This window comes from Gadus morhua, chromosome 11, assembly GCF_902167405.1.
Source record: "Gadus morhua chromosome 11, gadMor3.0, whole genome shotgun sequence".
NCBI lineage: Eukaryota > Metazoa > Chordata > Actinopteri > Gadiformes > Gadidae > Gadus > Gadus morhua.
Genome location: NC_044058.1, coordinates 5,587,192 through 5,719,441, shown reverse-complemented (window position 1 = coordinate 5,719,441; position 132,250 = coordinate 5,587,192). Strand labels below are relative to the sequence as shown.

At 45.9% G+C, this 132,250-nt stretch overlaps 10 protein-coding genes and 1 long non-coding RNA gene across 19 annotated transcripts; 5 read left to right on the top strand and 6 right to left on the bottom strand.

Annotated features, from left to right (window-relative positions):
- The first annotated feature begins 24,725 nt into the window (after positions 1-24,725).
- On the top strand, positions 24,726-28,489 carry LOC115554265 (transient receptor potential cation channel subfamily V member 6-like). The gene is made up of 7 exons (XM_030370924.1): positions 24,726-24,743; positions 25,429-25,486; positions 25,761-25,845; positions 26,225-26,347; positions 26,692-26,832; positions 27,687-27,785; positions 27,944-28,489. Exons 4-7 carry the CDS (start codon positions 26,260-26,262, stop codon positions 28,288-28,290), a joined length of 675 nt encoding a protein of 224 aa, XP_030226784.1. The 5' UTR covers positions 24,726-24,743; positions 25,429-25,486; positions 25,761-25,845; positions 26,225-26,259; the 3' UTR covers positions 28,291-28,489.
- Positions 28,490-61,110: 32,621 nt separating this feature from the next.
- On the top strand, positions 61,111-63,123 carry LOC115553816 (transient receptor potential cation channel subfamily V member 6-like). The gene is made up of 2 exons (XM_030370343.1): positions 61,111-61,124; positions 61,331-63,123. Exons 1-2 carry the CDS (start codon positions 61,111-61,113, stop codon positions 61,602-61,604), a joined length of 288 nt encoding a protein of 95 aa, XP_030226203.1. The 3' UTR covers positions 61,605-63,123.
- Positions 62,644-68,833, bottom strand: LOC115554260 (C-type lectin domain family 7 member A). The gene is made up of 8 exons (XM_030370918.1): positions 68,566-68,833; positions 67,806-67,898; positions 67,177-67,290; positions 66,542-66,649; positions 65,622-65,699; positions 63,687-63,838; positions 63,464-63,555; positions 62,644-63,281 (listed from the first exon to the last, which is right to left on the bottom strand). Exons 1-8 carry the CDS (start codon positions 68,648-68,650, stop codon positions 63,143-63,145), a joined length of 861 nt encoding a protein of 286 aa, XP_030226778.1. The 5' UTR covers positions 68,651-68,833; the 3' UTR covers positions 62,644-63,142.
- Positions 68,834-69,061: 228 nt separating this feature from the next.
- On the bottom strand, positions 69,062-74,922 carry zgc:92606 (gamma-aminobutyric acid receptor-associated protein-like 1). Its single transcript, XM_030370922.1, has 5 exons — positions 74,708-74,922; positions 74,151-74,240; positions 73,613-73,691; positions 70,919-71,037; positions 69,062-69,457 (listed from the first exon to the last, which is right to left on the bottom strand). Exons 2-5 carry the CDS (start codon positions 74,238-74,240, stop codon positions 69,392-69,394), a joined length of 354 nt encoding a protein of 117 aa, XP_030226782.1. The 5' UTR covers positions 74,708-74,922; the 3' UTR covers positions 69,062-69,391.
- Positions 73,945-76,533, top strand: LOC115554266 (uncharacterized). Its single transcript, XR_003978577.1, has 2 exons — positions 73,945-74,337; positions 75,723-76,533. It is a non-coding gene; the product is annotated as an uncharacterized LOC115554266 (long non-coding RNA).
- Positions 75,378-86,956, bottom strand: arhgef5 (Rho guanine nucleotide exchange factor (GEF) 5). 2 transcript variants are annotated; one of them, XM_030370916.1, is made up of 15 exons: positions 86,378-86,956; positions 81,762-85,793; positions 80,996-81,041; positions 80,787-80,836; positions 79,724-80,139; positions 79,135-79,295; positions 78,878-79,030; positions 78,403-78,532; positions 77,972-78,046; positions 77,757-77,846; positions 77,253-77,395; positions 76,850-76,993; positions 76,669-76,739; positions 76,338-76,442; positions 75,378-76,165 (listed from the first exon to the last, which is right to left on the bottom strand). In XM_030370916.1, the coding sequence occupies exons 2-15, from the start codon at positions 85,771-85,773 to the stop codon at positions 76,023-76,025; spliced, it is 5,739 nt and encodes a 1,912-aa protein (XP_030226776.1). In that variant the 5' UTR covers positions 85,774-85,793; positions 86,378-86,956; the 3' UTR covers positions 75,378-76,022. The 2 variants fall into 2 exon arrangements, with proteins under 2 accessions (XP_030226776.1, XP_030226777.1); XM_030370917.1 differs by having other exon boundaries at positions 82,500-85,793; positions 86,378-86,955.
- A 6,718-nt stretch (positions 86,957-93,674) lies between these two features.
- m6pr (mannose-6-phosphate receptor (cation dependent)) lies at positions 93,675-98,570 on the top strand. Its single transcript, XM_030369556.1, has 7 exons — positions 93,675-94,030; positions 94,460-94,629; positions 94,895-95,046; positions 96,362-96,471; positions 96,611-96,738; positions 96,837-96,963; positions 97,333-98,570. The coding sequence occupies exons 1-7, from the start codon at positions 94,025-94,027 to the stop codon at positions 97,456-97,458; spliced, it is 819 nt and encodes a 272-aa protein (XP_030225416.1). The 5' UTR covers positions 93,675-94,024; the 3' UTR covers positions 97,459-98,570.
- A 139-nt stretch (positions 98,571-98,709) lies between these two features.
- nop2 (NOP2 nucleolar protein homolog (yeast)) lies at positions 98,710-105,108 on the bottom strand. 2 transcript variants are annotated; one of them, XM_030369554.1, is made up of 16 exons: positions 104,974-105,108; positions 104,385-104,506; positions 104,242-104,284; positions 104,095-104,159; positions 103,573-103,850; positions 103,260-103,467; positions 102,948-103,147; positions 102,569-102,658; positions 102,377-102,464; positions 101,328-101,468; positions 100,985-101,124; positions 100,512-100,601; positions 100,284-100,406; positions 99,771-99,868; positions 99,551-99,687; positions 98,710-99,460 (listed from the first exon to the last, which is right to left on the bottom strand). In XM_030369554.1, the coding sequence occupies exons 2-16, from the start codon at positions 104,488-104,490 to the stop codon at positions 99,090-99,092; spliced, it is 2,178 nt and encodes a 725-aa protein (XP_030225414.1). In that variant the 5' UTR covers positions 104,491-104,506; positions 104,974-105,108; the 3' UTR covers positions 98,710-99,089. The 2 variants fall into 2 exon arrangements, with proteins under 2 accessions (XP_030225414.1, XP_030225415.1); XM_030369555.1 differs by having other exon boundaries at positions 98,710-99,457.
- A 75-nt stretch (positions 105,109-105,183) lies between these two features.
- On the top strand, positions 105,184-107,215 carry emg1 (EMG1 N1-specific pseudouridine methyltransferase). The gene is made up of 5 exons (XM_030369557.1): positions 105,184-105,385; positions 105,537-105,638; positions 105,728-105,869; positions 106,249-106,457; positions 106,706-107,215. The coding sequence occupies exons 1-5, from the start codon at positions 105,236-105,238 to the stop codon at positions 106,817-106,819; spliced, it is 717 nt and encodes a 238-aa protein (XP_030225417.1). The 5' UTR covers positions 105,184-105,235; the 3' UTR covers positions 106,820-107,215.
- A 160-nt stretch (positions 107,216-107,375) lies between these two features.
- kel (Kell metallo-endopeptidase (Kell blood group)) lies at positions 107,376-115,997 on the bottom strand. Of its 7 annotated transcripts, none has more exons than XM_030369549.1 (20): positions 115,553-115,995; positions 114,873-115,182; positions 114,355-114,648; positions 113,937-114,055; positions 113,684-113,842; positions 113,517-113,588; positions 113,211-113,399; positions 111,802-111,962; positions 111,572-111,689; positions 111,367-111,458; positions 110,864-110,981; positions 110,709-110,786; positions 110,091-110,194; positions 109,894-109,983; positions 109,726-109,793; positions 109,411-109,571; positions 109,217-109,306; positions 108,260-109,136; positions 107,786-108,069; positions 107,376-107,687 (listed from the first exon to the last, which is right to left on the bottom strand). In XM_030369549.1, exons 1-18 carry the CDS (start codon positions 115,577-115,579, stop codon positions 109,059-109,061), a joined length of 2,328 nt encoding a protein of 775 aa, XP_030225409.1. In that variant the 5' UTR covers positions 115,580-115,995; the 3' UTR covers positions 107,376-107,687; positions 107,786-108,069; positions 108,260-109,058. The 7 variants fall into 7 exon arrangements, with proteins under 7 accessions (XP_030225409.1, XP_030225407.1, XP_030225406.1 ...); XM_030369547.1 differs by having other exon boundaries at positions 107,783-108,069; positions 108,260-109,116; positions 115,553-115,992; XM_030369546.1 differs by having other exon boundaries at positions 108,260-109,116; positions 115,553-115,992.
- Positions 115,998-116,877: 880 nt separating this feature from the next.
- Positions 116,878-130,442, bottom strand: zyx (zyxin). The gene is given in 11 exon segments (XM_030370321.1): positions 116,878-119,066; positions 119,477-119,597; positions 119,685-119,863; positions 120,251-120,420; positions 121,297-121,438; positions 121,727-122,446; positions 123,218-123,313; positions 123,833-123,920; positions 123,922-124,084; positions 124,266-124,510; positions 130,137-130,442. Coding segments are annotated over 10 exon segments (2,013 nt in total). The 5' UTR covers positions 124,486-124,510; positions 130,137-130,442; the 3' UTR covers positions 116,878-118,952.
- Positions 130,443-132,250: the final 1,808 nt, after the last annotated feature.

Sequence of the window (132,250 nt, the reverse complement as noted above, 5' to 3'; positions counted from 1 at the left end):
CAGAGCTGAAACCACAGAGGAAACCGCGCTGGAAACCACAGAGCAGAGGTTCTCCGGGGCCACTAATATCAGGGACAGTCTCTCCTGTCTGACCCGTTCCAGAAGAGGAAGGATCAGCTGGAGCGGGGGAAACGCATACAAGAGAGCCCGCGGCCAAGGTGTGTGTGCCAACGCATCTACCCCCAACGGGGGAAGATCCCGAGGGCTGAGGGAGAACGACCATCTGCAGTGCGTGTTCTCCCTGGACACGAAGAGGTCCACCTGCGCTGTCCCGAACCACTGCCAGATCAGTCTGACAATGTCGGGATGTAACCGCCACTCGTCTCGGCGGGGACCGCCTCGAGACATGAGGTCCGCCCCAAAGTTCTGGGCGCCCGCGATATGCAGGGCTCTCAGACTGAGGAGATACTGATGAGCTCAAAGCCAGAGCTCGACCGCCTTTCGGTGGAGAGCAAGGGAGCGGACTCCCCCCTGTCTGTTGATGTACGCCGCCGCCGACACGCTGTCTGTCCTGATCAGAACGTGGCATCCGCGCACCAGGTGAAAGAAATGCAACGGCACTTTCCTCACACGCCCCCTACAGCACACATTTATGTGTGCTGTAGGGGGCGTGCGCCACTCGTCTCCGACCGAGTGAGAGAGGCAAGTTCCTCCCCAACCCGTCCACGAGGCGTCCGTGAAGAACACTACGTAGGACGCCACCCTGCCCAGGGGAACACCCCTGAGAAGGGCGGAGGGTCTTTTCCAATATTCCAGGTTTGGCGACACCGAACGGGGAACGAGGAGCACCCTGAGCTTGTGTCGCCTGGGGTCCAACCGTTGGCGAGCAAACCACCGCTGGAGTCTGCGCATAAAAAGCAGACCCAGGGGGACCATGGGGTGGGCAACTGCCATCAGCCCTAACAGGCGCATGGTGGACAGTGCGGTCACGTTTCTGCGAACGCGAAAACGGGAGAGCGCCGACAGGATGGCGTCTCGCCGAGGAGGCGAAAGCATCGCAGTCATGGTGGCTGAGTCTAGGCAAAGCCCCAAGTAGACTGTCTGCCGACTGGGGAGCGGGGAGCTCTTCTCCCAGTTGATGGCAAAACCCAGGAAGGAGAGATGGTTTATCACCAACATGGTGTCCCTTCTCGCGGTCTCTTCTGAGTTGCTCAGAATAAGCAGGTCGTCTAGGTAGAAGAGAATCCTCTTTCCCTGACGCCTGAGCGGTTCCAACGCCGTCTCCACACACTTCGAGAAGGTGCGCGGAGCCAGGGAATAGCCGAACGGCAAACATTGGTACTCGTACGCCATCCCCATAAAGGCAAAGCGGAGAAACTTCCTGTGCGCCTGCCGAACAGGGACGTGGAAGTAAGCATCCTTGAGATCCAGGGATGTGAACCAATCGCCCTCTCTCACACACCGGAACAACGCTCCGACAGTGAGCATTCTGAACTTCCTCGTGGCAACGAATCTGTTGAACACGCGAAGATCCAGAATAGGTCTCTTTTCCCCTGACTTCTTGGAAACCAGGAAGTAGCGGGAATAAAACCCTAGGTGAGAATCGTGGGGGGGAACGACAGTGATGGCACGCTGTCCGACCGCCACCCTACAGCCACCGGGCTGAGAGGGGGAAACGCAGGTGGCCTGAGGAATATCGCTCTTTAGGCACCATGTACTGCCATTCGGCCGAACGGTCTTTACTTTTTTCTTTAATAGGGAAAGAAAAAGTAGGAGCAAACTTCCGGAACTTCCCGGTCCGTGGCGCTGCTCTCCCCGTCTGCGGCGGCTGCGGCTGCTGCTGCTGCTGAACCGGGGCTGGAGTCGGAGGCGGCCCCCTGGAACGCTGGGACCGGCCTGGACCCCGCTTCCTCCCAGCCTGCTGGCGGGAGGAGCCCATGAGAATCGCCCCCGAACCGGGAACGATTCTCACGGACTGACTGCTGGTGCGCGAGCACCTCGGAGAACCGGGGACCAAATAGGCCATCCGGCGCTAGTGGACCCTGGACGAGGCTGGCCCGCTCTCGTTCCGGCACCGCAGTGTGGGAGAGCCATATGAACCTTTGAATCATGGTAGCCCACGCCATATGCCGGCCGGCCGACACAGCTATCGGCTGGCATAGCTGGAGGATGGCGCTGGAAAAGCGGGACACCGCCAGCCATCTCACGGCTTCCTCCGGGCCGTAGGCCTCCCTGTCAGCCGACAAGGAGACCATGGCAGAGGAGAGCAGGGCGATGTTGTTGAACGCTGCCGCGGATTGAGAGGCACAACACCCTGTCCGTCAGGCCGACAATCTGCTTCTGGAGGCGGTCGGGGGGCAGCGGCTTTTCGTTAGGACGCCATCCGGTGCCCGGACAGAGAAGCGGTGGGCCGATACTCAGGCGCTCCCCCTCGCCTGAGTATCGGCCCACCCCTCCACGTTGGTGAAATCCGTGTAGGATCTTACCAGAGCCTTCAGGGTCGAAGGGTCCCCACCTGCAGCAGTAAACAAGTGCTGAACAGGTGGGAACAAGGGGCACTGGGTAACCCGCCGGGAAGAAGATGGGGTGCGAAAGCACTCGCCATGCATATCGTCAGATACGGGGGCGAGAGGCGGGGCCGGCATGGGAATACCTTTGATGGCCGCCGCCTCACCCATGATCTCCCGGAAGAGATCGGTCATCCGGCGTGGACCCTCGTGTTGTACGACGGTGGCGGTTGTAACCCGAGAGCGGGAAAAACCGGACGCCGAGTCGCCGTCCATGGAGGCGTCGATGATGCCATCGTCGTCGTCAGGGCCGGCCCTGACCAGGTCGATGGCATCAGCCAGTTCCACCGCAGGGGAAAAGAAGAGATGCCTGGAGAGGATCCCCTCTTCAGGCAGCTCCCGGCAGGCGACACAGGAGACGGGGGCCGCCATAGCAGCCGCGGCGTGGCCGGCGCCGAGGCACTGAAAGCATACCAAGTGCCCGTCACCCGGTGCCAGGGAGGCGGGACAGGAGGCGCATAGGAGTCCTGAAAAGGACCTAGCTCCAGGAGCGCTCTCGTTTGTCCGCGGCCTCGCCCGAGCCCCTGCCACCGCCTTGGGAGATCCGTGTTGAAGTTGTCATCTGTTTAATAGAAGTTCTCAATTTCTCGCTGATAAGCACAAGTGCTGAAAGAAAAGGGAGGATGAGCGACGGTATGCACTGCGTTATGTAGACACGATACCGTGGGGAAATGTGGGCGGTGCCCACGCTGATAGGTGCATAGTTTAAATTTTCAGCGCGCTCAAACGCGCGCACGGGACAAGCCCATAAGGCGAAGCCTAGACGGCGTAGCCTACATGAACTAGAACCATCAAACCAATGTGCAGAATGAGTCAACATAAAGAGTCTGCGTTAACGTCCGAACCCTATTCGTGTGTAAAGCCTGTGTTTTTGTTTTAGGATCAGCTATGCGTGCCTGGTGGTGCTGCTGTGCGTCGCGCGGGCCAGCGAGCTGGGCGGGGAGGACGTGCTCATGGCGCTGTGTCTGGTGCTGGGCTGGAGCAACGTCATGTTCTTCGCCCGGGGCTTCGAGATGCTGGGGCCCTACGTCATCATGATTCAGAAGGTATGGAGCGGGTGGAGGACATCTAGCTCTTCATACATACAACACATATATATATATATATATATACATATATTATATTTACTTCTTTTTTTTTTTTTAACATATATTTTATTATTTTGCTATAATTTATATATGTATATAATATGTATTATATTATATACATAATATGTCACGGATTTATTTGTGTTTATGCTATATATTTATTTAAAGTACGTTTATTTAACTATTTTGTCGATGCACTTTGTTAACTATATTTATTGATTGATTGATTAATACTTTAATAATCCCAAGGGGAAATTATTTTTGTCACAAACTCCAGATATACATAAACAAATATTAAGAATAAAATATATTATAAAATATAAAATATTATATTATATATATTATTATATATATATATATAATATAAATATATACATATATATAAAAGATAAAAGATACAAACCTAAGAAATGCAAATATACAAACAACATAAATTTAAGGACAATATATATATAGATATATATAACACTATATATTAGTTAGTACTATGACAATGATTATTGTTTTATTATTCTGATGTGTTGCAATGTAGTGCCGTTGGTACGCATGCGCAGTTTAATAAACCTACTGTCAACTCCAAGACTAAAGCGTATCTGTTGACCAGAGTATCTTACATGTCAGAAGTTTTTCAAGAACAGGAACTGTGGGGAAAATGGCTTCGTCGCAGTTCGAACATCCCAAAATAGATTGGGACGCCTCGGATTTGTATCAAGAGTTTTCAAGATTCCGGAGTCACGTAACGTTCGTCTTTGAGGGTCCCCGCTCCGACTTGGCGCCTAAACAACAGGCAGGCTGGCTAGGTACGTGGATCGGAGAGCAAGGCAGGGAGGTTTATAAGACGCTGCCCTGGGAAGACGGAGAAAGGCAAGATCCATCTAAGGTACTGGACAAATTTGCAAATTATATCAGACCTCGAAAAAAATAAGAGGATAGCCAGGCACCGTTTCAAACAGAGAAAACAAGGGCAGACGGAAAGTTTTGATAACTTCCTGCAGGATGTAAGACTAATTCTGATGGACTGCGAGTATCCTCAGCCTGACGATATGCTAATTGACATCTCGGGAGTGAGAGAGAAGCGGGTCCAAGAGCGGCTGCTCGAAAGAGGCGAGAACCTCACGCTAGATAAAGCCATAGAACTTCCTCAGCAATTCGAATTATCACAAAAACAAATGAAAATAGTTAGAGAAGAGGATTCACAGATGTCAGCAGTGTCTGTTAAACCGAAGCAATTCGTGCCCAGTAAGGCAATGCCCTACAAAGGAAATTCTACTTATCAACAACAAGCATCGGTCAGCTCGTCAAAAAACTGCACCAAGTGTGGAAAAGACCCACAGCACAAGTGGAACCAAGGAAAGTGTCCAGCAAAAGGCTCCGTTTGTTCCTACTGCCACAAACCCAACCACTGGATGGCAGTGTGCCACAAGCGTGCAGTTAACACTGAGTATTGACTCGGACCAAGACTCAACAGATGATGAGGGAATGCTGAGCATAAATATGATGCAGCCCGAAGACCCCACTGTTGATAAATGGATGCTCAAATTGGAAATTCTGTCTGAAGAAGTGAAATTCAGAATTGATACAGGCGCAAAGTGTAACACATTGACTCTAAATAGCTACCAGTTGCTTGCCCACACAGGTGAGCTGCAGCGCTCTGAGACAGTGCTCCACTCATACTCCAATCACCGGCTACAGCCTGTAGCTGCTGTTAATCTACAAGTCAAGTCAAAAAAGTGTAAAGAGACCACAGTGTTTGAAATTTTGGACATTGCTCAAGAGAATGTGCTCAGTGGCGCTTCAGCTGAAGCGTTGGGGCTGATTGTGCGCCTTGACTTACTGGAGAGTGATGCAGAGAGGCGCTACACACTAAACCCTGACAATACTGAAACACAGCGTGTTCCTGCTGGACTTCTTGAGTTCCCAGAGCTGACGCGGACCACTGGAACCATGCCAGGTAAATACACCATAAAGCTTGAACCAGGTGCAAAATGTGTAGTTCATCCTGTACGGAGGCAACCAGCCGCTCTCAGAGGCAAGATACTAGAGAAACTGCATGAAATAGAAGAAGATGGCTACATTACCAAAGTTGAGCCGCCTACTGAGTGGGTGAGTTCCATGGTCGCCGTAGTAAAAAATGGCAAGGTGAGAATCTGCATAGACCCAAGTGACCTAAATAAAGTCATAAAGAGAGAACATCACCCCATGCGAACCGTAGAGGAGGTTGTCTCAATGATACCAGGTGCTAAAGTCTTCTCAGTCCTAGATGCGAAATCAGGATTTCTGCAGATAGAGTTGGAGGAATCATGGTCCTTCCTCACAACCTTCAATACACCAATAGGTCGGTTTAGATGGCTTAGGCCCCGTTCACACAAAGCCGATTTCATGGCGAAACCGCAAAGGTCTTGTACGGTTCGGCCTTCCGTACACACGAAGCCGGCGAATCCGCTGACCGAAACCGCAAACTTCTGAAACCACCCTCGGAGGTGGTTTCAAATCTACCCGGTTTCGTTTTGGATTCGTGTGTACGCCTGAAACCGACTGAAACCGCAAACCATGACGTCATCGCCCCACCCCTCGACCTCCTAGCCAATGGCTCTTAAGCCCGCGGAGTCTCAGAAATCACATGCGAGCATGCGCATAAGGGCAGCCTTTATGCGCATGCTCGCCTCTTCTTCTTATTTCATTTCTTCTGGATTTCTGTACCAGAAGAGGCGCCCCTTATGGGCCTGGAATGTGTACTACAGCGTTTCTACAGATCTACCCGGTTTCGCTTGGCTTCGTCTTTACGGAGATACTTCGAAACCGGATAGATCGAAACCGTAACGGTTTCGCCCGTTTCGGCTTCGTGTGAACGAGGCCTTAGACTCCCCTTTGGTATAAAATGCGAGCCTGAAATCTACCAACGCATCATGGACCAGATGCTCGAGGGCATTGAAGGAGCTGTAAGCGTGATGGAGGACATCCTTATAGCTGCCCCCACAGTGCAGGAACACGATGCAATTCTGCGCAGAGTGGTCGAGAACGCTACGAGCTACAACCTGCCTTCTGTGCCATACGTGGGACACCTGATAACAGCTGATGGTCTGAAGCCTGACCCAGCGAAAGTGGAAGCTGTTCAGGGCATGTCGCCACCGTTGGATAAAGAAGGTGTCCACCGCTTCTTGGGCTTCGTTACTTACCTGTCGAAGTTCATCCCTAACCTCAGTGAAGTGGATGCTCCGCTGCGCCAGCTCCTAAAGAGAGATGTGGAGTTTGCATGGCAGCCAGCTCAGCAACAGGCGTTTGACAAACTAAAAGAGCTGTGCAAACATCCCCCAGTGCTGAAGTATTTTGATCCTGCAAAGCCTGTTGTGATATTCTGTGATGCCAGCAGCAGCGGACTAGGAGCGGTCCTGCTGCAAGAGGATCAGCCCATCGCTTTCTCCTCAAGGTCACTCACTGACGCAGAGACGAGCTATGCGCAAATTGAAAAAGAGACACTCTCCATTGTCCATGCCTGCACTAAGTTCCACAATTACATATTTGGAACACATGTCACAGTGTACAACGATCACAAACCTCTCGAAGACATCTTCAAGAAATCCCTGTTGTCTACACCCATGCGGATTCAGAGAATGCGTCTTCGCTTGCAGTGGTATGATCTCACTGTAAAGTATAGAAGAGGAAAAGACATGGAGCTCCCAGACACACTGTCCAGAGCACAGCTATCGGAGAACACACCAGAGTTGGATGGCTTAGAGTGCATCTCCATGCTGAACTTTGTCTCTGTCAGTGATCAGAAATATACAGAACTACAAGTACGCACAAAAGAAGAGCTCAACTGTCTCCAACAGATTATTCAGTGTGGCTGGCCAGAGCACAGGCGTGAGGTGCCTGTTCAGATTCAGCCATATTGGGACTCGAGAAGCCAGTTCGCGTTGTCCGATGGACTCATCTTCAAGGGACTCCGAATAGTAGTACCCCCCACCATGCGTGAGCACATGCTGAGGCTCATACACCAATCACACCTGGGAATAGTGAAAAGCAAACAGCGAGCTTGTGAAGCCCTCTACTGGCCAGGTATGAGTGCACAAATTGAAGAAGTAGTCAGAAACTGCAGTTTGTGTGCAGATTTTCAAAATAAACTGCCCAGACAACCGCTCAAACCAACGGAAACACCCAACCTTCCCTTTGAGAAGGTAGCATCAGACCTCTTCGAATTCGAAGGGAAACAGTACATACTGCTTGTGGACTACTACTCAAAGTTCATTGAAGTGGACGGAATGAGAGACACGCGCAGTCGCACTGTTATAGACACACCTAATGCGCAGTTTGGAAGGCACGGCATCCCTGCAACGATGAGGACCGACAATGGCCCACAGTACTCCTCAGAGGAGTTTAAAGACTTTTGCAAGAGTTACAGCATCCTACACGTCACGTCTTCCCCACACACGCCACACTCAAACGGTGAAGCGGAGCGTGCCGTGCAAACTGTGAAGAGGCTCTGGAACAAGGCACCAGACAAACATCTTGCACTTCTGTATTACAGGTCTACTTCCCTCGAGTCAGTAGGCCTTTCACCAGCTCAACTGCTCATGGGAAGGAGGCCACGCAACAAGCTGCCTATGGCACGTGAGCTCCTTGCACCAACGGCCTATGACCCACTGAAAGTCAAGCGTCTGCTAGATCAGACTAAGGACAATCAAAAGTACTATTATGACAGCAAGAGAGCAGGCAAACCTTGTGTGGCTCTGGAGATGAGGTCAGAATGCAGCCTTATCCTGGTAGCCGCACATGGTCCCCAGCGGTTGTAGTCAGACAGCACAGTGCTCCGCGATCCTATATAGTGGACAGTGGAAACAAGGAGTACCGCCGCAACAGCCAACATCTTCGCACAAGCACTCCTGCCGCCAACCGTCCACGCCACTGGATACGAAATGAGTTATGGACTGAGCCGCCAGAGCAGACAGCTGAAAGGGAACTGAAAGCTGAAAAGGAACAGCTGTCTCCTACCCCATCTGAACAGCCTTGCTCGCCTCCCAGAGAACCCTTGAGCCATGCTCAGGCCCGGGCAGGTGAACTGTACATCACCAGGCGAGGCAGAGCGGTCAAGCTGCCCGACAGACTGACTTTATGAGTTGTGTGCATGAAGTTAGTTAGGGACAAGGTGTGGTAAAGACACCTATGGAAGTGAAGTGCTGGTAACCTCTCCTTCCCAGTTAGCCTGATCAAATGTTCAAAGTATTAACTTCCAAGTTAGTGGGATCAGATTTAAAGTTCAAGAGTTTGTTACTTTGTTTACTTAAGTCAAATGGATGTCAAGGTTAATTTGACATGAAGTCAGGACATTTAAGCTGCTAACATGTTTCTGAGTTGTTCCTAGATTGTATGCCCTTTCTTTGATAAGAAGGGAGATGTAATGTATTGTTTGATTTACTCCCATGACTACGGTCTGTTCTGTACCGCCTGGGTACGCGTAGTGCCGTTGGTACGCATGCGCAGTTTAATAAACCTACTGTCAACTCCAAGACTAAAGCGTATCTGTTGACCAGAGTTTCTTACAACGTTAATGGTAAATGGTATTAAACAGAACGTTGTATTGATGGTACTTGCAAGATTGTATTAAACAGGCGTAGCGCGCATGACAAATTACATGGTTGATAAATGATTTTAAAAAAGTATGAAGGTAACGGAATACATAGCCAAGCCAACAAGACAAACACACACAGGCAACATTGACGGAAGTAAGTAAGTAAGTAAGTAAGCTTTATTTGTACAGCGCCTTTCACAGACCAGGGTCACAAAGCGCTTCACAGTTAAAACAAAAACAATAACAATACACAGTTAAGAAGTACATACAAATTTAAGTTTAAAAGGCCAAGACAACTAGGTGACAAACATAGCAGCCCCAAGACAGCTAAGCAAAAGCATGAGCAAACAAATAGGTCTTTAGTTGCTTTTTGAAGGAGTCAACAGACTCCATCGAACGCAGAGAGAGCGGAAGATCGTTCCAGAGCCTGGGAGCAACAGCCTGGAAGGATCTGTCTCCTCTGGTCCGGAAACGAGTGTGTGGCAACGTCAACAGATTCTGATCCACAGACCTCAGAGCCCGAGTTGGGGTGTAAGGCTGGATCAGATCACTGATGTATGGCGGAGCCTGGCCATGCAAAGCTCTGAACGTTAAAACCAAAATTTTAAAATTGATCCTGGACGAAACTGGCAGCCAATGAAGAGCTTTAAGAATAGGGGTTATATGAGTCCTCCTATTGGTGCGAGTCAGAACTCTCGCTGCAGAGTTTTGCACTAACTGCAGGCGAGACAGCTCCTTTTTGTTTAGACAAGAAAACAAACTATTACAATAGTCTAAACGCGAAGACACAAATGCATGAGTGATCAGCTCCAAGTCATTTTGTGAAACCATTTTCCTGAGTTTCGAAATGTTCCTCAGTTGAAAAAAGCAATTTTTGGTCAGCTGTTTACAGTGCTGCACTAATGACATGTCTTTGTCAAACACAACACCCAGGTTTCTTAGGCTCGGTTTGACAGACTGGCCCAAGTCACCCAGGTACTGGTTAATCCCTGGAATGGAATCATCAGGGGCAATAACCAGTGTTTCTGTTTTGTCCTCATTAAGCTGCAGGGTGTTATCACTCAGCCAATGTTTTATCTCCACCAAGCACTGAACTAAGGAACTTAGCCTCTGGAGCTCAGTTGGCTTGAAGGAACAGTAAAGCTGGATATCATCAGCAAACATGTGGTAAGAAACATCAGGAAATCCCTGGATGATTTTTCCCAAGGGGATCAAATACAGCAAAAATAACACAGGGCCCAAAACTGAGCCATGGGGGACTCCACACAACAGATCTGCTGACTCAGACCTTATTTGGTTAACAGTGACACTAAAGCTACGCCCAGAGAGGTATGACGAGAACCAGTGTAAAACTGACCCTGACAGTCCTACTTCATCCCTCAGTCTTCTCAGCAGGATCTGGTGGTCAACTGTGTCAAAGGCTGAGGACAGATCTAAGAGAACTAGAACAGTGCATTTTCCCGAATCAGCAGACATCATAATGTCACTGGACACTTTCAGTAAGGCCGTCTCCGTAGAGTGAAGTTTGCGGAAACCAGACTGAAAGGTCTCATGGATGTTACCCTGATCCAGGAATAATGACAGCTGTTCAGAGACCACCTTCTCTAGGATCTTGGACAAGAGTGGCAGCTTTGAAATAGGCCTGAAGTTACTGAGGACAGTCGGGTCTAAGCCTGTTTTTTTAAGTAAAGGCTCCACTATGTGTGACGGACGGGATTATTGCCGCCGCCTTGTAGGGGTAACGCAGTTCTTAACCTGGAGAGGACTGGGTGGGCCAGGATCTAGGTCCCCCACACCCAATGCCTTTGGCTTCAATGTTCAGGGGTCTCATTTATAAAACTGTGCGTGGGATCGTTACTAAAAATGTGCGTACGCCCAGAAGCCAAGTTTTGCGTGCGCCAAAAAATATTCGGATTTATAAAACACTGCGTACGCACACCTGTACGCAATCTTGGCTTTATAAATCACATACTGACTACAATTGTGCGCAGCTAAATCAGCTTCACGTTCCGCCCTCTACACGCCCCTTTTTAACCATAAATGGTCAATGCAAATGACCTCATGAATGCGATCTGCATATAAAACAGACTCAGGTGCCGGTATTATGTCATGTTGGAACTTGGAAACAATGGCAGGACAGAGAAAAACCAAAAAAAGAAACTTCACGGAGGTTGAGGTGGAGACACTTGTGGGTGAGGTGGAGGCCCGAAAAGAAATTTTGTTCGGCGGTCACGGAATCGGGATCACCAATATCAAAAAAAAGAATGAGTGGCAACATGTTGCTGCGGCAGTGAACGCAGTCAGTGGTACGGAGCGGACAGTACCCGAATTGAAAAAGAAGTGGTCCGACATAAAGGTACATTTTTATTTCCTCACGCACAGCACGTTTATAATTAATTGCTCAAATGTAACTGGTCGTATAGTGAAGATCGTTAATTACAGGTGGGTGCAAAGCAGAGGCTGTCCTCGCACCGCCAGAGCGTGACTGCAACTGGAGGGGGACCCAGTACTCCTGACCTAACCCCGATTGACAGGCACGTTGCATCCATAATTGGCACCGCAAGCGTGAGTGGCATCGTGTCCGAAAGGGAAGGGGACACTGACCAAACAGAAGAACAAGGTAAAGCTGATTTCTGTTTTTTATAGATTTATTATCGATCATGTAGGCCTAGTGCAAGCTATTTTGCTTGTGCGTCCTCCAGAGTCAGCGGTCGGTGGGGAGGAGGAAGATGATGCCGGCGAGGGGCCCTCGGCCGCAGGTCATCCGGCTGACCCAACCCCCAGCACCAAGCGTCAGTCCGCTGGTCGGGTCCTCACAGACGAAGTTCTGCAGCTACACAGGGAAACAATAGATGCAGTCAACAACTTGACTGAGGAGATGAGGCAGATTCGACATGTCATCACCGAAATTGCCACAACATTAAAAGATGCTTCGAAAAAATGAACCTTGAGTCGTCTTCATTTCATAAACGCCGCATGACATCCGCACGTACTCTTGCACCCTGTTGAAATCCGACTTGCCTCGGAGGGGGCTGGGTCTCCGGGTCAAGCTCGGGGGGAGGGAGGTCGGGGGGGAGAGGGATGCCGTTCCTCTGGGACAAATTGTGCAGCACGCCGCAAGCCCTTATAATGCGGCACACTTTGGCAGGCTGGTATAAAAGCCTCCCCCCCGACGCATCCAGAGCGCGCCACCGGCACTTCAGGAGGCCGATGGCGCGCTCCACCACTGAACGAGCACGGCCATGGACCTCATTATAACGTTGTTCCTCGGCGCTTTGCGCGTTCAAACCTGGGGTGAGGAGCCAGCGTCTCAGGGGGTATCCACTGTCCCCTGCAATGCAGAAAATCATTAGTTATGTCAAGAACCACAATGTTACATTCCTCTTTAAAAAAAACTCACCTAGAAGCCAGCCATCCCGCCCCGCGCCTGCCTGTAGTCTGTTCCCTACACTACTGTGCGTCAGAATAAATGAATCATGTGTTGCACCAGGCCAACGTGCCACTATGTTTGTGAAGTTCATATGGGCATCACATACAACTTGAACATTAATAGTGTGCACGTGCTTGCGGTTGACGTAAGCGAACTCATGTTCAGATGGAGCCCTTATAGCAATATGAGTGCAGTCAATTGCGCCGATTACGTTTGGGAAATCGGACATTGCTGCAAATTGCCTTTTAATCTCGGCCTGTTCTTCCACTGTGTAGGGAAACCTTATGTATCGACTGCCCATATGTATGATGCCATTCAAAACGCTGGGCATTAGGGCACTGAGGGATGGCTGTGATATACCGGACCTACAGGGTGGAAAACAAACAAAATTAGCACAATTATGCTTAAATGTGAAAGCGGGTTGTAAGATGCAGCTATATGAAACACTTACCTGTCTGCCAATTCCCGTTGGAAACAGCCGGTTGCCAGGAACCCCAAAGTGGTGAGGACCTGCGTCTGCACCGGGATTGCGTGGTTCCTACGTGTTGCCCTTTCCAATGCTGGACCCAGTTCAGCACATAGATCCAAGAGCATAGCTCTAGGGAATCTAAAACGGCTCATTAGCCAGTCATCATCATGGGCCAATAAGTCGTTATGGTCCCTGAAGACCCTCTCCCTCCGAATCATGCCATTTGCATGGTCCTCCAGCAGTGCCAGCAGTCCCAGCAGTGCCATGGTGCAGAATTACGCACTGGGCTCACCGCTGTATTTATAGGGTTACGGTAATAAGACTGACCGAGAACAGCCTGGTTAATCAGTTTGTAATCACCCACGTAAAATGTTCTTGAATGTAACCCCTTTTGAATACCTGATTTGTCATGAAAAGCATCAAGAGGAACGGACTATAATATAACGATTGTGATGAGCGTGTGGCTTGATTTTCCACACTTGGGATTTAATTGACATTTGATTTTGGTTTACCGTGTCACATAAAAATATTATGTTATTGACACATGTTGGACAGATGCTTTATTCCATGGAGACGCGCCGTCCTCTCCTCCTCCTGTGATCCGGGAGTGGACAGTATGGAGTGACGGGATTAAATAGGCCCATAGAGAATTTTATTTTAAATAACGCAGTTGGCTAAAATTATTCTGATTAGGCCCTACTATGATTTAACACATGATACGGGTTGAAATTCAATTTAGGAAGGGGGATGATAAAACATAATCGTTCTACTCCCTCTACATTTCTTCAGTCTGACTTCAGTTCACCACCACACCATCTGTGTCGCCAAATCTCCTTTTCCTCCAAACCATGCGTACGCATGGGTCAGAGTTTGCTTAGGGCTGCGCACATTTTCCCGTCAAGTTGGTTTTTTATAGATCACAACCTTGGCGTGAAAAGTCACGTACGCAACTTTCAGCCCCGTTTTGTGCGTACGCAACGGTTATAAATGAGACCCCAGGTGAGTGAACAGGTTGTGCGTAGTTTAGCTGTCTAGATCCACAGTAAAGTGTGTGCAGTGTTTGCAACCTGACACCACCCCCCTACTTTACTAAGATTTGGCTAAACAGGTGAAGCGCCCCTACCCCCAAGTAAGTAATACAATACAAAATAAAATAAATAAAATAGAGAATGTTTGTCCTTTACCTCTGGTGTTTACTCAACATGAAACACTAACATCTCAGAGAAATGGTTCAAAAGACATCTACCAATGTTCAACACAGCATTCATCCGCTCCAATCAACAATAACATTTAAACAGGGAAAACACCAATCACATTTAACGTTCGATCACAAATCACATTACACACATATTATAACACTCGGACAGAAAGACACTCTTTTTCGTCCTTCCCGAACAGGGGTATGTGCATCGAATGCACAGCGGTGCAATGTCCCTTCCAGTGCAGTGCGTGTGTGTGTGTGTGTGGGGGCGTATGCGCGTGTGTGCGTGTGTGTGTGTGTGTGTGGGGCGTATGCGTGTGTGTGCGTGTGTGTGTGTACCGGCGCAGCGTTAGTTCGTTCATTCACAGTTCTGTTCGGGCTGCGCACGATGTGTCATCTGTTTCAGTGTAAATGGTTATGTGGGGTGCATAGGTTACCAATACCACAGCAGAGATCGCACTTCGGGATGTGTGATGGCTGGCAGGGCAAACCTCTCCCGAAACGTCCACGGACCTTGGCAGCTCTAGGCAACCGCGTAGGACAGCGCCCTTCCTCGCAACAATCACCTGGAGGGCCTCTCTCCCCGTCGTTTTCACTGGCGTCCAGACTCAGTGAACAACGAACGCCCAAAACCGCCGCACCACTCTCAGCGACCGACCCGACGCAAAACCGCACCAAACCCAACCTAGTAATAAACTGAACTTACAAAAACAAAACGAACAAAACCAGCGTGTTTGCACAATTTTCGGGGTCTTTCACACTCCCGCGCGCCCCTTCCCGCGCCTTCTTCCTCTCCCCTCCCCTTTTCTGTGCCCGTCATTCGTCTTAAAGGCGCAGTCTATTTGTACCCGTTACATTCCCCCCTGCAAAACCCTGCCATGCCATCCAACATCCAAGTGACGATGCGATCTTCAAAAAAACAAAGGAAGGTACAGCACATTGATCCATCTGAAAGTACCCAAAGGCAAGTTCACAACACAGGCAACATCTCGAAAATCACATAAGGAAGCCTCAAAATAGTTGATAACAAAAAAACACGGCATCATAACACATCAGTACTCAACACCCGAATGCCTGAACATACAAAAAGGTAAGTACAGCACATTTGATGTTGCACAAATTATTTCAAAACATAACCACTCCTTAATCTGGAGGGAAGTGGACCCCTGGTCCGTCTTTGAGACCGTCTAAGTTCGCACACACTTTCACTCTCACTCCCTGCATCTGACCCACCCGTAGTTCCCAGCTCTTCACAGACGAGCCTAACAGTTTCACCTAATGCCTCACCCCCGACCTGACCATCATCACTTGGGTGCCCCTCCACTACGTCTCTATCCCCTGTCTCTGTGTTTCCGTGGGGCGTGTGTGCAGTGGCAGGGATGCAAATAAGGTCGGGACAGCCTGTGTCAGTGTCAGGGCCAGTGTCTTTGTCTTTCCGGGGCTGGTGTCTGCCTTCAGGACGTGGCGGGGGTGACCGGAAAGTACAGAGCCTGAGTTGTTCCCGGTGAACCACTTTTGAGGGGCCTCCCTTCTCAGGGCGGATGGTGTAAACAGGGATGTCACCGTGATTTTGTGCGACCACAATGTAAGGAAATGGTTCCCACTTGTCCCCTATCTTGTTTCTGCCCCGATGTGAGTGATTGCGCAGCAGAACACGATCCCCCGCCCTCATGAGGGCCCCGGCAGCTCTGCGGTCATAGGCTCTTTTCCTTCTTCTGGATGCGTCCTGCGCCGCAACGTTAGCAACTTCTACTGCGGTTTTGAACTTCTCATGGTGGGTCTTAACCCAGTCATCTAGATTATCCACTTCTTCATCCTCCAGGTCCTTTCCCCCTAAGATGTCCATCGGCAGCCGGGGATCCCTGGCGAACATCAGGTAAAAAGGTGCGTAACCCGTAGAAGAATGAATTCGACTGTTGTAAGCCATGACGAGCTCAGAAAGGTGTTCGTCCCACCTCCTTTTCTTCTCAGCAGGCAGAGTCCTCAGCATCTCGTGCATGGTTCGATTGAACCTTTCACATTGGGCATTGCCCTGAGGGTGGTAGGGGGTAGTGCGGCTCTTCCCTATTCTGTACATCCGGCACAATTCTTTGATAACATTAGCCTCAAAACAGCGCCCTTGGTCTGAATGCAATCGTGCCGGGCATCCATAATGGACAAACCAATGCTTTATGAGGTTCTTGGCTGTGGTGTATGCAGTTTGGTTCTTGGTAGGCACAGCCACTGTAAACCGAGTGAACATGTCAGTCAGGACGAGCACGTTCTCGTACCCCCCATTGGACCTCTCAAGCATGGTGTAGTCCATTGCCACTACTTCAAGGGGTGCCATAATGTTGGTGCATGTCATCGGGGCTTTAATTTTGGGAAATACGTCTTTTGCCAGAGTGCACCGTTTGCATTCCTTAATCCAAGTCTGTACATCTTTGGTCATTGTTGGCCAGTAATAGCTCCGCCTCATGAGGTCAAGGGTGCTTTGTTCCGCGAAGTGACCACCATGTTCATGCTGACTTTCAAACACTCTACGCTGCAGACTCCCTGGGACGATTAATTGCCGTATTTCTTCCCCGTCTCTTGGATTGCTGACAGAGCGAAACAGGACTCCCTTTTGAAGGCTCAGCCGCTCAAACTGTTGGGAGAGTCGCTTTAGCTTTGGATCCATGTCTCTAATCTCTGACAGAGTGGGCTTTCTGTGGTTCCACACCGCTGAGTGGACAGGCCAGACACTGGGGTCTCGTTTTTGCTCCTGTTCTATCTCAGGCCAGCTGAAACCACTCACGGTCCCCTTTATGGCATTCTGTGCCACCTTTTCCACCCTGAGTGCACCTGTATTGTCTTTAGGCCCTGGCCAGAGACAAGCACGCACCTCGTCTGGTCCTATGCGTATGAAGTCCTTCCCTGAATCTTCCTCACCCGGCTCTGTGGTCGCCGGGATCCTTGACAAGACATCAGCGTTCGCATTTTGTCGCCCAGGCTTATAACAGACTTCAAAATTGTACTCCGCAAGCTGGGCTACCCAGCGCTGCTCCACTGCTCCTAGGTTGGCAGAACCCAGGTAGCGCAGTGGGTTGTGATCGGATACGACTGCAAATTTGGAGTACATTAGATATTCTTTAAATTTTTCTGTCATCGCCCATTTTAGAGCGAGCAACTCTAATTTGAAAGCACTATAGTTTTTGTCATTCTTTTCGGCTCCACGCAGACCTCGGCTGGCGAAGGCAATGACGTACTCAACTCCCCCCTGCTTTTGGCTTAATACTGCCCCCAGGCCCTGTAGACTCCCATCAGTGGTAAGTATGAAGGGTAAGCTAAAGTCAGGGTATGCAAGAACTGGCGGGTTCATCAGGCTACGCTTCAGCTCCTCAAAGGCATGTTGGCAGTCATCACTCCATCTGAATGGCTTTGCAAACCTGGCTTTACCTCCATTGCCAACCAGAGCATGGAGAGGCCGGGCTAGGTGGGCAAACCTGGGGACAAATCTTCTATAGTAACTCATGAACCCCAGGACTTGCCTCACCTCTCTCACTGACTTAGGGGCTGCCCATGTCTCCAGGGCTCGCACTTTCTCCTGATCCACCTGGATACCTTGAGCGGATATTATGTGGCCGAGGAACTTCACTTCGTCCCTCAGGAGGTGGCACTTGCTGGGCTTCAGTTTCAAACCGTGCTGCCTGAGTCTATTGAAGACGACTTCCAGTCTCTCACAATGGGTGTCAAAGTCATTGGAAAAGATTATGATGTCATCCAAATAGATGAGCAGCGCCTCAAACGTCAGATCGCCAAGCACCACGCCCATGAGGCGCTGGAACGTAGCTGGGGCGTTGCATAACCCGAATGGCATCCTTGACCACTCAAACAGGCCGAACGGAGTGGTGACTGCTGTCTTTGCTCGGTCTGCATCATCCATGGCTACTTGGAAATAGCCCGAGGTTAAGTCCAGGGTTGAAAACAGCTGTGCCTTCCCTAATGCGTCAAGCGACTCATCAACACGTGGCAGTGGGTAGGCATCTTTGCACGTCACTTCGTTTAGCCTCCGATAATCGCAACAAAACCTCACACTACCATCTTTCTTCAGCACGATTACAGCAGGTGAGGCCCAGGGGCTACAACTCTCTTTGAGAACTCCTTGGGAGACGAGATCTTGGACGTGTCTCTTAAACTGCTGGAAAACCTGAGGGGGAACCCGGCGATGCCGCTGCTTAATGGGCGGGGCCTCCCCTGTTGGGATACTGTGGGAGACAGAAGTGGTGTGCCCAAAATCTGAATCACTTTTTGAGAACACATCTTGATGCTTAGCTAATAAACCCCTGAGCTTATGGCACTGGGTGAGAGAGAGCCCTTCGAGGTTAACTTGGACAGGGACAGGTAGCTGCTCGGTTTCACCCCCCTCTGCCTTGACCCGGCTGGTTTCAATGGCCTTCACATGCAGCACCCCTCCTTTCTCTTCAAACTCTACAAGTTCCTTTTGCAGCACGTCCTGTGGCTTACAGATTACGGCGATCCGTGACCTTGGCTTTAGCATCACTGGCTTTTCACTTGAATTCAACACCCGGATAGGCACACGCCCACCTTTGGTTGTAGCGAGCACATTAGCCACCAGGAGGCTCTTCGGCAGGCTCACACCAGAAGTGGCCTCCACTAACACTTGACAGCTTACTTTTGAAGGCATGCCGCAATGACCTTCAATGACCTTCTGCGTTCGCTGAGTGGGGGAATGATGACTGTCTCCCTGCCTGCTACCTTCACATAGCCTATTCGGTCGCTCTGTCCGAGGGACCCCGCCTCCTTTCTGATGTTCGCTAGCACCCGGTGGACCTTAGCCTCAGTGCCCCGATATTTATCCATCTCTTTCATGCCGTCCGTGGCAACGAAAAGGTCCTTCAGTTCACTTAGCACATTCATTCCCAGGATACCAGGGGGACCTTTCATCCCTTCCACATTTGGGCTTTCATCTTTAAGGACAAAGACACACTTCCTGCCGACGGTCTTCCCCATGCACTCTAACTCTGCCTCTAGGCATCCAAGGAGGGGAATTTCGAGGCCGTTTGCAGCAGTGAGCTGGACCCAGTTGGCTGAGGACAACACAGACTTCCCAAAGTACTCAGTGAAGTGAGATTCCCGGATTGTGGTGACCTCTGAGCCAGTGTCCAACAGGCAGTCTGTCTTAACGCCTGCTATCTTCACTTCAACAATCAAGCAGTCTCCAAAGACACTTGCACTCGGGGCTTGAGGAGTGTTATAGGACTGTTTAGCAAAGTGACTTCTAATGACAGGGCCGCCTGGACTCTGGTGCATCGCCCCTACCAGGTTGTTCCCCACAGCCCCTGATGGCCCATCCCTTCTGAGTGGAGGACGTGCTATGCCCGTAGCTCCCCTGTTCAAAGGACAGTATCTGCTCGTGTGCCCAGGCTCATTGCATGTGTAGCAGATAAACTGCCCCTCTTCATTCTTCAGAGGGGGGCTTCTTGCTTTCACGTCTCTCCCTTGTTTCATGGTAGTGCCCCTGTGATCCATCATCTGGAACAGTTCATCCTGACGCATGGCTATCTTTTGTATTGCTTCATGCAGTACCTCCATCGTCAACTGCGAAGAGGGTTCATCGATCGCCCTAGTAGCGTTCACGGCCCCTTTGGCACGGGAACTGCTTTGCACGGCATCAGACGTCTGAACCTCTTCCTCTTCAGACCAGGAGATGGCATCTTGCATTAGCTCCGCAAAGGTAAAATCACCATTTTCCTTTAGTCTTTTCTTGATCTCTCTTCTAAGGATATCATCTCGGAGCCCAAGCGCGAGCTGTTCTTTCAACATTCCCTCTGCATTGGGGACACGATTAGAATCTCTACGCCTTATCCGCATCAGCTTTTCTTGGATGTCATATGCGTAGGAACGTATGGTCTCTCCAGGCATCTGCTTACGTTCATAGAATTCTTTGAGCCGGGTGCCTAAAGGGACTTTGTCGCCATAAGTCTTGCGTAGTGCCCCAAATATGCCCGCTGCATCATCCGCTTCGTCGTCCATCACATACTTGACAGTGAGTTTGGCTTCACCTTTAAGGTACTGTTTAATGAACTCCGCTTGGTCGTCTATTGGGACCTTCATGACTTTGAGAGCAGATTTCATTGATGAGATCCATTCTTCAATATCCACATCACCTTGCTTGCCATTGAAATCTGAAATTTTGCGGTCTCTGGGGATATACACAGTAGCTGCAGGCGGCTTCTCATTCTGCTGATCTATGACTGCCTTAGCTAATGCTAGAGCCTCTCTTTGCTCACTTCTAGCTTGTAGTAAGGCCTCAGCCTGGTCGTCGAATCTCTCCTTCATCTGTTCAAACTGTTCCCTCAGTTTCTCTAAATCGGCCATGGTTTCCACTAAAAGGTATAGCTTAATCTATCCTGTTCGTGACGCCAACTGTGACGGACGGGATTATTGCCGCCGCCTTGTAGGGGTAACGCAGTTCTTAACCTGGAGGGGACTGGGTGGGCCAGGATCTAGGTCCCCCACACCCAATGCCTTTGGCTTCAATGTTCAGGTGAGTGAACAGGTTGTGCGTAGTTTAGCTGTCTAGATCCACAGTAAAGTGTGTGCAGTGTTTGCGACCTGACACCACCCCCCTACTTTACTAAGATTTGGCTAAACAGGTGAAGCGCCCCTACCCCCAAGTAAGTAATACAATACAAAATAAAATAAATAAAATAGAGAATGTTTGTCCTTTACCTCTGGTGTTTACTCAACATGAAACACTAACATCTCAGAGAAATGGTTCAAAAGACATCTACCAATGTTCAACACAGCATTCATCCGCTCCAATCAACAATAACACTTAAACAGGGAAAACACCAATCACATTTAACGTTCGATCACAAATCACATTACACACATATTATAACACTCGGACAGAAAGACACTCTTTTTCGTCCTTCCCGAACAGGGGTATGTGCATCGAATGCACAGCGGTGCAATGTCCCTTCCAGTGCAGTGCGTGTGTGTGTGTGTGTGGGGGCGTATGCGCGTGTGTGCGTGTGTGTGTGTGTGTGTGTGGGGCGTATGCGTGTGTGTGCGTGTGTGTGTGTACCGGCGCAGCGTTAGTTCGTTCATTCACAGTTCTGTTCGGGCTGCGCACGGTGTGTCATCTGTTTCAGTGTAAATGGTTATGTGGGGTGCATAGGTTACCAATACCACAGCAGAGATCGCACTTCGGGATGTGTGATGGCTGGCAGGGCAAACCTCTCCCGAAACGTCCACGGACCTTGGCAGCTCTAGGCAACCGCGTAGGACAGCGCCCTTCCTCGCAACAATCACCTGGAGGGCCTCTCTCCCCGTCGTTTTCACTGGCGTCCAGACTCAGCGAACAACGAACGCCCAAAACCGCCGCACCACTCTCAGCGACCGACCCGACGCAAAACCGCACCAAACCCAACCTAGTAATAAACTGAACTTACAAAAACAAAACGAACAAAACCAGCGTGTTTGCACAATTTTCGGGGTCTTTCACACTCCCGCGCGCCCCTTCCCGCGCCTTCTTCCTCTCCCCTCCCCTTTTCTGTGCCCGTCATTCGTCTTAAAGGCGCAGTCTATTTGTACCCGTTACATATGGCATGCTTAAATGTACTGGGAAACACACCTATGTGTGAAGCTATGTGCCCCGTCACAATCATCGCCTTACTTGATCTAGCAGGAATTCGTTTTTCATTAAGCTGTTGTGTTTTGCACATCCTCGGTTTTTTTTATTCTTGTGTGCCCTGGTGACTTAAGTTTCTTGACTGGGGTCAAACAGGAGTACATTGATTTGGCTCCGCTCGCAGCTTCACCGTAGCCCATAAGGCGAAGCCTAGACGGCGTAGCCTACATGAAATAGAATGATAGTTATGATATTATTACTATAGTTCTATGATTGTAGGCGTAGCCATCTAGTTTCCCACCTGCTGTACCCTCCAAATGCTGAAAGAATAGCGTGGAGGATGGGTGGCGGTTTGCGCCGCCGTATATACACGGTGCCGTGGGAATGTGGGCGGTGCCCACGTTGATTGGTGCATAGTTGAACATTTTCAGTGTGCGCAAGCACGCGCACGGGACAAGCCCATAAGGCGAAGCCTAGACGGCTATGCCTACAATCATATAACTAGAGTCATAATATCATAACTATCATTAGACAGAGTCAGCAGACTCACTATGGAGTGAGTTTACTTTGTGTTTAAACAATAATAATATAAAATCATGTACAAAATAATTCATACAATTAATTAAAGTACAAGGAGATGATGAATTAGATGAAGTAAACATGTTTTGCTGAATTCGTTTTTTAGTGTAACGACCTTCAGTTATGTGCTTTGTTGTAATTTCCTTTAACCCTGTGTCTTTCTGGTGAAATCCTGACATTCTTTTCTGTGAGGATTAATTGTACATTTACATCTTTTTTAGAGATGTCCAAAACCTGGGGGTGAACCTCTTTGGGCATCAGAGGAAGATCGTGACTGCAGCTCAGCAGCTCAGAAGTGACCTGATCCAGGCTCAGGTGGAGGTGTAGCCACGACAACCTGATCCATGGTCAGGTGGAGGTGTAGCCACCACAACCTGATCCAGGGTCAGCTGGAGGTGTGACCACCTCAAAGCATCACTTTTCTTTTTTGCATTGTTTTTTCCACTTGGGTGGAAAGAGTCCATTCTGACTCAGCACATTTTCTAACTGCCAAACAAGGCTACGTACGGGAGAAGCACAAAGTGCTGCTTCCAACTAACCCGACATCATGATTAGAGACGGTGGAATCATCTAGAACTATTGGTTTTAAACCAATCAAGGGACAGAAATAACAGAAGCGAGCGAGACGCACTATTGGAAATGCTGTCCGGGTAGGACACAAGTCTCAGTTTTCCAATTTAGTTTTAGTTTTCCTTTTTTATTTTCTCTTCTATATTTCACTTACTGTATGCCTTCTTCTTCTTCCCTCGTCCCCTCACCTAACCCTGCCACTCTCTTCCACCTGCTCACGCCCACTCTCTCACTTCCAGTTGTTATAACTACTGAGCCCACGTACACAAACAGTGAAATGTGAAGAAATAAGAGATGTACTTCTATGCATGTGCTCCCTTCACCAGGAATTGAGTGAAGACAATCAAATAATTTTCTACTAATGTCAGTGTTGTTATGTTGAGTTGTTTATAAAGCTGCTTGTTGCTTAACGAGGACAGCTCCTTTGTGAGGATTAATTGTACATTAATCCTACACTTCTTATTTACTTCTCTGAAGAAGACAAATATGTTTAAGCGAACATTTCTGGCTATGGAAGTATCCGGCTATGGAAGGTTAAATACATTGTATTTACTGCCAGTTACAGTATCAAACTGCCAAGCATAACTGATCAAATAATGAGAATACAAACAAAAGCGTCAGTCATTTGTGGTTTAATGCAGTCAGGGGTCAGAGAGTATCGACCTATGGGGCCACTAGCTACCAGGGGGCCAACAACAGACCCCTGGTGTCCACAGTCTGTTAGAGCCACAAACACAAGGCCCTTCCAAATACAGAGACAGAGCAGCACCCATAATAACATACAAATCACACTCCACTTCTTCTGCTCTTTTCATTGTGTAAGGCTAAATCAAATGAGATAATTTAAGGTTTGAGAACGTAAGAGATTGATTAAATGGACATATTGGATTTCTAGAAGAAGGAAAGAGACGTAATGCTTTGTGAATATTCTGTGTATTTTGGTCGTGACATTTGTATGCTGCAAATGGCAGTGAGATATACTGTGTGTGTGTGTGTGTGTGTGTGTGTGCGTGCGTGCGTGCGTGCATGCGTGCGTGCGTGCGTGCAGCCCGCACTTCCTAGTGTGTGTTTTTTTATCTCATAGATACCACACAAGACCAATGTGGAGGGACTTAAGGTGGAACATTCAGTACCTGAGGGATGTGCTTGCATATTCCAAACAGGTTTTCTATATGGTTGACTTCAGGAACAATGACTGCAACGTTTTTAATGGTATGATGTGGCAAAAAAAACAAGTATGCTGGTGTTGCAGGTGTTGATGGCAGCTAGTGATGAAGGATCATTCTCAGAACGGTCCCAATAATATTACATTACATTATGTAAGATAATAAGCTTTCCTCAACTGTCATCACCACATTGAAAACTCATTTGAGTCAGACAGTGGATAGATAAATTGATGAAGAAATATTTTCTTTTGCACAACGTGGATTATCAAAAGATGACACGAATCCCTGTGGGCTGTCCTCACCAGGGGGGGAAAGTTTAATTGCTGGCAGCCAGTGCTGCCATTCCTACCTGTCTGATCCAGGGCCCAGGGCGGTCTCACCACAGCCAGAGGCTCCGCCCCCAGGCTGCTGTCCAGTAGATAAAGGCAGGTGCATGGGAGGTCCTCTTCTCCTCAGACAGCAGAGAGAGCAGTGAACGGTGCTGCCATCCATATCACTGTGTGATGTTATCCCCACAAACTAAGGACTGTTAATATATCCGCTCTCACGGTAAGAGATTGTTGTTGTTTTCATAGTAATGGTGTGGTTTATATTTAGTATATTACATATGTTGTTATAGTGTATTTAATATATTTGGGTTAGAATTCAACAAAACACAGTAATATACAAATAACATACAGAAATAAATACATAGTGCAAATAATAAATTGTATACATTTTCTAATTATTGATTTATTATCTATTTAATATAATATTCATAGTAGTGCTGTCAAGTGATTAAAATATTGAATCGCGATTAATCACATTAATGCCATAGTAACTCGCGATTAATCGCAATTCTTTTTTCTATGCTGAATATCCCTTGATTTCTTTGTCCCATTAATTTTTCTCATTTTAATACTCTTATCAACATGGAGAAGTGCATTGGCTTGCCTTGTGCAAACGTTTTTTTATTGATAGCAACATTGGCATATACTGATCGAAACAGGACGATACAAAAAAAAGCCTATAGTGCAATTAAACAATTAACATACAAACATACTTCCTTGAACATAGCAGTCAGGCTACTGCTTCTTTGTTTTGAGCCAAAGAAAAAAAAAAAGAATTGAGTTAATCGCGCGCTAAAAAAATTGATGCCGTTAAAATTGGTTTGCGTTAACGCCGTTAATAACGCGTTTAACTGACAGCACTAATTCATAACTGTGATCATTATTTAAAACTGTATTCCTTCCAGCTTAAAATCAACCTACCATGGCTCCGTGTCTGGCCAGATCTGCTCCAAGCGACCTCAACCATTGATGGAACAAGCTGGGGTTCCGCCTGCAGAACAAGAAAGGATGGACTGAAATGCTGGATGAAACATTCCTACTCTGTACTAAACGGTAGGTCTGAATTCAGCCTAATGAAACAAACCGAGGGGTGACTAACTCAAGCTTCATTACACCCCAAACACTCACTAGACTTTCATTCTCTCGGTTTGTACACCAACCTGTTCCTCTCGATTGATTGTCAACTTCACGTTTCTCCACCTCTCTGTCTCTTTATCCATTTAGGACGAATAACATTCCTCTCTTTTTTGCTGCTAAAAAGAACAGCGCTGGCTGCGTCAAGAAACTGTTGGGATGTGCCTCCACCAACATCTTTGAGAGAGGTGAGGAAACTAACTGGTCCCCTGGAAAATGCTGCTGCTGTGGGGTGGATCTGTGTGGTGTGGTTCTATGTGGTTCTGTGTTGTGTTGCTCTGTGTGGTTCTGTGTGGTGTGGTTCTATGTGGTTCTGTGTTGTGTTGCTCTGTGTGGTTCTGTGTGGTGTGGTTCTATGTGGTTCTTTGTGGTGTGGCTCTGTGTGGTTCTGTGTGGTGTGGTTCTTTGTGGTCGGTCAGTCAGTAGAGAATGTGATGTTCTGATGTTCTTGGTCTGGTTTGTTGATGCTCTGGTGTTCTGGTGTTCTGATGTTCTGGTGTTCTGATGCTCTGGTGTTCTTGTGTTCTGATGTACTGGTGTTTTGGTGTTCTGGTGTTCTTGCGTCAGGTGCTCTGGGGGAGACGGCATTGCACATCGCCGTCATGAACGACAACGTGGACGCAGCCGTGGCGCTCATGGACGGGGCCCCGGAACTCATCAATGAGCCCATGACCTCTGAACTTATGCAAGGTGGACACAGACACACACAGACAGACAGACAGACGGACACACTTATGAGAGTTGTTTATAAATGAAAAAATATAAATGAGAGAATAGTTAACAGTTAAAGAATAATTAAATAAAATGTGTTTAATTTTTTTGATAGGGTCTACAATGAAGATACAAAATATCTATTTTTATTTGTATTCATTTTTAGATAAAAGGACTTAGCGGACAGTTGGCTGGTCTGACCCTGGTTTTGGCGTCCACAGTCTACCTGTAGTCATTCTAGGACAAGATGCTCAAGGAGTAAATGGAATAATGGATTAGGTGTGAGCACCAATGAATAACCTCTCTCTGGATGTTCTAACCAGGTGTCACTCCGCTCCACATTGCGGTGGTGAACCAGAACATCACCCTGGTGGGTCAGCTGATCGCACGCGGAGGGGACGTGGCCACGCCCAGAGTCACCGGCCTCTACTTCAAGAAGAGGCCAGGAGGGCTGGTGTACTACGGTCAGTCTGCTGCTACGCATGCGTGGGGGGACAGTGACTACACACCTATTCCGACATTGGCTGTTATCCAAATACGATCTATGGCCTTTGGATCGTATATCAACATCGCCACCATATTGGAGAGGCAAAGACTGGCCTGTAAACAAATATGGGCTTATAGTTCTGGTGGGACACTCTAGTCATACGCTGCCTATCAGCTGACAGCTAACGCGGTCCAATCAAACGCACGTACACTGATAGGCGGTCAATTTAAGAGCTTCCAAACACTCAAAGTTAGGTGTACTGAGCAGAACTTCGTCCACCACCATCAACCCAGCTTTGGTTTTGCTCTGTATTGTATGTTACTTATACAATGGGTTGAGATATCTCCAGTGTTTCCTGTGTTGTCAAGTGATGGTATATTGTTGGTATTCTGTATTTGACATCTGTACGTCATGCTAAATCCTACAGCAGGAAAAGAGTGGAACCATACCGCCAAACTAAATTGTATTTCTTTCACCAAACCCTTTTCACAGAGGCTTCATAGGATAAACACAGGTGTGGCTCATAACACTAATAATGGGTCTGCAACTGTTTATGTACGATGGAATGCGTAGTAGACTTAACTAGTGCAGATAGGTCTACTAACCGTGGCTCTGGTACAGACCAAAAATTTGTGTTATGAGCAACACCTGAATTTGTCCTACAATAACAACTGTGAAAGGGTTAATTGAAATCTGATGCTTGAATGAGGGGTAGAGTAATTTATTGGTGGGTTAATTGATCCATGTATACTGTGGTTGACTCTCAAAGGTTGTTGAGAGCTATTGTTATTGGTGAAGACATTATCTTAACATTGACATTGTGTGCGACAGATGAGCACATCCTGTCCTTTGCTACGTGCATGGGGAACGAATGCATCATGACCATGTTGATGGACGCCGGGGCCAGCACAAGGGTCCAGGACTCCCGTGGTATGGACCAATCAGCACCATCCCTCTCTTCCTTACTTCCACTCTTTACAAAGAGGTTCAGGATAATGGAACTTTGATTCGGATCAGACCACGCTAATCCGTCAGTATCCTCATTATGATCTACTATTCATCTCACGCTCACTCAATCTCTCTTCCAGGGAACACAGTGCTCCACATCTTAGTTATGCAGCCTAACAAGACCAACGCGTGCCAGGCCATGGACCTGATCCTGTCGCGCGACGTGGAGCTGGACCACTCGCTGCCCCTGGACATGGTGCCCAACTACAAGGAGCTCACCCCCTTCGAACTGGCTGCCAAGGAGGGCAACGTTGTGGTGAGGGGGGTGGGGCACGGACAAGGGGGCCAACGAGAAGACAAAAGCAATACAAACAAACAAAAACACAAATTCAAACAAAGAGCGAAGAAAAGCAATAAAAAAGAAATTCGAAGCGAAACAACGTTTAAACGGCCCAAAGAATTCTGTGATCATTTATGTTATGAATAAGAAGTTATTATTGGACAAATTCTGGGATTGTTTGAACTGAAACTAACCCTAGCTAACCCTAACCCTAAGCCTATTTTTATCTACTCTAAACCTTCATTTCCTCTTTCACGTTCTGTTTGTCTGGTCTCCTCTTCCTGTTTTCCCGCCTCCCTGTCGTGTCATTGGGCCGTGAAGGATCTTGGGATACGTGGGCCGTGAAGGATACAGCCGATGCATCCTTCAAATTTGGGAAAAGAAGGCTGCATTCGTAGGCCGCATTTGAAGGACCCTTGGAATTGGGACAGCACTTGGCGCTGTAACGCAATCGGCGTCGACGCATCCTTCGAATGCAGCCTTCAAAGGATGCGTCCTATGAATTGGGACAGGCCAGAGAATTTCTAATATGAGGAGAATGGGCACTCGCTGGTTAGTTCCGGTTTTCTGGAATGGTTGCAGTAATAATCTCTGTCCACCCGGGGCGCTCGTAGGCGAGTCCAGAATGAATGGGAGACTATGGGGTTATATCCTCAGAATCCACTTTTCTCACAATGTAATTTTTTGTCAAGTAATTTGAAAGTTGCGTTCAAAGGTGGGGCTAAAATAATAAACTCAGCTGAATATTGCATTTTTTAAGGTCACGTATCTGTTCTAAAAATTTGTTAAAAAAATATGATGACGTCACACATTGTCATACTGTCAGAGGTACTGCTTTACGGCAGTTTCTGAAGCACTTCCCGCAACGATAATACCAGCTGTTGGAGGTAAGGCTTTTTCTTGCTTACTAGTTACAGAGTTTTAGTGAGCTAATGTAAAAAAAAGAAATGCGCGAATGTTTTACATATGTATGTAACTTACAGAGGTTTTTTTTTTAATCCTCACTAGTGCCGATGATAAAGCTTTTTTTTTAGTAACGATTATGAGCCATTTCTTTCTCCTGAAATAGAAACCTGGATTAGAATCATAATTTTAAGACTGCATCAACTAAGTTTACATCAGTAAACAATTTCCTAGAGAGCAGTGTTCTGTTGTACTCCTCCTCATGCCTCTTCCTTTCTTGATCTCTACAGTTGGACATTGATGCTGTGACAACGGACAAGTCTTCTTCCTCGGTCCTTTTTTAGTTACCGTTCTTATTGTGTTCTTATTGTGATGTTTGAATAAACTTGCCTGTTGCAATGTTGGTATAATGTTTGTATAATTACTGCTATACAACTGTTGCTGTTTCAATGTGACCCAGACCATATTTCTCATTTAACAGACATGCGTAGCTTATAATGTGTTGCAGGGCAGAGCAATTATATTCAATGGCTTAAAACAAACCCATCTGTAAAGATCAGTGAATGCATAGCAATCAATGACCAGTGGTGTAGATGGTTTTCGCTCTGTGCAAGGTCATTAGCCCAAGTAAGTCCTACAAAAAAAGAACTACAGTAATAGCAGATGTTGGAGTTGTTAAATCGTTAACAAACAATTTATATGGAACAATCGGTTAAGGTAAGTTAAGTGCTTGAGTCTCGACACTTGACACTCGCGATTTTACCCGGGCTCCAGCGCAACGTTCCCTAGCAGGTGCAGCCTCAGGTAGCCTAGTACCATTCATTCATTCAGGAGCAAGCAAGAACGTTACCCTTTTCTGTCCTTGGGAAACGAAAATAAACTTTTCGTTTCCTGAAAATTCAAACTATGCACCTATCAGCGTGGGCACCGCCCACATTTCCCACGGTATCGTGTATATAACGCGGTGTATACCGTCGCTCATCCTCCCTTTTCTTTCAGCACTTGTTTCTTATCAGCGAGGATTGAGATACTACCTAGGATTGAGATACTACCTAAGAAGATGACTTCTACAACAGAACAACGGATCTCCCAAGCCGGTGGCAGCGGCTCGGGAGAGGCCTCGGACAAACAGCCCTTTTCAGGGCCACCTGAGAGCGCTCCTGGGGCTAGGTCCTTCTCAGGACTCGTTTGCGCCTCCTGTCCCGCCTCCCTGGCACCGGCTGATGGGCACGTTTGTTTTCGGTGCCTCGGCACCGACCACGCCGCAGCTGCTATGGCGCCCTTCGTCTCCTGTGTCGCCTGCCGGGAGCTGCCTGAAGAGGGGATCCTCTCCAGGCATCTCTACTTCTCCCCTGCGGTGGACCTGGCTGACGCCATTGACCTGTTCAGGGCCAGCCCTGACTACCACGATGGCGTCATCGACGCCGACGACGACGCTGTTTCCATAGACGACGTCTTCGACGACTCGGCGTCCGGTGTTTCCCGCTCCCGGGTTTCAACCGCCACCGCCGTGGAACGCGAGAGACCGCGCCGGATGGCCGATCTCTTCGGGGAGATCATGGGTGAGGCGGAGGCCATCAAAGGGATTCCTATGCCGGCCCCGCCTCTCGCCCCCATATCGGACGATATGCAGGGCGAGTGCTTTCGCACCCCATCTTCTTCCCGACGGGTTACCCAGTGCCCCTTGTTCCCGCCTGTGCAGCACTTTTTCAGTGCTGCCGGTGGGGACCCTTCTACCCTGAAGGCCCCGGTGAAATCCTACACGGATTTCACCAACGTGGAGGGGTGGGCCGATACTCAGGCGAGGGGGATCCCTCGCCTGGAGCCTCCCCTGGCAGCGCTTCTCTGTCCGGGCGCCGGATGGCGCCCTAACGAATAGCCGCTGCCCCCCGACCGCCTCCAGAAGCAGATTGTCGGCCTAACGGACAGGGTTTTCGTTTGTGCCTCTCAATCCGCGGCGGCGGTCAACAACATCGCTCTGCTCTCCTCCCACACTGCGGTGCCGGAACGGGAGCGGGCCAGCCTGGTCCTGGGTCCACTAGCGCCGGATGGCCTATTTGGTCCCCGGTTCTCCGAGGTTCTCGCGCACCAGCAGTCTGTCCGTGAGAATCGTTCCCGGTTCGGGGCGATTCTCACGGGCTCCTCCCACCAGCAGGCCGGGAGGAAGCGGGATCCAGGCCGGTCCCAGCGTTCCAGGGGACCGCCTCCGACTCCAGCCCCGGTGCCGCAGCAGCAGCAGCCGCAGCCGCCGCCGCCGCAGACGGGTAGAGCAGCGCCACGGACCGGGAAGTTCCGGAAGATGGCTCAGACTTCCCAAATAAAGAAAAAAGTGAAGACCGTTCGGCCGAACGGCAGTACATGGTACCTAAAGAGCGATATTCCTTAGGCCACCTGCGTCCTACGCTTGTGGTGCGTTCCTCCATGTTGCCTCTTTCCCCCCCTCAGCCCGGTGGCTGTAGGGTGGCGGTCGGACGGCGTGTTCACATGGCCTCTGGTTCACCTGCTTCTAAGAAGCGGCGTCCCTTGGAGCCTCGTGGACGGATCAGAGACTCGTTGCACGAGCCCGTGGATACGGCCGCTTGTACCGGTCTCCTGGTTCCCCACATTATAGGTGAGGAGACGGGTCCGCGCACTGTGGCTACAGCCTGCGGACAGCGCATGTGCATGGGTGCGGCGGCCGGACGGCTCGCTCCCTGTTCAGCGGTCACGAGCACAACTTCTAGACAGATCGTTGTTTTTACAGCGGCTGGTTCTGGTACGTCTCCTACGCTCGCTGAGCCTCCTCCCTTTCATGGGAAGCCCCCCTTGGTTCACACGCAGTGTGGAGGCGGTAGGGGCAGAGGAATACGGGTTATTCCTGGACGGTCTTCCTCAGCTGTCGGCTCACCCTCTCTTACCGCTATGCGTGTTGGCAAGAGAGGTGCGTTCTGCCATCGTGGTTGGACACCACATTGAGATGGGGCCATCCCATACAGTTCAAGCGTCGTCCTCCACCCTTTATGGGGTTGGTGGAGACCACGCTACGGGACCCGGCTGCGAGCACGGCTCTGGCAGCAGAGGTGGCACGTCTCTTGGTAAAGGGGGCCATCACTGTCGTTCCCCCCACGAGTCTCACCTAGGGTTTTATTCCCTCTACTTCCTGGTTTCCAAGAAGTCAGGGGAAAAGAGACCTATTCTGGATCTTCGCGTGTTCAACAGATTCGTTGCCACGAGGAAGTTCAGAATGCTCACTGTCTGAGCGTTGTTTCGGTGTGTGAGAGAGGGCGATTGGTTCACATCCCTGGATCTCAAGGATGCTTACTTCCACGTCCTTGTTCGGCAGGCGCACAGGAAGTTTCTCCGCTTTACCTTTATGGGGATGGCGTACGAGTAGCAGTGTCTGCCGTTCGGCTATTCCCTGGCTCCGCGCACCTTCTCAAAGTTTGTGGAGACGGCGTTGGAACCGCTCAGGCGTCAGGGAAAGAGGATTCTCTGTTGGTGATAAACCATCTCTCCTTCCTGGGTTTTGCCATCAACTGGGAGAAGACTCCCCGCTCCCCAGCCGGCAGACAATCTACTAGGGGCTTTGCCTAGACTCAGCCACCATGACTGCGATGCTTTCGCCTCCTCGGCGAGACGCCATCCTGTCGACGCCCTCTCGTTTTCGCGTTGGCAGAAACAAGACCGCACTGTCCACCATGCGCCTGTTAGGGCGCCCAGGGGGACCACCCCGTGGTCCCCCTGGGTCTGCTTTCTATGCGCAGACTCCAGCGGTGGTTTGCTCGCCAACGGTTAGACCCCAGGCGACACAAGCTCAGGGTGCTTCTCGTTCCCCGTTCGGTGTCGCCAGACCTGGAATATTGGAAAAGACCCTCCGCCCTTCTCAGGGGTGTTCCCCTGGGCAGGGTGGCGTCCTACGTAGTGGTCTTCATGGACGCCTCATTGACGGGTTGGGGAGGAACGTGCCTCTCTCACTCGGTCGGAGACGAGTGGCGCACGCCCCCTACAGCACACATAAATGTGTTGGAGCTCGACGCTGTGAGGAAAGTGCTGTTGGATTTCTTTCACCTGGTGCGCATCCGCCACGTTCTGATCAGGACAGACAACGTGTTGGCGGCGGCGTACATCAACAGACAGGGGGGAGTCCGCTCCCCTGCTCTCCACCGAAAGGCGGTCGAGCTCTGGCTTTGGGCTCATCAGTATAACCTCAGTATGAGAGCCCTGCATATCGCGGGCGCTCAGACCTTTGGGGCGGACCTCATGTCTTGAGGCGGTCCCCGCCGAGACGAGTGACGGTTACATCCCGACATTGTCAGACTGATCTGGCAGAAGTTCGGGACAGCGCAGGTGGACCTCTTCGCGTCCAGGGAGAACACGCACTGCAGGTGGTGGTTCTCCCTCAGCCCTCGGGATCTTCCCCCGTGGGTGGTAGATGCCTTGGCACACACACCTTGGCCGCGGGCTCTCTTGTATGCGTTTCCCCCGCTCCAGCTGATCCTTCCTCTTCTGGAAGGGTCAGACAGGAGAGACTGTCCATGATATTAGTGGCCCCGGAGAACCATTCAATTCTGTGGTTTCCAGAGCTGGCCGCGCTCTCGCGGTGGCCAGTACCGCCGTGGCCAGTACCGTTCAGGCCGGATGCGCTTTCACAGGCCCACGAGACGGTGCACCACCCGCCCGATGTCTCGGGACGGCTGTTGGTTTGGCTCCTGAGAGGTTGATTCTGCAGGGCAAAGGTTTGCCTGAGACGGTTATCAACACTATTCAGAGCGCTCGTGCGCCTTCTACTTCTTCCCTCTATGCGGCGAAGTGGTGCGCCTTCTCTAATTGGTGTGAGAGGAACCACGCTGTCCCATCTCAATGCGAGGTGGGAAGCGTGCTTTCGTTTCTGCAAAACTTATTGGAAAAAGGTTTGGCCTTCTCCACTATCAAGTCTATGCGGCAGCAGTTTCGGCTAGCCATGCAGGCTGTGATGGTGGACCGATCTTCAGCCATCCACTGGACCCCTTTTACGGCTTAAGAATATAGACATGTTCTTTAAAGCGGGGTGGTTGGATTTCCTCTCGCCGGCTGGCGAGTTGGACTTGATTACCAGTCTTACTCTCCCACCTTTTTTCAAATGAAAAACAAGCTAGGGAGGTTTTTCTATTGGCTCGCCAATTCTCAGGTGGCCTTGTTTGCCAGTGTGGCACTCCCGCCGTTTTCTTCTAATAAAAAATGGCTGAGAGAGTCCCCTTATTGGAGAGCCGGATTCTGTGGCTCCGCCCCCGCTAGTAGCGGACCTAATGGAAACCGTGTTGCTCTGGTTTTTCTTTTCCTTTTCATGGGTTCCATGAAGCACGGATTAGAGCCGGAGTCTTTACAGACTCACTTTTTTTCTCCCTTGATCATTGCCTTGCTTGATCTAGGAGGAATTCGTTTTTTATTAAGCTGTTGTGTTTTACACTTCCTGGGCTTTTTTTGGTCTAATGCCGCTTTTCCACTGCATGGTACCAGCTCGACTCGACTCGACTCAGCTCGCATTTTTGGCGTTTCCACCGCGAAAACATGGTATCTGGTACCTGAAGTGGCTGCTTTTTCTAGTACTGCCTCACTCTAGGTTCCAAGCGGCTGAGCCGATGCTAAAGGGTGACGTCGGCAGACGGCCGGCCACTGATTGGCCAGAGAGTGTGACGAAGTCACGAGAGCGACATGGCAACCATGCTGGTAACAGCCATACACTGTAAAAACGAAAACTCAAAATTGTTGGTCTCATTATGATTTCTGAGTAAAATTAATATAAAACATTAAGTATTCATGTACAACTGTGCAATGCAATTTAGTCCAACCAACAATATTGAGTTTTGGGTCAAGAGTTGGGCTCACTGTAGTCTCTTTGTTAGCAAGACACACGGGTTTAAGTCAGACTCTGTCTGAGGCTGGGCCAACTACGGTGCGCATGCGCATTTCGACACTACCCCCTGCGGAGTCTGGGTATTCGTGATGCCTGTTGGGAAAAAGGGGTTTATTGCCTTTTGTCAATTTGTTTCTGTTAGGTTAAGTTGGGTTAACGGGTTTGGGGTCTGTCATAACCCGGCTCAATGGCGATGACAAAAACGGGAGAGACGGTGCATTACCAATACAAAATAAAGGTTTATTTCCATACAAAACATAACTTAACAAAACCGCCAACGAAAACCCCAAAAGGTGTGGACGCCTGCACGGAGCCAATGAGTAGCGCCCACAGCAAGCAATCAGCTGCTCTTTTATTCGGCTGGAGCACCGGTCCCAGGTGCTCCAGATCCAGCTGATGGCATCAGCTGATCACCTTAAGGGAGAGAGGTAGTCAACAAGTAGGCGGGGTCGTCACACCCCCCCCCATAAAGTCGGTGTCCCAAAGGGAACACCGGCACATGCTAAACCAGTTGACCTGAAATTATCCACCCCAAAAATATATTAATTCAAAGACAAGATAAATCTAAGAAAGAACACGCATAACTCCACCCACATACCGACCAACTCTTAACCCTACCGACCAACTTATCTCCATACCGACCAACTCATCTCCATACCGACCAACTCATCTCCATACCAACCAACTCATCTCCATACCAACCAACTCTTACCATACCAACCAACTCTTACCATACCAACCAACTCATCTCCATACCAACCAACTCTTACTGCTGTTTTAACTGCAACTGCAGCAACTCCTTCTGTGACACTGACAGTGGAAAATCAGACAAAGACGGATCCTCAAAATCATCGTCACCAAGCTCCCCATCTGATAACCCAGGCTCAGCCTTACTCATTGCTCGTGTAACCACACAGGCTGAAAGAACCTCAGGTACCTCACTGGAACTCCAGTCAGAGACAGTACGATCCGGACAGAGCGTAACAACAGGTGAGGGAGGAGCATCAGCCCAGAGGCGGCCGCCAGCCAAGCCATTGCCCAAAATAAAATGAACCCCCTCTATAGGCAACGCCGGCCGCACTCCCACAGCTACCTCACCCTGCACGAGCTCACAATCCAGGAACACCTTATGCAAAGGCACGGGTAAAACCGTCAACCCCACCCCTCGACTGAGAATACGGTCCCCGCTGTCCGTCTCCGCGGACAAAGGCAGCACTGACTCAGTCATATAGGAATCATATGCCCCTGTGTCTCTCAAGATTGTAACTGGGACTTTTAACATCGCTACCAACTAGCGATACAAAACCACTTCTAATGAAAGGAGCGTATGCTTTCAGAACATCCGGCTCACAGACAGAGGAAAACCCATTAGAAACACAGCCATTTCCCAGCGTAGCTGCAGCCGCAGCTGGCTTAACATTATAGCTGCTCCCCCTATGTCTAGACTGCAACCCCGGACAATCAGCCTTCCAATGGCCCATCTCACGACAATAGTTACAGGTTATACTGCTGTCAACACTGCTCCGTGAGTGAGACTCAGGTCTAAACATGCCAGACGTCTCGGAACGCATCTGGTCAGCCGCTGCAACACCTCGCCTGTTTCCACCCCAGCCAGAATCATTGCGGGCGGGTGTGCGCTCTCTCACATCGCCCTTATGGAGGAGCACGTACTCATCTGCTGACACAGCCGCTTCTGCAGCAGAGGCAACCTTCCGTTCATTAATGTAGATCGCAATCAAACCAGGTAGCGTATTCTTAAACTGCTCCAAAATTACTAACTCACACAACTCATCAAAAGTGGATATATCAAGCGCAGCCAACCAACGTTTAAAATGGGTAGTTAAATCCCGAACAAATTCAACATAGGTTTGGCCACTTTCCCTTTCCCAAGCCCGAAAACGTTGGCGATATGCTTCAGGCACAAGCTCATAAGCCTTCAGCACTGCAGATTTTATTTTAACGTAACTACTGCTATCAGCCGCGCTCATAGACGAATATGCCCCCTGCGCCTTACCCGTGAGGACGCACTGGAGCAGCAGAGCACAGTCCTCATCAGACCAACCCCTGGCCGCGGAAACACGCTCAAAAAGCACAAAAAATGAGTCAGGATCCCTCTCATTAAACAGTGGCAACAGCCGCAAGTTGTTGATGTCAAAGGGCCGCGCACCGACCCCAGACACCTGCCCCCTCTGACTCTCAGCAGCCAGACGATAACCCTCCCGCTGGCGGATCACCTCCAGCTCTATTTGCTTTTTTGCTTCTATTTCACACTTAAATCTCTCATGTTCCAACTGCATCGAGAGGAGCTCCTTTTGCTGCTCAAACGTCAGCCCCTGAGTCTCAAAAGGCATGCCTACGGCAGGTGGAGAAGCTGGCACCGGGCCAGACGTAAGGACTCCCAGTTCAATAAGTTTTACCTTCAAAGCAATTTTAATATCTTCTTTACGCTTCCTTTCTATCCCGGCCACCGAATAATAATCCGACAGTTTCAACAACTGTTCCTTTGTACACTTGTCCAAGGCCTCCTCTGACGGAGCCGCCACAAACGCTTCACATTCAGCCATCTCAAAACCACCACCAGGACCAAGCAAAACACACCGTTATGCCCGAACCGGACCAGCAAGACAGCGAAGTGTCCCCGTGCGCACTAAGAGGATCCCAGTTTGGAGTTTCCCCGCTCTCTAAACACCAACCCCCTAACTGAACTCCCGGCTAGTCTTCATGCAGCGGGCAGTGGCGGGTACTTACGCACTAGAGACCGCTGACCCGGGAAAGCGACTAGCAAGCCAGCAACCCCCCCGAAATCACGGACATGCTCCCAAGACAATGCTTTAACCACTATGCCGCCACAACAATACCACGACCCCCGCAACGAACCCAAAGGGGAACGCCGCTATGCCTACCAGGGAAAACTCCGCACCGCACTAAGATCCACACGCTGAGGACAACACTCAACCGGCTTTTCGGTACTGGCATAAATTAAATGAGCAACCCTGATACTCACCCTAATCCGTCAGCCCACATGCACCATGAACCCTCCCCTTAATTACTGAAAAAACACTCGCAAAATGAGCAACAACCGTTTTACCCTCAAGGCAAACAAACAAAGGCAAAACAAAATCTACACTCAACTATTGCGCAAACCGAATGGAGGAGCCCCCATTTGTCATAACCCGGCTCAATGGCGATGACAAAAACGGGAGAGACGGTGCATTACCAATACAAAATAAAGGTTTATTTCCATACAAAACATAACTTAACAAAACCGCCAACGAAAACCCCAAAAGGTGTGGACGCCTGCACGGAGCCAATGAGTAGCGCCCACAGCAAGCAATCAGCTGCTCTTTTATTCGGCTGGAGCACCGGTCCCAGGTGCTCCAGATCCAGCTGATGGCATCAGCTGATCACCTTAAGGGAGAGAGGTAGTCAACAAGTAGGCGGGGTCGTCACAGGTCTTTATTGTTTGTGTGTTGTTTATTGTGCGTAGTGTTGCCGCCACCGTTACCGAGACTTGCATGTCCGTTGGTTGGGTGTGCGGTGCGCTGTGTGTTGCGGATGTGTGTTAAATAATGGCAGCTCTCGGGATCGTGCGGTGTATGAGGCACGAGAGTTGCGTCACCGTTTAACCTGGGCTCCCGTCTGATATGATAAAGGCCACATGGTTTGGCGTGTTTTATTATTCAATACTAATTATACCAATAGTACGGTAATGTTAAATCTTGCTTGTGAAAAGTAATCCCCCGATTCCTATTATGGATTGTCCGCCGATTTGAGCAGGAATACGCTGAACAACAGCCCGGCATCCTGTTTCTGCTGCTGTTGCTGCTCCCAGTTGACCACTCCAAGATGGCGGCCGTATTTCTCGCGTCCCAGCAGCCAATGCTCCGTCTATCTATAAGATGTCTAGCTGCATCCGAATACTAGTACTTGCATACTATATAGTATGCATTTTGTAGCATGCGAAAAATCTAGCGCGTCCGAATACTCAGTATGCATTCTGTAGTACGGAAGTCGTTTCCGAATGCATACTACCGCCAAAGTGAACCACGGACAGAGAATGTCTAATATGAGGAGAACTGGCACTCGCGGGTTAGTTCCGGTTTTCTGGACTGGTTGCAGTAATAATCTTTGACCACGCGGGGCGCTCGTAGGCGAGTCCAGAATGAATGGGAGCCAACGGGGTTTTATCCTCAGAATCCACTTTTCTCACGATGTAAATTTTTGTCAAGTAATTTGAAAGTTTCTATCAAAGGGTGAGGCTAAGATAATAAACTCAGCTGAATATTGCATTTTTTAAGGTCACGTATCTGTTCTAAAAAGGCGTTAAAAACATGCGATTACGTCACACACTGTAATACTGTCAGAGGTACTGCTTTACGGCAGTTTCTAAAGCACTTCCCTTTTCCCGCAACGATTATGAGCCATTTCTTTCTCCTAAAATAGAAACCTGGATTAGAATTAATTTTAAGACTGCATCAATTTAGTTTACATCAGTAAACAATCTGCTAGAGAGCAGTGTTCTGTTGTTCTCCTCATGCCTCTTCCTTTCTTGATCTCTACAGTCGGACCTTGATGCTGTGACAACGGACAAGTCTTCTTCCTCTGTCCTTTTCCCCTGCCTCTGTTCAGTATGTTCAGTGTTGTTAAATCATTTCTTTTTTTTTATTAGTTACTGTTCTTATTGTGTTCTTGTTAGTGTGATGTTTGAATAAACTTGCCTGTTGCAATGTTGGTATAATGTTTGTATAATTACTGTTATACAACTGTTACTGTTTCAATGTGACCCAGACCATATTTCTCATTTAACAAACATGTGTAGCTGATAATGTGTTGCATGGCAGAGCAATTATATTCAATGGCTTAAAACAAATCTGTAAAGATCAGTGAATGCATAGAAATCAATGACAAGTGGTGTAGATGGTTTTCCCTCTGTGCAAGGTCATTAGCCCAAGTCCTACAAAAAAATAACGACTGTAATAGCAGATGTTGAAGTTGTTAAATCGTTAACTAACCATTTGTATGGAACAATCGGTTAAGGTAAGTTAAGTGCTTGAGTCTCGACACTTTAGAGAATGTCTAGCGCGCAACTTGAATAAGCCATGTGTGATATTACCCAGGCTCCAGCGCCACTTTCCTTACCAGGTGAAGCCTCAGGTAGCCTAGGACCATTCATACAGGAGCAAGCAACAACGTTACCTTTTTCTGTCCTTGGGAAACGAAAAGACGGACAATCCGTTTCCACTGTAAGTGCAGTTTATCATTGCACATTTACGAGGCATTTCTTTTTTAAACTATCTTTATTTTCGAAAAATAGACAATGACAGATTAAATGATATTGAGCGGGATATTGACTGTATTATTTAAGGTGGTCATACCGTACCTACCATGTATATAACACATTGAACACAAGAAATTGAAGAAATTCCATTTATGCCCATGTACTTTCACCATACCTTTTTTGACTAATGTTCGGCCAACAATGTTTCTAATGTGAAGCTTCAGCTTGACGCTCTGTTTTCCCTTCGTCGCATACCTCATCCACTATCCACGATAATAATCCACCGGACCACGACGTGATGTTTTTAAAGGGTTTACTTGTCCAACGCAAAATACAAAAAACAATCCTTTTCCACAATGAGGTTCTTATTAGAGGTACGAGAACGAGAGAGAAATTGAGAGAGGTTATCTAAAAAATAAAAGGGCCTGCAGGAAAATATAAATACAGTAGGCCTACGCAAAAATTGAGTTAACACGTTTCTGAATGCTCTTCAGCTTCAGATGCCGTCAAGAGGGGTCTCTGGTCGTAATCAGTCGCAAGTCCGTCCCTGACCAATCAGCGTTCATTAGCAGAATGCTAGCGTGTATGGCCAACAACGGCCCAAACTGTAAGAAATCGAAAGGAAATAAGTACTCACTCATTTGACTTTTGAACCATAATCTATATTGAACTTGCGGAATCTGCAATAAAATTTGCGATATTTCAACGACAAGCAGGTGAAAGAGGCATAATTAGCCGTTTAGCCCCATAGACTCCCATTCAATCTGGACTCGCCCGCGATCACCCCCAGTGGATGTCTCATGGAACTACAACCAAAATCGGTACAATGGGGCGTATAGGGAGTGCCCAGGCTCTTCGTAGACGGGCTCTGCCACGGACCACTACGCTATCCCACAATGCAACCGGAGTCTGGTAACAAACGAAGAAGAGATGGCTGACCCGACACCACCAACAGCGGCTTTTTATTTGTGTGTGTGTGTGTGTGTGTGTGTGTGTGTGTGTGTGTGTGTGTGTGTGTGTGTGTGTGTGTGTGTGTGTGTGTGTGTGTGTGTGTGTGTGTGTGTGTGTGTGTGTGTGTGTGTGTGTGTGTGTGTGTGTGTGTGTGTGTGTGTGTGTGTTCAATAAAAAAGGAAAAATTAACTGCAATCGTCTTTTTCACGGAGTAACAAATAACTGTAAATTTATTATTATTATTCCAAAAAAATGACTTACCAAATGTCCACATGTATACAACGTAACCTGCCGGTAAGCCGCTCTACGAGATGACCGACGACGACGCCTTCTAGCAGAGATATCCATTTCAAGAGCCATTCGCGTAGACAGAGATTTTTTTTTATTTAATAGCAACGTAAACAACACGGAAAACAGGTAAATTTTGCCGCCATCTGGGGGGAGATACGTCATCTCCAAACATCCGGTGGAGTTTCGGCGGCGTTCGGAGGCGTTCTACGCATGTCTGTAGACCGTACTACACAGTCAAGTGTAGTATGGTCAAGTAGTAGACACTAGACAGAAATAGTATGTACTAGGTATTCGGATGCAGCGGTTCTCTCCATGTGTGGGTTGCGTAGGTGTTGTTTGCGTCGCTTACAAAAATACGTCACGGCCCTTTCGCGCAGCCGACCCCGCCCACGTCCAGGAGGTACTATTTGCGGTGGAAAACGACCCGTGCTGCTGCCGTGTCGAGTCGAGTCGAGCTATATGTGTGGTGGAAAAGCGGCATTAATGTGTTCTGGTGACTTAGGTCGTTTTGACTGGGGTCCAGCAGGAGTACATTGATCGGGCTCCGCTCGTAGCTTCACCTTAGCACATAAGGCGAAGCCTAGACGGCGTAGCCTACATGAAATAGAACGATAGTTATGTTATTATAACTCGTTCTACACTGTAAAAAATAAAAAGTTGAGAAAACTCAGAATTGCAAGGCAACTTACTGCAATCAATTTTTGAGTTTTGAGCCCAACAAAATGTCATTTTTCTTCTTTAGACAAAGTTGAAAGTTAGTTATACCAACTAAGATTTTATATTTTACAAAACTCAAAAAAGTAAGTCAGGGTTGTTAACTTATTATTTCAAATATATTAATATTATTGTTAATATTATTTAAAAAAAAAAACATTTCAAAGAATGCAAAACTAGTTTTAAGTTCACTTTATTAAAATTAATAATTGCAAACTTCCATTTTACATTTCTGAATGCGAGACAGCAATAGAACAAGCAACATGTAGCTAGTTCAGCAGCAGACAATCACTGTCTAAATGCAGCAAACCAAAGTGCAGAACAAGTTCGACATTATGGTCAAACTTGTTCTGCACGATACAGGAGCCCAGGTTAAACGGTGATGCAACTCTCGTGCCTCCTACACCGCACGATCCCGAGAGCTGCCTTTATTTAACACACACCTACAACACACAGTGCACCGCACACCCAACCAACGGACATGCAAGTCCCGGTAACGGTGGCGGCAACACTACGCACAATGAACAACACACAAACAATAAAGACCCCAAACCCGTTAACCCCACTTAACCTAACAGAAACAAATTGACAAAAGGCAATAAACCCCTTTTTCCCAACCGGCATCACGAATACCCAGACTCACCGGGGGGTAGGAGTTGAAATGCGCATGTGCACCGTAGTTGGCCCAGCCTCAGACAGAGTCTGACTTAAACCCGTGTGTCTTGCTAACAAAGATACTACACTGAGCCCAACTCTTGACCCAAAACTCAACATTGTTGGTTGGACTAAATTGCATTGCACAGTTGACATGAATACTTCATGTTTTATATTCATTTTACTCAGAAATCATAATGAGACCAACAATTTGAAGTTTTCGTTTTTACAGTGTATGATTGTAGGCGTAGCCGTCTAGTTTCCCACCTGCTGTACCCTCCAAATGCTGAAAGAAAAGCGTGGAGGATGAGCGACGGTATACACCGCGTTATATACACGATACCGTGGGAAATGTGGGCGGTGCCCACGCTGATAGGTGCATAGTTTGAATTTTCAGCGTGTGCAAGCGTGCACGGGACAAGCCCATAAGGCGAAGCCTAGACGGCTACGCCTACAATCATAGAACTAGAGTTATAATAACATAACTATCGTTTCCACTGTTAGAGCAGTTTATCATTGCACATTTACGAGGCATTTCTTTTTTTAAACTATCTGTATTTTCGAAAAATAGACAATGACAAATGAAATGATATTGAGCGGGACATTGACTGTATTATTTAAGGTGGTCATACCGTACCTACCATGTGTATAACACATTGAACATTGAACACAAGAAATGGAAGAAATTCCATTATGCCCATGTACTTTCAACATACATAATTATATAAAAAATAAAAGGGCCTGCAGGAAAATATAAATACAGTACGCAAAAAATTAACTTCGACGGAATGTTTCTGATCGTGCTTCAGCTTCAGATGCCGTCAAGAGGGGTCTCTGGTCGTTATCAGTCGCAAGTCCGTCCCTGACCAATCAGCATTCATTTGCAGAATGCTAGCGTGTATGGCCAACAACGGCCCAAACTGTAAGAAATCGAAAGGACATAAGTACTCATTCATTCGACTTTTGAACTATAATCTATATTGAACTTGCGGAATCTACAATAAAATTTGCAATATTTCAACGACAAGCAGGTGAAAGAGACATATTTAGCCGTCTACGAAGAGCCTGGGCACTTTGCAAATTTTATTGTAGATTCCGCAAGTTCAATATAGATTATAGTTCAAAAGTCGAATGAATGAGTAATTATGTCCTTTCGATTTCTTGTTGTATAACAGTAATTATACAAACATTATACCAACATTGCAAATTGGCCAATTTTTTTCAAACATCACACTAACAAGAACACAATAAGAACAGTAACTAATAGTAACTAATAAAAAAAAAGAGAAATGATTTAACAACACTGAACAGAGGCAGGGGAAAAGGACAGAGGAAGAAGACTTGTCCGTTGTCACAGCATCAAGGTCCAACTGTAGAGATCAAGAAAGGAAGAGGCATGAGGAGGAGTACAACAGAACACTGCTCTCTAGGAGATTGTTTACTGATGTTACGCACCTGGCCTAGAGGCGCCAGGCTACATAACAAAAAGACAGGAGACAACAGTTTCCCAATCAAAATAAATATTTAATCAAACCAAACCAATCCAAGTGCTCAACTTATAATAAAAGTATGGGATGTGGAAGTCAGTAAGTCTGTAGTGTGGAGTGTGTATGCATGAGTGGATTATAGGTGTGTGTGTTGTTTTAACATAAGTGTTGAAAGGTGTGCATGGCTGTGGAGCTGAAAAGAACAGACCGGGAAGGACTGGGGAAGCAGACTCTTATAGGGCGTTGGCACCCGGGCCCAGGTGCACGCCAATCACTCCTAATGACCAATTAAGTAGGCCTAGGTCTCTGCTCCCCAGTCCTAGAAACAAATGGAAGACACAACATACAGGGAACCGTCACACCCCCCCCCATAAAGACGGAGTCCCAAAGGGATCACCGGCAACCCATTTAACATTAGATAAATATATACTATCTACTCCCTATCATACCCAACCTCTACTCCAATGGCCGCCTGCCCACTGTCACAGGCCTTCACCCCAGCAACCGGTACCACGGAAGCACTTTAAGGGGTGCAAGACAGACAGAGCCAAGAAGGACCAACGGAGACCGGAACTGCCATGCAAACTGCATGAGCCAAGCCAACCTCTGGCTGCACACACAACACAAGCGTCTCCGAAGTGCATGAATAATAAGGTTTAAGCAAGTTCACATGGCAAAGTTGGGTTGGTTTCCTACGTTTAGGTGTTGAGATAATGTAATTTTGCTCCGAGATCTGCTTTACTACAGTATGTGGACCTGAGAATTTTGCCTGAAAGGGTGAAGTAACAATAGGAAGTAAAGCCAACACCTGGTCTCCAGGGCTAAACACCCGGAGCTCTGTTTTAGTGTCATACAGCCGTTTCATTTTATCCTGAACTGATGCCAAGTTTTCCTTAGCCAACAACCCAGCTGTATAAAGCCGATGGCGGAAACCATTAACATAATCAATCAAATTCTTTGGAGGCTGTGCCTCTATCCAATCGCCCGACAGTGCAGCCAAAGGACCTCTTACTGTATGAGCAAAAACCAACTCATTTGGACTTAACCCTGTGCTCTCCTGTGTTACGTCTCTAGCCGCAAGCATCAGCCAAGGCAGACCCTCTTCCCAATCTTTTCCCAGCTCTGTGCAGTAGGCGCGCAAGATAGCCTTTAGCGTTTGGTGAAATCGTTCCAAAGCCCCCTGACTCTGTGCATGGTATGCAGAGCTTTGATTGTGGTGCACACGCAACTGCTTCAGAACCTGGGAAAACATATGAGAACAGAAATTGGATCCCTTATCAGATTGGATGACCTTAGGAATCCCAAAAATAGAAATAAATTGAGAAAGGGCACGCACAACTGACCTAGTGGTAATAGTACGCAGAGGATACGCAGCCGGATAGCGAGTTGCCTGGCACATTACTGTTAACAAATACACCGCTCCAGATTTTGAAGGAGGTAGAGGACCTACACAGTCTATTATCAAATGTTCAAACGGCTGGCTAATGGCCGGAATGGGATACAATGGTGCTGGTTTCAACTTTTGATTAGGCTTGTCAGTTAACTGGCATGTATGACAAGTTTTGATAAATGCCGACACATCTCTCTTCATACGAGGCCAAAAGAAATGCCTAAGTAGTCTATCGTAAGTTTTTCTCACACCAGCATGTCCAGATTCATTATGTGCTACTTTTAACACTGACGGGCGAAGTTTCTCTGGCAACACAATTTGGAACACTGGTTCACCCACAAACCTTCCTTTATGCGACAGCCATTTTCTCACCAACAATGAGTCCTGCAGAGAATACCCACAAGCACTGTCAAACAGCTCCTCCTCTGGCCGTACCAATGGAAATATCTCCTTCAGATAGGCATCAGCCTGCTGTTCCGCAACCAGATCTGAACGGGTTATGGACAATGGAAAATCAGAAAGAGGTAACGAAAACTTTTCAGATGCTTTTGTCTTACTTGAATCATTTAAATGAGATTTCTCTTTTAACTTAGCCATTGCACGGGTCACCGCACACGCTGTAAAAACCTCTGGGAAGTCATGTTCACATTCATCAGCTTCCTCCGTTACCAAGGGAACAGAGGTCACCACTGCCGGCGGCGGCGGGACCCCAGCCCAGACCTTAGCACCCACTAGGTCGTTGCCCAGGATCAGCGTCACACCCGGAATAGGCAGTGCTGGGCGCACAGCGAGCTTTGCTTCTCCCTGGAACAGTTCACATTTTAGGACAACATTATGCAAGGGAACCAACAAAATATTCATGTCTATGCCCCGGATAGGAACCTTATCACCAGTGTCAGAAACATTAGTCAAAGGGAGAACACCAGCTTGAATGAATGAATCAAAAGCCCCAGTGTCCCTCAAAATAGTTACCGGTACTTCTTCCCCACCCTGCACCAAAGACACAGTCCCCTGCATGATAAATGGACGGTAAGAACTCAGAGCTACAACCGATGTATCCTCATTTGAACCGAAGGTAGGTGTAACACAAGTGGACACCGGACGAACTGGAGCTGCCGTAGCAACCCCTTTTGGTTCCCAATGACCTGCCTTAGGGGAATTTAACAAGAAGCAATCTTTTTTCCAGTGCCCCCATTTGTTACAGTGATGGCAAACCTTCCCCGAGTCACGCACATCCCTACTGTTGTTGGCGTTAGCTCTGGAATCGACAGGCAGAGGTTTATTAAATCGGCCATGCGACTCACTGGCAGCAACATAATTGCCACCGCCCGCTCTAAACTCTCCACGGTGCGTTAAGACAAAGTCATCTGCGAGCGCCGCCGCATCTGCTGCGTTGCGTGCTTTCTGCTCACTGATATATGTTGCCACACGAGCTGGAACAGAATCTCTGAACTGCTCCAAAATCATCAAATCTTGTAAGCCTTCGAAATCTTCCACCTCCGAGGCATTACACCAGCGGTTAAAGCTCGTCGTCAAATCACGTGCAAACTCCAAATGACTTTGTCCGTCATGTTTCTTCCAAAATCTAAACCGCTGCCTGTACGCCTCAGGAACGAGCTCGTACGACTTCAGTACCACCGCCTTAACACGGGCATACTCTTGACCGTCAGCCGCATTCATAGCTGAAAAAACCTCTTGCGCCCTGCCTGTTAAGACGCGCTGCAGCATCAATGTGCGCGCCGAGTCAGGCCATTTACGCACATCTGCCACCCTCTCAAACATGGCAAAGAATGCCTCAGGATCACGTTCGGAAAACTTGGGCACCAGACGTAGATTGCCACTAATGTCAAACCCCCCTGCAGACCGTTCTGCTGGTTCTGAAAACACTTGTGCAGCCGCTGAAATCTTACCATCCCCTATCAAGTCCAATCTATTTTGCTCTACCTGCAACTTAGCCAGTTCTGTCTGCTGTTTCATTTTTTCAATAGCATACTCACTATCTAGCCTAAGTTGTTCCTGATCAGTTTTTAATTTCGCTTGCAAAATGATTAATTCTTTTTGTTGGTCGAACGTCAACCCTGACATAGCTGCTGGTGAAGGCACCGCCATTGCGGCACCTACTGCGGGAGAAAGAGACGCCTCCTCTTTCTTATCCCGTTCCTCAGTTGAAACCGCTATACCACATAGCTCTCTTTTCAAAACTTCCAACAATGTCTCCTTTAACCTTCTATCACTAGCTTCAATTTTCAACCCAAAACGATCGGCAACGTTCAGCAATTGGTCTTTGGTGCATTGATTTAAGAGCTCCACCAAGGGAGACTGAACAACGTCATCCACTGACACCATCCTGGGTATTGTGCGCTTTAAGAGCCTCCTAGCTGGCAAACCAAACAAACAAAATACAATACAAGTGTCCCCCTAGCCTATATAAACCCCAGCTAACTCCACCCTCTTCGTGTGCCGGTTGCGGAGGATTTCTACGCACTGAAGGCCACCGCAAAGGCCTAGCTCATACCAAAGGGGAGGAAAGGCAACCAATAACTGGCGACCCGCATGCCCCCCTTAGCCGTGCCCCCGAGTCGAGATATTCAGTACGAACTTCTCGCTACTGCCGCACCTGACGCACCTAGCCACCCCCCGGCCTAAACCAACGAGCTATTTTACCCAGGCAGCTAAGCGCACCTACCAGGGACACTTGTATCAAACAAATACAAAAAAAAGAAAAAACCAGCCAGGCAACTTTTGGCGTCCCAAATGACGTTTACTTAGCTGCACAACTACCAGAAATAAACAAGTCTCCAACCGCACCAAATGAACCAAACAGCTACCGTACTGTACTGAAATAACCAAACCTAATCAAATTAACTCAAATTTAAACAGATAAATTCAACTCATAACAATTAACTGCATCCCCCCAAAGTCTGAATAACAAGCCTGTAACATTGCTTTGTCTACTCACCGGACTGTTGACCAAACAATGGAACGACGGAACCTCCCGGAAAGATTCCCAACTGACGTCACTCCATTCACAAATCCAATACAGGAGGGAGACTAAATTGACGCTCCAAACTTACTGTACAAACAAATTATTGGACGAGCCCCCACTTTGTTACGCACCTGGCCTAGAGGCGCCAGGCTACATAACAAAAAGACAGGAGACAACAGTTTCCCAATCAAAATAAATATTTAATCAAACCAAACCAATCCAAGTGCTCAACTTATAATAAAAGTATGGGATGTGGAAGTCAGTAAGTCTGTAGTGTGGAGTGTGTATGCATGAGTGGATTATAGGTGTGTGTGTTGTTTTAACATAAGTGTTGAAAGGTGTGCATGGCTGTGGAGCTGAAAAGAACAGACCGGGAAGGACTGGGGAAGCAGACTCTTATAGGGCGTTGGCACCCGGGCCCAGGTGCACGCCAATCACTCCTAATGACCAATTAAGTAGGCCTAGGTCTCTGCTCCCCAGTCCTAGAAACAAATGGAAGACACAACATACAGGGAACCGTCACACTGATCTAAACTAAATTGATGCAGTCTTAAAATTATGATTCTAATCCAGGTTTCTATTTCAGGAGAAAGAAATGGCTCATAATCGTTAATAAAAAAAAAAGCTTGATCATCGGCATTAGTGAGGATTAGAAAAAACACTCTCTGTAAGTAACATACATATGTAAAACATTTGCGCATTTCTTTTTTTTACATTAGCTCACTAAAACTCTGTAACTAATGTATTAAGCAAAAAGAAGCCTTACCTCCAACAGCTGTACCGTGTTCCAATATCCGTACTTACTAGCCAAATTTTGAGTACGTAGTACGTTCCAATTCAGATCCGGCGAAAAGAAGTATACTTCAAGGATCCGGATGTCGTACTCAAAACGGGCTAATCGTGAAGTGTGGATCGAAGGACACTTTCCGTACTCAACGGCAGCCATCTTAGCTACGTAGCGGAAGAGGCGGAGCCAGGCTGAGCCAAAGTCGGCGCATTTTCAACATAGCCTGCATTAAGAGTCATTTTGTAGTTTTTATAGTTTTTATAGATTTGTATAGCTGCTAGGCGTAAAGAGTTCACCGTTCAAAGCGGGATGTTTATTGCGGGGGAGGAGCCGCGGCGGCAGTCGTGATCGTAATTTCCGGTTAGTGCACTTGGAACAGCACTCACATCTGAAAAATTAACGTACTCAAGTTAGTACGGATAGTACTCACTTTAAGTGTACTCATGGAAGTACGGGTATTGGAACACGGCACTGGTGTTATCGTTGCGGGAAAAGGGAAGTGCCGAAGTGCTTCAGAAACTGCCGTAAAGCAATACCTCTGACAGTATGACAATGTGTGACGTCATCGTATGTTTTTAAACGCCTTTTTAGAACAGATACGTGACCTTAAAAAATGCAATATTCAGCTGAGTTTATTATCTTAGCCCCACCTTTTGAACGCAACTTTCAAATTACTTGACAAAAAATTATATCGTGAGAAAAGTGGATTCTGAGGATAAAACCCCATAGGCTCCCATTCATTCTGGACTCGCCTGCGGGCGCCCCGCGTGGACAGAGATTATCACTGCAACCAGTCCAGAAAACCGGAACTAACCAACGAGTGCCCATTCTCCTCATATTAGACATTCTCTGGTATGGAGGTAGATTTGTGTCTTTATTATGCAATCAAAAATAATAGGTTTGAGAGCAAAACTTTCCACACTGCAATCAAAAAATAGATTTGAGAGCAAAACTATCGACACTGCAATCAAAAAATGTTTTATTGCAAGATAAATTAATGTGATAAAAAAAATATTAATGGGAATCCAAAAGTTTTGTTTGCAAACCCAAAAGTTTTGTTTGCAAATCCAAAAGTTTTGTTTGCGAATCCAAAAGTTTTGTTTGCGAATCAAAAAGCTTTGTTTGCGAATCCTAAAGTTTTGCTTGCGAATCCAAAAGCTTTGCTTGCTGTTGAGCTGAATCTCGTGGGCGGGACCTACGCCGAAAGATGTAAGACACGTCTCTATTGGCCAGTCTTGATCGGAGTGACAGCTTGGCAACATCCGAAAAGCCGCTGCCCCCCGACCGCCTCCAGAAGCAGATTGTCGGCCTGTTCGTTTGTGCCTCTCAATCCGCGGCGGCGGTCAACAACATCGCCCTGCTCTCCTCTGCCATGGTCTCCTTGTCGGCTGACAGGGAGGCCTACGGGATTTTCAGGGCACGCAAGCGCGCGCACGGGACAAGCCCATAAGGCGAAGCCTAGACGGCGTAGCCTGCATGAAATAGAACTCCCTCTCTCGTTACTAACTGTGGATGTTGCCAAGCTGTCACTCCGATCGAGACTGGCCAATAGAGACGTGTCTTACATCTTTTGGCGTAGGTCCCGCCCACGAGATTCAGCTCAACAGCAAGCAAAGCTTTTGGATTCGCAAGCAAAACTTTAGGATTCGCAAGCAAAGCTTTTTGATTCGCAAAAAAACTTTTGGATTCGCAAACAAAACTTTTGGATTTGCAAACAAAACTTTTGGGTTTACAAACAAAACTTTTGGATTCCCATTAATATTTTTTTTATCACATTAATTTATCTTGCAATAAAACATTTTTTGATTGCAGTGTCGATAGCTTTGCTCTCAAATCTATTTTTTGATTGCAGTGTGGAAAGTTTTGCTCTCAAACCTATTTTTTGATTGCAGTGTGGAAAGTTTTGCTCTCAAACCTATTATTTTTGATTGCATAATAAAGACACAAATCTACCTCCATACTCTGGTAGTACGCGTACTAGGAATTGAGAAACGGCCATGTATTCCTCCCCTAAAGGACACAGTTGTTCAGCAAGTAGAATAGGTGGCAAACACACTTTGACTTGATTTATATCTAGATTATGGTCATTATTCAGAGATCGGCCTTGTTTACAAAAACAGACGTATTTTAAAGAAATCCAAGCCGACAAATCATGAACAGGTTATATTTTGTGGTTATGGTTGAGTGCTTTTACTAATGGTTGCCACTGCAAGGAATTCTATAAGCTTTAACCGTTAATTAAACAAGTGTATCTCCCCTCCTAATGGCATGTAGGAGAGTTACGCAACCTACGAAGACAGCCTGTGGCTGGTCGGAGAGATCCTCAGTGTCCTGGGAGCCATCCTCATCCTTCTGCTAGAGGTAAGTCAGCTCAAGCTCACAAGGCCGTGAACATCAATGAGGTAGTTAAAGCTGCAATCAGCTATTAAACACACTTTGGTGTGATTCAATATTTGATCTAATAAAATAAAAAAACGGAATCAATGCAAGATGGGCCGAGAAAACACTTTAAATGTTTGTATAATGAAGGTTTAATACTCCACCTTAGTCCTTCTTACTACGACATTATAGCTTGAGTAGCCACCTCTAGTAGACCTGCTTCTTCTGAATAGTGTTCTTGTGGAGTGATGTAAATGATGAGACAAGAGACGGAGATGGGTCGAGTCAGCTTTACTCTCCACTTCAAAACAAACCAGTGTTACTCGTACATGAGTTCAAACGAAACTGCCGAGAATCGGAACTGTCGTAAATCACAACAGTAGTAAACCGGAACTGCCGTAAACCGGAACTGTTTACCTTAAAGGTACAGTCCCTTGGTGAATGTCTTACACAGCAGTTGTGGGTCACCACACAGACCCCCCCAGAATTCACCCAAACCAACAGGTCCAGACCGAACAGGTAACCCACAGAGAACATCGGACACCCACTAGCGTTAAACAGAATATACTAGTACAGAACAGTCCCTAGAAAAATCAACACAGAGGGGGGCGGACCAAGCGGCCAGAACGGCTGCGCTTAACAGGAGAAGGGCAAGAGGCAGGAGCAGGGGTCGAGGCCGCCGCAGGGTCAGGGGTCGAGGCTGCCGCAGGCGGGCGCCCCCGCCGCGGGGGCTTAGCCAGCTGGAGCGGTTCGCCAACATCCACATGAGCAGGCTTGAGCCGTCTATAGCCACCCGCTCAGGCCTGCCCCCCATATCCACAACAAAGTTCTTAGGCCCACCCTCCAAGACGCGGAAGGGCCCATCGTAGGGGGGCCGCAGCGGGGTACGGTGGCCATCGTGGCGGATGAAAACATACTTGGCCGACGGTAAATCCCTGGGAACGTAGGACCGGGGGAGGCCATGGCGAGACGTCGGAACGGGAACGAAAGCATCCGCAATGTCCCGGGACGCAGCACGATGCTTCTGGCCAAGGTGACGGCGCAGCTGTGTCCAGACGCCGTCAGGGTCTCTATGTTTAGACTGTGCATTTTACCTATTTTTTTTTATATTTAATCTTTTTTACTGATGTGACTTTTAGTATGATCACATATGATCACCGAATGCTTTTAGAAATAAGGGATCAGTGCGGCATATTTTATGTTAGCACGTCTTTTGACAGCAAGTCGGCGTTTCCAGCTGAGATTCTCCGACAAACTGACGGTCATAACAGTAATAGCGACAAGCCCTGGAAACGGTCAAAACACAGAGGGAGAAGAGGGGGGATCCGGGACAGACTGAGGAGGAAGGTAAACCATCCACCTTTGCCCAGTATTCTGCTAGCAATTCTGCTGTCCAGTCTCTAGAGAATAAGATGGATGATATTAGAGCAAGGATTGCCTTCCAGCGTGACATCAGAGATTGTAGTATTTTATGTTTTACCGAATCCTGGCTATCCCCATCTATCCCGGATCACTCTGTTACACCCGCCGAGCATTTCTCCATCGCTCGCATGGATAGAACGGAAGAGTCCGGAAAGTCCAAGGGTGGAGGAGTTTGTTTCATGACTAACAACAAGTGGTGTGATCCGAGGAACATTACCGTTCTCTCCCAGGGCTGTACTCCCCATCAGGAACATCTGTCCATTATGTGCCGCCCCCACTATCTACCCCGTGAGTTCACCGCAATCATCACCACCGCGGTTTACATCCCCCCACAAGCCAACACAGATACTGCCATATCCGAGCTGCAGGAGGTGATAAACAAACAACAACATCGTCATCCGGCAGCTGCTATCATCGTTCTCGGTGATTTTAACAAAGCCAAACTTTCCCGGGGCCTGCCTGAATTTAAACAGCATATTCACTTCCCGACGCGAGGAGACAACACCTTGGATCACTGCTACACTCCGTTCAAGGACAGCTACAAGGCTATCCCCCTGCCTGCATTCGGAAAGTCCGATCACGTTGCCATCTTCCTTCTCCCTAAATACAAGCAAAAGATCCTTAACGAAGCTGTGGTGACTAAAGAAGTAAAACGTTGGAATGACCAATCAGAAGGCTTGCTGTAAGACGCGCTTGACAACGCTGATTGGGAAATGTTCCGGGAGTCCTCCGACAACGTCAGTGAGTTTGCGGAAGTGGTCGGGAACTACATACACCTACTGGTAAATTACATTATACCATCAGTCAAAATAAAAGTTTTCCCAAATCAGAAGCCATGGGTAGATGGAACTGTCAGGGCAGCACTTTCAGCGCGTACTGCTGCCTATAATGTTGGGATTACTACGGGGGACATGTTGGACTACAAAGTGGCTGCTTATGGCCTAAGGAAGGTCGTAAAAGCTGCAAAGTGCCGATATAAGGACAAAGTGGAAGCCGACTTCACCGCTGGTGACCCCGCTAGTGTGTGGAAGGGCCTGCGAATAATGACAGACTTTAAGAACAAGGCCGGCTCGGTGTGTAGCTCTGACCCCTCCCTTGCTGATGAACTCAACACTTTCTTTGCACGGTTTGAGATGGAGAGTGAAGATCATAACTCAATGGTAGTCATGGCCGATATGTTTGGGAATAACACCAAACCCCCCTTTATAGTAAGTGAGAGTGATGTGAGGAGGGTGTTCAAAGGGGTAAATGGGAAAAAGGCTGCCGGGCCTGACCAGATCCCTGAAAGGGTCCTTAAATCCTGTGCTGACCAACTAGCTCCAGTGTACACCATGATCTTTAATACATCCCTGGCCCAAGCTGTCGTCCCATCTTGCTTTAAAAGGTCTATCATTGTACCGGTGCCCAAAAATAGTAAACCATCATGTTTGAACGATTACCGTCCAGTGGCCCTGACATCTGCAGTGATGAAATGTTTCGAAAGGCTGATGAAAAATAACATCTGCACCACCCTGCCAAACTCGTTCGACCCCCTCCAGTTTGCTTACAAAGCAAACAGAAGCAGAGACGATGCCATCTCCAACCTGCTTAACACCACTCTTACTCATCTGGATGGTGGGGGGGGGAACTATGTGAGGATGCTGTTCATTGATTACAGTTCAGCTTTCAATACCATAGTCCCCCTCCGCCTGATCGACAAGATGAGGTCGCTGGGGATCAACACCCAAATGTGCAACTGGGTGCTCAGCTTCCTTACTGACCGCCCCCAGGTGGTGAGAGTGGAGGGTGGTGTAACCTCTGGGCCGCTGACCCTCAACATCGGTTCCCCCCAGGGCTGTGTTCTGAGCCCGCTGCTGTACAACATCTACACTTATGACTGCACAGCCTCCGGAAGTTCAACCTCCATCATTAAATTTGCAGACGACACTGTGGTGCTGGGTCTTATCTCTGATAACAACGAGCAGCCCTACCAGAACCAAGTGGCAGACCTGGCACTGTGGTGTCAGTCCAACAATTTGGCCCTAAATATAAAAAAGACAAAGGAAATGGTGGTGGACTTCCGGCGGAAGCAGGACAGCGGGTTCACCCCCCTCATCATCAACGGGGAGCCTGTGGAGAGGGTTCCTAGTTTTAAGTACCTGGGTGTGCACATCACTGAAGACCTAACCTGGACCCTCCACACACAACATGTGACAAAGTCATCTAGGCAGCGACTGTACTTCCTCCAGAGGCTGAGGAAATTCAAGGTCTCCCCTTCCATCCTGAAGACCTTCTACTCCTCAGCCGTGGAGAGCGTCCTCACAGGATGCATCTCCGTCTGGTACGGAAGCTGTACCGCTCAAGACCAGGCCAACCTACAGTGGGTGGTGCGCTCAGCTGAGCGGACTATCAGAGCGTCCCTACCCAACGTGAAGGACATCTACCACAAGAGGGTGGAGTCGAGGGCAAAAAACATCAGGAGGGATGACACACACCCCAATGCCAACCTCTTCACCCTGCTGCCGTCGGGTAGACGCCTACGAAGCCTTAACTCAAGGACTGAGAGACTTAAGAGAAGTTTTTATCCACAGGCAGTGAGACACTTGAATTCAAATTTTTAATTCAACACCTTATTTTTAAATTTGATTTTATTTACATTTTTTATTTTATCTAAATTAACTAATTTATTTTATTTTATATTTTTATTTATTTTTGCACAGTGTGGTGCATTGACCCTTTTACATTTCACTTCAATTATTGTATGTGACAAATAAAAACACTTGAACTTGAACTTGAACGATGGGAGGCAGCCGACCACGGGGCCGTGGCGTCCGGAAGAAACACCCCAGGGACGCACAGGGGCTGGCCGTACACCAGCTCTGCCGACGAGGCCTGAAGATCGTCCTTGGGGGCGGAGCGAAGGCCAAGCATAACCCACGGGAGGCGGTCAGCCCAGTCGCTGCCCGTAAGGCTGGCCCTGAGCGCAGCCTTCATGTCCTGATGAAACCGCTAGCAAAGCCCGTTGCTCTCTGGGTTATAGGCTGTGGTATGGTGGACCTTCACCTCAAGGACCCCGGCGACCGCAGTCCAAAGCTCCGACGTGAACTGCGGCCCCCGGTCCGAGGAAAGGTGTGCCGAAACGGGCCACCCAAGCCATAACGAACGCCCGGGCCACCTCAGCTGCTGTAGTGGAGGACAGGGGAACCACTTCTGACCACATGGTGGTCAGGTCCACCATGGTGAGGACGTAGTTGGAACCACGAGAGGGCGAAAGCGGGCCCACCAGGTCCACATTCACATGGTCGAAACGCCTCTCCGGCACTTTGAAGAGTGCCATGGGGGCTTTCGTATGACGAGTCACCTTCGCACGCTGGCACGCCACACAGACAGCGGCCCAGGCCCTGATGTCCTTCCGCAGGCCCGGCCAGACGAACTTGGCCCCCACCAGCTTGGCAGAGGCCTTCACCCCCGGGTGGGAAAGGTTGTGGATCGTGTCGAAGACCTTACGCCTCCAGCCAGCAGGCACCATGGGGCGTGGTTGGCCAGTGGAGACGTCGCAGAGGAGCGTAGTGTTGGCCGTGCCAAATACCACATCCTCCATGAGGAGTGCCGTGGGGGCTGTCCTGTAGGCCTGCACCTCAGAGTCCGTAGCCTGATCCCCAGCCATAGCTGCGTAGTCGAGGCCCAAGTGGACGGAACCAATAACCACCCGAGAGAGGCAGTCGGCTACAAAATTGTCTTTGCCGGCCACATGCTGAACGTCAGTGGTGTACTCCGAGATGGTGGAGAGCTGACGCTGCTGTCGACCAGACCATGGCTCCGAAGACTTGGCCATGGCGAACGTCAGCAGCTTGTGGTCAACAAAAGCCGTGAACCGACGGCCCTCCAACAGGAAGCGGAAATGACGGGTGGCGAGGAAAAGAGCCAGGAGCTCCCTGTCGAAAGCACTGTATTTCCTCTCGTTGTCGCGGAGCTTCCTGCTGAAAAAGGCCAGCGGCTGCCAGGCTCCGCCCACCCACTGCTCACACACAGCCCCCACGGCGTAATCAGAGGCGTCCGTAGTAAGAGCAACGGGGGCGGTCGGAGACGGGTGCGCCAGCAGAGCAGCGTTGGCCAACGCGGTTCTTGCAGCATCGAAGGCAGCCGTCATCTCTGTGGGCCAATCCAACACGTCTGCAGGCTTCCTGCCCCGCAAGGCGTTGTACAAGGGTCGCATGAGCTGGGCCGCATGGGGGAGGAAACGGTTGTAGAAGTTCACCATGCCCAGGAACTCCTGCAGGGACTTCACAGTGCGCGGGCGTGGGAAACTGGCGATGGCGTCCACCTTGGCCGGGAGGGGAACTGCCCCCTAAGGGGTGACGTGGTGGCCGAGGAAGGTGATGGATGACCGGCCAAACTCGCACTTGGCCGGGTTGACAATGAGACCATGCTCACTGAGCCGACCGAACAGCTGCCGTAGATGCGTCAGGTGGTCGTCCGCGGACGCACTGGCAACGAGAATGTCGTCAGGTAGACGAACAGGAACGGCATGTCCCGCAGCACAGAATCCATGAGGCGCTGGAACGTCTGTGCTGCACCCTTGAGGCCGAAAGGCATCCTCAGGAATTCAAAAAGTCCAAAGGGCGGGATGACCGCCGTCTTGGGGACACCCTGCGGGCGGACGGGCACTTGATGGTAACCGCGTACCAGGTCCACCTTTGAAAAGATGGCGGCGCCGGCCTGGTGGGCGGAGAAATCCTGAATGTGCGGTACCGGGTACCGGTTAGGGGTGGTGGCGTTATTCAAGCGACGGAAATCACCACAGGTAGGCCAACCGCCATCAGCCTTGGTCACCATGTGCAGGGGGGAGGCCCACGGACTGTTGGAACGGCGTACGATGCCGAGGCGCTCCATGGTGGCGAACTCCTCCCTGGCGATCGCGAGCTTGGCAGAGTTGAGGCGGCGGGCCCATGCATAGACCCGGGGGGCCAACCGTGGTGATGTAGTGCTCCACACCATGCTTAGCCACAGCCGATTAAAACGTGGGCGTGGTGATGTCAGGAAACTCCGCCAGCAGGCGTTGATACAGGTCCCCGGTGGCAAACGTGTTCGCAAGACAAAGCCCCCCCACCCCCCCCCCAGCGTGCAGGGGAACGAAGCAAAAGAGAGGGCGTCGATCAGGCGGTAGTTGGTAACATCCACCAGCAGCCTGTATGCGCAGAGGAAATCCGCGTAGACACGGAGTGGCGTAGACACGGCAGCGATGACGAAATCCCAGCCAAAACGCCGGCCACCGAAACGCACATCCACATACCTCGTGCCGTAGGTACGAATGGGTGTGCCGTTGGCGGCGTCCATCGGGGGACCATGGCCCCCAGCCATAGTGTCCACAGGCGTTGCCAGCAGGATGCTGCGCTGAGCCCCAGAATCGACCAGCAGCCGCCGGCCGGACAAGGTGTCAGTGACGAACAACAGCCTGCAGTCCCGACCAGCGCTCACAGCTGTTAATGAGCACTGGCCCGGGCTTTTCCCGAGGCCCCAAAACTGCAAGGCTGGCGACACTGCTTGGCCTTGGCCCCAAATCTGGCGTGGTAGTAACAACACCCGTCGTCACGCTGTCGGCGGGCGGTCACAGCGGCTGCGGTGTCCGGGTCGTACCCCGGGGGCTGACTGCGAAACTGCCGAGAATCGGAACTGTCGTAAATCACAACAGTAGTAAATCGGAACTGCCGTAAACCGGAACTGTTGGTGTCCCTTGTTGAATGTCTTACACAGCAGTTGTGGGTCACCACATTTTCTTCTTTCTCTTTTCTGAGGGGGTGTATTTGCTTTAACTTGTTTACAGGAGTATTGTGCACAGTGCTTTGGAAGTGTAACCAGATTGTATTGTTGTTTTTACCGACAGATTCCAGACATACTGAGATTCGGAGCGTGCTACTTTGTTCAGACGGCCCTGTGAGGGCCCTTCCACATCATCCTGTAAGTTAGGGGGGCATTATGGGTGTGTGTGTGAGTGGGGAGCAGGGTTCCCCTGATTTGATGAGGGGGGTCTTTTAAAACCAACTGTTAAAATGTGGCATATATATATGTTGAACCACCCCTATGGTGGATTATACTTTGCTGTAGTATACTGCACTCAACACCAGGAGGCGCAAGTAAGCAGCTCCCCATCATATGATTTCTTCTTCTCGATTTACTGTAAATTCTTCTTGGTGGCAGGCAAGACATTTTTGAAAATGTATGATTACTGTTAAGAATAGCCTGCTATTGGTTGTGGAACATCAGTGGTGTGCGACTACAATTTTGTATAAAACAATGTTAATAATATTGTATAAAAAATAAATAAATAAATATAGATTTAAATGAAGGCACATATAGGTTGTGGTTGGTAAATAGTTGTGTTCAGGATGATCTCTGATGGACCCTCTCACAGGTCAGTAGTAGGGTGAGTAGCACTTCATACATACACTACATATATATATATATATATATATATATATATATATATATATATATATATATATATATATATATATTTATTTATTTATTTATTTATTTTTTATATATATTAACATATATTTTATATGTCACATATTTATTTGTGTTTAAATTATTTTTGTCACGAACTCCAGATAGGCTTTACATACACAAATATTAAGAATAAAATATAATATTATGTATAATATTATATATATATATATATATATATGTATATATATAATATAAATATATACATATATATATATAATATAAATATATACATATATATAAAAGATAAAAGATAAAAACCTAAGAAATACAAATATACAAACAACATAAATTTAAGGATAATATAAATATATATATAACAAGATATATATTAGTTAGTACTATGACTATGAGTATTGTTTTATTAATCTGATGTGTTGCAATGTGTTTCTGGTCTCTCTCTAGATATATTTGGAGACCTGACCAAATTCATGTGGCTCAGTTTCATTGTCCTCATCGGGTTTTCCACATTTGAGTAAAGTCTTGCAATACTTTCTTGACGACCACATACAGTGTTAATGCAATCCATAACTGTAGAGCTGTACCACTGCTATAACTTCAGCACATACATATCCCTATTCAATTACCACTAACCCTAGTGGAGATGCAATGTATATATATATATATATATATATATATATATATATATATATATATATATATATATATATATATGTGTATATACTAGTGTTTATTGATTGTTCATTGTGTCCACACATTCTGTCAGTTGTTTGGTTGCCGCGGCAGCCCTGTGGATGGTGTACATGACCCTGGACCCGGAGTCCATCCCCGCTTACCGCTCCTTCCCCATCACGCTGTTCTCCCAGTTTGAGTGTGGGCCTCATCGACCTGCCGCCGGTGGACCACAACTTCTACACGCCACCCATCGTCCACGTGCTGCACTGCACCTTCTCCGTGGTGTCCTACATCCTGCTGCTCAACCTGCTCATCGCCATGATGAGCGACACCCACTGGCGTGTGGCGCAGGAGAGGGACGAGCTCTGGAGGACGCAGGTGGGGAGCGGCTTTGGGCTCGCGCACGCCGATCACACACGCACTCAAATAAGTGCGCACACGTTTGATTCAATAAGTGTTACAGATTGGTACAAATTGTGGAAAGTGTTGATATGGATATTAGAAAGCAAGTATTACGCACCCTCCTTGTAAATGCACCACATAATGGGAGGGTGAGTTTATTGAAATCATTTCCATCCATTCATTTTTATTTTGTAAATTGTAAAGTGTGTGTGCAGGTGGTGGCCACCACTCTGATGCTGGAGAGAAGGCTTCCCCGGTGCCTGTGGAAAAACAAGGTCAATATACAACATATAAAAAAATGACGCGTGTGTGGTCTGAACTACGGCCTGATGTGGTACCTGAGGTCAGGAACCCCCACAGACCTCCTGGCTGCGTCTGCTTCTGCCATTGAACATATTTCAAGCATACATGCATACATTACTTCTAGAATTATATCAAAGCTACAGCAAATACATAGCATTGGCAGAGATTCTTCCTCATAAAAATGAAACACACTCCGTATCAGTAGAACCGTTTGGAGCTCTTCCTGTGCTGGTCTCCCGTCCGCAGGGTGGAGGACAGGAATGACCTGATGGTGCAGAAGATGCGGCGCTACATCAACGCCTTCGCCAAGGACGGCGAGGGTGGTGCCGCCGAGAGAGAGGAGGGGGAGAAAGGCGGCGAGAGTGGCGGCGGCCCGGAGCTCAGGAGCAACAAGCAGAGGAGGGGCTTCAACAAGGCCCACGCGGGCTGGCAGGCCATCCGCCGCAGCGCTCTGAGCATGGACCTGGAGCCTGAGTACGAGGAGGAGGAGCAGGAGGTGCAGGACATCCGATTCGTCTAGAACAGGGGGGCCCACACTTTATCGGCGTGCAAGCTACTTTAAAAATGAGCAGGTCAAAATGATCTACCTACATGGCAAAATGCTAGACACAGCGGCTGCTGGTAGCTAGTCTCAAGCAGGCTTCCAAAAGACAATCAGTCATGGTGGAATGGTGTTTGCACTTAATAATCTTTATGTGGTAAAAGGACAAGCATAAATAAGTAGAGCCAAATAATGCAGTCAAGGAAGTAGCACATTTCCTCATGTTTGGATACTTTTCCTTTGTGAGTAAGTTCCAAAATTGTCCATGAGCCCTGGATTGAAGCTCAATATCAGTTCGTACTATCAAAATCTCTTCCTTCACTGCAGACTTGTTCAGGTGAAACAGTGCTGCAATTTTTTGTGATTGAGTAAATCAACCTCAACATCCTCCCTAAATGGATAGCAGTCTTGAGAGTCTTGAAAAAGTTGGTCAAAGTCCAACAGACAATTTTCATCAATCCAGTGGTAAATGCCATAGGGATGCAATTCTTTTTTGTTGAAATGTTAATATCGACCGATCGACCGGTCGATCGCAATCCAAATATTTGGCACCCCTGGTCTAGAAGTAGAAGTAGCTTGTTCTCAGAAAGACTCGTGGCCTGCGAAAACCCTCTGGCTGTCCTTCCCCCTGGTCCATCGCTACGTTAGAGCACTCAAAGAAGACATCTATTTTAATTTTTTATGTCTGTACATAGCCATCGGTGCAGTTTAAGCAGTATTAGGCCATAGAACTGAATATATGTATTATTTTTATAGAAGTAACAGAGATATGCTGCGCTGTGTTGTGTGTGGACCGTTGTATGAGTTGAATTAAGTTGTATCTGATTGTGTCTGGTCACAGCCAAAACGGATGTGGAAGTGACTATTGCACTCGTTTGTTTTGTGTGTTATTGTGAGTGTATTTTTTGATTCTCTAGATGTTTGTTTTATAGTGGCCATGTTTTGTTTTGTATATTTGACCTTTTTTGTATTTTTTTTATATAATATATATAAATGTACAATGACAATATAACCACCCTTAAATGAAAAGATGTCTTTATTTCGAAAATAGGCACAGGATACATCGAAAGCAAATATGCCAAAAAGTTGACTACTAGTTGAATACAATTAATAGTTGAATAATACTAAATTCAGCAGACGCTTAAGGTGTAAAATCAGAATAATGGAGCATCATATCACATTAATCCTTTGGAGTGGATTAAGTTTATTCTAATAAAAAAATAAGCACGGTTTTAAAGAAGCTTTATGCTTTGAAATGCCCTTGAGCGAAAGAGTATGGTAGGAAATCAAACTCCTCATTTAGATTATCTGCATAGAAACATAAATTGAGGATATTCACCCAAACACAGTAGGCTAATATTCACTGCATGAAGCCTAGTCAGTTGGTCATACAGTGCTGGGCTTTGAGATAAAAGGATAGAGTTTGCCGCATCAATGAGTTTCATTATACTTGTTAATCATACTTCATATAAATGAGGATGAGACACAGGCCTATAGCTAGAAGAGCATCAGAAGCCCTAGGCACTAGCAGGTGACGCCTCCTTCTGACAAATGAAATGGGCAGAAACTGGACATCTGGCACCTCGAATGTTGGCTTGTTCTCCAGGTGGCTTGCTCTCCAGCAAAGCACACTCCTTAGGTCCTGTAGGCAAATCACTACAGAGATAAAACAGAAAATACAGAGGTTTAGAGGATGGTGAAGTGGATGATGATGACTGTGTGAGTGTGTGTTATCCAGCTCGTTCCCTTAATGATCCCTTAATCAAATTAAAAGCACGCCTTATATCGATTCATTGTTTTATCTCCAGATGTAACCAGAGATCCTATGCTTTTCTTACCCATTGTATGAGGTCTGGTCCACCCATTTCCAACTCGTTTTGTATTGTAGGCCAATCCAGCGCGGTACATTGATTTGTTGCGCCAGAGAATTCTGAAAACATCAAGTTATATTTTCATACCGTTGTTTATTTACAGATAGGCTGTAAGAGTAGATGAGGGCATTCCCAGGTTTGCTCTTAGAGGAGAAGAGGACATGGGAAAGAAGGAAAGTATTGATGTTACCTGGATGCTCTTGTCAGAGATCACAGCCAGGTCCGCTGTTAGATTCTGGCAGAAGATCCTGCCTTCCTCCCAGCTTTTTCTCACTTTGGACTGGTAGAAGCAGGAGCCCCCAAGGAACACCCAGCTGTCAGAGCATCGCTTGCTGTCAGGGGCTGTGAGGGAAGAATAGACAGACAGAAAGACACGCACACACGCGCACACACACACACACACACACACACACACACACACACACACACACACACACACACACACACAAAGATAACAGCAATTGTATTGAGATGAGAATGAAAGAAGTAGTTGAAAAAGTACAATTTCAGAACAAATTGAGGTGTGCCGCCTGATGAAGAGGTTTCTAGGACCTGGTATATTTTAAATGTACAGTTGAGTGTCGTGGAGTAGTGCTGTAGTTTTATGGTGGTTATATGTGGCTTATTTTGTGTGGACGGTTGAGAGGATATTGTAGGTGGTTGCCAGGGTGCTCTGTATGGTTGCTAGAGGTGTCCTAGGGTGGATGTTAAGATGTTCCAGTTGGTTTCTCTAGTGTTCTATGTGGTTGCTAGGGCATTCATCGCTAATATTCTTTTCGTATAACTATTGTGCTGGAAAAATCCATATGTTGGTTCCTTTCAATCATCTAAAGCTTTGTTTCCTATTCCTTGCATTGACTTGCCACCATACCTTTCCTCAGAGTAGTCTAAATGTTAGCCTTTGTGCTTGGGGTAGCCACCCTAACTTCCTCAGAGTAGTCTAAATGTTAGCCTTTGTGCTTGGGGTAGCCACCCTACCTTCCTCAGAGTAATCTAAATGTTAGCCTTTGTGCTTGGGGTAAACTGGTCACCAGGGAGCAGGCATCCCCTTATGCATTCTTCTGCTAGATGAGAACACAGGCAGCTCTGTGTCTTGGGTAAACGTTAACGGATTTGATTATTGAAATCTGCATTGTGGGGAGGATGTGAAACTGTTTAAATAGCTCTGTCTAAATGTATTCTGAAATTGTACAATTTCTGTGTACTTATCTCTCTCTCTCTGTGTACTTATCTCTCTCTCTCTCTCTGTACGTGCGTGCGCGCGCGCGCGTGTGTGTGTGTGTGTGTGTGCTAGAGAGGAGTCTAATGTATGCATGCATTAAAATAGGTTCATTGTCTACAACTTTTGTGTGCTTTTTGCATTCAGAAGTCTCATCTGTCCTAGATGTAATATCTCTTATGGAAATTAAAAGATTAATGATAGTTTAGCTAGAAGAGCATTGCACACATTGATTTTATTTTGACGATATTCGCTTGCAAAACCAAATAGCTTGTGGAAAAAAGATAGATTAGTCCTTTTCTAAAGACTGAACATTGGACAATATTTCACCCATTCGATCGCTGGGTGGTATTGTGTGGCACTCGAAACATTGTCAAAAGTGGGAAAATTACCAATTTTAATTAAATAGGCTCTTAATAAGATATTTAGAATGGGAAAAGGGGGATTAATCATCATTCTCCTGGATGTAATTGTGTGTGTTTTATCTGTCTTAAAAACACTAAATATACAGGAGTGTATCAAAAAGGCTGTGGCCCTATACAAAGGCAGTCTCTCTTACTCTCTTGATCCGTATCTTAGTATCTCACAGTAGTCCTGGGTCCAAATGATGATCTGCAGTGCTCTCAGTTCTTTCCCTTTCCTCTTCTGACCACACCTCACCCTTAGAGCAGCCTTCGTTTCCCTCAATGTCTTCACCTCCCTCTTCCTCTATCATGTCTTCTTTCTCACTGTCTGCTGAAGGAGAGACCTCTCTAAAAGCATGAAGCATACAGGATTGATAACAGCCTCTTAACCTGCTCATAGCATACAATAGGCTACTTGTTGTTAATGTTGTTTAGCTCCTTTCCGTCTGAAGTGCCCCATGATTGCTTGAAATAACTTTTAGTTGCCACTATATGAGCTCACCTTGTCTCACATCCTCAGATACATCAGGAGATGAAGAGGGACCTGCTGTTGTTCCACTCTCTGTGCCTGTTTCTGAAACTAAGGGCCATGGGTTTCAAGATGTTAGGCTTTGCTATTTTATTTAGTAGGGATTTCATTTATTTGATATATATAATGTCACATGCCATTGTAGGCGTAATGCTGATTAATTTATGATGTTGATTGATTATTGTTATTCAATGCAATTATGCTCCAAGCTATAGATTCCTCGCTGACTGTCTTCAATCCAAACAACAAACCAGAACATTCTAAACCACGGTTCTCAAACCGTTGTGTTCGCCCTTCTTTAGCTTGTTTCTTTTTCTCTTTCCCTAGTTTCTTTTCTTTTTAGGGTTAGGCTGATGTCCCGTTCTTGGGGAAAGACACGACTATCGTTGTGCAAATCAGCGCTCCAGCATCAACAGTCACTCAACCCGTGATGAGCTGCGTCACTGTTTTTGGGAATCCTTGTGCAGTGGGAGAACATTTGGCACATTTTGTAAGGGGTGACAGTGAGCCTCCGCAGTTTTTTATATACAATGCTCAGTCACTCAAATATTTTATTCAGCCAATTTAAAAGGTACTTGACATTAATTACTTAAATAAAATATTGCAAACAAAAAACTGCTTTTCATCCCAGGCTTTGAGGGCACTACCCCCCCGTTGTGGCCCTGGAGACAGAGTCCCACTCCCCCCCAATACGACTAGGGATATACAAAATGTCCCTAAACGAATAAATCATAAAAAATAATTCTAAATAGAATGAAAAAATAAAAAACTAGAATAAAAAATAAATAGAATGTCTGTGTGGCGTAGTGTCATCGGTGAGTAGGATAGATAATAGCAGTTCAGCACACCTCATGACTGGTTTCTTATGTAAAATAGAAAAGAAGAATACTCACATTTGGTGGCCGGAGTGTTGGTGTTCTTGAAGCAGGGAGACCTGAGAGACCAGGAAGCAAATGGGCACCTCTGCGGCCGTGGATCTGGGCAGACGGGGGTAGGAGCTGCTGCAGGACGGATGGAGCAGAAAACACCAGAAGTGTTGTTTACTTTTGACTACATGTCCATTTAATGTAACAGCACCTATTTAAGATATGAACCGCTCTGCTCTTAATGTGTTGTAGGAAACAATTAAGAGTTACTATTTATAATTGTTGGGGGCGTGGCTTGGTGTCAGCTGCCAACAAGGAGGCGGGGCGGCTCAATTGCGGGGACCTATTAAGTGTGGGTGGTGAACTTCATCAGTGATGACAATAAATAGGGATGCTTGATCTGCTCTCCCCCGAAGTGAGATGGGGTCGGGGCAGCAGTTAAGTGGAGACCGCCAGGCCTGGTTGTCTGAAACGGCGCCATTTCCCAATCTGAATATCATTATCCACTAAGCGGAAACACTTATGGGGCGGGTTCCCCACTTTATTGGCGTTGTTTGGCTTCAATCTTGCTCTCTTCCGATCCTTTTTGCTCCCCCTCTTACAGCACCTTTGATATAAATGATGAATCATGTGAATATACATCCATATGAGGGGATACTCACTCTTCCCATTCAGAATAAAGATGATGATGAGTTCGGCCAGACATATCACACCGAGGACAATGCACAAAGTCGGCAACACATTCCTCAGGCTCCTAGTTGGCTTGGTGGGTTTCACTGGCAAAGACATGAAAAGACAACAATGGGAGAGGAAAGGAGAGGAGAGGAGAGGAGAGGAGAGGAGAGGAGAGGAGGAGAGGAGAGGAGAGGAGAGGAGAGGAGAGGAGAGGAGAGGAGAGGAGAGGAGAGGAGAGGAGAGGAAGAGGGGAGGTTAGGAGACGAGACGAGAGGGGAGGAAGAGTCAACAGAAGAAGAGGAACCGGAAGAGGGAACAGAATTAATGAACATAATTAAGAGGTTTTATAGCCACTTTATGACAAGGTCTGATGAGTTCTTTCTCAACTAAGTGTGTGTGTGTGTGTGTGTGTGTGTGTGTGTGTGTGTGTGTGTGTGTGTGTGTGTGTGTGTGTGTGTGTGTGTGTGTGTGTGTGTGTGTGTGTGTGTGTGTGTGTGTGTGCTCAATCTATATTTTCCTAGATTATTTTAAGAAATGGACCATAGACATAAATACACAATATTTCCACCATGATCATCAAGAAAATATCAAACATAACTCAGAACAGCCCTGGTACCTTCTGGCAGCTTCGGGCTGGGGAACACAGCCTCGGAGTAGATGTCATCAGCTGGGGCTTTCAGCTTGCAGTACTCCTTTGAGGCTTCTTTCGCTAGCGCCACAAAACAAACATTAATAATATTATAATTAAATATAGGTAAAACCAATAAATGTGTTATACATACTACATACACATAATAACTATTAACAATAAACAAAAGATACATTAATACATTTCCCTTGGCCCCACCCCAAAATAATTTCTTCCTTATTCGCATTCTGCGTTCTACTTTTTATTCGAGATATGTTTGGTTCACTGCATATTGCTATTAAAATAAATAAAAACATGTGTGTATGCGTTATTTTCTTGTCCTGTTATTCTGCTCCTGCTGTCACATCTTATTGAATGCACTGACTGGATATTACGTATCACCTCCAAATAAAAATATAATTAAACAAACATTAAAAGAGAATCTTTATATATTACTTATCTATTTTAATACTAAAATGCCTTTTTAACTTTCTATTTTACTCATTTCTTTGCATATGTTTTCTTTTACACATCTATTATTTTATTTTATTGTATGACAATGTTTATATTTGAAGCACTTTGAGTCTGCCTTGTGTATGAAAAGTGCTATATAAATAAAGTTGCCTTGCCTTGCCTTCCCTTTATAAATCTTCTTTAAATATGACAGAAACGTGATTGATTTTTGATTTTATTATGCTTATTTTGGACACTGTATTGCTTCATTCATAGGGTGAAACCTTTGTCTTACCTTCAGTTTTGGTTTCCCGCTTTTGGTCACTCGGCCCAGCTCTGTCCAGAAGTCCTGCCTCCACCTCCATCGCCTTCATCTCCATGACAACAATCGGAACTCTCTGCCTACCTGTTTACCCTGAATGGACTCGTTAGTTTAGCTTTGAACCGTTGATGTTCATACCAATTATTTCAAATCTGTGGGTTGAAACAATGTACTAAACAACGAGCAGGTCAGCCAAGAGGTCTTGGCCACTTCCTCTCCAATAACAAGTCGGCGCTTCCCCATTAAGAGGTGTTTTTATATCATCATCAAATAAATAATAATAATGACCAGTGCTTTGTCATGCTTCCTCATACATAGCTGATTATATTTAATAATGAGGAATTGGGGCATTTCTATGTATTAGTTACTGACTAAGTAAATAATATGTAACTAATGTTAAGACGAATTGCCCTACAAGGATAAATAAACATACTCAAGTTGCCTTATGAATGAAACAGACTTCAACATGTGTAATTCAGAAATGAAAGTTTTTATTTTTCCACAAAGGTTCATCACATTAATTTACAAAAAAGATAATATTTGCATTAAATACAGATGACTGGGAGAGAGAGATGACAAATAAACTCTCCATAAATGGATAACTCTCTCTGTAATGGTTTTTCCATTAGTCCCCCACTCAAATACTGTCAAAAGCAGGCCCCTGGGAAACCTTTCTGGCAAAGCGTACTTTCATCACAAGCTGTGCATCAGCCATTATATAACCCCCATGCTCCCCATCCACCAGACACTTCTGCCTCAACAGAGTCTCCCTCGCGTGCGGTGTGTCTCCTTTCCGGCCTCAGGCCCCGTAAACGCTCTCGTTACTGTAGGTCATGTAGAGGAACAGATCCTCCTCATGGTGCTCCTGGAACCAGAGGGAAGCTCTCATTAGCTGCAGGGCCGAGATCGTTTATTGGCCTGTGGCATGCGCCACCGCGACCACTGACATACCATGGCATATGCCGTTCAGGAACGGTAACTGCCATTCTGGAACGGCACATGCCTTTCTGAAACGGTAACTGCCGTTCTGAAACGGTAACTGCCGTTCAGGTGGAACGGCATATGCCGTCCTGGAACGGTAACTGCCATTCCCAACAATGGTATGTGACACCAGCACGGCCGCCTCCTCCGTATAATTTCAATACAAGTATTGCCTTAAATGTAAAGCTATATATATATATGGTCTTCATTGACACTATAACACAACATAACGCTGTAAATAAAGGGATTTATACGTTTCTCTCGTCCGATCTATTGTTAGGATATTTGCGATCAGTTTGTTGTTGCTTTTGAAATGACAGATGCTTTTGAAAACAGCCGGACTTGCTCCGGTGACGGTAGTTAGCCTAGCCACCTAAACAGGTCTGCTAAAGGTGGCTAGGCACATGCCGCGGTGCACAGGCCAATAAACGATCTCGCCGTCTCTCGTCATTAGACTGTTGTTAGGATGATCGATCACACACATACACACACACACACACACACACACACACACACACACACACACACACACACACACACACACACACACACACACACACACACACACACACACACACACACACACACACACTGAGAGAGAGCAAGATAACAAGAATAGAGAAATAAAGGGAGCGAAAGAAGGAAAGAGGAAGGAAGAAACAAAGAGAGAGAGAAAAAAGACCTAGAGAGATAAGAGCGAAGTGTGAGAGAATTTTTTAATGAACAAAAAGTAGTTTCTTCGAACTGAAAAGTTCCTTCAGCATTTTAAAGTGTGCAGCAAATTAGTCCCTTTAAATCAAGCCCGTTAGGAAAAGTAGGAAAATATCAGTTGCGACGGAGGTCACGATGTTATCAAAAAGTCCACACTTATTTTTCAACTACGTCTCCCAAATGAAACTTGCACGATGCACACTGCTATCACCTGTTACACCTGTTATCAAAAGCAAACAATATTTATCTACTGTAGTGCTAGTAAACATTGGCTTGCAGTGCTAACTGCTATCGAGAGAAGGACCAATACATATAACAGCAATAATTATAGGTTTATTAATGTAGATTACCACAATGGATGCAATAACAGGACTGTGTATGACTTAAGTCTAATGAACAAAAAAATAATTGTCGGAATGGGGATGGAAATGTAAAAAAAAAAAGGGGGACCTTACCCAAAAATAATCTGTACTTTGAAAAGTACTACCCCAGGAGCAGGGAGTTTTTATCAGGGGTTAAAAATAGTGCCCCTAGAACTTAAGAGTTCCCTCAAATGTTCCTACATCCTGGGGAGAGTAATTGCAGCTTAAGATATAGAGAGGGGCACACGTGAAGTGAGTGGGTGGAAGGTTACCTCATAAACAGCTGAGAGTGGGGAGCTGGACGGAGGGAGAGAGTTGTTGACAAAGAAGAAGAGGGCTTCTTCTGGCCGCATGGACACACGCTGACGAATGAGGAAGGACAGCTGGCCCACTGAACAGACAGAACGAAAAAAAAGCGGTAGGCAGAGTGTAAACACACAGAGACACGATGCATGAAAAAGAGGGAATTATCTTCCTCGAGGCTCTCGCATTACTGTAAAGAGGAAGTTAACACATTTCCGATGTCTCAAGAGATACAGCTTCCAAGAGAAGGAGTTAACAGAAAAAGACCTACTGCCGTGAATAACCGTAATTTTTCTACGAAACGAGAAGACGTGGTCACTATCTGAAGTGAACTTCACTTAAATATAATCAGATGATATCAAACACTGCAAGGCCAAACTACGACCTACAGAATAATTAGTCGTAGTATTTAAATACTATATATTAATGTTTAAAAGTTATGAATCAACGTTTAAGTGCAGTGGCTGCTACGTCAAGTCAAATCTCTTTGGTAATATTTATTTTGTAATGTAACATATACATTTTTACTTTCTTTAATACGAAAAGCCTCAATCAAGCCAAAGATTAAACTTCAGACCAAAATTGAAGAATGGAAGGTTCAAATGCAAGAAATTTCATATCTTCACGCACAAACCATTTTTTATTGATTCATTTATTGAGTTTTAAATGGTATTACTTCATTCAATTATTCCTTATGAAGTTAGTATTGTAGATTGTGTGTGTGTGTGTGTGTGTGTGTGTGTGTGTGTGTGTGTGTGTGTGTGTGTGTGTGTGTGTGTGTGTGTGTGTGTGTGTGTGTGTGTGTGTGTGTGTGTGTGTGTGTGTGTGTGTGTGTGTGTGTGTGTGTGTGGTAGGGCTGCAGGATATATCGGCTATGTACGATATATCGATATAATTTCCAAGGGGATACAAGATTTGACAATATAGTTTATATCGATATGCGTTAAAATTGTCAGTTTTCCCCTCAAGCGTCTACAGCGCTTGCCTTGGAGACTGTGAGCGCGACCCCTCCCCCTCTCACTCCGTCTTTCCGAACGTGCCGTGTGCAAAGACGCCTCATTCCCGCCCCCTCACAACACAACAAGCATGGATGATACCCGTAAAGAAAACGAGACGGCGGCGGTAGACGAAATTGTTTCAAAGAGGAGAAACGGCTCCATAATGTGGAAATAGTTCGGGTTTAAAAAAAACAGATGAGCAGCAGCTGCAGGTCATCTGTAGAGTGTAGCAAAACCGTTGCGACTAAAAGTGGAAGCACGACAAATCTGTTCCACCATTTACTGCAGCGGCACAAAGTGCAGTATGAGGAATGCGTAAAACTCCGTGGCTGTGCTGCTGCATCACCGGCCGCGACAGTTTCTTCTGCCCCGAAACCAGGGCCGGCGATCGGCAAATGTGTTGGGGGCGCCCTCTGGTGACGCTCTTAATTAATTAAAATATACGAAACAAGCGAAATGAAACCAAACATGTTCCCAAATGGAACGGAGAAGGTAGGGGGCGGGGGATTAAAGTTACGGCGCACTGAAACCCTCACCGTAGTACGCAGGACAATGCGACAAAGCCAATGCTCTTAATGGTAGCTAATGTGTCTAACCTACAGCTTTATAATGTTTTGCATAGGTGATTATTTTGTGAAGAAGGTGAAAAACGTCCCTTTTTTTTTAACATGTTTATTCAATTGTGTTGAAAATAACGATACAAAATCACATGTTGCAGTCATATGGACCTATGTTTTAATGAAAGTGCTTGCAACATCTCACATGTGGCTTTTGACTTACATAAAAAACATCTAACCCACTCTATAGAAAATATCGAGATACATATCGTATATCGCCATTCAGCCAAAAAATATCGGGATATCATATTTTGCCCATATCGTGCAGCCCTAGTGTGTAGCCTAAATCGTCAGCCCCCTGTACTGTCCACGGAGCTGAAACGGTGTGAGCCGTCTGTCCTAATTCCATTCATGCTTCATTATATTTTTCCATGAAAACCACAGGAAGGTGAGAGCAGGTAAAAGAGAGGAAAAGAGCGAAGGGGAGAGATACAACACGCAGAGTTTGAAAAGTGGTTGTGCTGCTCCCCCTGGAGTCCCTTCTCATACACAAGCCAGCCTGGCCCTTAAGAGCTGCCTAACATGGAGACTTTCCTAGCACTTATTGTATTATTGTTGTGGTATTGTAAATTCTTTGATTTATGAATTTATCTATTTTGATTTTTGAAAATGGACAGTAGCAGTCATTATTTAGTTGTACAATTGTATTTTTAAAATTAATGAATATACTGACCAGAAAAAATATTATGTGGTGACCTACCTTGGCCATATCTTAAAAGTCATATTGGCACAATTTGTTTGGAGAAAACACTGTAACTCTGTCTACCTGGGCCAACAATATCACCAGCATGGTAAGGTAGGCTACTAGTGCAGTTAATAGGCATACTTAGCACAATAAGGACTGTGGCAGGTTCTTACACCACCTCAAATGTTAGGCCCCTGCAGTTTTTAACTGCCCCCTGAATCAGCTCATCCTGGATCCCTGGTGTGTGTGTGTGTGTGTGTGTGTGTGTGTGTGTGTGTGTGTGTGTGTGTGTGTGTGTGTGTGTGTGTGTGTGTGTGTGTGTGTGTGTGTGTGTGTGTGTGTGTGTGTGTGTGTGTGTTTCACCTGTTAAATCTGATGGTACTAGATACTTCTTCTTGTCCAGGTCAGGAGCCCGTGACCTCAGTGCCCTCTCCACAATAATCTAGAATATAAGGCAGAACAGGTATAATGGTAGACTACCATTATTTGACAGAGGATATGCCATGATCCAATCAGTTTTATCTTTTTAAGTGTTAGTTACCACTGTACAAAAATGGATTTCAACAATGTTGTAAAACAGGTTGTTGTTGATGCCATTAAAAAAGGCAAAGGAATTACTATGATTAAATTAATTGGATGATATTGGTATGAATGAACTGTATATCCTTTATAATTAATATAAAAATGTGGTTTGGAAATATGATACGTGATAAATGCTGGGGCATTTCCAAACACAAATACCCATAATGACAAAACATGTGATGATGATTACTAAATAATAATGACTTTCAATGCTCTGATCCCACGCTGATGGCGGCGATCTGACGTCGCAGTTTCAACACGCCTGGGTAATCGGAAGCGTTTCGTGTATGACGTAATGCTGTGGGGAATGCGCACTGACCGGAACCTTGTCGGGGTGCTTGGCCCGCACCCGCTCTCCCTCCGCTCTCCTCACCTCCAGGGCCACCGTTCGTTGATATTGACTGCCCATCTGAACGAAAGGCAATCATGAGGTCACGATCGTCCCTTTTAAAAGAGGATAGAGGCAACAAGCACATAGTTCGTGCTGCATATGGATCCAACAGAAGGTCGATACCCCATACCTCCACCTACATGTGTTACAACTTCGAGTATTATGAACTAGAATTATAAATGTTCCCTTCTGTATGCAACATTACACAACGAACCACTAGTCAGGTCGATATCGATGTGATTAAGGTCAGTGGAACCAGCAGTGAAGCCACGTACACACACATGAGTCCTGCTACACCTCGCACAACAAGCCTTTTAAAACACGTTTAACGGTGGCCGTACAAACCGTTTGGCTGTCACGTTATCCATGCTTATAACAAATAATTGTGTATGATTGTTATTCCCAAAAGACTAACGTTAGCCAGCCTAATAGCTAACAAAGACGTAACATCGGTAGAAACTGGCGAATGTAACAACAAACGTTACTTTTGAACGATCGATGTGATCTTTACGAATGCCGCCACAGATATAGGTTTATTCCTGCCGGTCCTCCGCGCTTTCACCAAGGTCTCCAGGGGATCCGTTTGATCAAAACCTGGTATAAAAATCCAACGATGAGATGTGTTTATAAGATGTCGATTGCTCTCTAGTTCTTCTGAGCAGAAACAACAAACGTCGGTAACGCCCTTCCACTTGACATATCACCAATAGGACTCCGTCTTTTAGATAGACAACACCATCTGTCCAATAGAAACAAAAGGAAGGCGGTGTCTCGGTTTGTTGACAACGAATTCATTGGTTAGATGGTTCTGTTTAGAGACTCGGTACGCCCCTTTGTCCTGCTTATGCTTGAGTGATCGGGTAATCTACCAATAATGAGGTGGTCGAAACTGTCATATATCAAGGGTCACACCCTGTGAGTCGGCCTCAACTAGCCTACGTGCATCGTACACATTCTTGCTTAAGACTGAACAACTCGTCCTGTAAATAGTGCCTTAACGACGTGTCATTGTTCATGTATTTTTCTTACCTATGTTTTCATAATAAATGTGCTCAACAACGAAAGACTAAAACACTGAATAGCAGAAGGCTAAAAATAAAGGGCATATATACATACATGCAGTCTTTTATAAGTGTGTTCATTCCAAAAACAGTATTTCATGATTGAGAAGGCTTTAATTTACATATTTCATGAAATATATGTAATATAGCTCAAAATGTTTGATTGCACCAATGTCATTGGTTCATACTTGGCCAACATGCATTCTTTTTATATGCACAAATACAGATTCAAGACAAAACATTCTCTGTGTGTGTGTCTGTGTGTGTGTGTGTGTGTGTGTGTGTGTGTGTGTGTGTGTGTGTGTGTGTGTGTGTGTGTGTCTCTCTAGTATTTTGTATCTAGTATTTTTATTAAAATATAATTATTCAAGAGAACATGTCTTTGTGAGTTCTTTCGTATTGAACTATTGCCATGCCCTAAACAGTCGTTTTTCCACAGACCGATCCTGACTGCATCACAGGCGCCATCGCTCATGATATATACTTTTCTTCGACTGTCAGCCAAAACCCCTGCTACATACAACCCAAAAGCCCAGCAACAACACTGCAATGGACATCGTTTGGTCGTCAGTCTGTTTCTCTATGAACAGAGTCTTTGGTGCCTCAGTGTCCTCCACATTTCAGCTAGCCTCCACAGATGGCCAGCTTGCATTCACTTGCTATGCAGTGAATCCACCACAATCTCAATGAGTCCTCTCCCAATGGGGTGTGCGTCGGCCCTCCCCCAATGGGGTGTTGCTCACACGGCAGCGGTGGCCGTGGTCAGTTTGAGGGCGTCCTGCAGATTGCGTTGGCAGACTCCCGAGTTGGTGATGGTCTCTAGGTGGGATTCAGGCATCCAACCACGATGCCGGTCAGAGAGTTTAGTCCCCTCTACCCAGCCTGGAGGAGGGGGGAGGCAACAAATGTTATTCAACCATGAAAATAAACTATTTATATTTTGTTTTGATGAGGTTTATGTTTCCCACACCCAAACCACAGCAGATCAACCCTAAAATGCTCCACAGAGTAATAATGACTAATGTAGAGATTGTGGAGGGCTGGATGATCTTACCATCGCCGCTCTGCTGGTGCACCAGTATGACGTCAGCTTTCTCCAGGGACAGCTCATCGGGTTGCTGAGTGATAAACGCACGTATACACTGCATCTGCGTAAAATCTGAACAAACACACACACATTATTTTTAATTGTTGCTCATCTCGATTCAACAATACCTATATTGTGCATTGTAAATAAACTGTTCAAATTGTATTGTTTTTAGTGTCTTAAGTCATTGTTTAATAGTGTGGCATAACAATGTTTGCACAATTTAAACCCACATCATTTTAAATAAACGACTAACAAGACACTCGTCTTCTAATGTGTGGAAAATCTCCGGCATTACCTTGTGCAGCGGAGAAATCCACCTCAGGTTGGGGCCGGGATATAGCAGAGATCCAACGCAGCTTATCGTTCCTGAAGAAAAAAGACAGGCACGTTAAAAACAATTGTCCTTGCATGGGTGTTTTTCTGATCCAACTCTCACAGTCCAACTCAAGACAAAACACTGCCATGATGTTACTTACTGTGTGTCAGTTCTCAGCAGCAGGGCTTTCTGCGAGAGGTGCAGCCGGAATAGGTTCTTCTGCAGGGAGTGAAGCTTCACCCGACAGTTCTCAGCACGTAGGTCCGACACGGGGGAGTGGTCAATTACAGTGAATCTTCCCCCTCTGTGAACAAATGTATACACCGTGTGATAAATCGCAGGGGACCCAAGGGAGCCGTGATCAAGATATTTTATAATAAATAAAAATTAAATAACAAAGAGTACAATAGAAACAAACAAAAAGAAAAAGTCACAAAAATAGATTAATGAAAACAATGAATGTTGCGGTTTACAAGGATGTATTACAACAAGATCTAAAAATACTTTACATCTACCCCAACTTGGGGGAATGGGAGGGTTTGAGCGGTGACTCATGGACTCACTCTTTGTGAAGCGACAGCAGCAGATGGTCGTTGAAGAGGTGCAGGTAGATGCTCCTCTCCGTGTCCTTCACAGAGAACTCCATCAGCTCCGTCACCGGCCCCTCCCTCACCAGACGCCGAGACTGGCTGACCAGTGGCAGAGTCTGCAGGACACACACACAAAGTAGTCTTTTGTAAGTGTGTGTAGTATTTTAAAAAATACAATCAATTAAGAGTTTATTCATATTGAACCTTTGCCAGGCCCTGAAACAGTAGTTCTTCACAGACCGGCCCGACTGCAGCACCGGCGCTATCGCTCATGACATATACCATTCTTTAACTGTCAGTCAAAACCCCTGCTACACACAGCCCAAAATAACGACAATAACACTGCAGTGGACATCGTTTGGTCGTCAGTCTGTCTCTTTGGGGTTTTTCAGAGTCCTATAGGTGATATTCAATAAACACACACATTCTAATTCACTAAAATGAATGGGGGGGGGGGGGGGGTTAGATATTATTTACCTTGCACTCAAAGTCCACCATGGCGCTGAGGGAGACTAGGGACTCGATGCTTTTCATCTGGGAAATACTATCATTGCTCTCTTGTATCATCTAAGGAGACGGGAACAGAGAGAAGAAAATAAACAGGTTTAAATAAGAAGTAGCTGGATAAACAACTTTTATTGCGGTTATCGCAAAAGTGCCCAACCCAATTCCTCATATAGCATGTAACGTACCTTCTCCAGCAGTTTTAGTGCTTTGATGGCCTGCACCACCTCCTCTGTACCGGGGGCGGTCCTTTTCACTATGTTCTGCACATGAACAAAAACCATCCACAAATAAGATGATAGGCCATAGACCAACACATTGTCCGAAGCAGTGTTCAGATTAAACATAGCACCGTGTGATCACATGTCTCTGCGTTAGCACCCTGTTATTATGCAGTGTTTTGCTGTATATTGCAATCCAAACCTGGGCATAAAATATCTTACGGAGCAATACTTATTCAATGTAGGCATTTGTGGTACTTAAAATCCTTTGTATATTTCGGTGTACTGTGCAGTCGTTTGCAGAACATTGTGAGGTATATTTCAGTGTCTAGAGAGTCACATTAGTGATAACTCTGTTAGTAAAACCCTGCTAGTGGATGAGGTGTGTATGGACCCACCTGGACCAGCAGCTTGATGCGTGTGATCCTCTGGAAGGGGAGGATGAGGAAGGAGCGCAGGGGAAGCCTCTGGCATACCGGACTCCTCTCCAGCTTCTCCACCACCCGCTTGAACCTCTGGTTTTCATTCCTACAACCAAAGGTCCCATCAAAGTCCCACTATTAATGGATATTCGGTACTGAAACCAAGCAATGAGTCAAAAGAGGTACTAATTATTAATTCACAGGAATTACAATTCATAGAGGAGTAATTGAAATGAAAATCAATCATCTTTCATCAATCACATTTTTTTTTCGCTGACAATTTGCTTTTCTCTGTTGATCCTTTGTCGTACAACTTCCCGCAGGCTAAACCTGGGAGGGTCTTCAGTTGCAATGAAGTCATGTGTGAAGGCAGCTTTCAATCAGACATGCTTCTCTGATATGCAAGTCACAAAGCTTTCGCGATTCATCCCGTATTTGAGGGAGGACTTACATCAGCCTCTGGTAGGTAGCATCTTGGTATGACTGATTGGTGAGATAGGGCACATAAACCATCTTGAAGCGTTGGCAATGTCGGGCGATGACGTCACACACAGTGAACTGGAGCATGTCGGACTCCACCTTCTCCTCCAGCTTTGACAGAAAACTGAAAAATATATATTTTAGGGTCACTTACAAAAACAAAAACGTATGCACTTCATCATGGCTTGTTTTGCTTGAGGCAATTCTTAACAATAGCAGTCATTATACCTGTGGCTTATGGCGCGGACATCGGCGAAGCGGGAAAAGAGCCAGCTTCTGTCCTGAGTAGTTAACAGCACCCCCAGCTGTTTAGACTTGACAAAATGCTCCACCACGATGTCCAGACTGCGGCAGTACGACGCTTCCGAGGTGACAACCTCAAACCGCACCTTGGAGTAGAAGCAGAGGGGTGGGGGATTATTTAGAAGTTATCAACAAACTCTCATGACGCAACGTTTAAACAGTAGGATGTGAATCATCGTAGGCGTTTCTTCTCCAGAACTCTAGGGTTGTGAAATGTTTAACTGAACAGACAAGACTATTGGCGCGACAAAATCATGTTTTAACCTATGATACATAAACATGCGCTTCATCCAAGGAACCTTTTAGGGTATTTCCCAAATGACATGAAAGTGTTAAGAAATAACAGTAAACTTCCATTGATGATCCTCTAGGTAACTGATTGTTACTTTCGGAAAGTCTAGTGATCTCCAAAAAGTACTCTTATTTATAAAAACGAAAAAGGAAACCGTAGGTCTGATATGCCGGACCAACGTATTGATAACCTACTGTCATCCTAAGTCTCCACCTCCCTCACCTCTTGCAGACGCCTCTGGTCCTCCGAGAGCTGCCCCAGGTCTGTGCTGTTGCGGACCCCCGGCAGGTCCTGCCACAGCGAGGTGGACTGGCCCAGGGAGATGGAGAGGCGCGGGGACGGGGGGCGGGGCTCGGCCTTAGGGGTCTCGGGGAGGGGCAGGTTCTTGGCACTGCCGCTGCTCCGCGAGCTTGACAGCGAGCTGGACAGCGAGTGAGGGTGAGGGACGAGTGGGAGCGGGGGCAGGGGCCTGCTGGCGGGGGCAGAGGGGGGAGCGGGAGGAGCCGAGGTCGGGGGTCCGGACGGCAGGGGCCCGGCGGGGCGCTCCGCGTGGACAGGCACAACGGTGAAGTGCGACTGGCGCAGGATCTCTATGTTCTGAGCCTCCTCGCTGTACTGCTGGTAGAGCTGGGCAGCGTCTGAACCGAGAGAGAGAGAGGAGAGAGTGAATAATGTTGCAGGGCAGAGGATTATAGTGAGCAAGTAAAAAAAAAATGAAAAAAAGAATCGAAAAGCAAAGGGACACAGAGGAGAAGGGAACTGGTTAGCCAAGAGGTGATATTTGCGTTCTGCATTCCTTTGCACGGACTTGTTGGAATGCACGGTTGCAGTAGGGTTTTCCACCTTCTAGCAAGAATATAGCAAAGCTTGCAGGGACCTGCCTATGGCCCCAGAGAATGCGTAACCACACATGTACTTCAATACAGAGAGACACAGCCTTGTGTGAAGCATAACACATATTGCTTAAGATGGTTGCTCCAATTGAAGGAGAATTGGAAAAAGTCAGAGAAATTATTCATTTGACTTATTCTGTCACTCAGTAAATTGAGAATGATGAATGTCAAACAATAAATGGTTAAGTAAGAACTCTGATGTCATGATCACAGTGCTGCACTAATTAAGATTCATTTTGTTGCTTTGGTAGTTGAATGACATGTTATGCATTATGATGAAAAGCAAATGAAAATACATCAATAAAGTTGATGAAAAGATCTGAATATGGGCTATACATTTTCCATGAGGTCATATGTGATCAGTGCAAAGAAAGACAAACATATCCACTTACTGAAAATCTTGGAGTTCCTTTTATTTCTTCCAACTTTGTCCAAAACATTCCTGTAGTTAAGGAAACACAGTCCAAACTTGAATAAGTATGAAAACTGACCATATTCAAAGCAATCATGAACAAAAATCATATCCAAGGCTAAACATATACATTTCACTATTGTAGATGCCCAATGTATTAAAAGGGACACAAATCAAAGTTTGGCTCACCTGAGGTCTTCTTCTCCCCAGGTTTCGGAAAAGGCACTCTCCTCGTCTGCAAGAAGAGAATATCCACCCATCAAGTTGTCATACAGATGCATTGACAGCCCTGCCCTATGTTACAACTGGATGTGTTCAATAAGTGAAGCACCTCGTAAAGTAAATCAAATAAGTAGCTGCAATAAAAAAAAAGTAAAATGAAGTAATGATATAAATATCCAAGCAAATTATTAACCCAGCTAGGAGCTTCCTAACAACGAAAGATTCACTTGATTAGGTTTAATGTGTTTGGCATGTTATCACTCTGCTACAGGGCTCTATAAGTCACCAGTGATATTCTGAAAGTGAGAGATGTAAACTCAGGTCTTATATGTATTGCCCACAACAATGCTGTTTCCCACTGTCGTGTCTCCTCCCACCACCGGCAGCTTCTCGGCTGCCCCACAGCTGTGACGCAATTTGGATTTCTGAGAAATACATCGTTTCAAATCAGTGCACCGGTGACAGGATAAGGTCCAGACCAACACTTGCTGGGAAAGCTAGCACCCAAAACGGTAACATGCAGACTAGATAAACCATTTGATAACTTCTGTGGCAGCGTAAATGTGAGAAAGGGGTGCTTTCGTAGATAAAAATTATATTTGCATTAGTGATAATGTCAGTAAAGGATTTGAAGTGTGATTCATGCAAATGATGAGGCAGCATTAGTTGATATTGATTTGATCCCAGCAGCCTTCAATTTCAGTTTCTCACACACCTCCCATTTTCTTATTACCTGTGGCGGCGAAAATTCTGGTTCTGCGGTCCCTTCCAACATCTCCTTCTTCTTCCTCCTCCTCTTCCTCCTCCTTCTCCTCTACATGCTCTTCTTTTCTTCGCTCGGTTGTTTTGCGGAATCCCCCTCGTCGCGTGGGCCCCTTGGTGCCCAGCTCTAGCAAACTACAGCTTCTGCCCACCACCGCGGTGGCTTCTCGCCCCTCGGCCAGCTTCCCTACCTCCCCCCACTCCCTCCCCTGTTCCTCCTCTGACCCACTCCCTCCATGCCTCAACACAACAACACTGCTCTCCTCAGTCGCCTGGCCCTTTTCCCCTTTCTCCCCCTCACCCGGCCCCCCCACACCCTCCTGCCCTTGGCTGTGCTGGGCGGTGGTGGTCTCTCCGAGGGGGTTGGCATCCGAGTCATAGTTTAGACAGGGACAGCTGCGGGGCTTGTACAGGGTGTTGCTCACAGAGAGATACATCTCCACCTCCTTTGCCCTCATGGCCTCCTTATGCGCCATCATCTCCACCTCATTCCTGCCGTCCCCCTCCCCTTCCCCTGACCCCCCCGCTGCCCCATCGGCCAGCTGCGTCCCGTCAGCCCTCGGGTTCTGGGGGTCCCCTGCCTCTCTGTCCACATGAATCGCAGGGCCCTGCACTACCACGCGTGTGTCGGTATGAGTGTATGCAGCGTTGATTCCATGCATGTCGGCGCACGACTCAGCATGCATGTCGCGGCGGCTCTGCGCCCTACCTCTCAGCTCCTCCGACTCCAGCGGCTCCGTGTTCCCCTCATCCACCTCTGGCCCTGAGTCATGGTCGCTGCCCAGCGACTCTTGTCCGTCGCCGGAGGTGGCTGTGGTGTCTGGCTTTGTGTGTCCCTCTAGTCCGGCCGCCTGGGCCCCCACCTCGGGCCGGGTCGGCTCAGCCAGGTTCCCCGGTGAGGACGGGGTGTCTTGGTCGATGCCACATTCCTCGGAGGAGCCCAGGATCTTTCTCACCACGTTTTTGGCCCACTTGAGGTGCGGGGCCTGGGAGCGTCGCTTGGCCTCCTCCTCCATGCCCCAGGCCCCGCTCATGCGGACACGGATGGACACCTCGTCCTCCTCGTCCTCCTCCGCCTCCCCTGGCCTAACGTCCTCAGGTTGTGTGGTCTGTGGGTGGGTCGGAAGGGGCACCGACTTCTCCTGTGAGACCACCACATCACCACGAGTGTCGGCGTAGACCCGGTCGGGCCCCTCCTGGGCCGGGCTGCTCTCCGGCAGACCTCTGTACTCGCTTTGTTTGTCTCTCCACTGCACCAGGAGCTGCTCCGTCTGTTCATCCCTGCTCACCGCTCTGATCTCAGCGTAGGGGTGCTCGGGGTCCCTCTCCGTTCGGACGCCAGTTTCCCGGTGCTTGACATCCATCAGGGAGGCAGACTCAGCAGTGTAGGAGCTCTCATTGCTCGGCGAGGGATCCTCGGTGGGCTGTCTCTTGGTGGAGTCTGGTGTGTGCTGGTCATCGCCGTCATGTAGTTCTGTAGTACGACTGAGAACAGGATGCGTGTCATGGAGGGGCTGTGCTGCCGTTTCAACATCACAGGGCAGACGGCTTCCTGGCACGTTGTCTTCCACTTTTTCCAGCTGATCCGTCTCGGATGGCTCGCTGTGCTCCTCCAGCGGCTCCGTTTGCCCGATGACACAGAACACATACTTGGGGGGCATCTCCGTTCCCGGCGGTGCGGCTTCTGCTTCTTCTTCGTTTTCCTCTTCTTCGATGACATATTCTTTGTCTTCTCTTTGCCTATTGCGTCTTCCCATTTCTTCTGCTTGAGGGCCATGGTAAGAATGTCCATCTTCCCAGAATTCACTGCAGTCTTCAAACTCCTCCCTCTCGTCTTCCTCATCACCACCACTCGAGACGGTAATAAAACCGTCCTCTCCAGATAACACTTTGTCTCTGCCTAGGTCCCACCCTGTCTCACTTCCTCCTTCGCTCTCTGAACGTGTGCAATCGCTCCCGGGATCTCTCTCACCCTGTTTTACACCATCTTTCATGCCCCCTTGCCCGGCGTCCCTGAAACCCCTTCTTTGGGCACTCAAAGGAGACTCCATCACCTCCTTTTCCCTTTCTGCCAAGAACTCCTCTGCATCTACACTGACACCTTCGGTCTCTTCTTTGGGGTCTCTGGGTCGATCAACCTGTCGTCCTTCATCTGATAACCTCCGATAGGGCTCCTCTAGTGGTCTCCCACGTTCCTTCCCCCCCTCTATACCTGACCTCCTCTCTTGCCCCATGGTTTTGTCTGTAAGCCCGGTTCGCGCCTCAACAAATTCATCTTCTAAAGAGGAGTCTTTGCTACATTTCCTCCTCTGTGGCTCCAACCACATCCTCCTGTGCTGCGGCACAGGGCCCGTCCTCTCCCCTCGTCGTTCGGCTGATCGCTCTAATTCATCAACGCATCGGCTGGCTACGGCCCTGCTACGATCTCGCCCAACATCTCGATCGCTTTCCGCCGTGCTTTCACCCTCAGACTCCCTTTCCTCATAACTGTCTTTAGTCCAAGTCTGTCTGATCTCGCTGTCTAGATCACTGCTCCACTCACCGCTACTCTGGTCTCGGGGCAGTGCCTTGGGGGGCGTTTCACTCACTGGCTTGCCTGCGTTGCCTGTGCCTGGGTCATACTGCCGTGGGTCTGCTGGTCTTTCTCGTCTGTCCCTGTACCTTCTCTCCTCCTCCGCTCTTGCCCTGTATTGTCTCTCCTCCTCCTCCCTATACCTGTGTCGCACTCGCTCGTCACTTGCCCTCTGTCTGTCCTCTGGCCTCCGCTCCTTTCTGTCTCTGACAGTAGTATCTGACCGTCTCGAGTCCTCCGCAAAGTCCCTCTCCTTTCTCCGGTCCCTCTCTCTGTACAAGTCCCTTGTTTTCTCAGAGCTGATGGCCTGGTCTCGCTGCCTGGCATCTCTGTGCCTCTGCCTCTCGTCATCTCTGTATCGAGGCACGTCTCTGCCCTTATTTCTCATATGCCGTTCGGTGTCCCCCTCGCTTCGGCTGTGATGGGATTCCCTTTCTCGGTCCTTTGCCCACCGTTTCCCTGCTCCTCCATCACTGTCTCCCTCGCTTTTTGTGTCTCTCTTCCCATCTCTTGTCTTTGCCCTTTCCCAATTCTCCCTCTCACTCTCAAAATACCCCTCTCTGTCTCTTCTGCGTGGACTAGGCGCTTTACTTACTCTGTCTCCGACGCTTAGCTTTGATCTTTCTCTCTCCCTTGCAATCTCTCTCTCCCGCCGGTCCCTCAAGTCGCTGGTGTCCCCTTCCCTCTCCCTCCTTCTTTCTGGAAAGCTGTGGTCTGGATCTCTCAGTCTTTCCCTTTGCGGTGCCGGCCTCTCCTCCCTGGTTCTGCCCCCGCCCGGTCTCCCTTCATCTTTGACCCTGGGTCTCCCGCCATCCCTCTCTCTTTCTCTGTACCTCTCTCTATCGCCATGCCTCTCTGTTCGCCTAGCTCTGTCCCCTTCTCGCTCCGGTTCCCGTTCAATCTCTGTTCTTCTTGGCCGTTCCGTGAGCGCCTTCCGGTCCCTGTCCATCTCCTCCTCCCTTAATGCAGTCATTATTTTAGCTTGCTCCCTGCTGCCGTTTCTCATTCGGGGAAATGTTCCACCTTTCTTTGCCACTTTGTCCATGTCATACTCTGAATACGACACCAGTCTTCCATTTCTTAATTTCTCCTCCACTTTCTCCCTCTCTCGCACCGTCCATTCCCTCTCCCCCCTGGTTCCGGGTCCTGGGACCGGCTCCCTCCCCGGGTACCAGTCCATCGGTTCCCCGTCTTTCCTCTTGTTCCTAGGGTTCATTCGCTCCGATTCTCTAGCTCCCCTCCGCTCTTCTTCTCGTAGTCTCCCCCTGCCTCGGTCGCTGGGGCCTGTGGTCCCGGGGGTTCTCTGGCTGGGTTCCCCGGAGATGCGTGCATCTGACTGATGGGGAAGGACAGCTTTGTTTTGATTGGGCTGCGTGTCAAATAGGGTCCAACTGGGCCGTTTGGTCCCCATGGTACCATTATCCGCAAGTCCTATGCAACAATGAAATACTCATTAGAAATTAACCAGTTTGTGGAAGAGTCTCTATAAATCAAGATTAAAGCTGCATGCATTAAGAGTGACATGCATTAGCGCTTGACAATATCGCGGTTATAAACAATTTAGTTGGCTGTCTCCTTCAGCTACCACTACTTCGACCAGTGTTGCGTCAACAAGTATGCCCTTTGCTAAACATTAGCAGTATTGAAATATCATAAAATAAATATCACTATTAATATTTAAAATCATTTTAATTATTTTATACTGTGCTAATAATGTAAAATAAACATGTTTTAATATTTCAAGCAGTGTCTCTGCGTCAAACCAGATGCCCCAACACAGCATGCAGTTACTCAGTAGGAGTGCGGGTGGTGGCAGTTGAGAGAGAGATAAGGTGCGACCCTTTTTACAATGATCCATGATTAAAGTGTTGTCCTGCAGACCTACCAGCATACCAAAGAAAGACTTTTACAAATGTAGTATCTATGAGACATAGTCCAACAATTGTTTTTTACCTTGATCGAAAAGAAAGAAAATAAGCAACTCAAACAAATAATATAAAATAGCTGAAACTAACCTGAATGCAGTGGTGCAGAGTTTCTGTATCCCCTCTGTCCAGTTCAGCGAGAAAGCATTGGCTTTCAGAAACCACAGCTCAAAGGTTACAGTTTGTCATAAAACGTTCTTCTATTAAAAACGTGTTTGATGTAAAAAATAAACACATAGCCTACAGTGTGCCTGAAACTAAGAGCACTCCTTAATTTCCACTCTTACTGCGTTCTTTTCATTATCCACGACAGCCCTCCTCTGCGTCTCCTTCCTTGAATTCCCAAACAAGTTTCAACAGATGACACTTATCTTCCCCTCCTTTCCCTCCCGTGTCTTGTCTTCACAGCCCGCGTTGGGAACGACGTTTCGCATGTTAAATTAAGTGCAGTCTTGGCAGTACGCCTAAGGACAATCAAGCGTTCCCTTCCCCATTAACCACGGCAACACTTAAGTAGGAGAACTTAAAAGTAGATCAATGTCCTCCAGCTTCTTTTCCCAGCGGTGACACAGGAAGTGAACCTCCAGCAGGTTCACTTTCTCAGAGATTTGATTGGTTGATATGCAGTAACCGGGTGTGTCTGTGTAACACGACAGGTAAGGTCGGTGATCGTGAGGGCGAGCGGGGGGAGGGGAGGAGCAGAACAGCGCATAACACACTCACCGACACGCACGCTAACACATCATTGCTTTTTCTAGGGAATATTACAAACTATGACCACGACTTATTCTTTTGATTCGCAACAACTTAAAGTTGCAATACAAAACATGTCAACTGTCTCTTAGCTTAAAATGACCTGGACAAATCAGTTGCCAATGTTGATCATGCACTACTAGGCCTATATGACATTTTCTACTAATAAAAAAGCTGGCCTACCCGTGCCTTTCTCTTTTCTTTACATAAACAGTATTCCAGAGCAGACAAAAGGCTTAAGAGATTGTCTCATTTTATTGTAGGATCATTCATTCTCATTTGTCAGCTGTAATTTTACCACGAATAAATACAATTTATAGGAGGAACTTAAAGGGATACTTCACCCATTCAGAACCGGCGTTCTATCATTATAAAATCGCTGTTGTAATATAAAAAACGTCTTTTTTCCCTCAGTCTAACCCAGTCTTCCCTTGGCCCAGCTTTCCTGATCTAATTTTCTCCCGAGATGACGTCAAATGCGACATTTGACGTCATCTCGGCAGAACTTTGCTTGCCTGTTAGAAGGGACGAGGACTACAAACCTGGTTCCGCAAATTTATGAGCCCACCAATAAGGAATGAGGGGGGGCGGGAGCTCGCGTACGAGATGTAAACACAATGTCCGCCTTTGTTCTTCACCGCAAGAACAAATTTGCAATGTGAAACAGCCTAAGAGGATCTTGAAAATCGATTGTTGGATTTGGACATTCAGGGCTATTAGTACGAGCCAGAATACAGCCAGGAAGAATTTACACAAAAAGAGGAGGAGGCTGCTGCGGCTGCAGCTGAACCAGCCTTGCCTGTTACACCCTACACATACACCCTCACCTCCCACTCTTGTGAAGCGACCTTGAGTATCCTGAAAGGCGCTATATAAAATCAATTTATATTATTATTATTATTATTATTATTATTATTATTATTATTGTTGCCGAGGACAAGGAGCCGGAGCGCGCCGGTTTGCTCTGTTTGCCTATAATCGCTAACATAGAGTCCCTGTGCTGCAGCGAATTTCAGCGATGCCAGTTTCTTCTAGATTAAATGGCTGAATCTGGCGAGGACGGGGCCATGTGTGCAACCTCTCACCCAGGCTTTACGCCTCATCTGAACAGTTGGGTATTGGATACATATTTCCGGACCCAGAAAGTGAACTGGAAACGCCAGCCAAAGCCCGCCGGGAGAAACAGACGTCTGAGCATAGAGTAAGTTTTTTTCTACACATTGTTCTCTTTCTTTCTTAGACAGTATCGGCTTCCTGTGTTTTCCAGGCCATCAGAGCTAATTACCCAGCACAAGATGGGCAGTACCGTGGCTACCAGGAGACAGTAGATAATAATAATAATAAAATAAATTTATATAGCGCTTAATATGGTACTCTAAGACGCTTATGCCGCTTTTCCACTGCATGGTACCAGCTCGACACGACTCGACTCGACTCGACTCAGCTCGCCTTTTTTGCGTTTCCACCGCGAAAACATGGTATCTGCTGCTCCGAGAAACAGTTAGTAGAAAATAGTTTATAACTGAATACGTTGTCGAGAAGCCTAATATCACAAGTAGTTCACCCATTTTAATCTCGTCATTTAAAACAGGCAGGAATGTGAATGATTGGTCAATAAAATAAAGAATGGTTGAGTAGGGCAAAGTTCAAACTAACAAAATACAAGACCTCTGCCTAACCCTAACCCGTTAGCTGTGATTGATTACTGTGATGGTGATTGACTCAGTGGAGTAAAAGCGTTTCTTTCTGTTTGCGACTAGCCAAATAACATGTTGTTCCCGTTTATTATTCAGTTTTAAGAAAAAAATGAATCAATTTAATTCCTTATTTCCAAATGACGGTTACACTTTATAATAAGGTGCCATAATGAATAGCAAACTAGTCATTACCTTACCCTTTGTTAATATTTGTTAATTATTACAAAAATATCAATTTGGCACAAGTTAATCGTTTTTTCATCATTTATTAAATATTAGTTGTTTGCAGAACCCTAACCCAACCCTAACCCTAACACACGGCCCTAACCCTAACCTAACCAGCGACACACTGTGGTCGGTGAAAAAAAACGATTAAATTGTGCCAAATTGATATTTTAGTAACAATTAATAAATATTAACAAAGGGTAAGGTAATGACTAGTTTGCTATTTATTATGGCACCTTATTATGAAGTGTTACCCAAATGACCTTTCCCAAATGACCTGGTGAGCTTGTGAATGATTGAACAAGATTCTATTTTTGAACCACTGCCATAATGTTTTAAAGAACTTAGGCCTAATATTTCTGACCAACTACTGATATAATTCAACTCAGTATACGATATGACAACAACGCCATGTCATTAAGTATTATATACTGGTGATATTCCCAATCGAGAATCCCCAAACCCCTTAAGGATCTAGTGGCAATAAGTAAAAACTAACTTTACTGTATATATGATACCATAAAGTCCTACTCACAACACGATAAGTGTTGGTGATTGTCTACAATCAATAACAGGGCTGGTTAGTGTTAGGGTTAGGGTTATCTGGGGTTACCGGTTAGGCTACCTGGCCATCTGGCCAGCGGGCACTTCCCCAGCTCAACATCGTCCTTTTTTGGCAGACGAAACCACTTTCTTTTTCTTTTCTTACATTTAGTTCTCGGACGAACACAGTTTTTCAGAGTTTAAGTTTTAAATCTTTCCAGTTAATCAAAGGTTGGGTATGGGATTTGCGAAACGCCAGCAGATTTTGAAAATACACTACTCAAATGGTAGCCTGGCTCCGCCCGCCTAAGTACTTCCGCTCAATTTGAATTTCCCTTCAGTACTCTCTGTACAAATGAAATGAAATGAAGTGAAGTACGAGAGTCTGGTCGAACCAGGCTACTCAAATGGTCCTACCCCCTCTCCTCAACGCTGACTCTGACTCCACCCATTCCAAGTATATGGACGCGCAATCATGCACGAGCGCGAACACAGATGCGCGAGAACGAGCCATTAGCTAAGTTAGCTAGCTCCAGTAGCTACCGCAGGATAACAACAAACCATGGACATAATAAAGGAGCAACAAACAGAAGCTTGCTCTGGGTCACGAGCTTTGAGTACGTGCAAGAAGGGGTCGCGCGCGGGGAGCGGGGGAGGAGGAGGGGGAGTGCACTACGACCGTCCAATGCCACTCGGTCTGGAAATCATTGGCTGGAGTTTTTCGAGCCCTGCCCGTTCCACAGATGATTGACTTGTTTAATTTTCATGTCAGTACTTCTAACTCAGTGGCTGTAAGTGGGTTATGATAAGGATTTCAAGTAATTTTGCAAAAATTGCCAAAAAAGAGAATTCCATACCCAACCTTTAAGATAAATAACGCAGACATTGTCAATTGCCTTTCATAGTCATAGAATATTGCAATTTAACAGTGGCGTAAGTGGCCATTAAAGTGCTATAATATTTATGCCCCCCTCCCTACTGCCACCCAATAAATACCTATAATAAATGTATATGGCTCTAATTATAATTTGATCTAATAACCTACACTTATAAGTTGAGTGTAGGTTACTTGAACATAACAATTGCCTTACAAATGTTAGGGGTTCTGGCATACAAATTCTAAACCTATGGTCTTGTTTTGAACATGTGTCGTACACATGACTGATGTCTTGTCTGAGTTGTCATGCAGTGATTCAGATCTTAGTTTATCAAGTATTGCCAGCAAATGCTGTTATGTGGGACTGCAGTCTGTTACGGTCCAAACTGGGTCAAAAGGCACCAGACCTGGTGGTCAATGGAGTTCATTGACCAGGTCAGCGATCACTCTAGTTGCCAAAAAGGCCACCAGAGTATTTCCATGTTCATTTTTTTATGACGGGGAATGGATGAGGGATTGGGAAACTTTGGAATGGGTGAAAATAGTTATGTTTCTTTACTTCAGAACTACAGAAATTAATCTATAATTGCCTTCAGCGTGCTGTGACAACGGCAAACGGCCAAAGAAATTGTCGCCCGCACCCCAGCTTCCCGCAAATCCCTCTCATTACTGGCAGCTCTTATAAGACCAAAAGAGCAGGAAGTGAAGATAATCATTGGCCAAAAAAAGACACTCCCTTCAGACAGATGCTTACAAATTAGCCAAACTCATGGATCTGTTGGCTGCAGGATGGTCTGCGGGTGGGCCAGGGGTTCTGAGAACCGCTGGACCCCTCTGGTGCCGGCACACAGGATCCTCAAAGCATGGCGCGCTTTGACATGAGCCCGGGCGCAAACGATTAGGATGGGCCGGTCTGGGCCAAAATGGGCCTGCAGATGGGAATTTACTTTTTAGATTGACAGCTCATTTCCTATGATGCTAACAGCTTTTATGATTGTGAAACGAATATACGAGTGGGCGTCCATAGCATTCTAACCACAAAAATATTGATAAGGCGCCATCAATTTACTCCTACTACTGTGAACAACCTCAACTTAGCAGATCGCTGGCCCACACACACTTGAGTCACATCCTATGGTCATGTCATAGAAACATCATCATCATTTCACAGTCTTTAGGGCAGAAGTTGAAAAAATTCAAACAATTAAATGCTAAGTAAAAAAGGTGACGTTACAATCCAAAATATTCAATATAGCAAATTGTATTCATATGATGAATTATTTTACAAAAAAATCATGCAAGACCACTGAAAGGATGTAGGATACTTATGTCTGTATAGCATAATGTTGGACACTGTAAGGCAATATAACACTCCCTGTGTGATTGAAATAGCATGTGAATTGTTTGATCTTAGTGCTCATAGTATATGAGCATGAGTATTTAGCTCATTCTTCCCACTTAACTTATTCTTCTATACTTGTTTTGTATGAATAACAAGCTATTTATAAGCTCATTCTGCAAACAAAAAGTATAAGGTAATTATAAATAGTTAATTTTCCACAGCAGTTTGAGCGGTTGTAAGTGAATGCATATTTGGAAAGACTCAACAACGTTTTGAATTTAAATGAGACCTAGTCATTGAAATATTTACGAGTCCAAACTAGTGTAGCCCCTAGAGAGAACAGGTTCTCAGTATAATGTTAAATTCAACGTTATTGACTTCAGACTGTAGCTCATCATCTTTGGCCTCTCTTTCTCGGATCAGTAATAGCTCGATTTTCAACTAGGCTACCTCAACATCACATCATAGGCATTTTATCCCCGTGAATTAACTCAAAGTCCAATATGATTCAGTAGTGACCTCATGGTACAACCATGATTAAGCAGTGATACCAGGCAGCAAATCATCAAATAACTTGTCAGAAGAGAAACAAACAAACACTAAGCGGTAAAGCTGGAGCCCGACGTGTCTGTCCCCACGGTGGCGCTGTTGAGCCGCACCGCCGCTCTCTTGGAAAGCCCCCTGGCGGCTCCTCAGTTAAACACAAACGCACGCCGTTTCTCCAAGTTCAACCGTAAGCAGGGAGATTGAATATTGAAGTTGTTGTTTACAGATTCCCCTCTGCTATGCATCGTACCGGACAAATATAAGGCGGTGGATCAGTTAACACTTGCTCAATCTGAACACGGTGGTCCAGCAGTATGGCGTCACATTAGTGCCATAATTCACTAATGTGATAAAAGATGCATTCGGGCGTATTACATTATTCCACACGCGTAGATATTAACTGCGAGCGCGCAAATGATCTCTGCGCGCGCAAAACAGCCTCTCGCGCGCGCAAATTACCTCAGCGCGCGCAAAGCTTCGCGCGCGCAAATTACCTCAGCGCGCGCAAAACCTCTCGCGAAAGATGTTTTTACGCTCTCGCTCGAATTTAATTTTGGCACTATGGGGGAGGGAACCAAGGCAGGGCGATACGTGAAACGGCCAAACGTGATTGGCCGTTTCTGAAGCGCGATATTTGATTGACAGCCCTCCTCACATTCAATTCTGAATTGTACAGTAAATGGCTGAACGTATTGTAACTCCAGATTCTATGAGTATAGGCGCAGCCTTTGAAGTGTCGGCCTCATTGTCCTTTAAATAGCTGAAGAAAAGCTGTTTAATGGGAGCAGAACGTCCGCCGGCGCCCGACTATATCTGCGAAATGCGGACGTCGTTGAGGCACGCCGCACGCGGACGTTATTGAGGCCCACGCTGTTGGTGGTCGGGGATTACAAATTTTCAGTGCTACGGCTCACGCCTAGGGATAACCCAATATCGATAGCCTTAAAAGGCTGCCCCTATACTCATAGAATCTAGAGTTACAATAAGTATCGTTTCAGCCATTAACTGTACAATTCAGAATTGAATGAGAGGAGAGCTGAGGAGGGCTGTCAATCAAATATCGCGCTTCAGAAACAGCCAATCATAGGAAAGCCCGCCCTGCCTTGGTTCCCTCCCCCATAGTGCCAAAATTAAATTCGAGCGAGAGCGTAAAAACATTTTTCGCGAGAGGTTTTGCGCGCGCTGAGGTAATTTGCGCGCGCGAGAGGCTGTTTTGCGCGCGCTGAGGTAATTTGCGCGCGCGAGAGGCTGTTTTGCGCGCGCAGAGATCATTTGCGCGCTCGCAGTTAATATCTACGCGTGTGGAATAATGTAATACGCCCGAATGCATCTTTTATCACATTAGTGAATTATGGCACTAATGTGACGCCATACAGCAGTGTTGCCAGATTGGGCCAGATTTCCCGCCCAATCTGGTCCAATCTGGCATCATCCAGTCACGTGCCTGTGTTTAGTTTCACTTCCGCGCTCGGTTATTTCCTCGTCCGCTAACGTCCAGTGTGTGACAGTCTGCATGGCGGTGAATGGGGGTTGCTAATAGAACAAATATTCATTTATAACCACTTAATTCATTCCAAATATATCGCCACCTAAATAACTACTTGCATGACCAAAGAGGAGACCGATCGATGACGTTTCACGGCTGCTGAAGACCACGTCAAGGAAGCTAGCTTTGAGCAGACTTGGCATAGTTTTTAATTGGTGACCATTGGTAATAACTTAAACACAGTTTGGCGTTCAATCTACGAGAATCCATGAAGGTAGGTGTTGTCAAAGTAGTTTGAGATTTAACATGTATTCTCTTGAGGTATTTTTTTTCCTATACAGGTCACTATACTAAAGTACTAAACATGACAATTCATGATTAATCGTGTTTAATGCATCACATGCATGCATACTAGCTTCTGTATAACTTTTTGGTACATTTATTTACAAGTATGTACAAGTATTTAGTATTTTTGGTCTTCCACTCATGGACTCCTACTTCCATGTGTGTGACCTCCTTTGTCTGAATTATTTGGTTCCGCATATGCTGCAATACAAGCATATGCGGTATAGGCCTGGCTGTAGTCACTATGTATAAACCTGAATGCCTTTGAAATCGCATGAAATCCAGCAATACATTAAACATACTGGCTGTACAATAGCATATTGTACGTCTTCCTCAGTCAAACATGTATTTTTGCCAGGTGTCATGTGGACCCAACAGTGTGCCTGTCCTCATTTGGACATTGGCAGCTTCCCTGGTCCTTTGCAGTGGGCAGGCCGCTACTGAAAACAATAAGAAATGTCTACTGCTGTTTGAGTCTTTGTCAGAGCGAAAAGTCCTTAGCAGGCTGGAGCCACTGACCGGAATAAAGTAGGTGCTCTCATTTTTTACATTCCAATTTGAAAATCAGTGTTCTGTTGTGCTGTTGTATTATTCTGCATAGCTGTAGCTGTCCCCAACACAAATCGCCAGGTTTCTCACTGTATAAGTGCACTACAACCGATTAGCCCTGTACAAAACATTGAATCACTTTAATTAATAAATCATAGACTCATGAACGCACAATCTAGTCTCTGTGTTACCTTTTCACACTAATCTCTGTGATTTTCCTTGTGGTTTGTTGCCGTGCCAACAGCTTCACGACAGTGGACAAGAACTACACGTATGTGTTCCAGCTCTGTGGTGACGCGGATGGCGTCAAAGGGGCTGGGGTCATTCAGAAAAAAACCGGAGTAAAGGATCCGACAATCGTCGGCAGGTACAACTCGACTAAGGCTTATGGAGGAAGTGAGTATTAGAAAATGGAGAAATGATAGCTAAAGCTATCCTGTATGAGTGATGATGTTCGTTTTTCGGGTTTAGGCAGCTTCCCAAATCACTGAGCCCTTCACTTTTGTTTTAGGCGTGTTTGAATGCATGACTTTATTATCGACACTTGCTTTAAAACTCTCTCACTGTGAAAGATATACTGTATGGTATCTTTGTTCAATCTTGTGACTCAATGTGACAATGTATTGTCACAGGGATTTCGATTTTAAATCACAGTTCTACTCCACTCAGCTCATTCCTCACCTGAATGCAATGATGCTGCTGGTGATTGTAGTTGTGTCCGGTGGCTGAAGTGAAATGCTAAAGCAGCCCCCCTGTTGGCATGTTCTAAGCCATTGTCATAACACTGCAGGGGATTATGATGGGAGAATTATTGAAGCGCAAAAGAACTTGCGCAGTGGGGCAGGAGCATCTTTTAATTAGAGAAAACATAATGCTATGGAACCATAGAAAAGAGGCAGATGAGGGTAAGATTACAGACATGGCACGTAACTTTTAAGGACTAGAATATTTCTTTACATCAAATTACACTCTTGCTTCCATCATATGACACATTTCCACGCAAAACAGGATATTCAGGTTAAATGTATGAGGGATCACTAAAAGTTGACATTGCATAGATGACGTAACAGAAATTGAACCCACTGTTTCAGCTGGAATTTGACACTATGAGATAAAAAAATGTTTAGGGTTAAGCATTCTAGGAAGAAAGGTTTACGACCCACAGACACTTTGTGATGCTTTTTTAGTACTGAGCATCAAACTTTTGACAGATGTGTAATGCGCCACACACTGGCGTTATACTTTAAGTGTAGGAGAAGTTTAACCTTAGCTTGGACGCGGATATAAAAATAAACCTCTGCTCTTACATCACACTATGGGTGTCTGTTAAGCTATACTATAGGTGTCTGTGAAGCATTCCCTCCCTCAGAAGCCGCAGCCCACCACTGCCCAGACAGAGCTCCAAGCATTACACCCAACTCGCCGCCGGTGTCCCTTACACATGAAGTTGATGAGAATACTAACGTAGACGTCATGAAAAGACCTCTACATGCATCCGGAAAATAGTGTTCTAAATGATCAAAATTTGATCTTTTGGTTACATAAAAAAATGGATAATAAAAAGAGTTTGGTTTAAATGAATGGATCTGATGATACTATGTGTGGCCACAATGTCAATGGTAAACAATCTAGTAGCCTCTAGCATCTTTGAGCTGTTTCTTTCCCTTTCCGAGTTCATCTCTAAGCCTTCTGTTGCTCCGATCTCCTGCAGGTGACTGGGTAATGCTTATCTACGAAAATGGGGAGGGGTACGACAGCCATTGCTCAAACGTTGGGAGACGAGCTATTGTGATGATCTCCTGTGACAGGAAGGCGGACAAAGTAAGAGATACGATAAGTGTTTTTATATGTGTTTTATATGCCCTGTTAAATGATCACACAACACGTAAACAATGAATGGGCTGGCTGCCGCTACCCCTGTCCATGTAATGGGTTCCGTCTCTTCATCTAACTCTCTCAGGCCCAGCTGACCATGATCGAAGAAGACTTGGTGCGGAAGGAGTGTTACTACCTGTTTGAGCTGGATTCCAGCAAGCTGTGCCCGGTGGTACTATCCCATATCAGCACCGGTACCATTATAATAATCATGTGAGCAGTGGTACCTTGACGATATTCATAGGTTCTAACGGCCATGTTTGACATAGAGGATTCTATTCATTGATTATAAACCACCTCTGTCTGTGCAGTGGGATCTGTCTGCTGGCAGCGTACCTCATCGGAGGGTTCCTGTACCAGCGCCTGGTGGTCGGAGCCAAGGGCATGGAGCAGTTCCCCAACATTGCCTTCTGGCAGGAGTTTGGAAACCTCACAGCGGTACACAGCTGTTTGTTTAAAGAGTTTTCATGCCCTCAGAACGTTGTTTACATTTACATGTAGTCATGTTGGCCAACACTTGAAATGAAAAACATAATAAAAAACATGCATGTAAGCCTTAGAACAGCAGAGTAGTATAAGGAATGACAACCTTTAACGTTAAGATTGGCCAGTGGGTCTGAGACATACTGGCCCCAAGACAATAAATATCTATATAGAAATATAAATAATAAATATATATTTTAGACTGAATGTAGCAGAGGACCAGAAATGGATTAGTAGCATAAATCTATGATTTATTATCAAGCCGCCGTCGTGTTCCTGAGAATTAACTACATGTTTCCCCCAAAACCTCTCGGGCCACGGCAGGACGGATGTGACTTTGTGTGCCGATCACGGCCGCGAGAGGAGGTGCCCACCTACCGGGGTGGGGCCACAGAGCCCCTGGACGAGGAGGAGCAGGAGGAGAGAGACGACCACCTGCTGCCGATGTGATCCTAGTCAGAAGCAGAGACACGTTTCCCCCCCGCATTCTTGTTTTGTTTACCATTTCAGAGGTTAGATGAAACTGCTGCCCCTCCGTCAGCTTGTAGGTCTGGGGTTTTTCACTTCTAAAGCTTCACATCTGTGCCTGAATGCAACATTTATCTGATCTATAAGTTGTTGGACTGGAAGGCAGAAAGAGCTGTTACTTCATTGGTAATAATCCATGCACTTCATACTGGTAGATTAGTTGACATTAGTTTGAGGATAACCCATATATTTTTCCATATAAATGGGAATCTTAGGGTCTGGCAGACAGCAGAGCACTTCCCCATCCTATACTGTTTGCTATTAGCTGCCATTGAGGTTGCAGCTATTTGTGTACACTGGAAACTGAACTAGAAACGTTTTGCAAAAACCAAAACTTCCATGTGTATTATGCTTCATGCCACTAATATTGAATGTTACTAGTCAGAATAGGTTTATATATGTATTATGCTGGCAGTGGGATTTAATTAAGAATTTCAATATTTATATGAAATACTCAAGCTTTATCAACAGTATGTAGCTAGTATTTTCCTAAAGATGTACAAATATACCAAAATTCTTTCCCATGTTTGACATAAAATATGATATTCAGAAATTTATTGTTTTGTTCACCCCCGTTTATAGACCCAACTTTTTCCTAGTCTAGACATTTCAATTGTTTCAGCTCTCTTGCATTGAGGTGGCTGCAAATGCCTCTGCAAAACCGTCAGACACACCATATAGTTAGATAGTTGTAGATGGCACTGAACATAATTTGTACATGTAGGATGCATACTTTGCCTTCACCAAATTATTATCTGTCCTTGTCCTTATCTGGCATAATTTGCACTGTACAAAAATGCGTGCAGTCCTAACTAGAGACCCTTTGGAGTGAGTTAGTCTTTGTACTGAGTCAAACTGAAAACAGCTAGTGAAGAGTTGACATTAATGCTGTGATTGATTTGCAGAAACTGGGCGTTGACTTGAATTCAGTTATGTTGGGAGGTACTTATTTTCTGTGTGTGCGTGCACTGTACAAACACTATTGAAAAAGTTGTTTTCTGGCTTTTGCTATTAAAACAAATAATTTCAGTATACATTGGGTGAGTTGTGTATTCATGCAAGCACTTGTTCTGAAACAATTAGCAATATGTATAAATGTTTGTGCCAAATGGGAACCATTTCCTATGCAAAAACATCACTCCATAATTCAAATAATTTTTCAAGGGTTTAGAATGATCAAAACAAGACCATTTTATATTAATTTAAGACTCCTAACAGTATATTGCCAAAGAAATGGGTAAATATTTTATTGCCTCAGTACACCTATGTTCTCACTCATTAAACAAATAAAGTCAAACAATCAATAGATTATAATGGATGGGGACCTCTGTAGAGATACAAAGGTAGGGTTTCTTGAGTTCATTGATAAATTGTGTCCCTATGATAATGCAAGTCTTCTGAAAAGGTGTAAAATAGATGAACAACAACCAGGAAGCTGCTCAATCCAGAGGACATCTGACAACATTTCAGACGATACTTCTACACCCTGAGAAGGGAAAACAGCTCTTAAAAAGTCTTACATAATCATGTACACATTGACGCATTAAGCAGTTTCACTCTCCGTTCCATTCCTTTTGAAGCACTTTCTTCAACTTATTGAATTTATTCTTTCCCAATCTGGTCTTCTTCTTCACAGTTGTCTTCTTTTTTTCCGTTTTGCCAGATTCTGCTGCGTTGGCTTCCCCCTCAGTGACGTTCTTCGCCTCCATCTTGGCCTTCTTGGCCTTTTTCGGCCCAGGGCTCTGGTCCTTCTGACCTTTAGCTGGGATGTTTGGTGATTTCTTGGCCACTGCGCCATTGGTTTGGGCTTTGGGTGAGACTGCCGCCTTCACGGGGACCTTGCCGGTCTTGTTTTTGGATGGTTTCTGATCAGCACTGCCTGCGACCACTACGGACTCAGAGGTCTCCGTCTTGTCCTCGTCTCCTTGGAAAGAAATAGGCACGAGATTTAGTCATTTTGACACATTACCCGGATGAAAGATGGATTACTTTATCCTGACTTCACATCTGTTACCATCTTCCATTTCTGAAGCAGGAACTGAGTTGGAGAACTTCTTCAGCTTGGCCACGAAGAAGCCGTCCATGTTGTGAGAATGAGGGTAGAATCGGCGCGTGAGGCGAAGAGAAGGATGGAATCGGCGCTCTTGGAACCTTAACATGAACACCATTAGTTAGTTGGAATCTAGAGAACAGACATTCCTTTAAATGTTACATGACGTCCTATTCTATCGTACCTGGTGAAGCCTTCTGTGCCAAAGTCTAGTCCAGCGGGAACCAATTTGACGTTTCTCTTCTTCAGAGCGTAATCTACGACCCACTCGTTCTCCTCCACCTGCATGGATACATTTAGTTAACACTAAACATCTATCCAAGTCTATATTCAAATAACCACTACAAATTAAAAGGTGAGAGTAAAATAAGCATAAATTAAATTACATTCAATTTATTTGTATAGCCCCTAAATCACCGGTACAGTCTCAAAGGGCAAATTAGACATGACAACTAAATCGCTTTTGATAATCAGCTCCTGCAGTATTACATATAATCTGTGTTCCATGCTACTATTGTACTATGCTACTATTAAAGTTTCAATGTGTTACATTTCAACAGTGTTTCAACGTAGTTGGAACCATTTGAGATAATGTAAGCACAACATTCAACACAATTATAACATGGGTAGTCCTCCTTTGATATTCTTGCAGACATTTTTCATATTCTACCCATGAACTGTTCCCATATCTACGTACCATGATGGAACACGTGCAGTAGATAAGGTAGCCTCCTGTCGCAGAGTCTGCATTCACAGAGTCGATGGCTGCCAGCAGCAGCTCCTTCTGCAGATGGGCGGCGCGAAGGATGTCTGCTTCATCCTACACCATGAATAAAAAACAAAACATTGTGAGGGCAATACATATAACGTTGACGTTTTCTACTGACATGGATAAAAGGACCAGTGAGGAGGGCTGTTTGCGTACCTTGCTGGTCTTCACGGCGGGGTCTTTAGCGATGACCCCGGTGCCTGAACACGGCGCGTCCAGCAGCACTCGATCGAAGCCCCCCATGACCTACACATAAGAAAAGGTCAGGACGTAAAGTACCATCACCTTCACAACACGATAAGGTCAGGACGGAAGCTACCATTACCTTCACAACACGATAAGGTCAGGACGGAAGCTACCATTACCTTCACAACACGATAAGGTCAGGACGGAAGCTACCATTACCTTCACAACACGATAAGGTCAGGACGGAAGCTACCATTACCTTCACAACACGATAAGGTCAGGACGGAAGCTACCATTACCTTCACAACACGATAAGGTCAGGACGTAAGGTACCATTCTCTAAATACATCCATTAGAACTAAATATAAATAACAATTTATTAATATACTGCCGCTCAAAAGAACAATAACACATAGAATTGTATCCCGTGAACACTACGTTACCTTGGGGAATTGCCTGCCGTCGTAGTTGCAGATCACGGCATTGGTGACGCCCAGACGGTGGACGTTTCCGACCACACTCTTGAGTCGCTCGGCATTGGCATCGTTGGCAACGATTGTCCCGGTGTTCTTCATAAGCTGAGCTGTTAACACAAACACACCTCTGGGATTCCATATGTGCACCACCCAATACGACAGAGGCTGGCCGTGGAATTAACAGGGATCTGGGTGTAAATATATGACGCACTTGGCGGTGGAGCATCTGTAGGCTAATAAATGCCTGGCAGAAGGGCTTTCATGTTACATATATATATTAAAAAAAATGGTGATTAGGATATGAACTTACCGATATAGGTTGTCTTGCCCCCAGGGGCCGAACTCATGTCCAACACACACTCCCCCTCCTGGGGCGAGAGGGACATGACTGGGAGGAGGCTGGAGGCCCCCTGCAGCATGTAGTGACCAGCCAGGTACTCTGGAGTAGCACCTGGAGAGAGACACGCCCATGGTCACAGTTAGGGTTGGGAAAAATAATCGATTCTTCGATGCATCGCGATTCTCGCTAGAATGATTCTGTTTCGATGCAGATAAATTAATAATCCGAGTTAAAACAATTTCTTTATTTTATTTTGCCTGCTGCAACATTCTGTTCGCCAGAGAGGGATAATTTTTGTAATTTTAAAATTATTGAATTTATTGTGTGTATTGGCCAATCTGATTTGCCTTGACACGATTGCGATTCAGCCTACGCATAGCATGCGCGCAAACTCACAGCCAGACACAAGAACTCCTTCTAATTCAAAAGCAGCTTTTCCTTTAATGACATAGAAAAGAAAGATTAGAAAGAAATAAAACTGAAACCTGTTTTTTGCATGCTTCCATATTGTGTTATAATGCAAGCTGCATTGATTATTACATAGTTCATAGAAAGTCATATTTGTGACATAAGCTTTCTCTCTTCTGAAATATTAGATAAGTTAATTAATCTGTTGATGTCTTTAATGATCATCACAAAAGTAGGAAGTGATTAGCGAACTCTGAGTAGCAAACCCAGATGTATATATATATATTTTTAAAAATCACGCATGGAAATGTACATAAAAAGAATTGTTGCATCGAGATGCATCGAGATGCATCGATAATCGCTTCAGAATCGAATCGTTGACCTCATAATCGGAATCGTATCGAATCGTGAGGTGCCAAGAGATTCCCACCCCTAGTCACAGTGTGCCGTTTAATACGCTGTGTACAACCAATGTGTACTCAACACAATCACACAACAATGCATCCAATACGTTATAAAGTTGATTGTTGAAAACATTCATTCACATGGCTTTCCAGTTTATAAGAAGGCTTTTCTACACATATTACAAATGTAAATATAGTTGAACTAACCAATGGGCACGGATGAGTCGAATATGATCAGACCCACTTTAGACCACTTCCCCAATGGATCAAGGTTCACCCCCCTGTTGATCAATGCCTGTTCAGAGAAAAAGAAAACTCATTAGAGCTGGTATCAACCTGGAGCCTTCAGGTGTCAGGTGTCAGCAGGGTGAACCAGGAGAGCCCTGCACGGGGGTTTACCTGGGCCAGGTCTCTCCGTCTGGTCTTCAGCGTGTTGGTCCTTATGGTGACTGGTCTCTGGATTTCATTGGCCTCCAGGAAATCTATCAACTAAAAGCCAGGCACAAATTTAAATTCAACTGAATTTCCTTTTTTCAATGTCCATTAAAGGGCCTCTTTTTTTACTCCCAGGTTTGATGTTAATTAGCCGTTACAACAGCTACCAAAGAGGGACATCATGTGTTTGAGTTTCTACTTTAGATGAATGATGGTTAGAACATCACACCCCCAGCTGGTTCAGTCCATTAGGTAAGCTGGTAGCTGTATCCATCCATCATACATGAATATCCATGAATCCTTAAAAAAACCTATCTGATATATTTAACGACTGATGTTTCACCTCTGAGACTGGGAAGATATCCATGAGTTTCTCCATGAGGAAGTCGTTGTAGCTGTAATAGGTGCAGAGGTCCGACCTCAGCAGAGAGATGTACTCTCCTCTGCCTTTCCCTTCCTCCCGCTTGGCAGCAAAGTTAGAGAGCACGTCCACGTTTTCCTTGATTCTGTGGTGGATCGACTGTAGGTCCAGGGGAATGACGCCTGCAGGCAACACCAAAGCCACTTAATCAACTGACAATCATTTGAGAAACGTGGGGAAACCTTTTGGGGGGGTTATAAAGATGATTTTGAGCAGACATTTTTGGCTACTTACTCTCCTTGAGGAGCTCTTCCTCTCCAGGTAGTCTGAACTTATCCATCTCCTCGATGTTCGTTTGTATAGCATCGTCCTCATCGGCGTCTTCTTCCTCTTTCTTAATGGCCACTTCGTTGTCACTGTCGTCAGAGTCAGAGTCACTCCCTATTCCCATGGCTGCCTTGATCTTCTTCTCTTTCTTGGCTGCTCGTTCGATTGGAAGCAGCTAAAAAGAATGACGAAAAACAGTTAGGCATTTTCATTTTATACACTTTCAATGTGCATTGTAAGCTCTTTCAGCCATAATGACATAAATGGTTTTTCCACATACTTCCTCTTCATCGCTTCCTTCCCCCACTTCTTCACCACTGCTCTCTTCAGCTGCTCCATAGTCGTCCTTCATGTCCTCGTCTTCCTCATCTTCCTCCTCCTCTTTTAGCTCCATCTTGGCGGCTTCTGCTTTCTTTCCTTTTTTTGTCTCCACCTTTTCTTCCTCCTCCTCTTCCTCCTGCTCCCACATCTCATCGCTGTCATCCTCACTTTCAGGCGTTTCAATCTTGCGCTTTCTTTTGGCAGGTTTCAACCAGTCCTTGTTTTCATCAGTGAATCCTTTGAACAGAGAACCCCAATTGCACCCGAGTATTTTAGAATGATATATAAGTGTTTTTTTCTTTATAAATAATCATCGGTTAAGCTATAGCCATGCACCTGTTTTATTTAATGCAGAAATGTTCACCTCGTCCACATTTATGCAATGGAAATTTGAGTTTACTAAACCAGCTGTACAGTCTAGTAATAACTGAAAGCTACAACTGGTAAACATCTTGGATAAAGAAACCAAATAATCAATTACCTTTCAGTGGTGTTGGCTCTGTAACATCTTTGTTCTTTTTGGGGTCAAGTGCCCTTTTTACAGCTCTGTAAATAATGAAAACTACTTTAGCCTGGAGAACAGTGTACATCTTGGATATCTACTGTGTTTTTGGGGAGTACTTCTTACCTTTTCCTCGCTCTGCTCGTCCGGCGCTTTGGTTCACTCTCTTCTACAAATGGTGAAATATATCCCCATAAGGAACATTAACACCTCACGTCTTGCAGAATGCATTCACAATAGTTCATATGTTAATTGTTGTAATAACTTACCAGCTGTGATAAACTTGGAAAGTTCAGTCTCGGCTCCCTTCTGCTTCCTGGACTTTCTCCCAGGCCCCTTCTTCACCTGGTTAGTCGGATCCAACTTCCTACCCATTGTGGCTGGCTGTATACTACACAAGTAGTAGGGGTACAAAACATAAGCGCGTGAATGGGGGGATAAAAAATCAACAAGTCTTTAACAAGGAGGTTAAGCTGAGCCAACCCAGATGCACTTGTTACTTACTATGGATGTATACGTTAGTTTTCACATCGTTCATTTCAATGTCTTTAACAACGTCAAGAAAAATTCGGGTCTGCTCTCCTCGTGACAACCACATTTACATACCCATAACCTAATCGATTTCTCAAAAATTATAAAAAGACAAATATATTCCATGTGTATTATTATGCATAAATTCCACCTAAATATACAAACCCGAGATAAATTAATTCATACATTTTATAACGTTACATGTGATATCGCAGTTGTACAGAAGGCCAACGCAGGGAATTCATGAAAACGTCCCCGAGATATAACTTGAAACGATGTTGTTGTTGTTTTTCCTGCTTATTTACTCAAATATGTTCAAACACTCACCGATATGTCTAATGTTTAATCCGATCCGTTGTAATACTGAACTGTGGTTGACGGAGAGAAATCAACACATGCGAGTTTTCTCAACACGCTGCATTAGTATATCCGGCGCGTTGTCCTGACGCGACTGTAGGGGCTCGCGCGCCTCACTTTGCGTCGCCGCACACACTCATGGAGAACGTGAGCCCAGTGCAGGAGCGCGCGCGAACGGACGTTAACTTCTTGTACGTGACGCCGATCTTTGCGACGCAGAAAATAAAGAACGATGGCTGCTCACAGTGGGGATAAGCGTGGTCTTGAACATTTGGACGAATATGAACCAAAGCCGGCCAAACATATGCGTAGTCTTCATGATCGCATGGCAGAAAGGCGGTTAGTCGTCATATTGGAAGGGGCGACGTTAGAAACCGTCAAGGTAAATGACTCCCGTGGTCGAGGGTTTGTGATACACTACAATGTATTGTGCACCGTGGCCATCTGCTCTTTAAATCATTCCAGGAAGTGGTTCTAAGAAAACCACAACGATTTAGTTTTATTAATGCTTCTGTGTTGGTTTTGTGTTGCAGGTTGGCAAAACGTTTGAGTTAATGAACTGTGACCAGCATAAAAATATGATTATAAAAAGTGGCAGGGACCCGGGAACAATAAGGCCAGACATCACTCATCAGGTAATGGCTTTTTACATATTCTCTACTGCTATAACTCCATCCGCTCTGAGTTCCCATTACAACCCATTTTCTCAATCTCGTTTCCCCAGTGTCTTCTGATGTTGATGGACAGCCCACTGAACAGAGCAGGCTTACTGCAGGTCTACATCCACACAGCGAGGAATGCACTGATAGAAATCAATCCGCAGACCCGCATCCCACGGACCTTTAATCGCTTCTGTGGACTTATGGGTAAGGCTATTCAAATATTATTTGTTCAATCGCTTTTGTATATAATTATGCACCTACATAATTGATACTTGTAATTCATTTTGACAATTTGGGCATTTCTGAATGCTCTTGAATATTATCCACTCTAATTTCACCACCTCTGCACTTGTCCCCCTCTGTTTAAGAAAAGACAGTTAACTTTGTAAATCCTAGAAGATAAATGTAGGTGTACAGCTGTAAAATAAGAATGGGAAGTGGATTATCAAAAACAAATAAAGATAGATCTACTTAATAAATGTTATATTTAATTTTATAATAGTAAAGTACAGTAAATATTTTTCCATTATTAGTGTTGAAATGACATGGTGCTAATCCTCCCGTTGTGACTACTCCTTCCCAGTCCAGCTGCTGCATAAGCTCAGTGTGAGGGCAGCGGACGGTTCCCAGCGTCTCCTAAAGATGATCAGGAACCCAGTGTCGGACCACCTCCCCCCTGGCTGCCCGCGCATCTCCACCTCCTTCACCTCTGGAGAGGCGGTGTGCTCCCGCTCCGTGGTGCCCGAGGAAGGTCCTGCTGCCATCGTGATCGGAGCGTTTGCACATGGAGCTGTACGTACAGAATTGTTCATTCATGAACTCATTGTTCCTATTAATCTCTTAAAATCCACTTGCAATACTGCAATTTCTCGCTACAATGTCTGGGATGTCCTCAACGTTTGAACGTTGTTTCATCATGGGTGCTATTGGGAGCACAAAAAAAACATAGAATTTGTGCCATCCTTTTTTTTCTTGTTTACTTTTACTTGTTTACTTTTTTTCTGTTAGCAAACTGTATATTTTGTTGCCTTTGCTGCTAGGTTAATGTGGATTACACAGAGAAGACGGTGTCCATCAGTAACTACCCCCTCTCCGCTGCGCTGACCTGTGCCAAGATGTGCTCTGCCTTCGAGGAGGTCTGGGGTGTATTGTGAGGATATGGAAGACGACCACAAGCACCAGTTTTCAGTCCTAACCTATAGAGATGACCGCCCCACTATCTGAACACGATCATTACCCTGGGACGCTGCGTGTTGTTTTTGTGTGGAATGTACATCCATTTTCCAACTGATACCATGGACACAATCAAGATAGCTCTATCTATATATAACCTGTTTTGTCATGAATTGTAATGTGTACAGTTTGACATGGTATTTTTAGGCATAATGTCTACCTTGGTGTTACTCTGCCGCCTCCCAGCCTTGGACCATCAGAGATACTTTCATGAGCTCAGTTTTTATTTGTTTGGCAGATGTGTTGCTTGAGTACTTTTGTATTATCTTGCTGGACTGGCTGTAGATCAGTATACAGTTAAAGGGCTAAACATTTGAGTTATGTGTCTGTCCATTCATTCAATCCAATCAGTTTATAAACAAGTTATAGTCTATAGGTCTATAACTTATAGGCTGTATGTATACAGGTGAGGTTAGGAAATAAGCACATCTTAACCTTCTAGGCACCCACTCATTAGCAATTATTGGTCCTGAAAACTTCAACTGCAAATTTTTTTATTGTTTTCTTTTACATTGAGAAGTCAGCTGGTTAACAGCTTTTGGACCTACGAGCCCTCTGAGTGGTCTTTCCTTTACGGGCTCTTGGTTTCTTTGCCTTGGTCGATCGCATTGGTTTTCTGCCCTTCGGCCTGCCTGCCTGCTTCTTGACTTTAGTGGGGGACTTTTTGGCTGGCTTTCTGGGTGGGGTTGACTTTCTTGCTGGTTTGGAAGCTTTGATAGCTTTCCCACTTCTGCGACGAGATCGTGCGCGTTTAGTAGTTCTCACGGCTGTCTTCTTCTCACCTGCCCCCTTTAAAACAAAAGAAGAGACTATGCATAAGGGCACTGTTCAAACAGCTTGACTCCAATAATAAACTGAACAGGTTTTTAGAAAGGTATAACAACCACCGTGTTGAGTTTGTAGCGGGACCCGGCTCTTTGTAGAAGGGTCCCTTTTCCGACCAGCCCCTTCAGGGTCATTCTCACGCGGGCGTTGTTCTTACTGACGTCATACCCCCCGTTGGCCAGCACGTGCTGGAGCGCTGCCATGGTGATGCCGCCGCGCTGCGCGCATTGCAGCGCGGCGCGGCGGATGAGCTGTGGCAGCCCGGGCAGACGCCGCCCGCCCCCCGCTATCTTGGAGGCCTTGGACCTGGCCTTGGACCTGGCCTTTGAGACACGAACCGGAGTCTCTACAAATTAAATATATTATTATTATTATTACAAGATACAACAATATATATTAGTAATGCATACTGAAAATACATTTTACATTTCGTTGATGTAACACACAAATACAATACCTTAATTACAAATGTACCCATGTTCTGTTACTTTAGTGTTGAAGGAAGAGTATTAGACCCTTAATTAATTTGTACTTACTTTGCAGTGCAATTTTGGAGACCCCCTTCATTCTGTTGGTTCTCCTCTTAATGGTAGATCTTGGTTTCCGCAGGGGACCGTTACGTTGAGGCCCTGCCTTCAGGAGGCCCCCCCCCCGGGTAGAGCTAACCGCTCTCCGCCGCGGGCTCGACGATCTCTTCGGTGTGGTCTTCCGTGGTTTCTTCTTGTTTTCCGTGACTCCTTTCGGGGTGAGACGGACAGTTTTTCTAGACCTTTTGGTCATGGTAGTGCTGACCTTGCGGGCCGATTTCACTCCTGCCATCATTAAAACAATGTAGAAGACTCCCAGGAACGACCGGCAGCAAGGACAGGCAGCAACTGAATTGACGGTTTGAAATACCGTTAGATATGGTAACAAACACAAACAACCGTTGCTATGGTGCTTTTTAATGAAAAATAATTCCATCAGTGTTCCCAAGCAGCGATATGTAAAACAACAAATAGGCCTAACTAGGCCTGCCATTTAATTAAACAGCGTAGAGTTCACCTTTTCTAATAAAGTAAATACATTTTTCTTGAACTGCAAACAGATTATACAACATTTGAAGATATCCAAGTAGTCATTATTCTTTTATACCTATAGTCTGACATATTAGGCAATCATTAATAATTATCACATTCTCAGCAGCAAACATAAAGTAAGGCATTGCATCAGAGAATCATTTGTGTTGACCTTAAGAAGAATGCGGTAAACATGCTTTTAATGAATGTAGTTGAGTCTTTGAGGGGCACTCCAGTGCTGCAGGGCACAGTGTGGAGGTGGAGCAGAGGACCGTTATCATGAAGGAGGGCTCCAAAGGCATGGAGTCACCATATAGCTCAGTATCACAGTCAACCTGAAAGAGGGACACCACGTCTTTAGGCCAATATGCAGGACAGCATTTTAAAGCAAAAGTGAGGAAATTTAGTTCAGATAACAATTCATGGTTATTCTACCTGGGCAAATGAAGTGAGGAACAGGTGTGTGAGAGAGAGATGCAATAGAGCACTATCCTCGGGCTGTCTCTGTAGACTCTGCTGATAAGCCTTAGAGAAGTGCAAGACAGTCCAGATGAGCAAATTAATTATCCAAAACAAAACCCACAGACTCTCAATTTATCATTATAAGACAAATTAGTTTATTCTCAGACCTGAAACGCCACCTGCAGAGCAGAATACTGCAACCAGATCTCCCGCCGCTGCACCGCAGAGAGCACCGTGGCGTTACCTCCGCCGGCCCTCCCGGTGGTGCTGAGGTAGTGGGCCCACACGCACTCGGCCATCGCTGTCCCCGCCTCGCTCAGAGAGGGGTCTGTGGGGAGCACCAGCAGTGACCAGTCAGTCTTTATCGGTGAATAACTGGTATAGTAACATAATAACTGGTATAATAACGGATTCCACTGAGGAATCCTTCCAGTGGCATGACTTCACTTTGTGCAGGAATAAAGTGGACACATGAGACTCACCGTCTTGTAGAAGAAGATGAAAGATGTCTTTGGCAATAAAGATACCTAAAATACCATAGTTCATGGCCCTGTTAAAACAACAACATGCAATGTATATCTAGATTAATAAATATGTGACCAAAAAAAAAAGATTGGGTGAGGGCTTTCCGGGTGAGAATATTTTCCGACCTGGGATAGGTTGCGTGGAAAAATGGAGGGACAAACATTCCCATTGGAAATATAACCTCATTGCCAGAGTGGAATGGTCTGACAGAAAAACTGAAAAGTGGCAAAAAGAAGCATACATTGAGAGCTGTAGAAAAACAAAATCAAATATTTTTTTCCTATTATTTCAGAATTGAAATGGAAGACAATATAGCACTGACATGTCGTCCTCTTGGGTCTGGTTGAAGAGGCGGTTGCGCCTCTGTCGCTGCAAATCAAGCAGCTGGATGTAGTTAGAGAAGTAGCTGCGTGTGCTAATATTCACCTAAATACAAGGAAAGAGTCAGGGAGAGAGTAATGGCAACACTTAGTAATACAAATTCAGCCATAAGCCTTTTGTTAACGATGAAATAATCTTTAACCAAACATTCATTTAGAAGCCTTTAGTTATTGATGAACTTTGTTAAAGGGCCCCTACGTTACCACCAGATGTGATGTTGGCTAGTGATTAGCCATCACTAGCCATGTCAACATCAACCCTCTGGTGACATCACAAGTGGGAGTATCCATCCAGATGTATGATGGAAGGTCAGCCTAGCAGTTCAGTCCACTGATGGTGGTTGACAGGCTAATCATCTTCAAATGCATATAATGTTTTTAATGAATAGTTAATCATTAACTAAAGTCTTATTCATGGCTTATGACTGAACTTTATTATAAAGGTTTACCCAGGTAATACAAAATCCTTCTAGTCCGTTATATGTATAGAACCAAAAACTTGAACAAAATGTAAGAAGCAATATTTGCATGAATTATGTTTTGAATCTATACATTTCTACCTCTGAAAAAAGTAGGTCAAGTTCAGATTCTCTTTTGCTCTCAGTTTGAGTCCAGAGTCTTGGTGTGAGCGAGTGGACCTACAGAGAAAAGGAAACATCTTAACTTGTAGATTTAAATTTCAAGAAACGCTTGATTTATTTTGGTGTCAATTTACCTTTTTCATCAAAGACTGTTGAGAGTTGTTATCTCCCCAATCAAGATGATTTAATTTGGTCTTGAAGATTGAAAATATGTTCTCAAGCATCTCCTCTGCCTGTTCACAAAAGGATAGTCTGCATTGAAGACATATAATGTAATATGATTGCACATTTCTGGAAACATTGTGTATGGAGAGGGCTTCACACTGGAATGCCTCACACACACACACACACTGAGACACACACTGATGGTGGTCTCAACCAACTTCTTTTGTCAGGTTTCTTCCTTAATTTTGACACAGGACCAAACCATTCACTTTCCAGATATCATGTTTGGCAGGTACAAACAGTGTCAAGCATCCCTCATTTTATGTTGTTTTAGCTTAATTATTACAAATAATACAAATACAGTTTGAACTGAAATATACTTGACTTTTCCTGCTGAGTGACTCAAGTCGCTTAAACATACTAATCAGTGTGAGGAAGTTCAAAAGATGGATGATTTCGATGCACCCCTCACCTTCCGTTGTGTAGCCATGTCCGTGAGAATATGGGGGAGAACAGTGTCAAATCCTTTCTCCGTCTCCGTGATACAATGCTTCCAGCGCGGAACTTCCTGGTATAGGGGATCCAATTTTAAATTAACAGTGTCTCAATCTTAGCATAGCCTATAGTCATTCCTGACATGTTGATGGTGGAAGAATATGATAATGCTGTTTACTCACCGGTACAGTGTGTCCCAAGGCCAGATAAAACCTCCTCTCCGTCTCCCTGAAGCGGGAGTCTAGTGCAGGTGTGAAGGTCTGCAAAAGTTTGAGGAACATGAAGGTGCGCACTGGACCACTTGAAGGCAGAAGAGAAGAAGGACAGCCAGTTAATTATTAATAATATTAATCTAAATGTTCGATATGTCTGTTGAAAGGGGGGGGGTAGTCACCGGGCGACTGCAATATACCTGCTTCTCAATTCATGCTCGGTCAGCCACTTCTGGATAACATTGGACATCTGCACAATGTAGGGGAGGTTATGCAGAAGTACATGGTCCTCTGGCCTAACAGGGTGGGGGTGGAAGGCGGCCTGCAGGCAGCCCAGCCAATCGATGACAGGAGCTTCATTCTGTGTGGACACAATTGACAACCATAGACATTGTACAGCTAAAGTGGATTAATCATTAAATGTTCTCTAGGTAAGGTTTAAAATAGCAATCTTTTGAGTGTATCTGTTAGGAATGCCATAGCCATCCATCCTATAATGTTTTATGCACGCTGTGTTTTATTGGCTGTTCATTCTATTGTCTGACAATTCGTTCTTACTATGTGCTAGTGTTACTGTATCTTCTGAGTCCCCATGTTGTTTATACACATTTTATTTCCGTAATTTTAGGTTGCCTTTTGAACAGTGGCGGTGGGTCTATAGAGGGCGCTAGGGCGCCGCCCCTCCGTGAAGTATTCACTTGAATATATCTGCCAACTATTAATCAACTATTATCAATACGAAATAAATCAACAAAAATACAAAGCGTTTATCCTCGTTTAATTGTGTGAGATACTTGTCACTGCCAGCCACCATTTAAATGCGTCTGAACGTCAATGATTTGGGCTAGGCTTGTTATTGGTCATTCGAAATAAAGCCCTCCTCCAAGTCAGGGGCGCCGGCCACGTTGAAGGTAAGCTCGCTAACTTTTTGCTGTCTATCAAGCAGAGACAGCTTTTCATTGGCGCATGAAAATTAGCACTCGGGTCGCACCAGTGTGCGCCCCAGGCCAATGGTATCGCCTTTCTTTTTTGTTATCACCTCATGATTGGACAATTCAGCGAATCAATCAAAAAGGCTACATGCAGAGAAGAGATCGCTAACTAGCAGAGAGTTGTAAGCACTTTCCACACTTTTCAGTGGAGGAATTTGACTCCCCAAGCAATATTATACTTAAAAGGAGCAAGTAAGTTACATATCAATTTAGTCTTTCGGCCTGTAGCATATAAACAAAATGAAGCAAATGTCCCATATTTCTAACTGCATTTAAATGACTCACAAAAAATGGACGCTATAGGACAGTGATCATGATTTGTCTCAATATCAGAATAACAACAATGGGTGAAATAGAAATGGCTGGTGGAATGGCCATAAAGTAGGTCTGTATATGCAGTGTAAGCTTGTCCAGGCCCTGCAAGTCAGGTTGTAGGCTATGCATCTGAATGAATAGTAGGTAAATAGGTATACGGCCATCCCCAAAATGCAACAGAATACAGGAAATCCGATCTTTTAATTTCAATTTTTCATAAAGGGCATCTCTTTGCAACCAATGGATCTTGCCGACAGCACCTATAGAGTGTGTGTGGGAGAGGTGAAAAACGGCAAGCATACCGCCAGCTCTTTGATGGTGATGCGCTGGTAGAGAAGTCCGTTCAACAGGCGGTAGGACAGGGGGGACGTGGCCACGGCCAGCTCAGAGGACAGAGAGATGAACATGCCCACGTGGACGATGTTGCTGCCAGAGGGAGCCCCAAGGAGAGCCAGGTACTTCTGGCACAATGCCAAGAAGGGGAACAAGGTCTAGGTGGAGAAAACAAACCAGGGCTATTCCATCAACCTACACTGGCTGGATTGACGTGTATAACACAAATATCAGTATCCTGATGCCCAAAACGTTCCTGAGGACTGTTTAGAAACCTGAGTTTTAGCAATGGACTTCTGCGCCGTGTTGTTCCATGCAATGGGGATTAACAGATCAGGCTCATCTATCTGTTGACAATAGAGTTAAAGCTGTCAAAAACAACCTGCGTTTCTTCACATGCAGTTGGGTTTCTCCTACCAAACATGATTTGCGGGATACTGGCCTGTATGTATTTCCGGTCGGTCCCACGGAGGATCTCATTGGGGTCTCTCCCAACATAGAGGTTGAAGAACGGGAAGGAGGCGTACTGTCTGATGAGAACCTTCAGCGTAGAGTTGAAGTCACTGTGGTTCCACTGACCTGATATTCCCCAGCCTCCCAGCTGAGAGTAGGTCATGGTGTATACGTGTTATTACATACAAATACAGCAAGCACAGTTCAAACAAAACATCACCATGCCCCTGTAAGCATCTCACCTGCTGCACCAGTGTGAGGAAGGGCTCCACCCCAGCAGTCTCTATGGATTTGGTGTCCAAACAGGAACGGTAGAAGTCCTTGACCTTCTGCACTGCTGAACCAGACCTACTTTTTGATTCTGGTAAATAATAGAATAGTACAGTTTAAAAAGCATATACTATTGGCCTCAAGAGATATGCAAATTTGTCCTTTTTTTTTTAAAGCTGCAGTAATTCTTTTTTTACCAATAGAGGAAAGAAAATAGGTGCTATGCCTAAACGTCTTGTTAACTTTTCTTTAGAATCGTCCATTTACCATTCCAACAGCACGTTTTACAATGGCAGTGGGTCAAATTGTGTCTACTGTGAATTCAGCACTTTTCTAGGACAGGATAGTGAAATAAATGTGAAAAAACATAATTTTTCTGAATAATCTTACCCAAAGCCTCTTGGAGATACCGCATCAATGCATTCTTTCTATCCAGTATTTCCTCTACTTTCATATTTCCATCCAGATTCTTCTCTTTCTTCTTTGTTCTCATCTCTGCTCCTTTCGGTTGTCTCTGTAAATTCAGGGGAGGGCCTTCGCTTCTTTTTTTCCCCCTGGTGGTCGGCCAAGGTCTGTCAGACCCACAGGTAATCAAGAAGTAATCACAGGGATGGCTGAAGGGGTCTACAGAGGTATATAACCGGACTGAGGCCCGCTGACAAGCTTTGGAGAGACACTGAGTGACTGGGGGAAAGGGGGAAGAAAACATCAGACAGGAAAACTACAATATAATGCACTTAAGACAACATCCAATATCCCCACTCTATATTTGAATATCAATACATAAATGCGTTTTGGTGTGCTGTAAGCGCAGGCATTCTCAGCATGGGGGACCCCAGTGGGAATCAAACCCCTAACAGTGTTAATGTCCTAGAGAAGCCCACATGACCACACAGGACAACATTTACCTTTCTCAGTCGGCGTGATCTCTTTGCTTTGTGTCTTAACATCCTGTTGACTGTAGTAAACCAGGACCAGCACGATGGCCCACAGCGAAGAACCTAGGAGAACAAGAAGAATGAGCCTCCTATGGTTGGTCCACCTTGGACTCTGGCCGGGGAGCCGGGGCCTGTTCTGGGTGGTGGAGTCTGAGTCTGATGGTGGGTGGAGTGGGATATCATGCTGGGCGAGGCCTTGAAGCAGCTGGTTCTGATGAGGACCTTGGGGGTGGTCGGGCGCTGGAGGCTGAGCGAATGACGACTGAGGTAATGGCAGAAGCTACAAGGGAAAGGAGGATACAACTGTGTCTTAATACAAACATAATTGTCTGTCGATCCATTAGGGTTATAGATCTGTATTGTTGTGGCATGGGCATAGATTAACCATAATTACAAATTTGACTTCAATTGCTTCATTGTGAAACAAAATGATCAAAATGATTACACAGCATTGAGATAAAAAGTGTAGATCTGATCGTTTTCTGAAGTGAAAATAAAGTTAAACTGCACCAGTCCTCCAACCCAACTCTAGTATCAGTCTAGTTATACATATAATGTAACATAATATAATTTATATGAGCGTTCTGGCCATTCATTTCAAGGCAGCAACATAACAACAACATAGACAATTTCCTTAGTGAGATTCCTACCTCATGTTCCAGTTGGTTCTCAGTCATATTCCTGGCAGCTAGACGACCAACTCTTTAATCTGTCCAGAATGTGACATCCTCTGCAGTCGATTCACTCTCAGGTGTATTAGTTCCAGTACCTCTCTCCCTCAAGCAACTGTCCTCTCAACCCTCTATCTCTGCATCACTCACTTCTCTTCTGACACTATGAGAAAAACAACCAAACGCACTGGCTACGTCTTAACTGCTCACTTCCTCCTCAAGATAATGAGGCCATGGATCTCATTCCACCAACCAAGTCTTTTTCCTGAACAAAAACCAAGGCCCAAAGGCTTCAGGAGTAATTCATGTTGGAGATATACTCGTTGCTATGTCGGACACATACACAATGAATAATGCTAAAAATAGCTATTTGTTTTACATAGATACATAGGATGAGTAGGCACACACGCATAGATGCGCACACACGTGCATACATGCGTCGGCCTTATCAGTGCAACGCATGGCTGGCATGAGCCGATAACGGTAATGCGTCACTTTAAAGTGTAACACACCCTCGAGCACATGGGACCCAACACCTTGCTATGACGTCACGTGGGTCTGAGCCAAAGACACAGAATCAAATACATGGAAAGAAGACACAAGCAATGAAACAATACTTTAAAGTGCAAAATAAAAAACACAGGTACAGGAGGGAAACAGAAATCTCAGCTAGCTCCCAACTTCAATAATGACCACCTTAATCAATCAACACCCTCCCATTCTACTTCTCCCAGGGGCAGGCTGACTGTGACTCCCTCTGTGAGGTTGACCACTGAGTTCCAGTGTCAGGGGGAATGTTTAGTACCGACAGCTAGTTTACTCCAGCCCGGGCAATAAGATATTAACTGGAAACAGAAAGGTATAGAAAGTGGAATCTTCCTCAAGTCTTGAATAGGTATTGAGTTAGCCTTTCATCAAAATTAAATTATCAGTTGAAGCAAAGATAAAATTGTCACCATCAGTTGAATTACAACCTGAGTCTCATCGTCTGCTCTTCTCATTATACTTTTTTGGGAAACGCAAAGTATATTCTCTCTATTCCCACCCTGGCTATCCATCCTAGTCAAAAACATGTGCACAAGGATCCTGCTAACAGACAAGATCCACAAACAGTGTACTGTGTACATCGTCTGAGATTCCTATTCCTGACCTTGGACACACACACACACACACACACACACACACACACACACACACACACACACACACACACACACACACACACACACACACACACACACACACACACACACACACACACACACACACACACACACACACACACACACAAAAAGGACAGCTTGGTCTTTAGCTATTTTCTTTTTTAATGCATCCAAATTGAGGGGGGGGAGGGTTGGAGTACAGGTTGAATAATGCTGGCATGTTTGATCATATACGTTTACACATTCACACCAATGGAATGGGAACTTGCATAAAAAAATACTATGGAGGAAAACATTTTAGATCACGAGACAAGAACCCTTAATAAATGCTGCAGTGAGGACATGGGCACGTTTGATCACATTGTGATGATAAAGGCAGAATCACATAGTTGGAATACATTGTGCAATAATACAAAATACAAAAGGGCTGTGATATAATACTAAAATCCCCACCACGGACATAAGTAGCATGCAATACTGGGTATTAAAATGTTTCATGTTATTGGTTTTTTAATCACCCTGAATTTTGTTGCATTCGCCAAATAAAATACTTAATTTGAACAAAAGTTGGTTGAATATTATCGTTTTGTTAGCAGAATTAATTGGTATGGCATTGAAAGCAGGCGAAATAGAGAAGGAATACGAAAGCGTAGAAGGCACATTTCCAAAAAATCTGAAAATCAACGTTTCCAACTTGGGAGGAAAACAGTAAAGTACATGACAGACTGAATAACGTAGATCAACATCGAGTGACATAAGTAGTACATAATCAATATCAACACACTAACGTACATTATAGGATAAATGGAAAGAGTAGTGGTTTCACTGTAATAGCACTAAATTACAAGGTCCTCATGTGCTGATAAACCACAATAAAACCGGTGAATGTTAGAGATTATAAAAGAAAGACAGGAGAGTGTTCGTTATCTCAAACAGATGTTAAATGAACTTGGTCACTGCTAATAAGCTGGTCAGCCCTATTCATAAATCTGCTCATGGATAGTTATTTTTGTGTCTTGCCCTCACAAGTCTCGGTTTGGTTGAATTACAAAGCCATAACATTTCACCAAATAAACGTCCATTCAACATAAATGCTATTTAGGGATTTCAATTCCCCAGATGGGTCCACTACAGCATGTTTCTTGAAGGTGCAGTCTTGTATCGTGTGCTTTGGCGTTAGCAAGCGTAAAAGGGGCTCTACCATTCTCTATGTTAATTTCAGCTAAATGCAAAATTGGAAAAAAGCTTTGCAATTATAGGTCCCGTTTTCAGCCATAGTAGCAGTTTCTTACAACTCTCATGATACTCTTGAGATATGGAATGAAATCAGCACTCAGCAAAACACTTTCATGATTTTGCTCATCAATTCGCACTAGCATGCATACAAGAGAACATAGGAACACAGGGCAAACTTAAAAAAAACAGTGTTGGTTTTCTTTGAATTCCATGTTGCATGGAGAGCGACATGTAGTTTTGACAGTGCATGCAAATAAGCCCACAGATCCATATAATAACAAAGACAAAAATACAAAGATCTGAATTCACGGCTGTGATGTTTTTTTTGTTGCACTCAGGCTACAGCCCTGAAAGAACTACAAATGTAATGTTATTATGAGAGAGAGCATACTGATTGACGGGAGAGCTCGCTCTCTCTGGGCAAGAAAGCAACATGCTTGCATACTGTACAACCTGCAAGCCTACAGACCGGTAAGACGGCCAAAGACCTAGCGTCGCACACTAAACAGTTATAAAACGTCGAAAAGTCGGCATTAATAAGAAAGTGATTTAGCAGATTAAGAAACAACCATCAAAAGGTGCTCTACTTTTAGCCTGGTTGGATGCTTTTTGTTGTTTAATCAAGAAGTTTTTTGCAAATATGCTAGTAGAGTATTTGTAAACATAGAACAGCCATGAAATAATACTCTGGCACACGAAAGGCTATTAGGAGAGAGCTCAGGAGAAAGGAGATGGAGGATACAAGATGAAGTAAATCTGTCTCAATGCAGTACATTACCTCCACATTGATTGAGTCTTTGACACACACCACTTATTTAGGCATGCAGAAATCCTCTTCACAGGACACTCTTTCACACTCTCTCACCCACGTGCGCACGTACATGGAGCTCTATTGCAAAAAGGCAAAACTGGTAGCTGAATTAATCCTGTGCTTTCAATTTGGTTCATAGAGTGACTTGAGTGACGGGTGTTTCCGCCAATCACTGCTTGGCCTGCTTGGCTCGTTGGGTGTGGCACTTCATACACAAGATCTTGCCGTCCAATGGATAGCAGCCGTCGGCGTCTGCTTCTATTGACAGGGGTCGGGCGCAGTCCTGCAACCACAATTTAAGGTGAATTATTTTTTAAAGAGAATGTAAAATGGCTTCCAATCCTGAGCCCATCTTGCTTCTGTAATGCAACATATTTCCAAAAATTGAAACAATTCATTAGCAGGGTAAAAAAACATAGGGGGAATGAAATATGACTTATTACTATATAGGGGAGAGGCTAAAATAAAATAAAATAAAAATGGTTCAATAAAATAAATATTACAACTTGAACAACATTATTTCAACACCAAATAATTTTTGGGGCGTCTACATTTATAGAAAAGTATGGCATACATAGCAAATAATATGAATATGCTAACAAGCAAAAGTTCCTAATGACTTTCGGAATACAAATGTATCTCGTTTTATCTGACCATCTAAAAAGATCGAACTGTCTTGTGTTCCTCCATTACCTCACACCGGTAACACTTGAGGTGGAAGTTCTTCTCGAGGGCGACCACCCTGACTGTCTCCTCGCTCCCCGGGGCGGGGATGATGGGCTCGTTACAGCTCACACACAGCGGGGAGAAGCGCCTGCAACACACACACCGTCACACAGCCGTTCAGCCCGGCGCCGACCCCCCCACATCCACCCTGAACCCTGCAGAAAGGAGGGGCCACCTGTGGTAGTCCTGGACGCAGTAGGGGTTGTTGTTGTCGTCGGTGATGAAGGGCGCCCCCTCCAGGCTGCAGGCGCAGGTGCTGCAGCGGAAGCAGTGGGCATGGAAACACTGGCCCACCGCCTTCAGCACTCGGTCCGTGATGCGCTCCCCGCAGCGGGAGCACACCGCCAGGGAGCTCTGGGGGATCAGGGACACTCATCAGCCACAGCACAACCAGCCATTCATACAGCCAGGGCAGGTTCAGGTTTGGCCCCGTTAAAACAATCAGAGGAGGAAAACATAGGAGGAAATCACATTTTAAAAAGGGGCCGTGTGCAGAATTTTAATAAAAGATATAGAAACTTAAAATAAGCTAAAGAAGTTTGGCTGCCATTTTTTTTAAAGTATAGTGTTGACGTAACCCTTCTGGACGTTTGTTCCAGGAAAACAAACGGCTTCTTTACCATGCTTGGTTGAACGTCTGCAGGACTGTATTCAATCCATCAAAAACATTCACTTTTTCAAAGGTTCAAGTCTTTTCAGGGAGTGTTCAGCAGAGGACTAGAGAATGACGCTCTTCCTCACCGTGTAACAGTCCTCGCACTGCGGAGAGCTGTCGCGGTCGTAGAACTGCATGCCCTGCAGGGGGCGCTGGCAGCCCATGCAGCAGAAGCAGTTGGCGTGGAACAGCTTGTCCATTGCCCGCACGGCCGGCTGGCTGCGGGACAGAGACTCACCACACTTCCCACACACCTCTGATGGAGACGGGGAGAGACGGTAGGAGGTCGAGGATTTATTAAATCACAAAGGTTACAGAAAAAGTCCAACACTCGGATCCTGCAGTCTAACATGCAACCCCAGAACATTTGGGGCTAGACGGCTCAGAGCTTGGGCCAGGTACCGAGAACATTGTGGGCCGGAGTTAAGCCTTGTGTCCGGTTTCCTGAACTCGAGAAATTATACTGTAGAATGCTACTTTGCCCGAGTGGATCAGGCTTTCCAAAGGGGATTTGAATAAGAGTATTTCTACAGTGCAAGTCTTCACCGTGTTGACTTGAAACCTTTACAGATTATTTTCTACAGTGGACTACTGCTGGCCGAGCTCCAGTAACATGATTGGTAGAAACATAGGTGAAGCTAAAGAAATTAAACCCCCTGTTCGACCGGACTGAGCTGGTCTGCCATCAGATTATAGATATTCACTTTAAGATATTCATCTAATGTCTTATCAATGCATAGCCTTCTGTCTGATCTCATTTCAAACTATTTGTGGTATCAACAATGTTTGATAACAATGTGATATCATCTAACATATGAAAGAGCTCAACTAGTTTTCAAATTAAACTTAACAAAAATAGCATAAATTGTCCTAGGTATTTATTATGTTTGTTCAAATGTCAACATGTATGATGACATTACATTACATTAGATAGTTGCAACCTAAAGCCAACAAGATAATATTGAAATGTGCTTCAGCCCGTCTAAATAATGGCAAGTTAATTTACCTAACATGAATAAACCATAGAATTCCTAAGGACACACTAAACACAGTTCCCTTATCAGAACCCCATCTTGTGTCTTCCGGGCTCTGCTGTGTCTTGACAAGAAGGCCGACCTTGCAGCGTGTCTACCTGTAGGGGGCGATGTGATGACGGGAGCGTGTGTGTCCATGTCTCTGATGAAGTCGTTTGTCATCCTCTCCAGCTCCTCCACCTCCCTCATGTTGAGAGGCACACCCCCACCCGGAACCGCCATCGGCCCAGGGAGGGAGGGCTACACACACACACACACACACACACACACACACACACACACACACACACACACACACACACACACACACACACACACACACACACACACACACACACACACACACACACACACACTGCATTATTTAAAAGTGTTTTATACTCAAATGGATAAGTGCATCCATATGATTTTTTGGTATTTATGGGTGACAAAAGTATGAAATCTTGTTGAGTGCCCTATTAAATAATTCAACCTTGCTATGCAGTTCATACAGTATAACAGGAAGCTGGAAGTTGTTGGGGACTGTACCGTTGATGAGGGCGCTTCCTTCATTGGCTGGTTGAAGGAGGAGGGGGGCGGAGTCACCATGGGCTTTGGTTGCGGAGGCGGGGCAGCAGCCGGGGGACTGGGCCTAACGTTCTCCTGACTGGTGGGGGAGGGAGCGCTCCTGAGGCAGCTGTAGGAAGTGAAAGGAGCGGCCTTGTTGGCCGGCTGAGCAGGAGGTGCAGGAGGAGCAGCAGGAGCAGCAGGAGGAGCAGCAGGAGGAGCAGCAGGAGGAGCAGCAGGAGGAGCAGCAGTAGGAGCCGCAGGAGGAGCAGCAGGAGGAGGAGCAGGAGGAGCAGCAGGAGGAACGGGGGGGAAAGAGCCGGGGGCAGAGGGGGCCATCATAGGAGAGGGCTTTGGTGCTACACCAAACTTGGCTGGGGCGTGGTTCAGATTCTGGTTCTGGTTCAAGTTCTGGTTGAGTTTCTGGGCCAGAGCGGTGGCAGAGGTGGCCATTTTCCCGCCATAAGCGGCCTTGGGAGCCACTGCCGGTTTAGCCAATGGCTGGGGGGCAGGCGAGGCGCCGGACACTGCGCTGTTATTGCCGTGGCGGTTGGTTCTGGCTTTGAGCTCCTCGGCCCAGGGGGCGGGGGGAGGCCGGTCCCCGCACTCGGGGGGCGGGAGGAAGGAGAGGTTTGGCTTGGGAGCGGTCCGGGGAGGACCTGATGGCTTTGGCGCTGGTGCTGAAGGGTACTGGCTTGGTAACTGTGGAAACAACAATAACAACAACAACCACAACAGAGAATGAATTATTTAACACATGGCTTTTTATAGGCCCAGATGAAGACATGCAGGCCAACCCTTATATTATTATGCTAATATAAGTGCGGTAGCTCCGAGCAAAGCTAGCGGCAGATAGCCGCACGCCAGCGCCTTGCAACTTATCTTGCCTCAACATTATTCCGCCGTGATCCGGTTTCCCTCCAGTTGGGATGAAAACACTCTCCATTTATGGCCCTCTCACTTGGCGCTTTGGCAGCGCACGCTGGCCCCGGCGCACGCTCATGCGCTCCACTAAGTCCTGTGTACGCATCACTCGCTCTCTTGAAACATCCCTGACTCTCATTCGATGAATCATCACCTCCGTCCTTCCTCTCCTCCCGCCCCTTCTGCTTTCTGTTTGGATCCAGTGCCTAGCTGCGTGTCCTTCACTCGTCGCTGGGCTTTCACCCTGAGCACAGAGCCCACGGAGCAGAATGGCATCTGGCCCAAACTCTTTCCTAATGACCTCACCGTTGCACGCTTTATTACGCATTGTGCGTCAGATTTGGTCTCTTTTGTTTACACCGTGGACAAAAGCAACCAAAGACGCACGGCAGCCTGTAAACGCTACAGGATGTAGTGTGCTGTGCCCACTATAACCCCTACACCGACTGAACAAAGGCCAACGCTCTGTTTCTCTATTTGGCGTCGCTGAATAGCCATCTCTGCGCACTCTTTATTCCACCAACAACCTCTGGTCTCTCTGCTGTGTACCTTGGGGTTGAACGGTCCCCTGGTCTCCATCTCAGACAGCAGGTCGGTCAGGGAGTCCAGCTGTTTGTCAAAACTCGTCTGCTTCTCAATTGGCCTCTGGGAACATTTGACACGCGTACACATGTCAAAACAAGGTTTTGTTCATACCTGAAAGGTGACTATAAAATGTGTTTTTCGCACCACATGTGATCTCTCATGTATTTTATATCCCCAATAACCATAGATGACATTTATTTATTAAAGAATTTTAAGAGAAAAAGCTTAAACTGTGTTTGTTTAACAGCATGGTGTATTGGGTACATGTCATCTGTGGTCAGGAAACATGTGGTGCAAGACTTCATTTTCTGCTGCTTTGCAACACTATAAATACTTCATAGCATCTTTAAAAAGGAGCTAATGACTTCAAGGAGTCTTACTTAAACATAGCACACAGTTTCTTTAATGTGGGCTGGGAGATGCTGCAAGGTCTCGACTCCCTGCTAATGCTTGGGGGGGGGGGGCGATCCTGGCACATGCCAGCACTGCCATCAAATGCCACCAAGGAGGGTTTAATGTGCTTCCATGGGAGTTGGACCATCTTACAGACTACATCAACAAGCCCCCCCCCCCACTCACCGGTGCATTGCCCCCCGCGCTGGGGAACCTGGACCCACTGGAGGGGGCAGGAGGAGGGGGAGGCGGAGGGGGAGGGGGGGGGAGGGGGAGAGGTGGGCAGACAGGAGCTCTCCTCAGGGGGAGCTGGGAGGGGCAGGTCGTCTGCCACGGGAGGCGGAGCGTCAAAGGCAGGGGGTAGGGCATGGCATTCGGGGGGAGGGGCTGGCAAGTCGTCATCCAATGGGGGAGGAGGAGGAGGGGGGGGCGGGAAGTCTGAAAGGAAGCACACTTGTTGGACGCTGGGACAGTTGGATGACTGTTTTTTATTTACAATATGGGAATAAATATTTGGCTGAAATTAAAGTAAACTAAAATTACAATTAATACATCGCTAAAACCAAACATATAAAGCGTAACTTTGCTGCATCCAAGCAAACCACAAACATCTCAATACCTTCACAGAGCGAAGGAGGGGGCGGAGGAAGCTCCCCAACGCGCCCAATCACAGCGGTGCCCACTGGTGTTGGGGACGGCCCAGAGGGCGGGGATTGGCTTTTGGGGCGGGGCGGTGCGACGGAGGCAAACTTCTTTGGCTGGTTATAAAACGACGGAGTGGTGACCTTGAAGTTAATGGAGGAGGTCACCATTAAGGGCTTGTTGCTGGATTCCTCCATCTTGTGTCTTTATCCGACCAAAACTCTGAAAAATCATAATGACATAATGATAGACATATTAAACATAATGACCAACCGATAGGGAAAGACGAGCAGTGTATGAAGTTTACAGAAACGATGCAACACCACAAAAGTTTGACATTCTCACATCCCACACAGGATATTAATCATCATGATGTGGTGAAGTTATTTTGGACAGTCATAGTTCACTGCCCAAGTGTGATAAGTACATTCCTGGTAGTGGTGAGTCATGAGCTCAGTTTGAATCCTGTTGCATTAGCATCATTGCAAAGAGATTCTGGTTGGATCTGTTACGTTATGTTTTTGTCTTGGCTATATTCAACTGAGGTAAAATAACAGTTTTTAAAACAATAAAAATGTTTTAAAAAGTAGAACGTTAAAATAAAACATAAAGATAAAGTCCCTGTTAGGTTAAGTTGAAGTACCATCAATCAGCCGACAGATTTAAAAATAAAACTTTGGCATACATACGGCGAGCTGACTCTACACAAGTGTACTGCAGTCCCCCTAAGGCTTTGTATATAGAGCAGACATACCATATAGCAAGGGGACGCCAACAGATGCCAGAGATACTTTCCCCTATCAAAACACGTTGCTGTGTAGAATACGAGACCCTACATGAGGCTAACTGATCCCCCTGGTTCTCCTGTAGGCTGTGGCTCCTTTGAAGTAGAGAGGACTTGTAAACTACCATAACATATTCAAGCATACAGCGTCAAGGAGAGGCTGGTGTTTAAAGCTGGCTAAATATTTACTTCACACATGTAGGGGGTTCAGCTTTCCTCAGGCCTCCTTCTGAGATCCCTCCTGTCTAAAGACATCGCCCCCCCCCCCTTTCAAAAGATGAGCACACTGGTCTCAGTTTGATGGACAGTAGGTCCTTTGTGGTCCTCAAAAGACACCTTTTAGTGTCTGACAGCAGTACTCCATACAAGACATTCTTCTCTTGCTCCTTCTGAATAGCCGTTTGTTTGATCCGCCAAGTGGAACGATTAGGTGCTGACCAGGATATTTTTTAAAACAATCCATTATCCAAGATAAACTACAAATATCTTTTTTTGCTGGTTGGAAGGCCTTGCATGGAAATACAGAGCATATGGGCACCTCATACTTTTATATTGGCAATGCTGATTACTCTATGGATACTTAAATTAATTCTCACAAGCCGACAAGAAGAATAAAAGCATGCATCATAATCTGAAACATTAACCTTATCAACAATACTTTTATCTTCACTACATTGTGCTTCACTAAGTAAAGAAGCTCCAGTCTTGTTGTTTGGGTTGTTTAGTTCTGTCAGCTCTAGTCTTGTGTTCCAGGTCCTTGAGTGATGTCTGATGAATCTGGGGAACTCTACTGGTCCCAGACATCAATCAACTTGTCTGTTAAGCCTACACCAGGGATGGAGGGAGTTATTTCCCTTTTCTTGGTAATATCCTGTCTATTGCAATTCATTAAATAAATATAGATGAATTCATTTATATATATTTATAAAACTACAGCCCCCTCCCCCCCTCGGCCAAAAAAGTAGATTGTTAATAATTTTCTCAATTACATAAATATAAATCCCACGACTAGGCCTAAAAAAAAAAAAAGTTTGATTCCTGTTGGTTGTCAGTTGAGGTCATGGGTAGGTAGGGAATTTATTTTATTTTTTTATTTTATTTTTTCCAGCGGCAGCGAATGATAGGTAGGTTGTTTTCATTTAAAAACGAGAAAATTCGCTCATCCTTGTACAGAATGAAGAGGTGCTGTACCAAAACGTAATTATAGAGGTGCTGTACCAAAACGTAATTACATTAAAAAAAAAAAAAGGTGACAGGGTCGGTCGGAAACCGGAACCAAACAAAAAAAATTTTTAGGCCCTATAGATTTCAGTTTCACGTTAGCTTTAAAGTTTGACCATAAAAGGATATATATTTAGAATGATCACACAAAACATGTTGCAACAGTTATTTCAGAACACCCAAACAGAGCAAACGTTTACACACACAAATGCCACTCCTCAAGAGCTCTTTTCTGAGGACAAATAGCAGAACACAACCAAGGCACATACATTGAACGGCCTCATAGACGCTAACAAATAGCAGGCCTCTGTTTAACTGTTTCTATGGCTTGCTATGTCAAGTCTTTCTGGAGTCGTCATTTGATAACACTGCTCCAGATGCTATCTATGGTCAAGATAAAGCGGTTGGCCGTTTCATAAGGACTCTGTTGTTTATCAGTAGAGTGCTGCACATGGAACACTTTAAACTAGGCCTACCAAGACTGATAACTATTCCAGTGGATATGTATTGAAGGAGTACCAACATGACCACCAAATAACCCTTTTCTTTATCATTTAGCATAACTTGACTAATAGCTAGGATTATGCCGCTATTTGGTGCCCTTATTCAGACAAATTAAATGTTAAATGTTTTATTTAATTCTGTCAAATTTAAGAGACATTTGTTAAGTGTTATTAAATAAAAAAATTATAGGAAAATTATTTTGCTCTTATACCAATCAAAAAACTTGAATTGTTGCCAAAGATTGTGTTTTTCCGCCCCCAGACCCAGTTTAGTGTGATTGTGATCTGTGAACTGTCGGCCTACAGCCATGTGATTCAGTGGCCGTCCCTTAGACAACATTAAGTCACATGCAATTAAAGAAGAAGCTGCACATAAAAAATATGGTGCATCGTTTCGGTATGCAGCGAATGCTACACAATTATTCTGTTAATCTCTTGGCATAGCTGACTGCATCCTCAAGGTTCACATCATAACTGATCAATACACAACAGGCATACCACTTTATTTTCTTATCCTTCCGAGACATTCCGCACTGCAACGATTGATCTGAAGAAGTTGAACGGCTACTCCACGATCCTGTATACATTGCATTATAAACAACTGCCTTTCCAATTACTTCACATTGGTGAGTTGGTCGGATTCCATCGGCTCCAGACTCACATATAATTGGATGACCTCACCTCCAGGCACATCGATGACAGCCCCCCCAGCAACACTAAATGAAACCTGATCCCAGAGAGACCCTCGGCTGGAGAGCATGCTTTGCACTGTAGACCCATGACATCACTTGGCTCTCTCTCTCCCTCCCTCTCTCTCTCTCCCTCTAACAAAAGCCTACACCACTGATCCATCAGCATGGACTCCAGTCTCCTTCACCGTTTCCTTCAACATGTCCCCGTGGTTATTTCACACCGATGACATCATCGCGGCCTGTCTTTCATTAGTCCCACTGTGGAGCCGAGGCAGCGGATGGCATCACGGCCCTCTAATCTGCGATAGAGTCTCCAACAGATCATGTAGAGGAAATGGTACTTCATTGACTTTAATGCAACTTATGAATTCCATATGGCAGCGAGGCCTGTAGTACCGAGGGCTACTTTATCGACAGCAGCACGCTTAAGGGCGAGTGACTTCAGCTTAAAGCAATGTTGATTATGCCCAAATATAGAGAAGGGCAGACAGACAATGAAAAGGACCTAGAAGCAAAGTACTGCTCTTGTTCTTGTTGTGGTACAGACAGTCATTATCTTGCAATGTTGTGTCTCTTGCCGTTGACAGTCTTACACCCCAAAAATGCAATCTTTCTGGCCCTGAAACAAAAAACCAAGACTTGCAAAAACAGTTGCGCAAGCTACGTATCATGTAAAGGCATCAAAGAATCCTGCTAGTAATTCGAGTGCATGGCTTGACTTCTTTTTAACATTTCTCCATGAATAAACTGCTGTTACGTAGCCTGACCGGCACCGTCTGTGAACCATTTCTGTTGAGACCATGATCACATCAAACAGCCGTTACAGGGGATGATGGATAGTGTTCTGCTTTTGGTAATGATTCTTTTGTTGCTGGAGCAGTAAACTTGCAAGACCCCTTCTTGATACTTGTTCAACAGTTTTCTGTTTAGTTTGGCACTTCAGTGATAGGTTCAACAGGTCAAAAATCTGGTTGGAATTTTAAGTTGCATGTCGTAAACCACCTAGTCACCAATGATTCCAGCTGAAATGAAAAGCTGGACAATTACCTTGAATTGTCAATAACAATTTAAAACTACACCGCTTCATGTAAAAAGTACATTTCCAGCCCAGTTGTAATCGTTAGCTAATGAACAAACAGCATTTCTGGAAGAACTTCCAGTAACTTTCACCTTGCTTTGTTATTAATGTGTGTGGCATAATGGTGATAAACTCTATTGTTACGATGCTGTTGCCACGCCCTCTGTGCGGGAAGAGGGGTCTGTCTAGACCCCGGGTTTACTCACGCAGGAACAAACAGTCTAATTGAGTCTAACGTTACGGGTCATCACCCTTTTACTGGACAGAGGGCACTGCTGACCTTCCACTGGGGCTGCACTCGTCTGTGACAGCATGATAAACACTGTACCATGAGTGCAAAGACTCACAAGTCATCTCAAATTCTTATGCTGACCTAAAACGGAGTGGATCAAAGGAGGCTTTCATTGGAAACGAGAACAACTTCAGAACAATACAAGAGATGAGGAACAACGTCAGGGTATAAGGGGAGTGAAAGGTCTGCATTGTAACAATGTGTGTGACCATGACCAATACATTTCAATAAGGACAGGCTTATCTGTTACTTAGTAGTAAGAGGAGGCAAGGCAAATCATATCCTTGCCATCTACCGTAATGTACTGAACCGTAAGCAATGAGAAACCTAATCTAAGAGACAGCACCCATACCCAAGCCCCATGCTTTGGCCTAACTCTATTAGGAAATGTGTAATTTTAGGAGCAGGCTATGATATCCTTGTAGGACTGGCATGTCCATATCTATAGACTCCTATGTTTTACATACTTTACGTCAATCTTGTGCTTTGATAATATATGTGTATGACTAGTAGTGCTTTAACCATGATTTGGATAATCTGCTATAGTGGAGTAGTACAAATACTCTTAATATATTTATTTGTAAATAGAGTCTGACGATACAATTATAGCTACGTCTATGATCACGATTAAGCCTTTATATACACACTAGCCTACTTTATGTTAATTGAGTGAAAGAACAGTATACTGAAGCTTTTGTAGATGAATGGGAAACCCCGAGGAGATCCACAGTGAAAGTATCATTGGCATCGAGGCAAGTCATATGATCAGCAAGACAGCATACAGACATATGATACAGCACCTTCTATGATAATCAACAACAAAAAAGCATTAAATTCCAATATTTCATATAAGAGGAATACTCACACAAACCACAGACACATAGATGAACTCGGTTATGAACCAATTGTAAAGCGAGAATGGTGTGCAACGAACGAATGAATGCAATCAAAAGATACAGCAACATAACACCAGTCTCCGATGATAAAGACAGAGAGGCTTGCGTTCATCTGAGGACGCGCCGGCCCATCCGTGACCGACCGAGCCTCCTTGTCCCTGACCGACCGACCGAGCCTCCTGGTCCCTAAACGACCGACCAAGCCACCTGGTCCTTCACCGACCGTGCCCCCTGGTCTATGAGATGCGGGGAGGTGAGGCGGCTCCGCGGTACATCTCGGACCGTCTTAAATCACACGGCTAGCCATCTTGTTAAATAACACGGTATTTACAAACGCCATGAAAATGCACCAATCGTTACATTAAAGAGCCATCTATGTTACCTGTGATCCCGTGTGTCTCCTAAGCGTCCTAGCCTGGTAGCTTCACCCCGTCCACCACTAAAGATAACGTTGACGGTACCGCTAATATTAACGGTGCTGCTACCGTCTGTGATGCTCCACTGCCAAGCTAATGACGGGCCTAGCCATATCCTAAGAGAGAACACTGGTTTGATTAATTCGTGACAGCGGTAGTAGACTTTCACAATTTTACTGTCACTGCGTTTTTCAGCAGCTTTCGTTATCACAAAACTGTGAAGTGCTGCTGTGCTAAATCAACTTTCAGCTCGACTTCCGGTTCATGCTTCCGCATATTCATCAAGCAGAGCATATCCCTGTTTGACCAAAGTAACTATTAACTCGTAGATCTTTCCGTAGCCCTATTGTTAATGCATAACTTGATAAACACACGTCAGACGATATACCTGGCTATGCATGGTAACACTTTAGTACAACCGTTCATATAGTCCAAAGTGCCATGGTACCTTCCCCATTATAAATAGTTTACCTTATTAGGGAATATAAATCCAAGATGTTACAAGCCCATTGTTATACATAAGCCCCCCATCAATGGATTTCCGATAACATCACAATGTCCTTACCCTTTGTGTGAGCAGTATGTCTTCTTGCCTCGCTTACTCCCTTCCTGCTCTGGATTCTGTGGATCCAAACTGTGGCACAGTGGTCTCTAATGGCAACTTCTGCTTTCCCCCTCTCAGTTCCTCCAGCTGTTAGACCCTCCCCCTGTCCCCCACTCTCTGGAAAAGGAATGACACCATCCTTCCAAACAAGTTCCCTCTCGTTTGACTTGTGCTCACAACGTGTATATTACAACACAAACACCCCTCCCTCTCTCTCTCTCTCTCTCTCTCTCTCTCTCTCTCTCTCTCTCTCTCTCTCTCTCTCTCTCTCTCTCTCTCTCTCTCTCTCTCTCTCTCTCTCTCTCTCTCTTTGTGTTCCCCCTCACTCTCACTCACCCTCTTTTTCTAGCTCCCTTTTTTCTTTCCTCTTTTCCTCTCTCACTTAACCCCCCTCTCTCACATGTGCCCACAAACCCATCCAACCAAACCTTTCCTCCCCCTTTTTTTCCTTTCTGTCTCACTCCGCCACTGAATTCTTGCAACATTCTTCATCCTATGACATCAACCCTGCTGCCTTTCCTTCTAAGGTAAGAGAGAGGGAGACGGCGAGCGAGTGAGGTAGAGATAATGGAGCTGTGACTCTGTTAGATACAGACCCCCAGACTACTGGTTGAGGGTTGTGGACTCAAGGTGTCCTGCTCTGATCAACAGAGATTATTATGCTGTCCATAGATGTTTCAATGATTTCAACGATTGTTTTTTTTCCCCCATACTTACTAAGTTTTCGTGCCACATGTTAAAGTTGTAACGCTCTTTAGATAGTAACGTTAAATGTTACGTTTAATGTTAAAGTCGTTACTCTATCTTTCTTGCCAGTAAGATGCCCCATCGTTAATACAATGGAGGAGGTAATAAAAACATGGACGGTCCCATGCACCAGATCTAGAGAGAGACCATGCCATTGCCTGCATATCATCGGTATTGCCCAAGGAAAGAGGATATCTCCTTCTCTGCACATCTGGCAGAATAATATCTCCAAACACCCCTCTCTCTCTCTCTCTCTCTCTCTCTCTCTCTCTCTCTCTCTCTCTCTCTCTCTCTCTCTCTCTCTCTCTCTCTCTCTCTCGCTCTCTCGCTCTCTCGCTCACCCTCTCTCACAGACAGACACACACAAACACACTAATGCATGCAGTCCTCATTATGTTGGACTTAGGGCTTATTCTTGCCACACCCAACGTCCTTATCCGACTTTCAGGTACACGTAATGCAGCCATGTGGTTTTGGGCTTGGTTTTATAACCTGTTGTTTCTAGATCAGGGCTCGTGATTCTGAAGGAGAGGGTGGTAGCCTGGATGGCCTATTGTTAAATGTGGCATCCTTCCAGATTGCTCCCAAATTCCATGAGGAAAATAAAGCTTTTTACAAGAGTTAGGAGCAAGAAAAGCCTCTCTCTGAGCTTTTAGAAACAGAACCAACGCATGCACAGCTTACCTCCAGCCACTTCAGTAAGAGAAGAAAAGGTGAGGGTCTGTAAGG

Coding starts and splice junctions, on each gene's coding strand:
- LOC115554265 (XM_030370924.1), top strand. CDS start 26,260: ATGAACGACAACGTGGACGCAGCCGTGGCGCTCATGGACGGGGCCCCG. Junction 26,348..26,691: donor GACCTCTGAACTTATGCAAG/GTGGACACAGAC, acceptor TGTTCTAACCAG/GTGTCACTCCGCTCCACATT. Junction 26,833..27,686: donor AGGAGGGCTGGTGTACTACG/GTCAGTCTGCTG, acceptor TGTGTGCGACAG/ATGAGCACATCCTGTCCTTT.
- LOC115554260 (XM_030370918.1), bottom strand. CDS start 68,650: ATGGAGATGAAGGCGATGGAGGTGGAGGCAGGACTTCTGGACAGAGCT. Junction 67,899..68,565: donor GCGGGAAACCAAAACTGAAG/GTAAGACAAAGG, acceptor TTGTGGCGCTAG/CGAAAGAAGCCTCAAAGGAG. Junction 65,700..66,541: donor CAACACTCCGGCCACCAAAT/GTGAGTATTCTT, acceptor CATGGCCCTTAG/TTTCAGAAACAGGCACAGAG.
- zgc:92606 (XM_030370922.1), bottom strand. CDS start 74,240: ATGGGCAGTCAATATCAACGAACGGTGGCCCTGGAGGTGAGGAGAGCG. Junction 71,038..73,612: donor AGTACCATCAGATTTAACAG/GTGAAACACACA, acceptor CTGTCTGTTCAG/TGGGCCAGCTGTCCTTCCTC. Junction 69,458..70,918: donor CACTCTCAGCTGTTTATGAG/GTAACCTTCCAC, acceptor CTCTGGTTCCAG/GAGCACCATGAGGAGGATCT.
- arhgef5 (XM_030370916.1), bottom strand. CDS start 85,773: ATGGGGACCAAACGGCCCAGTTGGACCCTATTTGACACGCAGCCCAAT. Junction 77,847..77,971: donor CACTAAAACTGCTGGAGAAG/GTACGTTACATG, acceptor CCGTCTCCTTAG/ATGATACAAGAGAGCAATGA. Junction 76,994..77,252: donor CTGCTGTCGCTTCACAAAGA/GTGAGTCCATGA, acceptor ATTTGTTCACAG/AGGGGGAAGATTCACTGTAA.
- m6pr (XM_030369556.1), top strand. Junction 94,630..94,894: donor GAGCCACTGACCGGAATAAA/GTAGGTGCTCTC, acceptor CCGTGCCAACAG/CTTCACGACAGTGGACAAGA. Junction 96,964..97,332: donor AGTTTGGAAACCTCACAGCG/GTACACAGCTGT, acceptor GGGCCACGGCAG/GACGGATGTGACTTTGTGTG.
- nop2 (XM_030369554.1), bottom strand. CDS start 104,490: ATGGGTAGGAAGTTGGATCCGACTAACCAGGTGAAGAAGGGGCCTGGG. Junction 103,468..103,572: donor AAGGAAGCGATGAAGAGGAA/GTATGTGGAAAA, acceptor CATTCTTTTTAG/CTGCTTCCAATCGAACGAGC. Junction 99,869..100,283: donor ACTGCACGTGTTCCATCATG/GTACGTAGATAT, acceptor GTATCCATGCAG/GTGGAGGAGAACGAGTGGGT.
- emg1 (XM_030369557.1), top strand. CDS start 105,236: ATGGCTGCTCACAGTGGGGATAAGCGTGGTCTTGAACATTTGGACGAA. Junction 105,386..105,536: donor CGACGTTAGAAACCGTCAAG/GTAAATGACTCC, acceptor TTTGTGTTGCAG/GTTGGCAAAACGTTTGAGTT. Junction 105,639..105,727: donor GGCCAGACATCACTCATCAG/GTAATGGCTTTT, acceptor TCGTTTCCCCAG/TGTCTTCTGATGTTGATGGA.
- kel (XM_030369547.1), bottom strand. CDS start 115,579: ATGACTGAGAACCAACTGGAACATGAG. Junction 113,843..113,936: donor TCCTCACACTGGTGCAGCAG/GTGAGATGCTTA, acceptor ACCTACTCTCAG/CTGGGAGGCTGGGGAATATC. Junction 109,117..109,216: donor TCCTCACTTCATTTGCCCAG/GTAGAATAACCA, acceptor TCCCTCTTTCAG/GTTGACTGTGATACTGAGCT.